The sequence below is a fragment of the Mustelus asterias genome, chromosome 3, assembly GCF_964213995.1.
Source record: "Mustelus asterias chromosome 3, sMusAst1.hap1.1, whole genome shotgun sequence".
Lineage (NCBI taxonomy): Eukaryota > Metazoa > Chordata > Chondrichthyes > Carcharhiniformes > Triakidae > Mustelus > Mustelus asterias.
This window is the reverse complement of record NC_135803.1, coordinates 53,476,305-53,593,393: the sequence shown is the minus strand read 5'-3', so window position 1 is coordinate 53,593,393 and position 117,089 is coordinate 53,476,305. Positions and strand designations below refer to the sequence as shown.

At 41.0% G+C, this 117,089-nt stretch overlaps 1 protein-coding gene across 2 annotated transcripts; it reads left to right on the top strand.

The window, feature by feature from the left end:
* Nucleotides 1–8,165: 8,165 nt before the first annotated feature.
* cul3b (cullin 3b) lies at nt 8,166–100,740 on the top strand. 2 transcript variants are annotated; one of them, XM_078208951.1, is made up of 16 exons: nt 8,166–8,505; nt 42,498–42,695; nt 43,736–43,849; nt 50,948–51,108; nt 55,447–55,561; nt 56,080–56,308; nt 64,130–64,275; nt 68,267–68,443; nt 80,282–80,452; nt 81,667–81,774; nt 82,932–83,056; nt 85,908–86,004; nt 89,100–89,234; nt 90,764–90,950; nt 95,450–95,595; nt 96,834–100,740. In XM_078208951.1, exons 1-16 carry the CDS (start codon nt 8,443–8,445, stop codon nt 96,963–96,965), a joined length of 2,304 nt encoding a protein of 767 aa, XP_078065077.1. In that variant the 5' UTR covers nt 8,166–8,442; the 3' UTR covers nt 96,966–100,740. The 2 variants fall into 2 exon arrangements, with proteins under 2 accessions (XP_078065077.1, XP_078065082.1); XM_078208956.1 differs by having other exon boundaries at nt 8,179–8,505; nt 85,908–86,008; nt 89,104–89,234.
* The last annotated feature ends 16,349 nt before the right edge of the window (nt 100,741–117,089 follow it).

The window sequence follows — 117,089 nt, the reverse complement described above, 5'->3', positions numbered from 1 at the left end:
GGGTCAGCGATGTCCTAATGGGGGTTGTGGGGGCCAGCGATGTCCGTGTGGGGGCCAGCGATGTCTGTGGGGAGGTTGTGGGGGTCAGTGATGAGGCCAGCAATGTCTGTTGGGGTTGGATGGCAGTGATCTGGATGTTGGGAGGTCTTTTCAGTGATCTCCCAGCGATGTGCACGTGCACGGGTTTCCCACTCATCCCACGATTTCAGGCTTTTTGTGCGAATAGCCCCCCTCACCTCCCCCCCCCCCCCCCCCCCCCCACCCTGCCCCCCGAACATTTGATGATATTCACTATTGTGACCTCTGCATTGCACAGAATGTGGAGATTCGGGTCTGAAGTTGCACTGAAAAAACAGTCGTGATCTGACCATTTTTCTCGTCAATTCAGCACTTTTGGGAGAATCGCCCTCAACCTGTTCACTGAAACTCATTTTAGGTTCTTTCAGAGTCACTCAGCTCCTGACCTCATTATGTGGCCCAAACATGAAGCAAGGAAACTCAAGAGGTGAAGTGAGAGTGAGTGCCTTGACACCAAGACAGCATTTGACCGAGTATGGCATCAAGGAGTCCGAGCAAAATGGAGTCAATGGGAATCAGGGGAAAACTTTCCTCTGATTGGAGTCATACCTAGCACAAAAGTAGATGCTTGTGGTTATTGAAAGTCAATCATCTTCACTCGCAGGACATCACTGCCGAAGTTCCTCAGGGTAGTGTTCCAGGCCAACCATCTTCAGCTGCTTCACCAAATGACCTTCTCTCCATTATAAGGTCAGAAGTGAAATATGCAATCATTAGCCAACAATGTTAACACCATTCCCAACTCCTCAGAACTGAAATAGCCCATGTCTATGTGCAGCAAGACTTGGGCAACATTCCAGCTTGGGCTGATAAGTTGCAAGTAACATTTCTGCTACACAAGTGTCAGGCAATGGACAATCTCCAACCAGAGAAAATGTAACCATCACCCTTGACAATCAATGACATTTCCATGGCTGAATCTTTCACTCTCAACAGCCTGTGGGTTATCATTCACACTAACTGAACTGGACTACCCATATAAATACTATGGCTACAAAAGCAGGTCAGTGGTTTGCAATTCTGAACAATGCAACTCATCTTTTGACTCCCCAAAGTATGTCTACCATCTAGAAGACACAAGTCAGGGGTGTGAGGAATACTCTCCATTTGCCAGGATGAGTACAGCTCAAACAACATTGAAGAAGCTCACACGATCTAGGACAAAATAGCCTGCTTGATTGAGATAATCATTGATTGAGATTGACATTACATGCGCAGTGGACAATGGGGAACCTATGGATGTGGTGTGTATCTGGATTTCCAGAAGGCATTTGACAAGGTGACGCACCAAAGACTGCTACATAAGATAAAGGTGCACGGTGTTACGGGTAATGTATTAGCATGGATAGAGGATTGGTTAACTAACAGAAAGCAAAGAGTGGGGGTAAATGGGTGTTTTTCTGGTTGGTGATCAGTGACTAGTGATGTTCCTCGGGGATCAGTGTTGGGACCGCAATTGCTTATGATTTACATAGATGATTTGGAGTTGGGGACCAAGTGTAGTGTGTCAAAATTCGCAAATGACACTAAGATGGGTGGAAGACCAAAGTGTGCAGAGGAGGCTGAAAGTCTGCAAAGGGATATAGATAATCTAAGTGAGTGGGTGAGGTCTGGCAGATGGAGTACAATGTTGGTAATCTGAGGTCATCCATTTTGGTAGGAATAACAGCAAAATGGACTATTATTTAAATGGTAAAAAATTGCAGCATGCTGCTGTGCAGAGGGGCCTGGGTGTCCTTGTGCAGGAATCTCAAGGAGTTGGTTTGCAGGTGCAGCAGGTAATTAAGAAGGCAAATGGAATTTTGTCCTTCATTGCTTGAGGAATGGAGTTTAAAACAGCGAGATTATGTTGCAGCTGTATAAGATGCTGGTGAGGCCACACTGGAGTACTGTGTACAGTTTTGGTCTCCTTACTTGAGAAAAGATATACTGGCACTGGAGGGGGTGCAAAGGAGATTCACTAGGTTGATTCCGGAGTTGAGAGGGTTGGCTTCTGAGGAGAGACTGAGTAGACTGGGGCTATACTCATTGGAATTCAGAAGAATGAGGGGAGATCTTATAGAAACATGTAAGATTATGAAGGGAATAGATAAGATAGAAGCAGGGAAGTTGTTTCCACTGGCGGGTGAAACTAGAACTAGGGGGCATAGTCTCAAAATAAGGGGAAGCAGATTTAGGACTGAGTTCAGGAGGAACTTCTTCATACAAAGGGTTATGAATCTGCGGAATTCCCTGCCCAGTGAAGCAGTTGAGGCTACCTCATTGAATGTTTTTAAGGCAAGGATAGATAAATTTTTGAACAGTAAAGGAATTAAGGGTTATGGTGAGTGGGCGGGTAAGTGGAGCTGAGTCCACAAAAGATCAGCCATGATCTTATTGAATAGCGGAGCGGGCTCGAGGGGCCAGATGGCCTACTCCTGCTCCTAGTTCTTATGTTCTTATAAGGTTACAGGCTTCTTTACAAATTAATAAATAGCATAGATAGTGATCAATCAAATGTACCAATGTTGCATTTTGTATGACAATCACACATTTTGATAAAATCTTTAAAATAGAGTCTTCTCCATCAATTCCAATAGTTTGTTGATAAACTGAACCACTCAGCAGGTTACTGCGAACAATCCTACTCCCGTCCTCCCCAATTCCCCCCCTGCTCCATCTTGCCCACCCCGCCATCAATATTAAGTCTGATGTGGTCAGCTGTGCAATGTGAGCCATGCGGTATATGATTGTGTGAGCCACAAGGTTGTGGTGGAGGCTCCATGGATGATCTGCAGCTCATTGGCTGATTGACAGCTACAGCCCCCCAGATGATTGGCAGCTGCAGCTCCCCAGTGATTGGCAGCTGCATCGCCCCAGGTGATTTGACAGTTGCAGCTCCACAGATGATTACAGGTTCTAGGTGATTGATAATTGCAGATCTGCAGATGATTGATAGCTATAGCCCTCCCGGTGACTGACAGCTGCAGCTCCCCCAGTGATTGACAGCTGCAGCTCCCCAGGTGATTGACAGCTTCAGCTCCCCAGGTGATTGACAGCTGCAGCTTCCCAGGTGATTGACAGTTGCAGCTCTGCAGATGATTGACAGCTACAGCCCTCCAGGTGATTGACAGCTGCAGCTCCCCCAGTGATTGACAGCTGCAGCTCCCGAAGTGATTGACAGCTGCAGCTCCCCAGTGATTGACAGCTGCAGCTCCCCAATGATTGACAGCTGCAGCTCTCCAGGTGATTGACAATTGCAGCTCTGCAGATGATTGACAGCAGCAGCTCCTTGGTGACTAACTGCTGCAGTTCACTGGGTGATTGACAGCTGCAGTTCCAGGTGATTGGCAGCTGCCGCTCACTGGGTGATTGACAGTAGGAGCTACCCAGGTGATTATTTTTTATTCATTTTAATGGGATGTGGGCATTGCTAGCTCGACCAGCAAGCCTAGTTGCCCTTCAAAAGGTAGTGGTAAGCTGCCTTCTTGAACTGCTGCAGTCACTGAGGTGTGGGTACACTCACAATGCTGTTAGGGAGGGGATTCCAGGATTTTGACCCAGCGACATTGAAGAAATTGTGATATGATTCCAAGTCAGGATGGTGAGTGATTGGAGGGCAATCTCCAGATGGTGGCGTTCCCAAGCATCTGCTGCCCTTGTCCTTCTAGATGGTGGACATCGTGGGTTTGGAAGGTGCTTCCTAAGGAACATGGTGAGTTTCTGCAGTGCATCTTGTAGATGGTATATACGGCTACCACTGTTCATCGGTGGTGGAGAGGGGTAGCAATCAAGCAGGCTGTTTTGTCCTGGACTGTGTCAAGCTTCTTGAGTGTTGTGAGCTGTACTCATCCAGACAAGTGGAGAGTATTCCATTACTCCTGACTTGTGCTTTATAGCTGGTGGATAGACTTTGTGGTGGTCAGGAGATGAGTTACACATCACAGGATTCCTAGCCGTTGACTTGCTCTGGTAGCCACAATATTTAATGGCTAGTTCAGTTCAGTTTCTGGTCAATGGTAACCCTCAAGATGTAGATAACAGGAGACTCAGTGATGGTAATGCCATTGAATCTCTTGGGGCGTTGGAGATGGTCATTGCTTGGCACTTGTGCGGAGAGAATGTTACTTGTCACTTATCAGTCCAGCCTGGATATTGTCCAGTTCTTGCAGCATTTGGACATAAACTGCTTCAATTTGTGAGGAGTCGTGAATGATTCGGAACATTGTGCAGTCAACTGCAACCATCCCCACATCTGACCTTATGATGGAAGGAAAGTCATTGAAGAAGCAGGTGAAGATGGCTGAGCCTAGGTCACTACCCTGAAGAACTCCTACAGAGATGTCCTGGAGCTGAGATGACTGACACCTCATAACCACAACCATCTTTCTTTGTGCCAGGTATGACTGCAACCAGTGGAGGGTTTACCCATGATTCCCATTGACTCCAGTTTTGCTGAGGCTCCTTGATGCCGTACTCGGTCAAATACTGCCTTGATGTTAAGGGCAATCACTCTCACCTCACCTCTGGCATTCAGCTCTTTTGTCCATGTTTGAACCAAGGCTGTAATGAGATCAGGAGCTGAGTGACCCTTGTGGAACAGAAATTGAGCATCCGTGAGCAGGTTATTGTTGAGTAAGTGCCACTTGATAGCACTGTTGATGACCCCTTCCGTCATCTTAATGATGGGGCAATAATTAGCTGGATTGATTTGTCCTGTTTCTTGTGTACAGGACATAGCTGGGCAATTGTCCACATTGCCGGTAGATGCCAGTGTTGTAGCTGTACTTGAACAGCTTGGCTAGGAGCATGGCAAGTTCTTGAGCACAAGCCTTCAGGACTATTGTGGAATGTTGTCAGGGCCCATAGCCTTTGCCGTATCCAACTGCAGATTGGGGGATATGCTGGCCATGAGGTTACAGGTTGTTGTTGAACGTAATTCTGCTGCTGTTGTAAGCCCACAGTGCCTCAGGGATGCCCAGTCTTGAGTTACTAGATCTGTCCGAAGTCTATCCCATTTAGCATGGTGATAGTGTTGCACAACAGGATGGATGGTATCCTCAATCTGAAGATGGGACTTTGTCTCCACAAGGACTGTGCTGTGGAAACTCTTACCAATACTGTCATGGACAGATGCATTTGTGGCAGACAGGTTGGTAAGGATGAGGTCAAGTATCTTTTCCTCTCTTGTTGGTTCCCTCACCACCTGCCGTAGTTCCAGTCTAGCATGTATGCCCTTTATGGTGGTACTACTAAGCCACTCTTGGTGACGGACATTGAAATCCTCCACCCAGAATACATTCTATGCCCTTGCCACTCTCATTGCTTCCTCCAAGTGGTGTTCAACATGGAAGAGTACTGATTCATCAGCTGAGGGGGGACAGTATGTGATAATCAATAGGAGATATCCTTGCCCATGTTTGATCTGGTGCTATGAGACTTCGTGGAGTCCAGGGTTGATGTTGAGAACTCCCAGTGCAACTCCCTCCCGACTGCAAACCACTCTGCTTCCAAATCTGCTGGGTCTGTCCTGCTGGTGAGACAGGCACACCCAGGAATGATGATGGTGTCTGGGACATTATCTGTAAGGTATGATTCAGTGTGAATGACTATGTCAGGCTGTTGCTTGACTAGTCTGTGAGACAGCTCTCCAATTTAGGCAAAGTCCCTAGACGATTGTGTGGAGGATTTTGCAGCGTTGACAGGGGTGGGTTAGTCTTTGTTGTTTCCAGTGCCTTCATCGATGCTGGATGTTCCATCCATTTTCATTCCTTTTTGTTTCCTTTGTAACAGTCAAATACAATTGAGTGGTTTGCTAGGCTATTTCAGAGGGCATTTAAGCATTGCTGTGGGTCTGGAGTCACAAGTAGGCCGGACCAGGTAAGGACAGCAGGCTTCCTTCCCTAAAAGACATTAGGGAACCAGATGGGTTTTTACGACAATCGACAATGATTTCATGGTCATCATTGAATTTTAATTCCAGATGTTTTTATTTACTAAATGAAAATTCCATGATCTGCCATGGTAAGATTCAAACCTGGTCCCCAGAGCATTACCCTGAGTCTCTGGTTACTAGTTCAGTGATAATACCACTGTGCCACCGCAACCTCCACAATTGACAGCTGCACCTCCCTGGTCATTGGCCACTGCAGCTCCCCAGTTGATAGACAGATACAGCATCCTGAGTGATTGACAGATATAACTCCCCAAGTGATTGACAGCTACAGCTTGCTCACTGGGTGATTGACAGCTGCAGTTCCCACGTAATTTACAGCTGAAGTTCTTCATGTGATTGCCAGCTGCAGTTTCCCTCATGTTTGACAACTGTAGTTCCTGTGAGATTGACAGCTGTAGGTCCCCAGGTGATTGACAGCTGCAGGCATCAAACACCTTTGCAAGTCAATGAAAGTCCAAGTGTACAAAACAGTTGTCACCACCATGTTCCTGTTCTGCAATGAGACTTGGACTGCATATCAGTGACATATAAGAACAGTAGGGAAATTCCACCAGCAATGCCTCCATCACCCATCCTCCAGCTTCAATGGGAGGACCACTGAACAGATGTAAGTGTTCGCCGTGAAGCAAAATCCACAAACGTTTAGGCAAATCTCCGGCAAAATCAACTTCAATGAACTGGACACTATGCCTCAATGACCGAAAACCATAGTCCTTGTGACATCCTGTTTCCTTGACTCTCAAATGGCCAATGTTATTGGGAGAACAAAGGAAACATTTCAAAGACACTCAGAAGCTTTCCTTGGAGCTTAGTATCATTGAAATTAATAACTGGAAGGAGCTTGCTACCATTTGTTTAGAATGGGGTTACGGGGTTGGGTGGGATTGTTGTCAGTTTAGACTCAATGGGCCGAATGGTCTCCTCCTGCACGGGCTGGTGGGGATTCTATGAAAATTGACAGCGATTGGTCGCAGGTGATGGACACCTGATCCTAAATGAGTGACAGCTCCTTGGTTGATTGACAGACCCCCAATTGATTGACAGTCCCCTGCTTGATTGACAGCTCCAAGGTGCTGTAAGGTGATTGACAGCTCCTTGATTGATTGACATCTCTCTGGGTGATTGACAACTCACCGGTTAATTGACAGCCCCGGGGTGATTGACAACTTCCAGGGTGATTGGCAGCTCCTGGGGTGATTGACAGTTCCTGGGGTGATTGAAAGCTCCCAGGGTGATTGACAACTTCCAGGATGATTGGCGGCTGTAGGATGATTGACGACAGCTCCTTGATTGATTGACAACTCCTGGGTGATTGACAGCTCCCAGGGTGATTGACAGCTCCCGGGGTGATTGGCAGCTTTGGGGTGATTGACAACTCCCATGGTAATTGACAGCTGTCGGGGTGATTAGCTCGTGCAAGTTGATTGACAGAAGGTGGGTAGTTGACAGCTGATGGGATGATTGAAAGCTGGTGGGGTGATTGACAGCTGGTGGGATGATTGACAGCTGGCAGGGTGATTGACAACAGATGGGGTGATTGACAGCTGGCAGGGTGATTGACAGCTGGCAGGGTGATTGACAACAGATGGGGTGATTGACAGCTGGCAGGGTGATTGACAACAGATGGGGTGATTGACAGCTGGCAGAATAATTGACAAATGCCTGGGTGATTGACAGCTGGCGGGATGATTGACAGCTGGCTGGGTGATTGACAGCTGGCGGCGTGATTGACAGCTGGTTGGGTGATTGACAGCTGGCGGGGTGATTGACAGCTGGCTGGGTGATTGACAGCTGGTTGGGTGATTGACAGCTGGCGGAGTGATTGACAGCTGGCGGGGTGATTGACCGCTGGCTGGGTGATTGACAGCTGGCGGGGTGATTGACCGCTGGCTGGGTGATTGACAGCTGGCGGGGTGATTGACTGCTGGGGGGTGATTGACAGACGGGGTGATTGACCGCTGGGGGGTGATTGACCGCTGGCGGGGTGATTGACAGACGGGGTGATTGACCGCTGGGGGGTGATTGACAGCTGGCGGGGTGATTGACAGCTGGCTGGGTGATTGACAGCTGGCGGGTTTGCGCGAGCCGGGACGGCCAGTCTCGGGTTCGATCTGCGAGGACTGGGCCGAGTTCTCGCGATAGCGGGGCCGCCGAGTGACATGCGCACTGAGGGTTTCGGCCGCCATAGAGCCGGGCTGGTATTTTTCAACAGATTTTTTATTTGATATTAAAAACAGTTTCATGGTCGAAGATCCCGCCGCCTCTCTGCTGAAGGGGTCGGATCGACCCGAATCATCGGCCGGAGACCCTGCCTAATTGAGACGTTTAATTATAGCTCGGTGTTTTATCGGAACCTCCACCCCCCCCCCCTCTTCTTTTTCTCTCCTCCCCTGTAAGTGAGTCCTATGTGAAAGAAGCCAGCCGCCAACATGTCAAACCTGGGCAAAGCTGGGACGAAGAAAGACACCAAGATGAGGATACGAGCGTTTCCCGTAAGTAAGGACCCCGGCAGCGGCTATTTAGTAGCGAGGGAGCCAAAGAAAAAGCCCCGCCGCGCACAGGCAGAGGCTGCGAATGTTCCAAATCGAGGGCCCGGGCTTCTGCGGATGTCAACACAGGAGCAGGCCCCTTATCGTTTGATTAATATTCATGGTGCTCCGTGGAAGCCAAACGGAGGCTCTTTAGTCCTTGACTGTTTGCTGCGATGCCCTCCCTCCCCGTTGTGCAGCACGAAACCGTCTCTCTTTTTTTTGGATAATTTTGTCATCCTTTGATTTACTTGTTCTATCCTTCACCTTCAACCACCCCCCCCCCCCCCCCCTTTCCAAAAAAGAGAGGCCCTTGTACATGACAGATTTCTGGGACAATAGGATATTGTCGGTTCTGAAATGACGTTGAAACACAAGGAAATAAGTTACAAGGCGCGGCTTTAATTTTCTGAAACAATTTCACAACTCTGGGATATTTTCTATTTGCTTATGAAGGTGGCGGGGTGGGAGTGTGGAGGGTTACCAATTTGCTGTTTTCAGTCCAGTAGAAACGCTTCTAACTCCAACGGATCATCTGTAACACAGATCGGTTCGCTGAATACGTCAACTTGTTGTTACACATGGGAATTTAAGTTATAATTTAGATTCTCGTGTAAGAATTGAAATGGCAAGATATTTGTGAGCGAGACTAATGCACCCTTCACCCCCAGGCGAGGATATTTGGTCCTCAGTGCTTTGCACTATGAACTAGTTGAAAGGTGCGATGAATGTGTCTTTCTCCTTTGGAATTGTCGTCTGTAAGTTAGAAACTGCAATAGACATGTCCGAATCATTTCCAACAGCTTTGTTATGTTGTAAAATATTTCGTAGATTCCAGTTATCATTGAAAGATTTTGTGTTTTGACAGCTCATTCCTACTTGAAAATATTTTACAATTAATGCATTTTAAACGGTACAGATTATCCAGCGGGTTTATTCATGACCTAAGCACAAATTGATTTGAAATCATGCAGTTTTTGCCTTTGACTTGAATAAATAAATAACAATTGAATATGCAAAATAACATTTGTACACAGGAACAGTTCCTTGTTCTGCTTATGTAGACATTGCAGTTGAGGTTCCATTCACTTAGATAAAGTTCTACACACAGTTTACTTTGATACAGTAACTCTTTAAGGGACTGCCTTTTAATTTATCCCTTAATTTGTTGATTTATATGATTACCCAAAAGAAACCCAAGCTTACTGTGTGACGTCTGTTTACAGCAGCAAGTTTACCAGTGGAATATGATCTTTGGAAGTAATTTGCGTTGAATGTTAGTCATGTTGCTTTGGTCACAATTTCTGTAATATTTTGACACTGCTGGTCTTGCGTACTCTTTGAAATTGTTGCAGTGTTTGATGAATGCTTTTTGTGTGTTGTGCCTTGTCAAATATATTTTAACTTTTACTAAAGTAGACCTAAACATTACCAGCCAAATATTGATTGGACTTTTCTCAGAAAATTCTGCTAAGCTAACTGAAGTTATGTCTTAACCCAAATAGTGTAAAAGATCATTTGGATGATTAAAAGGGTTGAATGGTGTGATATATTGCCAATGAAAACTACTTGTATTCCTTTGCCATTTGTTCTAGAGAAGTTTTGCTTTGTAGGTGTTACTATTCCTGCTGAAAAGTTGCACAGTAAAGCTAAGCTGATTGATATTTAGTTGACAGACATTTATGAAAATGGACAACAGTGACATTGGACAGGGAGTCCATTCATTGAGCTTTGCGCAATTGCCAGCAGGTGCTTCCCATAGGCTTCCTTTCCGATGTAGTTCAGGATGTCCAAATGAAAATCAGCTTTGTTTAATCGAAGCACAACTGGAAGGTAGGACTAGAAAGTAACTTGAAAAGCAGAAAGGCTTTTTTCTCTTGGCTTTTAATATCTACTGCATTTAAAAAGAATGTACTCATGCTGCACACTTGTCTTCAGATGAGGGTAGTTAGGCCACTTGCCTCAAAGTTTCTACCAGTAAAAGTAACATCACTAAATAATGCTACAATGATAGTTATTTTGAATTATATTGATGTTGCTTTACCTATTCAGTTAGGATGTTTCTAAGTAGTATAGAGGTAGTGTACCTAATCTGCAAAAAGTACAGCTACCTAATTTAGTGTCCGTTATATTTCAAAAATATGGACCTATAGCAGACCATTTGCAATTTCAATGAAACAATTGTTGACCAATTTATATATCAAGAGTTTTCATATTCTGATTTTAATTTGGAACATACATTTGTAATGGGGCAAAAAACTACACTGTTTGAAAATACATATTTGGCTGCACTGATCCACTTTTAAAAGACCAGAATATTCTGTATCTGCAGCAATCTAGTTACCAAGTTCATTCAATTGGACACAGAAGTACTTTTTGTTGATTAAATGAAGAATCTAGAGTAATTAGCTGAATTCTTTATAGTTAGGCTTATTAGCAATTATGTAAAATTATTGAAAGCATTTCAGTTTTCTTATCAGCACTGAGCAGGATGATAACTATGATGCATATAGCTAATAAAATCCATAGCTTCGCTGGTAATGTGTTGACATGCATCAAGTTCTGTTTAACACTCCGACTTCATTCGTGTAAACTCATGAGAATGGAGAGACTATCTGAACAAAGGATATATGTCAGGGATAGTGCTTCGCTGATTATTACTAGTTCTATCATTAAAAGTCAAAAGCTTGAATTTCTGCTGTAGCTGAGTTGTTGAATAATGCACAAAATGTCATCTTCAGTATGAGGGTGGATTAAGGGGAACCAGTAGACATGACCTATTTGGATTTCCAAAAGGCTTTCAATAAGGTGCCACATAAAAGGTTACTACACAAGTTCATGGTGTTAGGGCTAATATATTTGCATGGATAAAAGATTGGCTGTCTGAAGGAAGAAAAAGAGTTGGGGTACATGGTTATTTTCAGGTTGACAAACTATAACTAGTGAAGCACTACAGAAATCCGTGCTGAGGCCTCAACTATTTACAATCTATATTAATGACTTGGGAGAAGGGACTGATGGTATTGTAGCCAGATTTGCTGATAATACGAAGGTAGTTAGTAAAGCATGCTATAAGGACGACACTGAGTCTGCCAAAGGATATAAATAGGTTAAGTGAACAGGCAAAAATTTGGCTGATGGAATATGGTTTGGGAAAATGTGTGTTTGACCACTTTAGTGGGAAAAATAAATAAACAGAATATTACTAAAATGGAAGAAACTGCAGAATGCTGTGGTACAGAGGGATCTGACTGTTCTTGACATGAATCACAAAACGTTGACGTGCAGGTTCAGCCAGTAATTAGGAAGCCAAATGGAATGTTTCCTTTATTACAAGGGAGATAAAGTATAAAAGTAGGGAAGTCTTGTTGCAATCGCGCAGGGCATTGGTGAGACTGCACTTGGAGTTCTGTACACAGTTTTTGCCTCCTTACTTAAGGTTCAGTACACTTGCATTTGAAGCAGTTCTGAAAGTTCACTCGCTGATTTCTGGAATCAAAGGATTTTTTTTGAAGAAAGTTGAACTTGTTGGGCCGATACTCATTGGAGTTTGGAAGAATGAGGAACGATCTTATTGAAACTTGTACAATTTGAACGGGCTTGATAGGTTAGATACTGAGAGGATGTTTTCCCTTATGAGAGAATCTAGAACTCGGACACTAGCAGGCTGTAACTAGTGGTGTTCCACAAAGATTAGTGCTGGGACCTTAGCTATTCACATTTGATATTAATGGCTTGGACAAAGGTACCAAGCAAAAATAAGGGATCTCCCCTTCATGTCTCATTAGCAGTAGAAGGCACAAATTGCACACCAGTAATGGAGGATAGCTGAGAGGCTAACAAGAGTGAGGAACTTAAGCTAATTAATATCAGTAAAGAACAATTACTGGAAAAACTTAAGCGATTAAAAGCTGACATATTCCAAGGATCTAATGGTGTACATTCTTAGGTTTAAAAATAAAGCAACTGCCGAGAGTGTGGATATAATTTTCCAAAATTTGCTAGAATGTCCCAGTGAATTGGAAGTTAGCAAATTAAACTTTGTTATTCAAGAAAGGGGGAAGAGGGAAAACAGGGAACTACAGGCTCATTAGCCCGACTTCAATTAGTTGTGGAGAGGATGTTTCGTCTTGTGGGAGAATCTCGAATTGGGGGTCATTGTTTAAAAATAAAGGGTTGCACGTTTAAAATGGCGAGGCGAAATTGTGAGTCTCTAGAACTCTTCCTGAAAAGGTGGAAGCAGAGTCTTTGAATATTTTTAAGGCAGAGGTGAATAGATTCTTGATAAGAATGGGAGTGATAGGTTATTGGGGGTAAATGAGATGCAAATTTGATGTTGCTATCAGATTAGCCATGATCTTAATAAATTGCAGAGCAGGCTCAAAGGGCCAAATGGTCTACTCTTGCTCCTTGTTCCTATGCTTGTATGAAAGTGTTAGAATCTATTATTAAGAGAGTCTGAACCATCCACTTTGAAAATTATTGTATGCCAGGAAAAGTCCCAGGTTTTACTGAGGAGCAATCTGGTTTGCCAAATGTATTCAAGTTTTTTTGAGGATGTAGCTAGCAGGGTAGATAAAGGGGAACCGGTGGATGTTGTGTATTTGGAACAGACAGTTGATAAAATGCCTCAAAAAAGGTTAGTACACAAGATGACAGCCCATGGATTTGAGGGTAATATTTGCATGGATGGGAGATTAGCCAAAGGGTTAGAAGGAGAGAGTAGGTATAAACAGGACAAAGTTAGCAGGCTGTAGCTAGTGGAGTACCACAAAGATCAGTGCTGGGACTGTAGCTATTTAAATTTATATTAACGGCTCGGACAACGATACCTACAGTAATGTATCTAAGTTTGCTGACAATGTAAAAAGCTTAGTGGGAATGTAAGTTCTGAGGAGAGCATGGTTATCTTGCAAAGATATGTAGCTAGAATTAGCAAGGTAGCTGATGTAGTAAAATATGGGAAGTGTTGAGTTCGCTTTAGTCATTAGAATAGGAAATAATTTTTTAAAAGGTGGGAGTCTTAAATATTGATGCTCTGAAAGGCATGTGTGTACTCCTATTGTAAGGGAATTGGAGTACAAAAAAATAAGAAAGCCTTGCTACAGTTGTAGAGCTTTTTGGGGAAGACCCCACCTGGAGTACTGTGCACACTTGACCACTATATCTAAGGAAGGATATATTTGCATTGGAGGTGGTATAGTGAAAGTTCACTAGATTGGTTCCTGGGATGAGCAGCTTGTCCCATGATACACTAAGCAAATTATTCCTGTACTGTCTGGAATTTCAAAGAACAGGAGGTGACTTCATTGAAACTTGCAGGATTCAAGTCCCACATCTAGGACCTGATGGAAGGTGTGTTCATAATGTGGCCAAACTGGTTGAATATTGACCTACATATCCCTCAAATGTTGTGGCAAGAGTGGGAGAGATTCCTAGTCATCCATATGATGAAAGGTATGTTGGAGCCTCTACTAACACAATTCATATCTCCAGACTGCAACATGCTTGCAAAAGTGTCTGCCTCCTTACCTTACCTGTAGTGATGGTCACGGCATTGTGGGTCAGACCTGCCTTTGGGCAGAGAACTGAAGAAATGTTCCCCACCAAAGAACATCTAAACATTTTTGATCACTTCTCTTCAGATAGTCCTTGAACAATGGCCTTGAGGAACAAGCCATTACCAGTCAGCTATGGCAAGGGCCATTAGACCTTCTCATTCCGATCTTTTTATTGAGTGAAGGAGACTGGTTTTGCTGAGATCAGTTTGTTGTTACTTGTTCTTCATTTGACCTAGGATGGATATTGTAATACCAATTTTGGGACTATTTATTTCTAAGTAATTGTGAACTGGACTTTCTCAACCTTTCTGGGATTCACTTGTGACATTTTTTGGTAATATTACTTTATTCCACCAATTGTAATTTGTCAAGCATAGCTTCACAACTGCTTAGATGATTTCTGTTTCTGCATCCACGACCCATTTTTCAAAGGAATTTTCTCCTCTATAGTTTGGTTTGTAAGTCTTGTCAATAGTACATGGTTTAATACCAAAAAAACTTGCTACCACAACTAATATTTATATAGTACCGCTAATGTAATAGAACTCCCCAAGGTACTTAACGGAGCATTATAAAACAACATTTGACACTGAATCGCATAAGGCAAAATGAGGGTAGAAGGATAAAAGCTTGTTCAGAGTAGATTTTATGGAGTATCTTGAAGGAGGAAAGAGAGAAGGGGAGAGGTGTATGGAGGGGATTCCAGAAATTGGGACCTTGCAGCTGAAGACACGATCAGTGGTAGAGCAATTGAAATTGGGGATGTTGCGAGGCTGGAATTAGAGGTATGTCAATACCTTAGAAAGCTTTTGAGCTGGAGGATGGCACAGTGGTTAGCACTGCTGCTTCACAGAGCCAGGGACCCGGGTTTGATTCCCAGCTTGGGTCACTGTCTGTGTGGAGTTTGCACATTTTCCCCCTGGATTTCTTCCAGGTGCACCGGTATCTTCCCACAGTCCAAAGATGTACAGGTTAGGTGGATTGGCCATGCTAAATTTCCCTTGAAAATTGAATGCTGGCTAACTCACTTTTCCATTTTCCAGGAGAGATGATTTCCATGATGGCATAGGTGTGTAGAGATGAATTAAGTCTTGTGGGGAATGGTATAGAACTTCAAAGCATACATAATTGAAGGAAATTTCTGGCCGTCCAGTACTGGAGATCAGGAAAATACTCTAATCATTTGGCAACTGTGGAGAAGTTGATAGAGGTGATGGTGAGGCACAATTAGGCGTCATCCACATACAAAAGATACCAAACATGCAATGTTGCATCAAGTTTTATGTGGAACAACTTAGATTGCTATTTTTATTTTACTTCAATGATGCCCAATATTTATCCATGCTTAATTATATACAAAAAGTCTTGGGTAGGACATGCATTTCCTGTGGCCATAATTTATGGTCATACTTTTGAGTAACATTATAAATAGTTGCATCAACATTTCTATTCAGATTTACTAAGTCAACATTCAACATATATTTGCATTCTCTTACCATGAGTTCATTCTGCTTCCCAATATATTTTCCAGCTCTGTCCTCATCTTTTATGTCGAACTTGTACTTGTCAACTAACCATAAGTAATGCCATGGTCAATTTGCTGGTCTTCTATGAAAAACATGGGCCAAGATTTTTTGATCATATTCTTGCATATGTAATTTTTTTGCTTTAAAACAAAAGCAATTTCATTAAATGTTCAGTAGTTCTGAGCCTGAAACTTGTATACATATTCCATAGTATCCTCACCAACAGTAATTAAACTCTGACATGAGGCTGTATCTATTCACAGGTTCAACTTTCTGACCTTAAGGCATGCCTGTCTGAGCTGTTGGATTCTCACGTCAAAGCTCATGAGAGGACCTGATGGTAGGCTATAGCAACTGGAAGCTCTGCAAGGGTTAATTTAGTTAATGACACTTAAATGCACACATTATAAATAACAGCCTGATATATAAAGAGTAACAAATCATGGGCCATCCTTAACTGACTCCTCGTGTCAACAGCAGTTCATCTCGCCCTGGCTCATGAAGGCCAAACACTGATTTCAACTGCAGTTGCTTTTAGTTTGCAATGAAACTGACAGTAGTTGTAATTGCTTTTACTTGCTTTTCATGAGAAATGGGACTGGCTTTGGACCCTGTTGTGTGCTGCAGCCGTGAAGAATGCAGGTTCCCCGTGACAGAAGAAGAAAATGTTGCACGTCTGGTGTTTTAACATTTCAGTCCTTATAAAACAGGTGATCATCTGCCTTATCACGTGTGTGGCACTGGGGATAATACGAACTATATGAAGCAGTCTGTCCCCTACATGCAAGACCTGAATGATGTTCAATTTTAGGTTGATAAATTGCAAGTAACATTTATACTAGGCAACATTTATACTACTACATTTATGCAAGTATCAGTCAACGACCATCTTCAATAAGGGAGGAGGCACAGTGGTAGAGTGGTTAGCACTGCAGCCTCTCAATGTCAGGGACCTGGGTTCAATTCCAGTCTTGGGTGACTGTGTAGAGTTTGCATGTTCTTCCTGTGTCTGCGTAGGTTTCCTTGAGTGCTCCGGTTTCTTCCCATAGTACAAAGATGTGTGGGTTGGGGGGATCGGCCATGCTAAATTGCCCCTCAGTATCCCAGATGTGTAGGTTAGGGGGATTAACGGAGTAAATGTATGGGGTTATGGAGATTATGTGAGGGATGGGTCTGGGTAAGATCCTCTGTTGGAGAGTCGGTGCAGACTCGATCATTGTCTCCTGCACTGTAGAGATTCTATGAATCTAGAATTTGATCACCTTCCATTGACTTTCAACAACATTTTTATTATTGAATTCTCCACAAGCAACATTGTGGGAAGTCACCATTGACCAGAAATTTATTTGGACCAGCCACATAAAACTGCTGGCTATGCTATGTGACTGACTCATCCCCACCAAAGTAAAAAGTTTATTTATTAGTCACAAGTAGGCTTACATTAACACTGCAATGAAGTTACTGTGAAAATTCCCTAAGGTGATGAAATACTGAACACTTATCTAGTCGAGTATAATTGCAACAGCACTGAAGAAGCTCAACACCATCCAAAACAAAGTAACCTGTTTGATCAGCATCCCATCCGCCACCTAAATATTCTCCCCCTCTTGCACCATGGTTGCATTAAGTACTATCTACAAGTTGCATTGCAGCAAGTGGCTAAGGCTCCTTTAACATCTACCATAGCTATTACCTCTCAAAACCTAGAAGAACAAGGGCTGCAGGCACATGGAAACCCTACTCTCTTCCAAGTCACACATCATTCCAACCTGGAATTATATTGCTGGTTCAGAATTCTGGAGGGTATTATCTATCAGCACTATTGGTGTACCTACACCCCAAGGACTGCAGCAGTTCAATAAAATGATGTGCTGTCATCTCATGAAGGAAAATTGAGGATGGGGCCAGAGACTCCCACACACCATGCACAAAAATTCTAATTCAAGTAAACCAAACTTGTAAGGTTCCATTGACAAATAAGAAATAGGCGTATCGGTATTAAAAAGAGTGGCACTGCACATATACAATAATTATAAACTCTGGCATGCAAAATACATGTTTCCCTCATACACTAAAAAGTATTGTCCATTCATAAAATATCATTGTTTCCCAGCCCAATGAAAAGAATCAAGACTGTGTACAAAAATCCAAACTCTCAAGCACATGCATACGATGCCTGCTATCCCCACTGTCCTCCACTCGTTTCTAATCTCTGAAACCTATCTTTTTCTAATCCTTAAGCGAAGAAAACTTGAAAAAAAATGCATCAGCCATAGCTATTTCAAATTTTCTGCTCCAAGAAAAATAGACTAATTGGAAATTATATTTTTTTAATACTTCAGGAGTTGAAAGAGTTGTTAATTCGATCTCAACGAGGTTGATCAAACTGAGACACCTCTGGCAAGATACAGACAGCTTTAGACGATACAAAGATTTTGCCCATCTTGTCCTAGAATATGCTCAATCTGCTCCCCTACGCCACCCGTGGATCAAGAGGATGTAGATAATCCAATATCAAGCAGTGTGGGATCATGCATTTATAATGTACTGCATTGCATCTGGGAATTCCAAACAATGTAAGAAATGGTTTTGAGACTGTTAGAAATATTTGAACAAGGCAAGGACTAATCCATCACTTTGCAGATAGAGGAAGAAGGACAGACCTGGTATATTTGCAACATTACAGTTTGCAAACCAATAGCAGATCATAGGGTGTAGCAACTGGGAGCTCTGGAAGGGTTAATTTAGTTCGTGACACTTAAGTGCACACATTATAAGTATGACACTAAAGTGCTCTGCAGCAACATCCAGACTATCACTAAGCTGACTGCTCGCTGCGAGGTCATCGAGCACATCTCTGGGCTGATCTGTGAGAGGTTCGCAGGGTCCTGAAAGTTTTCCTGTAAAATGTCATCAGGGACTCGGTGACCTACACCAGAAACGCCAAGCGCAAAATGGTGACGGCCACGGATGGGTGTACACACTGAAGCATCATGGAAGGACTCAGTATGGCTTCCATGGTTGAAAATAGTTTTAAGGAAGATTGTGCCTTTAGACTGCCTAACAAGAACAGTAATTTTCCTTCAAACAACAGAGCTCTTCTCCAAACAGTTTTAAATCTAACTGCTTAGGGAATGAAGGGAACTGTTCCACACTAAGCATTTAAAATTTACCTTGAAATTAGCTTAAACAGTATTCAAAAAAATCAAGGGTCTTTCTTAACCGTCCTTGACTATCAAGTCCTGGGGTGGAACTTGAACCAGGAGCTTCTGGCTTAGGCTGGGATACTACCCTCTGCACCCCAAGACCTCAAAGTATTTATCCTACTGAAACTCAAACGGTTGTCAAATACAAGTTTGTCCAGGATTCATGAAAATCATAGTGTTATCTTTTAGATGATAACTACTGCATTTGGAAGAGGGGTCCTTCAACCAAAACGGTTTTGAGACCCACTGTATTAGAATATATGTTTTAAACAATTAACTGTTGCACGGATATGAAATTTGAAGAATTGTGTAACTCTTTGAAAAGGCAACAGTAAACATAAGTTTATGGAGGGAGGGCATTCTCTTGGCATCCTCGATTTCAGTTGGAAATGGAACGGAGTGGGGAGGTAATGTAAGGGTGAATCCTGAATATTAGTTTTCAGCTGGTAAACGTACTGTAATTACTGCATGGATTGTAACCAAATGGATATTGATCTCTTATTTGATATGTCATGTATGTAATATATTTTTGCAGCTGACAACCTAATTTTTAGATTCTGGGTGACTGCCAAAACACTTGACATCTGAGAGCACATGCTGCTGCTCTTCATATTTGAGTTTGCTGGAAATGAACCAAACATATTGTTTTCCTGTATAACCACCAGCAGTCAGCATTTTAAATTTGTTTTGGCGATATAATACAATTTCAACGCAACGCATCTGTTTCAATGGCTTGGATTTTGCAGTCAGTGGCAGAGTGATGGTGCATGCCACAGGCCTTGAACGCTGCTCACAAAGATCCAGTGGTGTGGTGTGAGTTTCTCCTTTCAGATCATAACATAGAATCCCTACAGTGCAGAAAGAGATCATTCGGCCCATATATTTACCCTAAGTTAGTAGCCCTGATACTAAGGGGCAATTTAGCATGGCCAATCCACCTACCCGCAAATCTCTTTCCTAATGCCAGTTTAAATCTGGCACCAAATCAAGGAGATCTTCCGACATCCAGCAATAGTAATGTAATCTAGCATGGTAAACAACCAGTCATGTTGAAGTATTGTTATAGAGAGCGAACCAAGAAAAATAAGGCACTGAACTCTTAACTTTTAAAATATTCCAGAGAGCAAAATCGATGATTGGGGTGTACACACATGGGAGAAGTTGAAATATCATGACATTAAAATAAATCATAATGGAGAAACTTGACATTCCGCCAATATTTAGTTTTTAATTACACCTTATTCAGCAAGGTGTAACTTCTTCAAGGGCATGAAAATTGCAGCTATGAGGAGAGATTGGATTAGCTAGGGTTATTTTGCTTATAACAGAGGAGGCTAAGAGTCACCTAATTGAGCTGTATAAAATTGAGGGGCCTAGACAGGGTATACAGGGAAAACTTGTTTCCCCTAGCTGAGGGCTCAGTTGCCAGGAGGCACAAATTTAAGGTGATTTGTAGAAGGATTAGAGGGTGCATGAGAAAAACTTTTTCTCCCAGAAGGCCATGGGTGTCTGAAATTTACTGCCTTAATTGATGGTTGAGGCTGAAATGCTCAACTCATCTGCATCTGAAGTGCTGTAACCAGCAAGACAATGGACTAGGCACTGGAAAAAGGGATTAAAATGAGTAGCTAATTTTCTTTGTCTCTTTTTGACCAGCGCAGACAAGATGGGTTGAATGGCCTCTTTCTGCACCATAACATTTCTACGGTTCCATGGATTTTTTTTACAGTGATAACAATAGTATATAAGAACAAGTTTTTGACAGTTTGGTGATTTCTATTGCAGTCTCTTTGGGGACTTCAATGTTGCACACAATAGAGAGCATGGAATCACTGACACAAATTTTGCATTTTAGTATCTAACAGAGCATATACAACTTCCAGAAGATGTTTGCAGTTTGAGGAGTGTTGACAGCTAACATGGATGGTCTTATTGTCATTACTTTTGCAAAGTTCGGGCTAATATAATTGACTTCTTATTTTATCAGAGTAAAAATCTTTGATTTTTGAAGCTTAGTTGGCCCTTATCACTTCTCAGTTTTGTGATATTGACTGTAATTCAAATAGAGTTGATGAAAAAGTAGTGAAAAATACACTTTGTATGTATTATTGTTTACATGTATTAGATAATCTGCCAAGAATTCTTTTCTGTGTAGAGTTTCTAGCTTAGTTTTTAAATTTGCATTTAAGCTATTTTTCAAGCACTGTTTTTGATTCCTTTTTGACAACTTTCTCTTCTCCCTTGCCTGAAGAGACTTGATCATTGCTTGAGGTTAGTTTCAGAGGCACCAGTCACATTGTGGCGCTTCTTAAGTGACAAAGTTATAACCACATTTCACCACCAGCAGATACTGTTGGATGGCAATCAGGAAACTTCAATAACTTTCCTTCCCTATCCTAGGAGTGTTTAATTCCAATTCTTCTGAGATGTAGGCCAACATTCTTTTTATGGTTACTTTTTGTACCTGTACCCTGGTTTCTAGTGATTTGCCTACATGGACACCTAATTCCCTTTGCTTTGTCAGTGCTTTCAATTCCTTGTCATTAGGTCCAAAATGGATGACCTCTCATTTCCTTGCACTCCATCTACCATAGTTTTCCCCACTCACTTTGTCTACGTACCTTCCTCATTTCCTGGTCCTATCCCCACCATTTAGTATGTCTCTTAACTTGGCATCAAACTTTGAAATATAAGTTCATTCCTTCAACAATGTCAATAGCATAGTGAAAAGCTGAGGTTCCTCTACAGATTTCTGAGAAGCACCATTTGTCGTATTCTGCAATAGGAGAATGAACCCTGTATACTTGGTCTCTCATCACTCGACCAATCTTTTAAACTTATGCAGGAGGGTTACCTCTGATCTACTACACTTTCATTTTTACTAATAACCTCTTGCGCAGAACCGTAATAAAATCCTCCTGGAAGTCCATATATACATTCTCCATAGATGCTCTCCAATCCACCATGCTAATAATTTCTTTTTAAAAAATACATTCAGATATATTAATCATGACATACCCTTCATAAATCCATGCTGACTCTCATTCATCAACTGATCTCTATCTAAGGAACATAGTTGCTGATTAGATTTCAGTAATCTAATTGATCACCACCAACCCACAATTGGTGTTAAATGGACAGGCCTGTAGTTGCATAGTTTCTTCCCGTCTCCCTTTTTAAACGCTGAAGTGACATTTTCAACTTTTGAATGCAAAGGCCCAGTTCTTGAATCTAGATAACATTGGGAAATAGTGAAAAAATATTTCAATTTCCTCACCTTGGCTTAATATCCTGAGGTGGAGACATTTGTCTACATTAAATTCCATTATTTTCTCTCTCCATTTTTCGAAAATCTCAAATCCACTGATTGTATTTAGGCTGCTTTGCATGCCAGGTATTCTGTCTTTTAATTTAAATCAAATGCAGCACATGCATCAAATATATTGTCTTGACATATGACATGCGAACAAGGGGAAGGTGTATGCATTCAGCTCCTTGAGTCTGCTCCACCATTGAATAAGATCATGGCTGATGTCTCAGTAATTTCAAATCTGCACCCTGCCTATCCCCGATAACCTATGTTAACTTTGTTTACCAAGAATCTATCCACATCTACCGTAATAATATATGAAGACTCTGTTTCCACCATCTTTTCAGGAAGAGAGTTCCACATTTTACCTCATTTCTGTTTTAAATGGGTGAACTATTTTTTTAAACAGTGACCCCTGGTTTTAGATTCTCCCACAAGTGGAAACATCCTCTCCACACCTACCCTGTCAAGACCCCTCAGGATCTGATATGTTTCAATCAAGGCACCTCTTACTCTTCTAAACTCCACAGATACACGCCTAGCCATTCTCTGAACTGCTTCCAATGCATTTACATTCTTGCCTGCATCCATCTTGAAAAACCCCACATTTCCCTCTACCATTCTCTCGATATATGTAAAAAACTTTTAATATTATCATTGATGTCCCTTGTAAGTTTTTAATACAGAAGTATGCTACTGTTTGTTTTACAAATATCCCAACCTGCTGGATTTCATTATCTGTTCTGGAAGTCTGTTCATTTTGTTTGCTGCTATCTTATTGTACTTGTTGACTGTGGTTGCTTAATTGCACAAGTGGAGCCTTTGCCTTTTAGGAGTATGTACTGGATTTATGTTGTTACAAATACTACTAAAAATACTTTTCACTCTTTGTGGATTTATCGTTAACACCAGCTTACTGTGCTCAAGTTACTTCTTATCCCCTTCAATGTTTGCCTAACTTAAATTTAAAACCTTAGTTTCATGAAGGGAGAATTGCAAACTAATAAGTTCAATAATATCACGTTCAGTTTGTGCAAGATGCTGCCTTACTCCGATTATTATCTAATTCTGGCTAGTTGCTCATTTAAGTCTAGTATGGCCTGTTCCCTCATCAGTTCTAAAAGTATTGGTCTTGAAAACTGTCCCAATACAATGGATTTCCACTTAAACTGTTTCACCTCTCCCCAGTCTGTGAGAAAATTGAAAAAAAAAGTCATAACCACTTTCTTTGCTGAATGCTGTATGATCTCTTTATAGATTTCCCATCAAATCATTAGCGTTTGGAACTATTAATTACAACTCCCATCCGTGCCTTGCATCCTTTGCTGTTCTTTTACTCTGCACACTGCTTCCACTGCCCGCTCGGCTTTTATTACAAATTCTTCTTTCTACTTGTTTCTCATCAGTTGCTACTCCCTCCTCCAATTTCCAGATTCTTATTAAAGATTCTGTAAGATGGAATATTTTGTTTCCTCAAGTGCTCAAGTTGTAGTCTGATCCCTGTAATGGCCACAATATCATACCCATAAAGTTTACTTTGTGCTTCAAGCTCATAGCTATTGCTTATACTATGTATGTTCACACACAGGCTATTTGTCTGGGTAACTGTCACCACATTGCTGCATATTTGGCCCGCTGATCTCTTTCTCTTTATAAATTAGTGTGGATACTCTTGGATGTTACCCGTCTGATTGTAGGATTCAGTTTCATGCTACATTATGGGCTGTTTAATATCTGCTGTGAACTAGGTTGGAATTGTCTCAATTAATTCCATTTATTGCACATGCAATTTTCATGCATTTGGGATAAAGTCAGACTCATCTCAGAAATGACTTTTAATTCACTCAAGGGCACTTTTCTGAGGATCTGGCAACCAAAACCAGTGATGTGAAGCATGTCTATAAACATTGTACTTGAATACCAGCTTGTAAACTTTTTAATAAAAGTTTTGATTTCTTACTTAAAGTCTCAATTAGAAATTGTGGCATAGTGAGACTTTGTGCCTATATTTGTATAGTCAGGGAGTCAGTTATCTCATTTGGCTGAACAGCTGGTTCGTGATGCAGGAGCGACGCCAACAGCGCAGATTCAGTTCCTGTACTGGCTGAGGTTATTTATGAAGGCCTGCCTTCTCAACCTTGCCCCTTGCCTGAAGTGTGGTGATCCTCAGATTAAATCATCACTCGTCACTTCTCCCCCTCAAAGGGGAGAGCAGCTTATGGCCATCTGGGATTGTGGCGACTTTACCTTTATTTGTATAATTACCGTCCGAACATTGTGAAATTTTATTATTGTTATATAATTCAAATGCTGTTTATTGAACTCTGAGCATTCAGTATGGTGATATTTTCAGCACATTAGTGGTAGAGGTCAGGATGATATCTGATGAGTAGGTAATCTGTAAGTAACTATTTTGGAAGTGGAATCGGAGTAGGGCTCATTAGGTCTTGTTTGGTATGTAATGTAGAATTAATGGTTTTTATAAAACAAAATGCAGTGATTGATTTGGTCAACCAGGATTCATACACATTCAACAAAGGAAGACGTGTGAAAGTTACTTGTTTTTATGGAGTGTTTCCTGTTTTCCTCTTCACTCTATGAGATGCATCACTCCAGCAATTTCTGGCTCATAATTCTACTTCACTTTGTCATTTTTATATCACACAAAATACGGTGGTGAATACCTTGGATAGAGTAACTTGACGTTGCTTAATTTCGTTTGTTTAATTTGAATTTTTTCTAGCATTAAATTATCAGATAAACATTTGGCCTAGTAGTTATGTTATTGAATGTGCAGTTCTTATGAGTTCAAATCAATCATTAAGAAATTGGATTCAATAAATCTAGTAATTTATGGGCAATAAATAACAATGAAAGCTCCTGGATAAAATACCAATTGAAGAGAGACCTGTTGATTTGAGTAAACATTTTAAAGTAAACATTGGGTGAGGTCATTGAAGGTTTAATTACTATTCAGCTACATGTCTGAATCTTAGCTTTGTCTTTTGAGTATGATGGTTAGATCAATTGGGAGGCTGAGTCTGTATTTTCTGTGGCCTATAACTCCCTGGCTCCTATGCATCTGATTAGGGGGTACCCCAAAGATGCACCAGGGAACCCCTCTTGAAAATTCTCAGATAAGAGTTTACCCAGCATATGTCCAGAACCGCTAACTTCCCCTGGACAATTGCTCTCAGAAAATTACCTGACAAAGTGATTTAAATCGCTAATTTCTGAAAGAGTTAAAAGAAACAAAAGCGCTTCTAACTTCAGAATAGCCATGTTAAGTTCTCGGACCAAACCCTACACCAGGGGACATCCTCACCCCATCCCTATCCCCTCCACACCTCATACACTTTGACACTTATCTTCTCCCTGCCCTGTTATTTTCAATAGGATGATTAAACACACCTGCTTTACGGCTGCTACTGCTGTCAAAGAGGGGGCATGTTCAATTTTGCTCTGCTTCTTTTACACATCATAGAACATAGAACATAGAAAAGCTACAGCACAAACAGGCCCTTCGGCCCACAAGTTGCACCGAACATGTCCCTACCTACGAGGCTTACCGATAACCCTCTACCTTACTAACTTCCATGAACCTATCCAAAAGTCTCTTAAAAGACCCTATCGAATCTGACTCCACCACCACTACCGGCAGCCGATTCCACGCACCAACCACCCTCTGAGTGAAAGGCTTACCCCTAACATCTCCTCTGTACCTACTCCCCAGCACCCTAAACCTGTGACCTCTTGTGGCAACCATTTCAGCCCTGGGTAAAAGCCTCTGAGAATCCACTCTATCAATGCCTCTCAACATCTTATACACCTCTATCAGGTCACCTCTCATCCTTCGCTTCTCCAAGGAGAAAAGACCTAGCTCTCTCAACCTATCCTCATAAGGCATGCCACCTAATCCAGGCAACATCCTTGTAAATCTCCTCTGCACCCTTTCTATGGCTTCCACATCCTTTCTGTAATGAGGCGACCAGAACTGGGCACAGTACTCCAGGTGGGGTCTGACCAGGCTCCTATACAGCTGCAGCATTATCTCCCGATTTCTAAACTCAATTCCTCTATTGATGAAGGCCAGTATTCCATACGCCTTCTTAACCACAGCCTCTACCTGCGACGCGCTGCTTTGAGCGTCCTATGAACCCGGACTCCAAAATCCTTCTGATCTTGCACACTGCCAAGCATCTTAGCCTTAATATTATATTCTTTCATCCTATTCGACCTGCCAAAATGAACCACCACACACTTATCTGGGTTGAAGTCCATCTGCCACTTCTCCGCCCAGTCTTGCATCTTATGGGTTAAAGTCACCCATGACAACTACCCTTCGACCTCCACACCTATCCATAATCTGCTTTGCAATTTCCTTCTCCACATCTCTATTACTATTTGGGGGCCTATAGAAAACTCCCAACAACGTGACCGCTCCTTTCCTATTTCTAACTTCAGCCCATATTACCTCAGTCGGCAGATCCCCCTCGAACTGCCTTTCTGCAGCCGTTAAACTATCCTTGATTAACAATGCTACTCCTCCACCTCTTTTACCACCTTCCCTACTCTTACTGAAACATCTATTCCCCGGAACTTCCAACAACCATTCCTGTGTGTTTGGTGCCCCTGATTTCAGAACAACACTTAAATACTAAATATTATCCAAACAAAGTGCCCATCTATTTTTATTGATCAGCACAAGAAATACAATCAAATCATTCTTAAGTTTCAATTTGCCCTCAAGCAGTCAAATCTAAAACTTCCATGGAGCTTCTCTCTCATGTTTGAGCCCATACTCACACGTGGAAACCTCAACTATTACCAGAGTTTAATTTATACATGTCCTTGAATAGGTCTGCATGGGTTCCGATCCTTCAGAGAAAACAATCACAGACTTTTTAACTAACTCTCAAAGCTCATATGCTTGAAGTCAGGCATTAGTTTGATTTCCCTTTTCTTTGCTGACTCTCCAATACCTGGATACCTTTGTTGCGATACAGTGACTCAAACTGTACATAGTACTCCAGGTCAGGCCCAAGTACATGCATACCTGATTATTACCCCCTGCTTTACCCCTAACTATGATGTGGAGATGCCGGCGTTGGGCTGGGGTGAGCACAGTCAGAAGTTGTTATCACTGTTGTTATCACTGCTAGAGTTGTCTGAATCTCACCCAGCCTGAGTCAGGAAGGTCAGGCAAGACGGGCACTTAAGAATTTAAACACAGGTAAGTCAGTACAGAGTGGCAATCCAACACCGATTGCTACTCTGAGGAAGTTATGGCCCATCGAGTCATTATGGCATAGAAAGAGGCCATTTGGCCCATTGATTAATCCAGTCCCATCTGTAGCCTTGCAGGTCTCTTTCCTGCAAATGTTCTTTCAGTTTTTTTTGAAATAATTGATAGCCTTCTCTTCCACCACTCTTGTGGGTTGTGAGTTCTAGGTCATTACCGCTTGGTGCATAAAATGAGTTCTCCCTCACATCCCCCTGCAACTTGCCCAAAACATTAAATCTGTGTCCACTCATCCTTGTACCATCAGCCAATGGGAACAGCTTTTCTTTGCCAACCTACCTCTAACCCTGTCATAATCTTATACACCTTTATCAAATCTCCCTTCAATCTCCTTTGCAACAAGGAGAGCAACCCCAGCTGGTCGTTCGGTTTCATTATATAACTGCCTTTGCTTTTCTTAATAATTGTGAGGAGAAATGTGACAGGAAATATACAGTAGATTCACAGTTTTTATTGTTACAAGTAAATCTGTGTGCTGCTTGCAATATTTTCAGAGGATGTTCTGTTTAGTAAGCATCATGCATCTAAAACATGCACTTTACATGTTTCCCTGTTTTAAGCTGCAATTTTTTGTCATTCATTTACATGCTAATTTACTAGACTGTTATTGACATTGCAATTAACTTTTCACGGAAGGAGGCCATTAAGCCTACGTATCTGTGCCAGTTCTTTGCTAAAGTAATTCACAACTAATTGTACTATCTCATTTTCTCCCCATTGCCATCTATGTTGACTTCAAATATGTATCCACTTTTGCTTTAAAAGGTGCAATGGTCTCTACCTCAACCACTTCCCGTGGCAAAGTATCTTCCGTGGCTGAAATTTTCTAACCATGCTCTTTTGTTGAGTGACATCTTATAATTCCCTTCATCTAATCTTATTATTTATTTTAGTTGACTGTTTTAATGCTAATTTTTTCAGCAAATTTATGTTGGTTGTCTTTTGAATGAAGTAACCTTGTATGATCTTTAAAAATTAGACTTTGCAATCTGTTAGCGAAACGGCTTGACTTAGTAGCTGAATAATGCATGGTGGGTCACATGGCGTAATGCTTTGCTCTGTAAAGTATCAAAATATTCCCTTAACTGTGAACAATTGTATAGGATGTTAAGTTATGACATAAAAAATTATACTTTTCGCGCGCAATTTATTCTTTCATGAGATGAGAGTCGTGCTGGAAGGGATAGCTGTCCATCCTTAATTGCCTCTGAACTGAGTGGTTTGCTAGGCCATTTAAGAGGGTAGTTAAGAGTTTGGAGTAACATGTAGAGCATATTAGGTAAAGGTACCAGATTTCCTTCAGTTGAAGTTATCAGTACACCGGTCTCCCCAGTATCTGTACTTCAAATGTCATGTTCCAACCTTTTTGCACACTATTATCGTCAAAGTATAGGGCCATGACTTTCTACACCAAACAAGAGTTTAAAGCACACTCACCTGCATGGAAAACTTTGTTCAAATCTCTGCTGGCTGGAGCTGCTTGGAGCCTGCAGCAAATGGCCCCAGCACAGTGCAACACTAGCAAGCTCAGGTAGGCCATGCCCCCTTTTCAACTGCTGTAAAGCAGGTAGACCTAAAGGGCTCAGTGAACCTGAAAGGCCAGGGACAAGGTAAGTGGATGGCATTTGGCTGGCTGGGAGGGTTGTGTTGTTAGGGAAAGGGTTGGTGGGGAGAGAGTGGATCGTGTCGAGTCGGGGAGGTGATGGAGGGGGTGCTATTCGGAGTCAGGCCTGAGAGTTGTGGGGGGAAAGGGCAGGGAGCCTCGTGCGGCTGGGGGTTGGGGGGAAAGCCCATGGTGAGAGGTCGGGGAGGGGGGTTTGGGAATATCCTGGGGTTCAGAAGGTGCCCCATGCAGGGCTTGGTCTAGTTGTTTAAAATAGGTAGAAATTAGAAGTGTTTTTATTTGTTCTACATTTTTCAGAGTAACTATTAGCATATCACTAGCAGAACCATCCAAAGTTAGCGATTTAATTTGCCTAGTCAAACGTTCCCAGCACAGTGCAATGGGGAAGTTAGTGCTTCTGGACAATTGCTGGGTAAACCCTTACCATGGAACTTCTGAGAGGGATTCCCCAACATATCTTTGAGGTACCCGCAAGTCCAACACCGGGGAGCCAGGAAGTTATATATAAACGAAAAGGAACTTTGATGCACTCAAAACTGGAGAAAGGATGTCTTCAGCCTTAGTTGACCAATATAAACCCATTGATTACTTAATACCAGTTAAACGTTTAAGCTTTAATGAAATATCTGCTTTAGCAGTAGATTAATGCTTTGTGTTTAGTTCCACATGGAATGATGATCCGATGCTTGAATGGTATTATAATTTTCCAAAACTCACTCAATTGTGGAATTGTTTGAGAAAATTGCAATATCACTCCATAAGTTAAAGTAGAGGGGAGAAAGAAAACAGTTAACTGTAGACTTTTCAATTCTTAATTAGTTTTAGGGAAGGTTACTGGAATCTGTCTTGAGATCAAAGTAACTGACATTAGGTGTCAGGTTTTTGCATCAGAGAGTCAATGTAAATTTGTAAAGCATAGATCACATCTGACTAATTGAGATCATTTGTATGGAGTAAAGGATTGTACATAGGGGATGTATGGACTTCCAGAAGACACTGACTAAGTTTCTACTCAACAAATCATTAGCAAAAATTAAAGTTTACAGATTTGGAGTTAATCTTGAACATGCATTGGAAGTTGTTTGGAACATATTAGACAGAAGATGAGGTAAAGTGAACGTACTCAGATTGGCAGGTCGTGGATCTGTACTGACCCTCAGTCTTTAATCATCTTCATCTGAGAGTTGGATGAAGTTATAGGCAATTGTATATTCAAGTTTGTAGAAGACACTTGAGTTGAGAGGCACACAAGTACAGGAAGTTACAAAGGGACATACAATTTATATGAGTAGTCAAAACAATGATTAATGAACTTCCATGTGGGAAAGCATGATGTTAACTTGAAAGACAACTTGGAATAGTCTGTTGATGGTGAGAAACTCAACCAACAAAAAAGATCTGGATGTTCATACATGTGAATTATTCTAAAGCCAGTGACAAGTACAAAAATAATCATAAAAGCTAATGAAATGTTGGCCTTCATATTGATGGACTGGAAGGCAATGGGGAGGAAATTGTGCTTTGGTTGTACAGAGTCTTGGCTGGACCTCTTTGGAATGCAGTATAGATCCACCAGAATGGTACTGGGACATAAATTATGAGAACATGCTGCAGAAAACTTAGCCTCTATTTCTTTGAGTATAGAAGATTCACAGTGATCCAATCAAGATATTTAAAATAACAAGGAATCGATGGGTTAGCTACAGGGAAACCATTTCTTCTGATGTAAGGAATCCAGAACAGGGGACACAGTTTTAAAATTAATTCAGGAATTATTTTTCCCCCACGCAGAGTAGTAGAAATATGAAACACACCCATGAAACCCCCAAAAGACTGAGGATGTTGGGTTAACTGAAGAGTTCAAGACTTAGATTGATGCATTTTTTTAGGCAACAACAGCAGCTTATGTTTAAATTGTGCCTTTAACATATTGAAACATCCCAAGGTGCTTCACAGAAGAATTAAAAAACCAAGTGTGGCAATAAGTGACATGAGGTATAAACCAAAGATTTGGCCAAAGAGGTACATTTTAATAAGTGTCTTAAGTGAGATAGAGGCAGAGTGATGTAGGACATCAATTCCAGACCATGGGCCCTCGACATCTGACACCATTGGCACTAATGGTGGAATAATTAAGATTGGTGATGCACAAGAAGCCAGAATTAAAGAAGCATAAATATCTTGGAAGGCTGTTGAGTTGCAGGAGATACAGAAATAGGGAGGGACAAGGCCATGGAATGATTTGAAAACAAAGGTGCGAATATTAAAATCATGCCTGGGAGCCAGTGGAAGCTAAGACACAGGTAGCACAATTTTAGATGACCTCAAGTTTACAGAGTAAAGAATGTGAGACTCCAGCCCGGAGAAAAAAGGCGTTGATGAGATGTTTCAGCAGCTGAACTGAGAGAAGGATGAAGTTGAGCAACGTTAGGGAGGTGGAAAAGGGTGGTCTTAGAGATGACGCAAATATATGGTCAGAAGCTCAACTCAGGATTATATGTTGCGGTCACATGACACCATGTTATAGTCCCAACAGGTTTCTTTGAAATCACAAGCTTTTGGAGCAGTGCTCCTTTGCCTGATGCTGCGAAAGCTTGTGATGTCAAATAGACCCGTTTGGCTATAACCTGGTGTCATGTGACCTCTCACCTTGTCCACCCCAGTCCAACACTGGCATCTCCACATCAGGATTATATTTGACGCCAATGTTGCAAACAGGCAGACTTAAATCTCAGTATGTTGCCAGGGAGAGGGATGGAGTTAGGGAAATCAGGATGGAGAGATGCAGTCAGGAGTTAGGAAAGTCATGATGGAGGGATGAAGTCTGAAAACAATGGCTTCCTTCTTCCCAATATTTAACAGGAGAAAATTTCTGCTGATCCAGTTCTGGATGTCAGATAAGTAGTCTGCTAATTTAGCAACAATGGAGGAGTTGCAAGAGGAAATGGTGGTGAGGTGGAGCTGGGTAGCTTACATGTGAAAATGAATGCTGTGCCTTAAGAGGCTTTGTTGCATTTTATGTGCCTCGCTGTGTTCCCAGCTCACCACCTTCCCACCCATGGTAGGGGGGCAAGTGCTGAATTTGACAGCTGGCCTTCCATATATAAATAAATAATTATGGGTCAATTGAGCTCATTCACTAGCCAGTTGATCCTGATAATACATTGCACACACCATAATACAGTTGTGTAACAAAACATAACGTATTTTATTAAATTAAAATATATACTCATTGCTATTTCTTAATCTTAAACTGGACCTTTTGGCTGAACAAAGACCGTCTGTTTGTTATTGTCTGTGAGTCACCAGAACAAAATAAGTTACTTTGGAAATGTCACTCCACATTATTTTTGAGGAGCTACTAACAGATTGCCTGGAGAATGCACAGCCCAACTTCAAAGGGAGCTACATGTAGGCCATTTGTATTTGATAAACCAGGCCTAGTTTACGCAGCAGAGTCATTGTGCCTACGGAGACAATGACTCCCCAAACACCAGACTCTTAACAAGTAGCACCTCTTTCAACCCCTAATGGCTGAGATGTTATCAGCCTGGAACACAGCTGATTTTCAGTCACTGGAAGGCATTGTGGGGAGGTATGGCCTCCTAACATGACCTAACACTTTAGCTTGTTGAACAGGTTGCCTCCCTGGGTATCTGATTAGCAGGCCACACAGGAGGATCAACTGGCCCCATTTACTCTGCCTCTGCTCCAAGTTTTGTACCATTGCCTACAAACTGATTTATCTCTGCGTGGCTATTTCATCTTGTGAAGTCAACATCACCAGAATAGTGAATCTTACACCGATGGTTTTCAGCCTGCCTGATCTCTTTGAAGGAATTCCTCATGGGAATTTGATTCTGGTGTCTTTTTATTTTATTGAGTATGGAGTTGCAGACCCTCCTTTTTATGATTTTGAATTTGTGCAATCAACTGACCTTTTGTGAATTAATCCTACCTTGAATTTGCTGTGAGATTATTAGGAGAAATCAGATTTCACAAAAATGAAAGGAGTTGGGAAATAATGACACTGCTTTTTCAACAAAACAAAACATTTTTATGTTTATGACTGAATGATGAGAGGAAAAATCAGTGCTGTTTCAACTGATTCCATCCCCCACCCCCTTTCTGTACATAACAGCTGGTGTGGGCAGACAAGAGTGGGCTGGTCCCTTTTTTGAAAAAGTTTAAAAGAGCAGAAAGGAAGGTGATGCCTCTGAGAGGCATCTTGCACTTACCTCAATCCAGGATCCATTGGTCTGCCTTCTTGGGATGGATTGCAGTCCTGGCAGTACCTACTATCGAGTTGCTGGTGCTTCTGGAATGGCTGAAGCTGGCAGTGAATCCCCAGTAAGAGGCAGAAGTCACACTGTTAGCCAATTCAGCCTACCTAGAGCATATTATTACTTGTTTAATTCTTTCATGAGATGTGGGCCTTGTTGAGTCGATCAGCATTTATTACCCACCCCTAATTGCCCTTGAGAAGGGGGCGGTGCGTTGTCACCTTGAACTACTAGAGTCCATGTGCAGTAGGTACATCCACAGTGCTGTTAGGATGGTTGTTCCAGAATTTTGACTGAAGGAATGGCGATATCTTCACCCTAACTAACTGCAGCACTATATCCTGCACCCTATCCTTTCCTTCTCCAATATGTACTCTATGAATGCTATATTTTGACTATATAGCACGCAAGAAACAATTTCACTATATCTCAATATATGTGACAATAAATCAAATCAAATATAGTACCAGATCAGGATTTTGTATGGCTTTGAGGGGAATATGCAGGTGGTGGTGGTGTTGCCATGCATCTGCTGCCCTTGTTCTTCCAGTTGGTAAAGGTTGTGGGTTAGGAAGGTGCTATCGAAGGAGCCTTGGTGAGTTTCTGCAGTGCGTCTTGTAGATGGTACACAGTGCTCCCTCGGTGGTGGAGGGAGTGGATAATGAAGGTGGCAGATGGGGTAGCAATCAAGCGGGATGCTATGTGCTGGATGGTATCAAGTTTCTTGAGTGTTGTTGGAGCTGCACTCATCCAGGCAAGCGGAGAGTATTCCATCACAGTCCTGGCTTGTGCCTTGTAGAACATGGACAGGCTTTGAGGAGTCAGGAGGTGAGTTATTTTCTACAGAATTCCCAAGCTCTGACCTGCTCTTGTAGCCACAGTATTTATGCAGCTGGTCCAGTTCAGTTTTAGTCCAGTCCAGTGATATCCCCCAGAACATTGATAATGGAGCTTCAGCAATGGTAATGCAATTAAATGCCTAGAGATGATGGTTGGATTGTACCTTGTTGCCTGGCAGTTGTGTGTTGTGAATGTCGTTTATCAGCCCAAGCCTAAATGTTGTCCAAGTCTTGCTGCATTTTAGACATGGACTGTTTCAATATCTAAGTGTCGCCAACGGTACTGAACGTTGTGCAATCATCAATGACTATTATTACTTCTGAACTTACGATGGAGGGAAGGTCATTGATGAAGCAGCTGAAGATGGTTGGGCCCAGAACATTACCCTGATGTACTCCTGTAGTAACGTTCTGGGACTAAGATGATTGACCTGGGGTGGCATAGTGGTTAACACTGCTGTCTCACAGCGCCAGGGACCCGGGTTCAATTTCGGCCTCGGGTCACTGTCTGTGTGGAGTTTGCACATTCTCCCCGTGTCTGCGTGGGTTTCCTCCAGGTGCCTTGGTTTCCTCCCGCGGTCCAAAGACGTGCAGGATGGCAATGCTAAATTGACTCTAGTTGTAAGGGGGATTAGCAGGGTAAATACGTGGGGTTGCGGGAATAGGACCTGGATGGGATTGTGGTCGGTGCAGACTCGATGGGCTGAATGGCTTCCTTCTGCACTGTCGGGATTCAATGGACCTCCAACAATCACAACCATCTTTCTTTGTGTTAGGTATGGCTCCAACCAATGAAGAGTTTTCCCACTGATACCATTGACTCCATTTTGCTTGGGCTAGTTGATGACACATTTTGCCAAACGCTGCCTTGCTGTCCAGGGCCATTATTCTCACCTCCCCTCTGGACAAGGTTGTAAGGTCTGGCGTTCAGTGGCCCTGGCTAAACCTAACTTGTGCCTTGGGTGGGCAGGTTATTGCTGAATAAGTGGCACTTGATAGTATTGTTGATGACTGTTTCCATCACTTTACTGATGATTGAGTAGACTGGTGGGATGGTAATTAGCTGGGTTGGATTTGTGCAGCTTTTTCTTTTGATAGGACATACCTGGACAGTTATTGCTGTGTAGATTCCAGTGTTGTAGTTGTACTGGGCAGCTTGACTAAGGATGCTGCTGGTTCTGGAGCACAAGACTATTGCTGGAATGTTGTCAGGACCTATAGCATTTTTATCACATGTAGAGAATTGAATTAGCGGAAGACTGGCATCTGTGATGCTGGCGATCTCGGGAGGAGGCCGAGATAGAACCATAGAATTCCTACAAAACACAAGGCCAGTTGGCCCAACAAGTCTGCACCGACCCACCAAAAGAGCATTCCACATCGGCCCACCCCCAGTCCTATCCCCGTAAACTCTCACATTTACCCAGCTAATCCCCCTAATATACACATCTTGGGACATTAAGGGACAATTTAGTATGGCCAATCCACCTAACCCACACGTTTTTGGACTGTGGGAGGAAACCAGAGCACCCAGAGGAAACCCATGCAGACACGAATCAAACCCTGGTCCCAGGCGTTATGAAGCAGCAGTGCTAACACTGTGGCACCGTACCACCCTAGTGTAATGAAATCTTTTACGTATGTCTTGTCCAAAGGACTATACCTCTGACAGTGCAGTATTCCCTCAGTGCTCCCACTGGTTTGTCACCCTGGATTGTTGAGTTCAAGTCCTGAACCACATTTGGCACATTATCAACATTTTTAAAAAAAATTTCATGGAATGTGGGCATCGCTGGCTGGGACAGAATTTGTTGCCTATCCCTAATTGCCCATGAGCTGACTGGCTTGCTTGGCCATTTCAGAGTCGACCACATTGCTGTGGCTCTGGAGTCACATGTAGGCCAGACCGGGTAAGAATGGCAGATTTCCTTCTCTAAAGGAAATTAGTGAACCAGATGGGTTTTTATAACAATCGGCAATGATTTCATGGTCTTCATTAGACTTTCCTAATTCCATATTTTTTTTATTGAATTGAAATTTCAACATCTGCTGTGCTGATATTTGAACCTAGGTACCCAGAGCATCACCCTGGGTCTCTGGTTTACTAGTCCAGTGGCAATACCACTATGCTGTTGCCTCCCCCATGGATGGATCATCCATATGGCATTATGGCTGAAGATGGTTGCAAATAATCCAGCCTTTGCACTGATGTGTTGGGCTCTCCCATCATTAAGGGTGGGGATATTTGTGGAGCCGCATCCTCCAGTTAGTTGTTTAATTGTCCACCGCCATTCCCAACTGGGGTCTATTGCATGCTGCATTTGTTGTTTGGGATACAGGTAGTCCTGTGCTGTAGCTTCACAAGGTTGACACCTTGTTTTTAGGTATGCCTGGTGTTCCTCCTGCACACTTCCTTCAACCAGGGTTGATTCCCTTGCTTGATGGCAATAGTTCAGTGGGGGATATGCCAGGCCATGAGGTTACAGATTGTGGTTCTATACAACGCTACTGCCCACAGCACCTCATGGATGCTTTGGTTTGAGTTGCTATATATATCTGAATTCTATCCCATTTAGCACTGTAGTAGTGCCATACAACACACTGGAGAGTATTCTTTGTATGAAGATGGGACTTAGTCTCCACAAGGACTGTGCAATGGTCACTCATACCAGTACTGACATGGACAGGTGCAGCAGGTAGATTGGTGAGGATGAGGTCAAGTAGGTTTTTCCCTCTTCTTGGTTCCTTCACCACCTACCACAGACTCAGTCAAACAGCTGTACCCTTCAGGGCTTGCTCAGTAGTCGTGCAATTGAGCCACTCTTGGTGATGGATATTAAGATCCCCTACCTCGAGTACATTCTATGATGCTGCCACCCTTAGTGCTTTCTCCAGGTGGTGTTCAATATGGAGGAGTACTGATTCTCAGCTCTGGTGGGGGTAGTCAGCAGGAGGTTTCCTTGCTTCTGTTTGACCTGGTACATTGTGACTTCATGAGGTCCAGAGTTGATGTTGAGAATTCCCTGGAAAGTCTCTCCTGACCATATATCTCTGGTAGGACAGGGTGTCATGATGTGGAGATGCTGGTGTTGGACTGGGGTAAGCATAGTAAGAAGTCTCGCAACACCAGGTTAAAGTCCAACAGGTTTATTTGGTGGCTTATTTTGTGGCTTGTGCTACCAAATAAACCTGTTGGACTTCAACCTGGTGTTGTGAGACTTCTTACAGGACAGGATGTACCCAGGGACGGTGGTGATGTTGTCTGGAACATAGCCATACTCACGGGGATCGTATTTGGATACAATTTTGGGCGGTTGCTTGTCGAGTCTGTGGGCCAGCCCTCCCAATTTTGGCACAAACCCCTGGATGATCATAAGGACGACTTGGCAGGGTCGACAGAGTTGAATTTTCCATTGTCATTTCCACTGCCTAAGTTGATGCTGCCTTTTTTTGTAGAATTTGTAGTGGGTTTGATACAACTGAGTGGCTTGCTAGTTCATTTCAGAGGGCATTTAAGAGTCAGCCACATTGCTGTGGGTCTAAGTCACATGTAGGCCAGACTAGGTAAAAATGGCAGATTTTTTTCCCCTAAAAGACATTAGAGAACCAGATGGGATTTTACGACAGTCAAGAATGGTTTCATGATCATTATTACCGAAACTTGCTCTTTTATTTATTAACTGATTTTAAATTCTGATATAGTGCAACTCAAATCTACGACCATGGACCGCTCACCTGGTCCTCTGGGATTACATGTTTGGTGGCATTGCGATTACCACAATGCCACTATCTCCCCCTGCAGGCTGGGATGCATGGAGCAAGCTGACTTTCCTTCAGTGAGGCGGAGGGTTGCATCCCTCTTCACCCCGTCCCATTTAAAATGTAGCCCAATGTCTCCAAGGGTTAGCATGTGGTTGTGAAATAGGAATAAGTGTATCAAAGGCAGATCTTTAGAAATGAGGCAGAGATCATTTGTGATCTAATTAACAGGCTTGAGGTTCAGAATGCCTAACTCCTGCTTCTGTGTTCCTTAACCAAGTATGAGCAATGTTATGGCTTTCATTACTAATTTGGTAAATTACTAATCTAATAAGTGAGGATAGATATGGCAAGGCAGGTTACGTGTCACAACTGCAACATGTGGAAGTTTATGAAAAGCATTATGATCCTGGACAACCACTTATGCTGTCAGGGTCTGTGACTTGAGCAACTTTGGCTCAAAGTTGTTGAACGGGAGTCTGAGATGCAGCAGATGTGAGGTATCAGGCAAGAGGGGAATTACCTGGATGCTTGTTCCTGGAGGCAATTACATCCCTTAGATTAAGTAGTATATGAATTAGTCAATGGTCAGAAATAGAAAGGTGTGGTTGCAAGTGAGGTAGGTGTGCGGATCCAGATTGTAGCGATGAGAGAGCCTTGGCCCTTGTTTTTAACAAATGGCTATGAGGTCTTTGTTACCTGTTTGGATGAAGACAAGGATTGCAGGAAAGGTGTGCAAATGAACCATAACACCATGATGGATAAAGCCATTCAAGTGGCAGTGAGGAGTGATAAAGAATCTGGAAGTGATAGAGGACAGTATAGTCAGTGGAATTGATGCTGTTCTCTGCAGCTCCAGCTGAGAGTTCCAAAGATTGTGGTTGAGTGCCCAGGTAGAGACATCTCCTTGCAACTGGAGATGAACTTGGAATGGGAGGGCCCTGTAGTGGTTCACATAGGAACCCGTGGCATAGGTAGAACTAAGATTGATATTCTGCTGAGAGGATTTGAGGAGTTGGGGTCCATATTAAAATGGAGAACCTCAAAGGTGATAAATCTCCAGATAGTTAGCTGAGAAATGCACCAATTGGCAGTGGGTCAAACAGATTAAAGAATTAAACACTTGGCTCAAATAATAGTGTGGAAAGAAGCCTTTTTTAATTCATTGGGCACTGGTATCAGTACTGGGGAAGGAGGGAGCAGTTCCATTGGAATGGGTTCCAGTTAAACTAGGCTGGAGTAGGTGCCCTGGCAAACATAAGCAGGGTTTTAAACTTAAAAGGCAAGGGGACAGGAGAGAATAGAGTTTAAAGGTATAGTGCATCAGCATATGAGGTCCATGCAAAGAATAATAGTAAAAAATAAAATTAAAGGTTGTTTATATGAATGCACAAGGTATTTGTAATAAGGTTGACAAACTAGCGGTCCAAATAGAGACAAATGGTTTACATCTAGTCGCTATTACAGAGGCATGTTTACAAGGTAACCAGATATCCCATTGTTTACTTCAGATATTTTCTTTTTATATGCTTGTAAAAGCTCTTACAATTGTTTTTTATATTCCTGGCTAGTTTACTGTCATTTCCCTTTTCATCAATCTTCAGTCTTACTACTATTCTTTGCAACGTTAGAAACTGCTTTTAATCTCGTTCTGTTCTTAAACTTCCCAAGTAAGTCATAGATCTTGCTTGCTGAGTTTATTAATGGTGTACATTTTGAATTGTTCCTTTAAATGTTTCTCTCTTTGTTTACTGCCATACTTCTTAGCATATTTACTTATTCAATCTTAGTCACCCTCCCGCTCAACCTTTGTAATTGTTTTTATTTAAGATTTTTGTTTTGAATTGGAGTATGTTGATTTCAAAGTGAATATAGCATTCAATTATATTCTGATCACTTTTCCCAAAATTTCTTTCACTGTGAGATTATGAATTTAAAAAAGACCTTATTGCACAATATGAGATGTGCGATAGCTTTATCACGAGTTGATCCCAGCACATGTCGCTCCAGGAAAATGTCGCAAATGCATTCTATAAGCTCATCATCCAGATCACCGTTGCCAATTTTGTTTGTCCAGACCAGGGGTTCCCAAACTGGGTTCTGCACCAGGCCAGGCAGATGATGATGATACAATTTGAGTTTTGTGTTGTTTCTTGCTCATCCCGAGCTGGCTTCTCTAGAAGGGAGCGGGGGAAGAGTGTGTTTTGTGAGAGGGTGGGGAGAGAGCATGGCCTGTGAGAGTTGAAGAGCTGGGCAGGTCATGGCCTGCAGGGATGTTGGGCTGCAAGAGGGGAGCGAGGGTGGGGTCTATGAGAAGGGAATGGGGAAGGTCTAACTACGTTTTTAATAAGATTTTTTAATTATAGTGAACATATGCATATAAGACATAAACAAGACTTGTATAAATTGAGTGTTTTTATGAATGTATCCATTGAATGTAAACAATTACCAGTTAATCTGACATCAGTTGTCGGGGAAATGCTGGGATCAATTATTAAGGAAGATTTAACGAATCCCATTAACAAAGTCAACATAGTTTTGTGAAAGGGAACTCATATTTGACAAATGCATTTGTTTTCTGAGGATGTAACTGACAGCGTAGATAAAAAGGTACCAGTAGATGTAATAAACTTCAATTTCTAAAAGACTTTTGATAAGATACCACTCAAAAGGTTAATGCTCAAGAAAGGGGCTCATGGATTTTTGGGTAATTCGTTAGCTTTAACGATGCATGATTGATCACAGGAGAGGAAGTAGAAGATTAGGATAAACAGGGCATTTTCAAATTGGTAGGCTGTCGCTAGTTCAATGTTACAAGGATTAGTATTGAGGCCTCAGCAAGTGATAATCTACATTAATTAATTGAAGAGACCAGCAGCAAATGTACTTAAATTTGCTAATGATACAAAGTTCAATATAAATGTACGCTCTGAAGAAGCAACAGAGAAGCTGGGAAGAGAAATAGAGATTTTGAATGGGCAGTAAGGTGGTAGATGGTGCATCATATGAGCAGTTGGTTATTCATTTTGCAGTCAGAATCGAAAAGTACAAAGCACGTTTTAAATAGTATCAAACTTTTAAATGTTGATTTTCAGAGAAACTCATACAAGGAATGCAAAGTTACCTTGCAGGTACAGCAAGCAATTAGGAAGGCAAATGGCATGTTGACCTTTATTGCAAGGGGATTGGAGTCCTCTGTCTACAATTGTACAAGGCTTTGCACAGCTTTGGGCCCCATATTTAAGGAAGCATGTTAATGCCTTGGAGACAGTATGCAAGGTTCGTTAGATTGTTTCTTCGGATGAGAGGCTGAGTAAATTGGGCCTATATTCTCTGGATTTTGACGAATGAGAGGTGATCTGTTTCAAACATACAACATTCTAAAGGGTCACGACAGGGACAGTGAGTGATTGTTTCCCCTGGCTGGGGAATCTAGAACACTGGGTACAGCTTCAGGATAATGGGTCAATCATTTAGGACCGAGATGAAGAGAAATATCTTCACTTAGAAATTTTGGAATTGCCTGCTGCAGAGGGTTGTGGATGAAAAGTCATTGTGTACGCTCAAGACCGAGAGGGGTTCCTATTCTCTCAGGAAATTGAGGGATATGGGGAGTGGGCGGGAAAATTGTACCGAGGGATCAAGGTGCCAACTCGTCTCCTATTTCTTCGTAAGATTTAATATTAAACCACACTCCTGTGTTCTGACTTCCAGTATCCAGTCATCACCTATTATACTACTAGGTCTTCTTAGAACCATAGAATCCTAGAGTGCAGAAAGAGGCCATTCGGCCCATTAAGTCTGCACCGACCACAATCCCACCCAGACCCTATCCCCATAACCCCATGCATTTACCCTAGCTAGCCCCCCTGACACTAGGGGGCAATTTAACATGGCCAATCCACCTAACCCACACATCTTTGGACTGTGGGAGGAAGCCCACACTGACACGGGGAGAATGTGCAAACTCCACACACAGTGACTAAGCTGAGAATCCTACCTGGGTCCCTGGCACTGAGGCAGCAGTGCTAACCACTGTGCCACCATGCCACCCATCATGCTGCTCATATGATTTTTGACTGGGTTTTTTCCACTCCCTCCACCTTTAAGTCTCACATTTGCATCACTATACTGATGTCCTTGTGGCTGGCCTCCGCAAACTTGAACTCATCCAAAACTCTCACCAAGCCCCATTGTATCCTCCGCAAACTTGAACTCATCCAAAACTCACACCAAGCCCCATTCACTCACCATCATTCTCCTTGCTGATCAATTGGCTCCCAGTCTGGCAACATCTTGATTTTAAGCTTCTCACCTCTGCGTGGCTTTGTACCTCACTAACTTGGTTACACCCTCCAACCTCGACTCCTGACTCCTGCACTCCTCCAATTCTGGCCTTTTGCATATCTCCGATTTCATTGTGCGGTGATTGGAAATATTATCTTTAGCTTCCAATGCCTTAAACGCTAGAATTTTCTCCCAAATCTTCATTGCACTTGAAATGCTGACATTTTAAATTTGTAATTTTGTGCATTTTGTCTTGCAGATGACTATGGATGAGAAATATGTAAATAGCATCTGGGACTTATTGAAGAATGCCATTCAAGAGATTCAGCGCAAAAATAATAGTGGGCTCAGCTTTGAGGAACTCTACAGAAATGCATATACAATGGTATTGCATAAGCATGGTGAGAAACTGTATACTGGACTGAGAGAAGTTGTAACTGAACATCTGATCAATAAGGTATGTGTGCCTTTTTAAATAAAGAAAAACTAATTCAGTGTTTCATGTGAAAAGTTAAGTTCCCCTGGACTTTAGATAAATTCATAAACCCCACTGACTAAATTTGAGTAAGGAAATATATTAAACAATAAGGTAAAGTTTTTTCATAAATGAGGAACTTTGGGACTCTGGGTTGGGAAGGGGGATGTGAGTGCTTAATGCAATTACGGGTAACCTAGGCTAGTGAGTGGGCTGCCTGACTGGCCCCCCCTTCATGCTACAAGATTGAAATCAGGCATGTTTACTTAGACCTTTGAATAAAATTGAATATATTTAATACACACTGAATATTTCATAACAGGTTTAGAAAATGTTTAATCATTCATATATTAATAGAACTGTCATCAACTGCAAATGGTAAAAACAAAATAAACATTTACGCTTGATTGGATGCAGAGTGAGCGCACAGCCCACAGTTGATGTTGTGTGCAATCCACACACACCTTGCTTCACGTGTCCTTGTATGTATGTGTGCATCACTTCAGTTATACTGGAGGAAAAGGGTTGGTTAGCTCAGTTGGCTGGACAGCTGGTTCATGTTGCTGAGCAATGCCAACAGCACGGGTTCAATTCCCGTACCGGCTGACATTATTCATGAAGGCCCGCCTTCTGAACCTTGCCCCTCACCTGAGGTGTGGTGATCCTGAGGTTAAATCTCCACCAGTTAGCTCTTTACTTTAAAGGGGAGAGCAGCCTTTGGCTATTTGGAACTACGGTGATTTTACTGGGAGAAAGAAAGCTACGCAGATGAAACAAGTGGAATGTGGCAACTCTGCACGTGGGTAACAGTCAACAAAATGTCTCGTGGTCCACACGCAGAACCTTGATGGGCCACGTGAGGTCCCCGGGCCACAGGTTGTCCACCATTGGCTTAATGTCATTTAATATAATTGAATGATTTGATCTAATTGCACTTTATGGTTAGTTATCAATAGTTCTACTAATGGATACTAGTATCAAAAAGATTACCCATACAAGCTAACTGCATGTTGCTTTTACAGGTACGAGAAGATGTGTTGAACTCGTTAAATAATAATTTTCTACAGACCTTAAATCAAGCATGGAATGACCACCAAACAGCAATGGTGATGATCAGAGACATCCTCATGTACATGGTGGGTAGACCTTCATCGATGTGATTTAACTTCAACTAACATTCTACCGTCTTCCACTAAACAATTTGTAGAATTGGTGGAAATAATAGAGTTTTGGAAAAATCAGTCAGTGAGAAGATCTAATGGAATTATATAGCCATAGACCTTACAATTTGTCAGTTGCTGTACAGGTAACGGACCCTGGATCCAGGAAGCTCGGGACCAGCTGTGCCAGATTTGGGGATTTTTCAGATTTTGGGATCCTTGGTCTAGTGTGTACATAATACATAAAATAAATTATTAAAACTAAAGAATAAAAGGGTTTATTCAAATTTATATCCAGGGCGCTAGCTATGAATGTAGCCGGTTTTCAGGTGCTTCTCGATTTTGGGACACCAGATAAGGGGCCCGGTCTCGATATAAAAATGCATCACTCTTATTGCTTAATGGAGCTTAATGAGAAATTTCAATAAGCTATGATGATATATTTTGTTTGAATAACTGCTTTTGCATTACAGTCTCATTTGTGCTTCCTTTATCAATACACAGTTGCAGAAAATAAGCCATCTAAACTTTGTCTATGGTTGAAATGGATGCATCTTTTGTGCGTGGGTAAAATCCAATTTGTCACTTGCAAAAACTGTTAAGAATACTTTTTTAAAGTGAAAAAAATTAAAATTTCATGATTACTATATAAATGGTATCATAAAATATGGATAATGCAAATTTTTCAGTGTTTAAATTTTACACGGCGTTGCCATACTGCTTTTGTGTTCTACCGATATGTGTATTTTTGTGATTAGTCCTATGTTAATTCTTCAGATCTAGTGAGACCAATCTTCCTCAATTAATGAAAAATGTGAATTGGGAATTTGTTTGGAGTAGCGTTAGCAGCTTTCAATTGTTGAAAAGTAGCATTACCATTTATTGCAGTTCATCGTCTGATTTTTAAAAAAATATATCATAAATCACTAACATTTGTAGGTTTCTATATAAAAACAAATAGTTGATAGAAATTGGCTTCAGGTTTTCAATATTTGCTTCTAATTGTTGCCTCAAATGTGTGTTATGTGGATATTTTGCAAGACTTTTGTCCACTTCATCAGCTTCATTTCCTTCTTCCAAACTTCCTCTTTTCCATTTAGTTATCAGATTGATTTTATTATTTCTACTGTTCCACAGTGAGCTTTAAGTTATTATGTAAGCTGTAAATAAAGCTGGGAACACCATGATCTGCAAGTTCTCCAGTCGCTCACTATACTGACTTAGGAATTGAATGCTGTTTCTTCACTGTGGCTGAATCACCATCATGCAACTCCCTTCCTAAGAGCACCATTGATGTACATATACTAAACAAACTGCAGCAGTATAAGAAGGTAGTCCAGCAGTACCCTTGAGGGCAATTAGGGATGGGCAATAAATGCTGGTCAGTCCAGGGAAGCCCACATCCTATGAACAAAATTTAAAATATGATTGGACTCTGTCCATAAATACTTTATTTGCTTTCTGTTACTCATTTCTCACAGCAGTTTGTAAACTTTTGGCCTGTTTGGCACTATACAAAGTATTGTAGTTCTGTGGAAAAGCATAAATTGCAACTCCCATGATTCATTCCCCTCTCACTCTTGTGTGCTCTAAATTATCCACATGAGCCAGAACACCCCAGTAAATTTCTCTCTGTTGAGATGCATTCCAGATATTGCAATTGTAATGCTATAGAAGCAGAGTGATATATTTATCATATACCAATTCAAACTTGAAAATCTGAACAGACTGGTAAGCCTATTTGGGGAAAATAGAAGACATTTCTAATACTAACCAATTTTATGGATATATTAATTGGTTATATTTCTCATGAGTTGTGTAATACAGTAAGGTGAGGTATTCTGGCATCCCACCTATTCCAAAATTTTCTCTGTCACAAAGTTGAATGAACTGGACTGTACTTGTCTAAGTTACAAAGTAGAGTTATGTTTGATTTATTGTTAACTTTGCCTGCAGATGCTGCCAGATCTGCCTAATTTATCCAGCATTTTCTGTTTTTATGTAATTTTCTGTTATAGCTCAGTCTATCTTTCTGAAAATTGGTAATTCATTGGCTACTTTCCAGTCGTCCTGCGCACTTTCACTCAATAAAAACACTAAATACTATATCTACAGCCTCCACAGTTTCTTGCCCAATTGTCCAAGATATATTCCAGGACCTTTGTCTCCCTTTAATTGAACTAATTTCTCTAATACTATTTTAGAATATATATCATCTTGTATAATCATTTCAGGATTTGCCTCCTTTCTAAAATTATTTTTCAACTGAAGCAATGCTTCTGCCAATTTCTGCTTACCTTCCAGTAATTCAGTATCCTCTTTTTACTATTTATTTTTTTGAGGGTCCCACCTTGTATTTAACTATTCTTTGTAGATGATTATTTTCAGGATTTGCTAGAAACAGTTGGGGCCCCACTGCATCTGTAGAGGAATAGTTCAGACTTCGGGTTGGTAACCTATTACCGAAACTGGAAGATATTACTAGAATTACATAGAAATGGGAGACAAGTTGGCCCAACTGGTCTGTGGTAATATTTATGTTCCACACGCACCACCTCTATATGGCATGCAAGAAACAATACTTTTCATTGTACCCTGATACATGTGACAATAATCAAATCACATCTTTGAGCATTCTTCCTCTTTCATGGTTAACTAATTTGCTTTTAATTGTGTATGTGCTATCTACCTTACACTACTAATTGTAGTCATTTCCACTTTCTGGATAAATACTTTCTCCAGGATTCTTTATTGGATTTATTGGAAAGAACAGAAGAGAGAGATTTGCGATGGGCTGGAGGCAGGAGTAATGATGTGATAAATGTAGTAAATGTCAGTCAGTCAAAATGAAGATGTAATCGGAAAAGTACAGAAACAAAAGATGGATCCAGAGGCAGAGTAAATGGTTTCAGGGTGCGGAAAGCATGAGAAATCTGTTGAAAAAACTCTGGTCACCCAGAAATATGGTAGAGGAAAAGCAGATCTTGGGTATGAGGACCACACAGCTGGCAATATATTGCTCTACTATTTGATGTAATCATTTGCAACTCTATTTTAGTCCCAAGTGATCATCTTTGCCCAGTAGGACTGTCTAAAATCATAGAATCATAGAACCCTATAGTGCAGAACGAGGCCATTCGGCCCATCGAGTCTGCACCAACCACAATCCCAGGCCCTATCCCATATCCCTACATATTTTATCCACTAATCCCTCTAACCTACGCATCTCAGGACACTAAGGGGCAATTTTATCATGGCCAATCAACCTAACCTGCACATCTTTGGACTGTGGGAGGAAACCAGAGCACCCGGAGGAAACCCACGCAGCCACAAGGAGAATGTGCAAACTCCACACAGACAGTGACCCGAGCCGGGAATCGAACCCAGGTCCCTGGAGCTGTGAAGCAGCAGTGCTAACCACTGTGCTACCGTGCCGCCCTTAATTTACGCATTTATTTACGCATTTATTCCATATTGCTTAATTGTTTGCTCTCACCAAACTTCATAAGACATGCTCTCAAAATTATTCCAATTGTCTTCTCAAACTTTAAGAAATAAGCACAGCCAGCCAATCAGTTATTAAACATTGAAGACTATTGATTGCTCATGTAAGTACAACTTACAGCTGCAGGCTCCTAATTAGTATCATGTAGCTATTGCACAAAGATTGTTCCACTATAACAAGGAGCAAAGAAAGGCTATGCTTTAAATAAAGCTCTGAAGATATTGGGTGGGATTTTCCGGCCGCGCTTGCCCTGAAACCGGAAAATCCCACCGGAGGCCATCGGACCTTGCCATGGTCCGCCTCTCGCCCACTCTGATTCCTGTGGCTGGTGGAAATGGAAAAGTTGGCCCATTGTCTATCATAAAGATGCTCAAGACTTTATGCCAGTTAGTTTCATTAAAAAATAGTTAGGTGCTTCTGATGCTGACCGCCAATCTTTGCTGCAAGGTTTATGCTATTTATAGAACCATAACCCAGAGCCTTAGGACTTTAATGGAATGCATGTTCCTGGAAATAATCTCTGATGTGTGGCACTAGAAACATTTTCTTTTAACTCTATCCTGTATGGCTGAAATAAAAAATTGCTACCACTGTGAATGCCCCAGTTTTTATATCTAATTTGATTTATTATTGTCACATGTATTAGCATACAGTGAAAAATATTGTTTCTTGTGCACTATACAAAGTATGCCGTTCATAGAGAAGGAAAGGAGACAGTGCAGAATGTAGTGTTACAATTACAGCTAGGGTGTAGCGAAAGATCAACTTAATGCAAGGTAGGTTCATTCAAAAGTCTGATGGCAGCAGGGAAGAAGCTGTTCTTGAGCCAGTTGATACGTGACATTAGACTTTTGTATCTTTTACCCGATGGAAGAAGGTGGAAGAGAGTGTGTCCGGGGTGCGTAGGGCCCTTAATTATGCTGGCTGCTTTTCAGAGGCAGCAGGAAGTGTAGACAGAGTCAGTGGATGGGAGGCTGATTTGCGTGATGGATTGGACTATATTCATGACCTTTTGTAGTTTCTTGCGGTCTTGGGCAGAGCAAGAGCCATCCCAAGCTGTGATACAACCAGAAAGAATGCTTTTTTATGGTGCTTCTGTAAAAGTTGGTGAGTGTTGTGGCTGACACTTTTGTTTTTGGCATTGTGAACTAATTGAACCCCTGCAAGTTACCTTGCAGTTATACTTATTTAGTGCCCTTATTCACAGTAGTGACCCTGTGTTGGTCAAAATTAGGTAAGCAGCCATTAGGTCTGAGCATGGCTGTCTGTTTCTACTGCTTCTTTCCACTACCTTCAGCGTGCTCAACTACTTGATATTTTTCCAACTTCTCTGCAGACTCATTCCATTTAGTTACACTCTCTACGTTCCTCCACTGTCACAATGCCAACTGAGTCCCCAAAAGTGTTTCTTGCGCCGTCCTACCTGGCATATGTGCTCTGCCGCTGATCATTCATGTACATCCCTTATCCGAATCCTCCACAAAGGCATTTTATTTTTGTTATTTATGCTATAAAATCCTTGTTAATTGTATAGACCTTGAGAAGTAGGATACTCATTTAATTTCTTGGTGGTTGTTGTTCTAATTCAAAGAATCTCTACAGTGTGGAAGAAGGCCATTCGACCCATCAAGTCTACACCGACTCTCCGACAGAACATCCCACCTCGGCCCTATGCTAATAACCCCACGTATCCCCCTTGTCAAACCCCCAAATTACATATCTTGGGACATTAAGGGGCAATTTAATTTTGCCAGTCCACTAATCCTGCGCATGTTTATACTGTGGGAGCAGCCGGAGGAAACCCACACAGACACTGGGACCATGTGTGTAAACTCCATACGGTCACCCAAGGCTGGAATTGAACTCTGATCCCTGATGCTGTGAGGCAACAGAGCTAACCACTGTGCCAACATGCTGTCCTTGTTTTCTCTTGTTTCTTCTTTTTCATCATTAAATTAGGCAAACCTGTCTTTTTTAAATCATATTTTGCAGTCATTATTGATTTTTAAATATCCATCATATTCAATAGCACCAAAATAGGTTTAAATGGAAGGCAGCAAGGGCTGAGTTGTGTTGAATTTTGTTAATACTTTTTCATCATGTTGAACAAGCTTTGTTTTTCAAACTAGCAGGCAGGTTTCAATTTAATTTGAAATATTCGTAAACAAAGGAAAGATTTCTATGTATAACCTGAAACGTTTCACTACTGCTGATAGGATTCTAAGTTGACACCATGAAAGAGTTATTTTGTTTGTATCTTTGAAACAGTGGAAAGGCCTGAGTTCATAAAGTCAGCCCATTTTTAAATTCAAACACTCAACATCATCAACAGATTTGTACCCAAATCTTGCAATCTCCAGACTGCTGGTGACTTGACAGACGATTGTGCGTTTCGGACCCCTGTGGAAGTCCTGATGTGCTGACTTACATGGGAATTGCCTGGGAAGTTGAAACTTCTGACGGGAAATTCCCTAGCTCCTTAGGACCCTCCACGAATGTCTTTATCTTTGAGTTAGAGTCGGAGACTTGGGACACTTCTGATGTACTTCATAGTTAGTAACCCAGGAAGTGTTAACCAGATTAAAACCTAATCTTGCTCCTGGGTAAATACAGAACTCATGCCCATACATACACACACACCCACGCACCCTAATCAGTGACACTTAACTCTGGCGGTAGTCAGGGAGGTATCTGACAGTACCTCCCCACCGACTGTCATTCAAAGAAGACCTTTATATTTACCAACTGGCAGCTAGCACTCTAAAATGGAGATGCATCCCGTCTTCCACTGACTCTACTGCACTGTGGCAGAGCTCTCTGAGGGATGCTGCATTTTTGGGCAAGCCAGGCTCTGAAGGTCCCGGAAGAATATTTGAGCAGCCAGTAATTTAACAATGACTGCCACTCCTTTGAAGATCCACTTCATGGTATCTATTCAAATTTAATAGCTATTTTAATTTCATTGCATAATGAAAAGTTCTTTCCCCACAGTTGTTTGGGTTCATCCAATTTGAATCTCCTCTTTGTCTGTCTCTCTGCTTTTGTTTCTTTCTCTGCAATCCCTTCTTCCTTCAACTGAAATACAAAATTGCTTTGTAAACTTGAGCAGTTTTAATATAAAGATCGACCGTTTAGCTTTGTAATAATAAGCTTGAAAATTGACATCCTGCCTACAGGGCGAGAAGAATTGTGCTTTGCTTATTCATGCAACAAGAAGCATAAGAAATTGTTGATCACATTGTGAAAATAGTGTTCTGGTCATTCATGGATCCTAATGTGCTTTTCATTTCACCTTGAGTAAAGTTATGCTGTGTGTGCATTGTAATGGTATTTACTATATACAGCAAAGTTTTATGTTGTGATTCCTCAGGTCACACTCTCATTTGTTAGAAATTGGACAGCAAAATTTGCACTCCAGATTTTGGTGCATAAGATAACAAAAAAAAGTTTTGACAGCGAGCTCTTCTATTGTGAAATAAAATGTGCTACAACTAACAGAAATTAACAGGTTGCTAGTTAAAACTGTTGCACTCAAATTACTGTCATTTTTATTTTATTCCCCTTTGCAGGATCGTGTGTATGTACAACAGAATAACGTAGAGAATGTTTACAACTTGGGCTTGATCATTTTCAGAGATCAGGTTGTGCGTTATGGTTGCATCCGAGACCACCTACGTCAGACTCTCCTGGATATGATTGCTAGGGAGAGGAAAGGAGAGGTAGTGGACAGGTAAATCAAGACAGTTACTCTGTTTGGTACCTGTGTCTCAGAGCTGCTTGTAACACTACTTTACACATTGACCTATTTCTTTGTTTTAAATGGGGAAACATTGACATACTGTAACTTCACTAGCCTAGTAATCCAGAGGCCCACACTAATGCTGCAGGGACATGATAATTGGTGGAATTTGAATTCAATTAATAAAATCTGGAATTGAAGGCTAGACTCGGTAATGGTGATCATGAAACAATTGTCATAACTCATTTGGTTTACTGATGTCCTGAAGGAAAGACCAAAGAAATGACCAAATTAATTTGTTAATTTCCATGCTATCTTGGCTGTTATGATCGCTGTAGAGACTGATTTAAGTTTGAACAAGTGATTTGAATTCCCAGTGACTGACTTAATGGAATTGCACACCAAGATTTCAGGTTTTCAGACTGTTAACAAACCAACTAAAGAACCAAACATTCCCTTGTAAGTGATAAATACTCTAACCTATCAGGAACATTAGCCTTTACTAATGCTTTAACGTGACTGATACCCCATGCCACATACACGTGCATTATAACGTTTTCCACCAGATTACAGTCTTTTATAGGAAACAGTCTACAGCCATTCCCACCTTCCAATGAGTTTATGCATCGCTATTTCACAAGAATCTTAATGCTGAATAACTGTCAAAGCACTGCCCTCAGTTTTTGCAAAATTTCCAAATCGACGACACACACCTGTCTTTCTGTCTTTAATCTTGGAGACTGAAAGTCTCCACAGATAGCCCAATTGCTCTTGCCTTTACCTTCAGGTATGAAAATTTTGCACCTTGCTTCCAGCGCGTCATAATCGAGACCCCCAGTCTCCCTGATAACCAAACCACATCGGCTTGTTGTCGGGCAGAACTCATTATGGATGACATGACCCTCTCTACTTCATTGTAGCTTAATTTAAAACAAAATCTGGTAAACCCTCACAATAGTACGATGGCAGAATTAAGTTGTACCTAATAATTATAGAAATGTAGAAGTAACCTTAATAGTGCAATTTTGAAGATTTGACACATACTAAGGAAATAATTATTCATTTGGAGATGCATCAAATTGGCTCCTACGAGGTTTGGTGAAGAATCTTTTGAATAACATTTGTTTGACATATGAATGAAATTTCATCATATATTTTCTTCAAAAGAAAAAATTGAGATGGGATAAGAAAGTATTTAAATTATTAAAAATTTGGACACTTTGAATCTGCTATGTGCAACATATAAGCGCAGTGTGGTATTTATAATTTTTAGACAAAGAAAATGCATAGTGCAAGAGGAATATGTTTCTAAATGGATGGTAAACACATTAAACAATTGCAAGCATGGTTGATGAGACAAAAACCATAATGGGTATCAAGAAGGAAGTAGGAAGTTATTGACAACTATTGGGCTTCAAAATTATTAAAAGTGTAGCAAGGGAATACTGCTGAAGTAAATTAAATGGATTGAAGAACTTACCCTCCTGCCTGAAGCTGTGGGCAGTTCAAAGATTTGTGGTTGGAGAACTTAATGATTTACATTTTACTTAAATGGATATGCATGTTCCAAAATCAATGATGGTCTGACGTTAGTGCTTTAATCCTTTTGTTGCCTGACCTTGTCTTTAGCTCTAACCTCCTACAACTCCTTTAACTTCCTGTTCTGTTGCCTCAATTTTTATGCATTCACTTCTTTTGCCTGACAGTTGTCAATTGTTTCTTCAGGTACTTAGGCAATGTGTATTGGAATTCACTTCCTGAGACCTGCTACCTTGAAACCAAGTTATTTCACGACTAATCTGCATTCTTTTGCTGCATGGAATTCGCTGTAAAACCTCAAACAAATATACAATGAAATTAAACAATTCAGACTTTCTTTGTGGGGGGAAGAGATTGAAGTTTGAGGAAGCAGAACGCCAAACCTAATTTGCCAAGAAATTGATAACTTTCACTGGAGTAAGCCAGTGCATTTCGGACACTTAACACTGTCTCTTACATTTCCTTTAAACTTCCCCCCTTTATCTTAATCCAAAGTCTCCTAGCAATTGACATTTCTACTCTGGAAAAAGATTCTGACTGTCCATTCTTATTCAAGCATCTCCTAATTGTGTAAACTTCTATCAGATCACCCTTCAGCCTCTGACGTTCAAGTGAAAACAAACCAAGTTTTTTCAATCTCTCCTCTTGGCCAATACCCTTCAAACCAGGCAACATCCTGGTAAAACTTTTCTGTACCCTCTCCAAAGCCTCCACATCCTTCTGTGGTGTGACAACCAGAACTGCACACAATGTTCCAAATGTGGCCTAACTAAAATTCTATACATCATGACTTGCCAATTTTTATACTCTATGCCCTGACCGATGAATGCAAGCATGCATACGCCACCTTTGATTTGATTTATCATTGTCACATATATAAGCATATAGTGAAAAGTATTGTTTCTTGCGGGCTATACAGAAAAGACATACCGTTCAGAGAGAAGGAAACGAGAGAGTGCAGAATGTAGTGTTACAGTCATAGCTAGGGTGTAGAGAAAGATCAACTTAATGCAAGATAAAAGCCTGAAGGCAGCAGGGAAGAAGCTGTTCTTGAGTCGGTTGGTACGTGACCCCAGACTTTTGTAACTTTTTCTCGACGGAAGAAGGTGGAAGAGAGAATGTCCAGGGTGCGTGGAGTCCTTAATTATGCTGGCTGCTTTGCCGAGACAGCAGGAAGTGTAGACAGAGTCAATGGATAGGAGGCTGGTTTGCGTGATGGATTGGGCTACATTCATGACCGTTTGTAGTTCTTTGCGGTCTTGGGCAGAGCAGGAGCCATACCAAACTGTGATGCAACCAGAAAGAATGCTTTCTATGGTGCATCTGTAAAAGTTGGTACATCTGTAAAAGTTGGTGAGAGTCATAGCTGACATGCCAAATTTCCTTAGTCTTCTGAGAAAGTAGGGGCGTTGGTGGGCTTTCTTAACTATAGATCACCGTATCCACTTTTCTTGCCACTTTCAGGGAACTGTGGACCCATATGCTTAGATCCCTCTATGTTGATGCTTCTAAGGGTTCTGCTATTTGTTGTATACTTCCCTCCTGCATTAGACCATCCAAAATCCATCACCTTGCATTTGTCCAGATTAAATTACATCTGCCATTTCTTTGACCAAATCTCCACAACTCCCCCAATCTTTGTGTCATCCGCAAACTTACTAATCAGACTACCTGCATTCTCTCCACTGATCGCTGTGGAACACCATGGGTCACAGATCTCCAGTCAGAAAAACACTCTTCCACCGTTACTCTGTCTTTAAAGGGTCACATAGCAGAAGCGTGGTAGTTCTTCTCTGAGCGTGGGCAGAGTGGAAGCATGTACGAGTTGCTCAAATTAATTAATAAGCTATTGTTCTTATAAGTCCTTAGTCGCCAGTCACTGGAACCCAGCACTTCTACTCTTGAAATGCTTTGTTTTTAACCTGTTACGGTGCCAGATCAGAACCGCAAGGTATATTATGAAGCCAGACTAGACCCCAACAATTTTTCTATTTTGACATACATGTGAGGATAGGATGTTTCTCTCCAGATGTGAACTCGGGGAGCTTTTATCAAAGCAAACTTTATTTAACAACACAGTTTAACTATAACAAATGAATTAGCTTAACCGTTAACAGTTGAGCAATACTTAAATTGAAAGGAAACAATTCTAAGTTCTAACTTATTACTATATCAATACCAATCGAGCAATATTTCTCTTATAAACTTAAAACACACTTAAAGCATAGTTAGCAAAACCCAGGCATACTTGCTTTAACCTTTGTTAATAGTCTTGGAGCTTTGAGAAAACTTCTGGAGAGAGCGAGAGCCTCTTTCTACCAGCTCCAGGCGGCAACTGCTCTTTATTTTAAAATGAAACTGCTTTTCGGCTTCAAGCCTAGCTCCTCCCATTTCTAATATCACTTGACTCTGTCCCAGAATAACTAATTTATCCTCCATTATTTTAATTGATAAAACATCCCATTAAGCCTCTTGCTAAATAAACACTTAGATGGCTAAAATAAGTAATTAGCCAACTTTCTCAGCATCTGCTACATTTCTTCTCAGGCAAACTGACTGTAGAAAAACACTGTCTCTTAAAGCCCCCCCCCCCCCCCCAACATATATTAATAGCACAGTATCATCACACACCTAATATTCTCCTGGTCTATCTTAAACGTTAATACAGCATTACTTATTATGGTCTGATCTATTCAATTTAGGCATTTTTTAAAAAAAGGGAAACGTCTGATATTATCTAAAAACAACATTCTTAATTAAACTGTTTTTCAATTTTCTTTGTTTTACTAGAGGAGCAATTCGGAATGCCTGTCAGATGCTAATGATCCTTGGTCTAGAAGGCCGATCAGTGTATGAGGAAGATTTTGAGGCTCCGTTTTTAGAAATGTCAGCTGAATTCTTCCAGGTATCTGTTCAATGCTTTTAATTGTGACTTTCTTGTAACAAGGTAATATGCAATTATCAAATATATGGCGTTAAGATCATTATGTAAAGCAGTTCGTTTTCAGACTTACTAATTAGCACAATGGCTAATAGTTTCATTGTAAAAGGGCGACATGATGGTGTACTGGCTAGCACTGCTGCCTCTCCGCACCAGGGACCCAGGTTCGGTTCCAGCCTTGAGTGACTGTGGAGTTTGCACATTATCCTTGTGTCTGCATGGGTTTCCTCCAGGTGTCCTGTTTTCCTTCCACAGTCCAAAGATGTGCAGGTTAGGTGGATTGGTCATGCTAAATTGCCCCTTAGTGTCCCAATATGTGTAGATTAGATTGATTAGCCATGGTAAATGTGTGGGGTTACAGGGATAGGACGGGGAGAGGGCCAGGGTTAGATACTCTGAATGTTGGTGCAAACTCTATGGACCGCATGGCTTCCTTCTGCACTGTAGGAGTTCTATAATTCTAAATATTTCTTTTTATATAGATGGAAAGCCAGAAGTTCTTAGCGGAGAATAGTGCATCTGTGTACATTAAGAAAGTGGAAGCACGGATTAACGAAGAAATTGAACGAGTTATGCACTGTCTTGATAAATCCACAGAAGAACCAATTGTGAAGGTGGTGGAGAGAGAACTAATTTCTAAACATATGAAGACTATTGTAGAAATGGAAAACTCAGGCTTAGTCCATATGTTAAAAAATGGAAAGACAGAAGGTAAATTCCAAGGATATTTTTTTCCTGGAGGTGGCATCTACTGTTAGTAGTATACAAGTTCCATTTTGGAGATAAATATTTTACAAAATCATGTTTATCTATATTCTATTATTCAGCAGGTGGTAAGTGCTGTACGAGCCTCATCCCAAGAAGAGAAACTTGATGAGCAATCACAACTGTTTTCTATTTGTATATGAGCAAAGAATATGCATACTGAAGTCAAGAGTCATAAATTAGAGTAAAACTTTGAAGATATTGCCACAAAGCACAACCTACTCTTGCTGTTGGGGAGGTATTTCCCAGGGCTTCCCTCTCCCACTAAGCTATTGAAATTCAAGACTTTAAAGCAAACGCTGCTTTCTGGGACAACCAGACACTTCTCTGCGGTGGCTAAAGGCTTTTCATTTACTTCACAGTTCAGTCTCAGCACAGTACAACCTCGTTAGGAGGTCTTACATGGCTACATACAGAATAGCTTCCAACCTCCCTTTAAAATGTTTTTTCTCTTTCACCTTTTCCTATTGTTCTTGTCCTTCTAAGCAATTTACCTCTCCCAGAGTATAACAATCTTTTATATTCTCCTTATGGCCACTACTTTGAGTAAAATAAAATGTAATAATTTTGCCGTATTTATTTACAGTCTCTTCTAAATTGTAAACTCCTTCTTATCTCCCATTGAAATTCAATGGTGAAGAGTACAATTCCTCATTCATCCCTTAATGCAAATTTCTACCCATGTTGTGTTTACTTGGAGAACATCTAACTTGGCCTGATTTACTTCAAATACTTGCCTTTCGCACCCAGCCCCTTTGATGTCCTCAACGTTGTAGACGCTCAGCCTCCAGCTTAATTTGGCTAGAGCCCTGCAATCCTGCTTTACTGAATACTGCAGCAGACCCCACAAATATTTAAAGAATAACATTTTCTTCAGGTTAGATTAATATATGTTGAGTTTATGGCTGCAGTTACCAAAACCTTTGGACTAGCATACAGTCAATGTAGAAACGTGGAACAGGAGTAGGCCATTTGGCCCTTCCAGCCTGCTCTGCCAATCAATATGATCATGGCTGAACTTTCTATCTCAATGCCATATTATCACTTTCCAGTAAAATCTAAAAAATAATTTATCTCTTTCTTGAATATGTTCAATGACTTGCCCTCCACAACCTTCTGTGGTACAGAATTCCACAGGGTCACTACTCTTTGAGTGAAGGAATCTTTCCTTGTCTCAGTCATATATTGTCTATCCTGTATCCTAAGACTGTGTCCCCTGGTTCTAGATTCCCTAACCAGGGAAAACATCCTCCCTGCATCTAGTATGTCCAGCCCTGTTAGAATTTTGTATGCTTCGATCAGATCTCCTCTCATCCTTCTAAACTTTGGTTCAACTAGGCCTGTACTCACTAATCTCTTGTCGCAGGGCAGTCCCACCAACCCTGGTATCAGTCTAGTGCACCACAGCTGTACTCGCTCTGTGACAAGTATATCCTTTCTTAGGTCAGAAGACTAAAAATACACGCAGTACTCCAGGTCTGTTCCCTGCAAGGCCCTGTATAACTGCAGTAAGGCATCCTTACTGAGGAACTCAATTCCTCTTGCAAAGATGGCCAACGTATGATTTGCCTTCTTAATTGCTTACTGCACCTGACTCTCTGCTTTCATTGACTGGTGTACAAGGACACCAGATCCCTTTACATGTCCACACTTCCCAATATATCACAATTTAAATAAAATGCTTCCTTTTTGTTTTTCACACCTAAAGTGTATCACTTCACATTTAGTCATGATGTACTGCATCTACCATGTGTTTGCACACTCACTCAACTTGTTTAAATCACTTTGAAGACTCCTTGGATCCTCCTGACAACTCACAATTCCATCCAGTTTTATGCCATCAGCAAAGTTGGAAATATTACATTTGGTTCCCTCATCCAGATCGTTTATATATAGTAAACAGCTGGGGTTGAGTACTGAATCCCTGCTGTTTGCTGTCAATCAACCAATTCTTGATCTATTACCCCAACCCATGTGCTTTAATTTTGCCCATTAGCCTTTTATGAGGGGCCTTATCAAAAGCCTTCTGAAAGTCCAAATGCACTATCTTTGCAGTGATCCCAATTTGGGGTGGAATTCATTTTGTTGAGAGTTTGGATTTAATATTAACTCGGTTGCAAGGTTTTGTTAAGCTTTTGAATTAATTTCCAATTCTGTTTGAGGGAACAAATGAGAATCGTATCTCTGTTTGCAGTCTGTTAAGTAAGATTTTATATTTGTGAACATTTCCATAGAGAAAATACAGCAGGAGCTTTACCAAGTATATATTTTTCAAAAAAATGAACTTCCACATCTATATGTTGTGAAGTTTTCTTTACAAATGATGTGGGGCTGCACAAAACCAACTGTCTTTCCGCAAGGGTAATGGAAAATGTAAGCTCTTAGTGAATCTTCCAACAGGTAGTCTCTGGAAAATGTAAATGGCACTGAACTATATATTAACTCTTTAACTGCTAGCAGCTCTAGAGAATTCAATTCTCCCTGTGATGGATTTGATACTTCACCCACTTGAAGTTGCTTTTCTAATGTTGTAAATAGATAGCCTTTAATGTATTTCACCCGTCTTTCCTTCCCATTTTCCTCTCCTATTTCTTGTGCTTCAATTTTAACTTGAGCGTTGGAACACTTATATAATATATCTAGATGTCTCCTTGATCTTCCCATTTTCGACCTGGCTGAAGCTACATGATTTGAAATTGCTTCCTGCTTTGCTAAAAAATGATTCCTAGGTGGAATTGCTTTTTAGAAAGTAAGAGTGAGCATTATAGTTTGATATGGTTTTGTTGGCATGGTCAGGTCACTGAAATCTGAGTTACTCAGCAGTTTGAAACAACCCGAGAGTCTGACGAGAACTCATCTGTTGTGCAGGGAGCTGAAAATTGCTGATCTGGTCGGCACTGCTTGAGGTTGTAAATAGGCTGTTTGGAAATGTGCTCAATGCTTATAATAGACTCTCTAGCTTTAGGTGATTATATAACCTTTTCATAAATTCACAGTTTAAAGTTTTCTAAAACTTCAGTTGTTACTTTCTTTATGCTCTCAGTCACCATTTATTCTCTATTGTCTACTGCAAAGTTTTCCCTTTACAAATTTTCCAACTAAATTGTTATCAGGTCCAAGGCAGTAATCCAAACTATTTTACAGTAATTTGGCCCCATTATTGTTTTACAAATGGGTTCAGTTAGGACAAGAAGCTGTGGTACCGAGAAGGGATGTCCCTAAAATATCTCTAATAGCAAATTTATTTTATGTTGTCAATTTTTAAAAATATGTTGGTTTTGGTATATTCTGCGCTCCCAATGAGATGTGTCCAGTGTGGTCCCTTTTTTTAAAAACTGTTTTTAACATATTTCATGTAGTGAGACAGAATTTTCCCAAAACGTTAAAACAGCAAATTTTTCAAGCACTTAATTTATGCAATGATTGAAAAGGCATAAAAATCTATAGGTATGAGGAATAAAGTATAACTGCCTTGTTTGTAACATACCTTATTGGCCTCCTTTGTGTAGAAACCACAAAGTACCCTTTTGTCGCAGTATGGAGACACTGGAACAATCCCAAGAATAGTAAGATGCAGAAGTTATTTTAAACTTAATTTTAATGTAAATTGTTAGAGTGAGTTAAAGGCTGTAATTAATCTTGCGCCCAGTGTCTTTTTTTAAGTACGTATGTCTCACGTAAATTACATTGAGAATAATGGATGGCTTGGCATTGTCACAAGATTGTAAATGATCTAAGCAATGAGGGAAGAACTGAAGTTTGTATGCTGGAGTTGATTCGCAAGTATCATCCAAACTCTTCAATGGAAGCCTTGAACACACTCCATAAATTCAGTTATATACAAACTTCCTTTCAATTTGAATGTTTCCATTTTCATTACATTTTTTCATGTATGGCAACTCTTGAATCTTGTAAGCAACAGAGGATTTTTCTTTCTTTTTGGAGAATTTTGTGCTGATTAAGTTCAGCAGTGTTGGCACTGGGAACACTTACCCGTTTTTAGTACCAAACACCACATGGGTCAAGTGTAGCACAGTGCAAGAACAGAGTTGCTCTACTTTGTCCTGTCAGTGTGTTGTTTACCTCAGTTTTAAGTTTTAATCAAACATTCCTACAGCTGTATTATGAAATTATTTTATTTTCCAATCACAGCTATTTTCTGATTTGAATCTGATTTCCAATTAATGCCTGATCAGGACCTTTTTGACCATGCCAGTATGGAACTTGGTTGAGGCTCTCCAAACAAAATTATTGCCAGTGTTGCCTAAGCAGGATTTGAACTGTTATCAAAGGGTGAAAAGGTAGTTGGAATCTATCTTTACTAGAAAGGGATGTCTGCACAATTGCACAGGATACTTGGATTAATTTTATGCATTTAAAGATTTTGCTGTTTTATTTTCCATTTGTTTTCAAGAATAAAACTTAGGCACATTCTCTTGCCCCGTGAGGTTGATATCTTTAAGAGGCATCGATTACCTTAAAATGGTAGCCTCTGCAAAAAGTGCACTGTTTATATTTTAGATCCAATCTCTATTGTTCTTTCTCCATGTTACAAGATAATTATTAATGAAGACGGCCAACTGACATGCTTCACATTTATCTGGAAAGACCTTGAAGTAGTAGCCTCACTGCAACATCTTGTTATCCTTTAAATGATTTTGAGGCTTTCAATCTCTGCTGCTCTATTTAGAAGTCCATTCCATATATTGAACATTCTTGCTGGGGACCTGTTTTAAATCTTAAGTTTACTTGACTAATTTGAACTTTTATCCTATTAGCAATTTACTTTAAAGTAATGTTTCAGATTAATCTTATACATAAAGATCACTGTCTGTCATGTACCTCTATGGGCACTGCTCAGACATTCGGATTTCTAGAATTTTTATTCATAACTCAGACTTCTAACACAAAATTCCAAATTCTGTTTGAATGGATTGAAGGCCATCTCCGTTCTTGATGACCAAAGTTGTTCACAGTGCTTTGTGTGGTCTGATTAGAGCCACTATACCGTTTGAATCAGACTTATGTTCTCTGTTTTGGCTGTACAGTTAGGCGTACTGTTGGCTTTGTTTGCTACTCTGTATTGGTTGGACCTGTTACATTGAGTCAAAAACCTCTAGCTCTCTTTCATATTTTTCTTAGCTGTTTGAGTAAATGTTTTGCCCAGTCTTTTTTCTGTGAACAGTATGTTGAACTAGTTCATATTAAGTTATACCTGGCATTGTTTTGCCAGCTTTTGGCTGACTTCTGAGCTGCCACATCTGAATGTAGCCTTTGACCAATTTCTAACTGAATTTATGAATCCCAAGTCATCAAGGTATTTGAAGGGCTGTTGTGGTCCAGCAATGATCCCTGGGTCTTCAACATAACCTGTCTAATTTGTCAATGTCGTTAGTCATTATTTTTCTAGAAATTGTTACCATTCCCATGTAGTATAAACTGTCAATCTTAATCAGAAGGACTTGGGTGCTTCAGAGGGAGTTGGGTGTACTTGTATGAAGGGCATAGCAACTTAGTATGCACATACAACAAACAAAGAGGAAAGCAAATGGCATGTTGGCTTTTATTGCAAGGGGATTGGAGTACAAGAATAAGGAAGTCTTACTACAGTTATATAGAGCTTTGGTGAGCCCATACCTGGACTACTCTGCATTTTTGGTCTCCATATTTAAAGAAGGATACACTTGCATTGGAGGCAGTACAATGAAGGTTCACTGCATTGGTCCCTGGGATGCGATAGTAGCCTGATAACGAGAAGCTAAATAAATTGAGTCTATACTCTAGAATTTAGAAGAATGAGTTGATCTCAATAAAACATCCAAGATTCTGAAGGGACTTGATAGGATGGACACTGAGAGATTGTTTCCCCTGGCTGGAGAATCTAGAACTTATGGTACAGACTCCAGATAAGGGAAATATTATATAGGACTGAAATGAGCAGTTTTTTTCACTCGAAGAGTTGTGAATCTTTTTGGAATTCTCTGTCCTAGCAAGTTCTGAATGTTCCTTTGTTAAATATAATTAAGGCTAAGATAGGCAGATTTTTGGGTTTGCAGGGAATTAAGGGACATGGGGAGCAGGTGGGAAAGTGGGCCTGAAGCCAGTGGTCAGCCATGATTACATTAAATGGCAGAGCAGGCTCAAGGTGCTATGTGGTATATCCCTGCTCCTATTTCTTCTGTTCAAGCAAGAACATGAAACAAAGTAATGTAACTAGCTCTGCCAATTTTGAAGAACTGATAATGGACTTAAATATGGAGATATTTACATATCTCTGCACTATTCAGTAATAACGCTTTTTTTTTTAACTGGCAAAAATCATTGCAAAGGGCATGATCGTACCAGCTCGCTGCGCCAGTCAATTCGTGTGGCAAGCCAGTAAGATTGTGTGTGTAACAAAAAATTGTGTTCATGCTCGAGTTCTCGCTGCACATAGAGTTACCGGCATGTTTTGCTGGTGGGATCGGCTTCACGCCCAAACAGGGCACAAAGCTGATTTAGGTATTAATGTTATTAACGAGACCTGCACGGCACTATCTGGCCTCGCACTTAACTCCTCACCGGTTGGTTCTCACGCCAGTGAGAATCACAGCTGGCCTCCACCAGCGGAGACCAGATATAATGGCCTCGTCGGTGGATCATTGAAGCCCTCGGGTGGTTGAGGGCAGGGCTGGGCAGTGCCCATCAGGCATTGCCACCCTGGCAGCACCAATCGGGCACCCTGGCAGCGACCACCGGGCACCATAACTGTGCCAGGGCAGCGTCAAAGGGGTGGGGCTTGAGTTGGATTGGAGTCAGTGGGATGTTGCCATGATGGGGGTGAGGCAAGGGGGGAGCTCTGCAGGGGGAGTGCCGCGGAGGCAAGGGTGGGTAACTGTTGCGGGGACAACAAGGGGGAGCTCTGCAGTTGGGGTTGATCAGCAGATTGGGTGATCAGCGGAGGTGGGGATATGCAAGGGTGGAGGGGTTGATCAGTGGAGGGGGTCAGGATATGCAATGAGGGGAGACCAGCACAGGAGCGGGCAGCGTGGGCTGTGGAGGGGGTCGTGATGGGTGACTCATTAACTGCATACTGATACTGGCGACCTGTGTTGCCATGGGATGGGTGGTTACACTGCCACTGATGATGGGATGGTGGGGTGGGGTGGCAGGAGGTCACTGGGAGATCGGGGTGCCATTGTGCATTCTGCAGCCAGCTGGCTTAGGCTCTGTATCCCTGCACACACCCCCCCCTCCACCGCCAAAATAACTGGTGAGAATGTGAATCACACTTCAGTCCAAAAAAATGACAGTGTTAAAGTATTGCATTTTCAAATTCGTCCAAAAAATACATCTGAAACTCTCCAGTTTTATCGCTTGTTCGGCACTTCAAATTCTTTTTACATGTGTTGAGCAGAAAGGATACATCACTTTGTTTGTTGATCTTTTTCCTTGTTGTTTATTAAATCATTAATTTGTTGTAATGAAAAATCTACTTGAACGTCCAGTAGTGATCAAGATCTTGAAAACCATCTGTAAAAATGAAAAGCTAAATCAAGCCAAACTGACATCTGAATCCCTTGATGCTATTTTGTTTTTATTGAAAGGGACACTGCAGTTAAAATAATATTGACTGTGCAACCCAGAGTGTGCTGCACAGAAATATTGTGTTTTGTTGACTTTTAAGTTAAAATTTATACATATTTTAAAGTTTAACCAGTACACTGTACAACCACTTTGCAATGCACAATCAAGCTAGTACACAACGTCCTTTATATCCTATTTCAGATCTAGCTTGTATGTACAAGCTTTTCAGCCGTGTGCCAAATGGCCTGAAAACTATGTGCGAGTGTATGAGTTCCTACCTGAGAGAACAGGGCAAGGCACTGGTATCTGAGGAAGGAGAAGGCAAGAACCCAGTGGATTACATTCAGGTGAGCACATGACTGTTCTGTCCTTTCGTTGTAATTGTGGTTAAGTAGAAAGGAAAACAAACAGCAACCTGAATCAAAATGCACAAGTAGATTAGATCACAATGTGCTTTTCAGAAATTTCACTTCAATCTATAGCAGTTTAACCAGTACATTTTAGATTTTTGTTGTATATGATGGAATGTTGAAAAAGTTTACAGGTAGCAGTCACTTCATAAATTACACTGCTTTGAAGGTTGCATTGAGCTAAAGGTCTTAAAATAAATCAATCGGAATAAATGAGACATTTGAATGATGGAACATAATTCTAGTGTAGGGGTAGGATGAGAAAAATATATTGTGTTCCCTCTCTTCCTTCACGTGCTCAAGTTAATCCAACCTTCCTTTTTCTTATCAAAAAACGAGAAAATGGGTGGAATTTCAAAACAGCTGGAATTTTCCAAAAAAAACATTAAGTGTCATAATGGCGAAAATATCTGAGCAATCTGCACCAGTCCATCAGATGCACTCCGGACCGCAATTGTCCCACATTCGGTCCTTTTTTTGTGGAGCGGTGAGTTGCACGCTGGGTACTGGGGGAAGCTGGGCTTAAACATACTGGGTGAGCCTGGCTGCAGAGTGCTCAGGTGCCATTTCGCAGGGTGCATTTCGTAGATTTCTCAATGAATTGGGAGATCCCTCCCTCCCCCCACAGATATCAGGACTCTTCCCTCATTGACGGCAAGTTCTCCCCAACACGGGTTACTGGTATTAGGACCCTCCTAATGGGTCACCCTGCCCTGAACCACCTCCCCATTAGGCCCAGCCCCTTGGCACTGGCAGGATGCCGGGAGGGGGAACAATCGTGTGCCAAACTCGCTAACAAGATTGAAATCAAGTCAAATGGCCGATCCGGTTTGTACCAGTAGAAAGGTGCTAGGATGATTGCAAACCGATAGGCACCAAGCGCACAACTAATCCTTAGGCCCGCACACTATTTTTGCTGGGATTATCACAATTTGCGCCAGGCGCAGCGAGGTCAGAAAATCGCAATCACTATTTCTGGAGCTTTTTCTAACTTCTGCCAGAGCTCATAACTTGCATCAAAGCGAGACAAAGGCCAATGTTTGCTGATTAATAGCAGACCAGAAGTTGTTCAATTTATAAATTTAGAGCTGGATTTTTGTGATTCGTGGAGACTCTTGGTGACTGGTCTCTGCAAGTTTACCTGTTTACTTTTAAGTAGTTTCATAGATGTGCTGGGGTGAGGTGGGGACCAATGTGTATAGTTAAACCCGAGGAAAACTAACAAAATTCATGATATGAACGAAAGTGCAGAATTGGCATGTAAATGGCAAATGGATTTTACCATAGATATGTGTGAGGTCATTTTGGTAAGAGGAATAAAAAATTCAGTTATTCCTTCCAAAATGAGTTTAAATGGAATGGAGGCACAGAAGGATTTCGGCATACAGATTCACATATTTAAAAATAGCAGTGCAGGTTAACAATGCCCTAAAAAGTGTGTAGCACGGGAATCATTTCTAAAGCATTAGAATTCCAAAGCAAGGAAATTATGTTAAATTCGTATGGAATTTTGGTTAGACCACTGCGGTGCATGGTTCTGATCTCCTTGTTACAAAAGCATAAGAGAAAATACAAAATAGGTTTACAAGAACAATATGAGGGATAACTGGGCACAACTAACATTACAAAAATTGTACAGGCAAGAAAAGAGAATGTTGAGAGGTGACCTGAATCAGTGTGGGGAGTGGAGTGCTGGCCCCACTAACTGAGTAGCAGTATTGCTGATCCAAACTTCCATGGATGTGTGAGTTTTGCGTGCAGGGATAGGTGATTCAGCTTTACCAGTTTAAGCGACACTCCCATGATCTGAACAGTACAAGGGCTGTGGAAGTTGGCAGCTGATTTTAAAAATGTTGAATGGCTAAGCCATTAATAACGTTAATATTTGAACAACTTTTATGCCCAAAATATTCTAGGATAAATGTAATTTAGAAATAGTTCACAGAATCAGAATCACAGAATCTTACAGTACAAAAGAGGCCCTTTGGCTCATTGAGTCTGCACCGACAGACTCAATTAATTAAGATGTAGCTATGAGAATTTATAATAACTCCTCACAACTACAAGCTTATTTAAATTCTTGAGGGCAATTAAGGATGGGTAATTGGTACTTTCCTTGCTAGCAATGTTCACGTCCCAAGATCGAACAGTTAAAAGCAAACTGGGCAAGGGAGAACAGATGACAGTTGAAACTGGGACCACATGGAGAGGATGTCTTAGAAATTCAATTAACTATCAGATGATTGGCATTGTATCACGGAGTGGATTGATTTTTGTTACATTAGCTTAAAATTTCTGTCCAGGAAGAGATTTGTGATGTAAATGATCGGTTTCTTTGGTTTATTTTGGTTATTTTTTAACAGGGTATGCTATTAATTCAGCAACTGATATATGAAATTACAAGATTTTATTTGGCAAATTTTATTATTGTTGAATTTGTCTTGGTTCCCTTCTTGCTTTGAACTCTTGCATCCATTATAACAGGGAAAATAAGCAGTTCTTCACATCTGAACATTTGGATGTAGTCTATTTTCATTAATCTTGGCAGAAATCCGTTATGCAACCTGATCAAAACTATTGAAAGAAGTCTAGAAATGCATTATATCACAAATGCATTTGATATAATCTCTCAAATTTGATTGAGTTTTTTGAAGGGGTAACCAAGAAGGTAGATGAGGGCAGTGCAGTTGATGTTGTCTACATGGACGTTAGCAAGGCCTTTGACAAGGTACCGCATGGTAGGTTGTTGCATAAAGTTAAATCTCTCGGGATCCAGGGTGAGGTATCTAAATGGATACAAAATTGGCTTCTTAACAGTGGTTGTAGAGAGTTGTTTTTCAAACTGGAGGCCTGTGACCAGCGGTGTGCCTCAGGGATCAGTGCTGGGCCCACTGTTATTTGTCATTTATGTTAATGATTTGGATGAGAATATAGGGGGCATGGTTAGTAAGTTTGCAGATGACACCAAGATTGGTGGCATAGTGGACAGTGAAGAAAGTTATCTCCAATTGCAACAGGATCTTGATCAATTGGGCCAGTGGGCTGACGAATGGCAGATGGAGTTTAATTTAGACAAGTGCGAGGTGATGCATTTTGGTAGATTGAACCAGGGCAGGACTTACTCAGTTAATGGTAGGGCGAGGGGAGTTACAGAACAAAGAGATCTAGGGGTACATGTTCATAGCTCCTTGAAAGTGGAGTCAAGGTGGACAGAGTGGTGAAGAAGGCATTCGGCATGCTTGATTTCATCGGTCAGAACATTGAATACAAGAGTTGGGACGTCTTGTTGAAGTTGTACAAGACATTGGTAAGGTCACACTTGGAATACTGTGTGCAATTCTGGTCACCCTATTATAGAAAGGATATTATTAAACTAGAAAGAATGCAGAAAAGATTTACTAGGATGCTACTGGGACTTGATGGATTGAGTTAGAAGGAGAGGCTGAATAGACTGGGACTTTTTTCTCTGGAGCGTAGGAGGCTGAGGGGGTGACCTTATAGAGGTCTATAAAATAATGAGGGGCATAGACAAGGTAGATAGTCAATATCTTTTCCCAAAGGTAGGGGAGTCTAAAACTAGAGAGCATAGGTTTAAGGTGAGAGGGGAGAGATACACAAGTGTCCAGAGGGGCAATTTTTTCACAGAGGGTGGTGAGTGTCTGGAACAAGCTGCCAGAGGTGGTAGTAGAGGTGGGTACAATTTTTTCATCTTTTCAAAAGCATTCAGATAGTTACATGGATAAGATGGGTATAGAGGGATATGGGCCAAATGCAGGCAATTGGGATTAGCTTATGGGTTTTAAACAAAAAAGGGCGGCATGGATAAGTCGGGCCGGAGGGCCTGTTTCCAAGCTGTAAACCTCTATGATTCTATGAAGATGTCCAGGATGAGCCTGCATACTAAACATGCATGTTTTTGTTCAAACAGGGCCTTCTCGATCTGAAAGGCAGATTTGATCGTTTCCTTCAGGATTCGTTCAACAATGATCGTCTTTTTAAACAGACGATTGCTGGTGACTTTGAATACTTCCTTAACCTCAACTCCAGATCCCCAGAATATTTGTCGTTATTTATTGATGACAAACTTAAAAAGGGAGTAAAAGGCGTAAGTATTTCTGATCATTTTTCACCTTTTATCCTTCCTCTTACCTGAGACACAGTGATGCAGTTCTCTGGAATTTAGCACCTTTCTGATTTTTCTGTGTTTTAAAATGCCTGAACTTCATTTAAAGCCATTTGAATAACAATTGGCCACTGTTTCCACCTGATCACATGTTACAGTTCCATTAGCAGTGTAGGATAACAGTCAAGAACTCTGGCACTCTTATCCATGGAACCATGACGTTTTATAGCGTGAAAGGAAGTCACTGGCCCTATATTGTAATGAGTTCAGAAACAGGAAAGGGGCAGTCACTATGATGGGCGTGTACTACAGGCCTCCCAACAGTCCACATGAAGTTGAAGAACGGATATGTAAGCAGATTCTGGACAAATGTAGTAATAATAGGGTAGTTGTAGTGGGAGACTTTAATTTTCCTCATATTGACTGGAAATCTCTTAGGACTAGGGGTCTGGATGGTGAGGAATTTAAGTGTCCAGGAAGGTTTTTTGGAACAATATGTAGATAGTCCAACTAGAGAGGGGGACCTGGTACTAAGGAATGAGCCCAGCCATGTCATCAAAGTTGCAATGGGGGAACATGTGGCAAATAGTGATCACAATTCCATAAGCTTTCGGATACTCATGGAGAAGGACAAGTGTTGACCGAGGATTAAGGTGCTAAATTGGGGGAAGGCTAATTACAACCTGATTAGGCAGGATTTGGAGGCTGTTGTTTGAGAGAGGCTGTTGAGGGTAAATCTACATCTGGCATGTCGGAGTCTTTAAGGAGTAGTTGATTGGGTTCAGGACAGGCATGTTCCAGGGACAAGAAAGGCATGATTCGGGAACCGTGGATGACCAGGGAAATTGCGACTATAATCAAAAAGAAAAAGGATGCATACGTAAGGTCCAGGCAACGAAAAACAGATGAAGCACTTGAAGAATACAGGGAAAGTAGAAAAGAACTCAAAAAGGGAGTTGGGAGGACAAAAAGGGATCACGAAATGTCCTTGGCAGACAGGATTCAGGAGAATCCCAAGGCATATATTAGGAACAAGAGGGTAGCTAGAGAAAGAGTTGGTGCACTCAATGACAAAGGAGGGAAATTATGCATAGAACCAAAGGAAGTGGGTGAGATCCTTAATGAGTACTCTGCATCGGTATTCACAAAGGAGAGGGACACGTTGATTGGTGGTGTCTCAGAGAGATATGTAAATCCCTTAGAACAAGTTATCATTACGAAGGAGGAAGTGTTAGATGTATTAAAAAGCATTAAGATAAACAAATCCCCAGGGCCAAATGGCACTATCCCAGATTATTGAGGGAGACAAGAGATGAAATTGCTGGACCTCTAACAGAAACCTTTGTTTCCTCATTAGCCACAAGTGAGGTCCCAGAGGATTGGAGGATAGCCAATGTTGTCCCGTTATTAAGAAGGGTAGCAAGGATAACTCGAGTAATTATAGGCCAGTGAGCTTGACTTCAGTGATAGTGAAATTGTTGGAGAAGATTCTCAGAGATATGATCTATACATATTTGGAACTGAATGGTCTTATTAACAACAGACAGAATGGTTTTGTACGAGGGAGGTCATTTCTCACTAGTTTGATTGAGTTTTTTGAAGAGGTGACAAAAATGATTGATGAGGGAAGGGCCGTGGATGTTGTCTATGTGGACTTTCGTAAAGCATTGGGCAGGGTCCCTCATGGCGGGCTGGTGCAAAAGGTTAAATCACATAGGATCATGGGTGAGCTAACTAGATGGATTCAGAACTGGTTTGGCCGTAGAAGACAGAGGGTAGCGGCGGAAGGGTGTTTTTTTGAATAGAAGTCTGGTGGTGTTCCGCAGGGATCAGTGCTGGAACCTCTGCTGTTTGTAATATATATAAATGACTTGGAAGAAAACATAGCTGGTCTGATTAGCAAGTTTGCGGATGATACTAAGATTGCTGGAGTTGCGGACAATGATGAAGATTGTCACAGAATACAGCATGATGAGCTGTAAATTTGGGTGGAGAAATGGCAGATGGAATTTTATCCGGATAAATGTGAGGTTTTGATAGATCATCATTTTGATAGATCATCATTTTGATAGATCATCATTTTGATAGATCATCATTTTGATAGATCATCATTTTGATAGATCAAATTCAGGTGGGAGCTATAAAATAAATGGCAGAACCATCAGGAGCATAGATACGCAGAGATCTGGGCATGCAGGTCCACAGAACCTTAAGTGGCAGCAGAGGTGGAAAAAGAGGTGAAGAAAGCATATGGCCTGCTTGCCTTCATCGGATGGGGCATTGAGTATAAAAGTTGGCAAATTATGTTATCGTTATATAAAACACTGGTTAGGCCACATTTGAAATACTGTGTCCAATTCTGGTCACCACATTACCAGAAGGACGTGGAGGCTTTGGGGAGAGTACAGAAAATGTTTACCAGGATGTTGCCTGGTATGGAGGGTATTAGCTATGAGGACAGATTGAATAAACTGGGATTGTTCTCCCTGGAAAGACAGAGACTGAGGGGCGACCTGATGGAAGTTTATATAATTGAGAGAGGGGAATAGATAAGTTGAACAGTTGGAAGCTTTTTCTCAGGGCAGCAATGACAATTACAAGGGGGTACAAGTTCAAGGTAACAGGGGAAAGGTTCAGTAGAGATGTGCAGGGGAAGCTTTTTACACAGTGAATGGTGGGGGTCTGGAATGCACTGCCAAGTGAGGTGGTTGAGGCAGACATGTTAGTGACATTTAAAACTTATCTGGATGGACACATGAACAGATGGGGAATAGAGGGATACAGGCAGTTGGTCTAGATAGGACAATGTGATCAGTGCAGGCTTGGAGGGCAGAAGGCTTGTTTCTGTGCTGTGTTGTTCTTTAATTATCTGCATTGTCAAAAGAAACCTCATCCACCCCTCAGTAGACTAGAAATTCTGATAGTATTTGTGGTTCACCACAGCATTTTGCATATTTTGTGCCCTTTTCAATATATGAAGCATCTGAAACACACATGTAATAAACAGCAATGGGGATAATAACAGACCTCAGGAGGACATACAGACTGGTGAAACGGACAACAACATGCTCAGAAAAGTATGAAGTAATACATTTTGGTCGAAAGAATGAGGAGATCAATATAAACTAAATGGTACAATATTAAAAAGTGGTGCAGGAAGAGAGGGACCTGGCAGTGTATGGTCTTATGGTGTGTGGCATCATTCTGTCTTCTAATAGGAAGGTTGGACATTAAACCAATAGGGAGAGAGATGTTTAAATGCCTCAGTGAAAAGATGTAAACAAAGGTACAAAAGAAAACGGAATCTGAAGCGATTTCTTGAAGAGGGTTTGAGGTGGCAGAATATTCTACCACTAGCAGTAAGATAAAAATGTTAGGGTGCAAGGAAGGACAATATAGTGAGATTCAAGTGTATATTTCAGAGCTAGAATAGATCAGGTGCAAGGAGGGTTTTGAAAAAATGTGTGCATGTATTTTTTAAGTTTAATACATCGCATGGAACAAGTTTGAGAGGGGAGTAAATGTTAGGGTGCTATGAGTAAAAAATTTTGAGCTTGAAGCTCTGCTTCACTAACTTTGCATATACCAGAGAAAGAAGGTGGGACCTTATAAATGTTTGTTTAAGTGATGTATAGTGATTGTCTTGCTTGCAGTGGCTTCTAAATTGCAGGTTTTTCATCATGAACGTGCTGGATTTTTAACTTGCCTGCACCACTAGAAAATGACGATGAGAAAAACCAGGACTTTTTTGTCAATTGACTTGATAAGTTCAACAATTACTCTTCGACCATGTAGACTTTGCAACAAGTTACTGTGTGAACTGCAGTCACTATTAAACATCTGAAAAGTAGCACAAGTAACTTGCAGAATGTTTGGATAAATAATGTATTTTGTTTTTTTCTAATGCTGGTTTTCAGTGGAACATTGTACTTGATACGTGTGAACTGCCAACAATAAGTTCAATTCTCAGACTTTGAGCTGATGCTTTCCTTCAACTTTCAGTCCCAACATCAAACTTAGCTTTTACTTTTTTGACAGTTGTACAAACAAATGTTTTGCTGATGTTATTTAGGCTACTAAAAATACTCCAGCTCCTTGCATAATTAAGAACTGTGGTGAAACTGCTGAACTTAAACAAGAGGAGGTGGTGGTGTAGTGGTAATGTCATTGGACTAGTAATCTACAGGTCCAGGCAAACACTCTGGGGAGGCAGATTCTACATTACAACACCACGTTTTAAAATTCCATCGAGTAGTGGAATTTAAATTCAATTTTAAAAATCTGAGATTAAAAACTAGTCAATTATAGTGTCCGTGAAACCAATTTTGATTGTTGTAAAAACCTATCTGGTTCGCTAATCTTCTCTAATGAACAAAGTCTGTTGCCCTTACTCTGTTCCGGCCTACATGTGACTTTCAGCAGTGCCAGGCAGTGTGCCTCAATGACTATCGTCTGGTGGCTCTGACATCCATCATTATGAAGTGCTTCAAAACGTTAGTCATGGCACTATTCAATTCCGGCCTCCCAGATTGCCTGGATGCACTATAGTTCACCTACCACTACAACAGGTTCACAGTAGATGCCATCTCTCTGGCACTGCACTCAACCCTGGAGCATCTAGATAACAAAGACACCTATGTCAGAAACCTATTTATCGACTACAGGTCTGCCTTCAACACCATTATTCCTATGAAGCTCATCACTAAACTCCGTGGCCTGGGGCTCGGCTCCTCCCTTTGTGACTGGATCCTGAACTTCCTAACCCACAGACTGCAATCAGTAAGGATAGACAACAACACCAGCTCCATGATCATCCTCAACTCCGGTGCCTCAACAGGCTGTGTTCTCAGCCCCTTATTATACTCCTTATACACCTCTGACTGTGTGGCCAAATTCCCTTGCAACTCGGTTTTCAAGTTTGCTGATGACACCACCGTAGTGAGTCAGATCTCAAATAATGACGAGACAGAGTACAGGAAAGATATAGAGAATCTGGTGAACTGGTGCAACGACAATAATCTGTCCCTCGATGTCAACAAAATGAAGGAAATAGTCGTCGACTTCAGGAAGTGTAGTGCAGGTCTCGCCCCCATCTACGTAAATGGCAACGAAGTAGAAATGGTCGAGAGCATCAGGTTTTTAGGTATCCCAATCCCCAACAACCTGTCCTGGTCCCCCCCCCATGCCGACACTATAGTTAAGAAAGCCCACCAAGCCTCTACTTTCTCAGAAGATTAAGGAAATTTGGCATGTCTGCTATAATTCGCAACAACTTTTACAGATGCATCATAATAAGCATTCTTTCTGGTTATATCACAGCTTGGTATAACTTCTGCTCTGTCCAAGACCACAGGAAACTATAAAAGGTCGTGAACAAAGCCCAGTCCATCACTCAAACCAGCCTCCCATCCATTGACACTGTCGACACTTCCTGATTAAGGAATACGAGAGAAATTCAGGGAGTTGGGTGCTAGGCTAAAAAGTAAGACCTCCAGGGTGGCAATCTCTGGACTGCTCCCGGTGTCGAGTGCAAGTGAGGCTCGGAACAGGGAGATTCTACAGTTGAACGCGTAGCTAAAGGACTGGTGCAAGAGGGAGGGTTTTAAATACATAGATAACTGGGAAATCTTCAAGTCAGGATGGCAACTGTACAGAAAGGATGGGTTACACCTTAACTGGAAGGGAGCAAATATCCTGGCTGGGAGTTTTGCTAGAGTGTTTCGGCAGGATTTAAACTAGTGTGGCAGGGGGGTGGGGAACAAAACAGGAGGTCAGTAAATACTGAGGCTGGGGTTGAGCTGGGGGCCAGGGCAAGGCTAGCTAAGAAGAGGAGCACTCTGGAGGAGGAGGACCTGACTGGGCCTGGAGGTCTGGAGTGCATCTGCTTCAATGCGAGGAGTGTAACGGGTAAAACAGACGAACTTAGGGCCTTAATGCTTATGCGGAATTTGGATGTGGTTGCGGTGACGGAAACTTGGTTAAAAGAAGGACAGGACTGGCAGCTGAATATTCCGGGGTATAAGTGTTTTAGGCGAGACAGAGGAGGGGCTAAAAAAGGTGGGGGAGTAGCGATATTAGTTAAGGAGCATATTACCGCGGTGCAGAGGGTAGACAACTTAGAGGGGTCATGTACTGAGTCGCTGTGGGTGGAACTCAGAAACAGGAAGGGTGCAGTCACTATGCTGGGGGTGTACTACAAACCACCCAACAGCCCACGGGAAGTGGAGGAAAGGATATGTCAGGAGATTCTGGATAGGTGCAGAAAACATAGGGTTGTTGTAGTGGGGGACTTTAATTTCCCTGGCACAGACTGGAAAGTGCTTAGAGCTGGGGGTCCGGATGGGGAGGAATTTGTAAAATGCGTACTGGAAGGTTCTTTGGAACAGTATGTAGATAGCCCAACTAGAGAGGGGGCTATACTGGATCTAGTTCTGGGAAATGAGCCCGGTCAGGTCGTCAAAGTTTCGGTAGGGGAACATGTGGCAAATAGTGACCACAACTCTGTTAACTTTAGGATAGTAATGGACAAGGATGAGTGCTGTCCTACGGGCAGGGTGCTAAATTGGGGGAAGGCTGACTATAGCCGGATTAGGCAGGAATTGGTGGATGTTGATTGGGAGAGGATGTTCGAGGGTAAGTCCGCGTCTGGCATGTGGGAGTCTTTTAAGGAACTATTGATAAGGCTGCAGGATAGGCATGTGCCTGTAAAAAGGAAAGATAGGAAAGGTAGGATTCGAGAGCCGTGGATAACCAGGGAAATTGAGGATCTGATTAAAATGAAAAGGGAGGCGTATGTCAAGTCCAGGCAACTGAAAACAGATGGAGCTCTGGAGGAATACAGAGAGAGTAGGAAAGAACTCAAACGGGGAGTTAGAAGGGCAAAAAGAGGTCACGAGATGTTCTTGGCAGGCAGGATTAAGGAGAATCCTAAGGCATTCTATTCATACGTTAGGAACAAAAGAGTTGTCAGGGAGAAAATCGGACCTCTCAGGGACAAAGGAGGGGAATTATGCTTAGAACCCAAGGGAATAGGGGAGATCCTAAATGAATACTTTGCATCGGTATTCACGAAGGAGAGGGGCGTGTTAACCGGGAGTGTCTCGGAGGGAGGTGTTGACCCGTTAGAGAAAATCTCCATTACAAGAGAGGAAGTGTTAGGTTTTTTAGGGAACATTAAAACTGACAAAGCCCCAGGGCCTGATGGCATCTATCCTCGACTGCTCAGGGAGACGAGAGGTGAAATTGCTGGGCCTCTGACGGAAATCTTTGTCGCTTCTTTGGACACGGGTGAGGTCCCTGAGGATTGGAGGATAGCGAATGTGGTCCCGTTGTTTAAGAAGGGTAGCAGAGATAACCCAGGAAATTATAGGTCGGTGAGCTTGACGTCCGTGGTAGGGAAGTTGTTGGAGAGGATTCTCAGAGACAGGATGTATGTGCATTTAGAACGGAACAATCTCATTAGTGACAGACAGCATGGTTTTGTAAGAGGGAGATCGTGCCTTACAAATTTGGTGGAGTTTTTTGAGGAAGTGACAAAAACGGTTGATGAAGGAAGGGCCGTGGATGTCGTTTATATGGATTTCAGTAAGGCATTTGACAAAGTCCCACATGGCAGGTTGGTTAAGAAGGTTAAGGCTCATGGGATACAAGGGGAAGTGGCTAGATGGGTGGAGAACTGGCTTGGCCATAGGAGACAGAGGGTAGTGGTCGAAGGGTCTTTTTCCGGCTGGAGGTCTGTGACCAGTGGTGTTCCGCAGGGCTCTGTACTGGGACCTCTGCTATTTGTGATATATATAAATGATTTGGAAGAAGGTGTAACTGGTGTCATCAGCAAGTTTGCGGATGACACGAAGATGGCTGGGATTGCGGATAGCGAAGAGCATTGTCGGGCAATACAGCAGGATATAGATAGGCTGGAAAATTGGGCGGAGAGGTGGCAGATGGAGTTTAATCCGGATAAATGCGAAGTGATGCATTTTGGAAGAAATAATGTAGGGAGGAGTTATACAATAAATGGCAGAGTCATCAGGAGTATAGAAACACAGAGGGACCTAGGTGTGCAAGTCCACAAATCCTTGAAGGTGGCAACACAGGTGGAGAAGGTGGTGAAGAAGGCATATGGTATGCTTGCCTTTATAGGACGGGGTATAGAGTATAAAAGCTGGAGTCTGATGATGCAGCTGTATAGAACGCTGGTTAGGCCACATTTGGAGTACTGCGTCCAGTTCTGGTCGCCGCACTACCAGAAGGACGTGGAGGCATTGGAGAGAGTGTAGAGAAGGTTTACCAGGATGTTGCCTGGTATGGAGGGTCTTAGCTATGAGGAGAGATTGGGTAGACTGGGGTTGTTCTCCTTGGAAAGACGGAGAATGAGGGGAGATCTAATAGAGGTATACAAGATTATGAAGGGTATAGATAGGGTGAACAGTGGGAAGCTTTTTCCCAGGTCGGAGGTGACGATCACGAGGGGTCACGGGCTCAAGCTGAGAGGGACGAAGTATAACTCAGACATCAGAGGGACGTTTTTTACACAGAGGGTGGTGGGGGCCTGGAATGCGCTGCCAAGTAGGGTGGTGGAGGCAGGCACGTTGACATCGTTTAAGACTTACCTGGATAGTCACATGAGCAGCCTGGGAATGGAGGGATACAAACGATTGGTCTAGTTGGACCAAGGAGCGGCACAGGCTTGGAGGGCCGAAGGGCCTGTTTCCTGTGCTGTATTGTTCTTTGTTCTTTGTTGGTGATCTGGACACCGAAAAACCTGAAGCTCTCGACCATTTCCACTTCACCACCATTGATGAAGACAGGGGCATGTCCTCTTTGATGCCTCGGAAAAGCAGCCAGCATAATTAAGAACCCCATTCACCCCGGACATACTCTCTTCCACCTTCTTTCGTCAGGAAAAAATACAAAAGTCTGAGAACACGTACCAACCAACTCAAGAATAACTTCTACCCTGCTGCCATCAGATTTTTAAATGGACTGATTTCACGTTTAGTTGATCTTTCTCTACACCCTAATTATGACCGTAACACTACATTCTGCACTCTCTCCTCTATGAACGGCATCCTTTGTATAGCGCCCAAGAAACAATACTTTTCACTATACTAATATATGTGACAATAAATCTAATCAGTGTGGTTGGCCCTTCAAATGCCCTCCGAAATCGCTTAGCAAACTATGTAGTTGTATCAAACTGTCAACACAGTCTAATGTGGTGGAATACTCACTTGCCTGAAGCTTGACACCATTCAGGACAAAGGATTCCGCTTGATTGGCACCCTATTAAACATTCACTCCTTCAGCCATCAATGTGCAGTGGTAATTGTGTGTACCACCTACAAGATGCACTGCAGCAACTCACCAAGGCTCCTTCAATGGCAACTTATAAACCCATGACCTCTAACACCAAGATGGGCAGCAGACACAAGGGAACTCCACTACCTGCAAGTTCCCCTCTGAGCCTCATACCATCCTGACTTGGAACTATATTGCCATTCTTTCTTTGTCGCTGGGTCAAAATCCTGGAACTCCTTATGTACAGCACTGTGGGTGTATCTACTCAGTAAGGAGTCTAACAACAACAGGTTTATTTGGTAGCAAACGCCGCACGGCATTTCCACACGGTGTATCTACACCACAGGGACTGGTTGAAGATAGTGGCTCACAACCAGTTTCATGATGGCAATTAGGGATGGGCAATGAATGCTTGTCTAGCCAGTGACGCCCACATCCTATCCTATAATTTAAAAAAATCTACAGTTCTGTTATCTGCTGTTGCAGATAGGTTGTTAGTAATCAAGATTCTCAGTTAATCTTTGTTGTAACATATCCCATTAGTTATTTGCTGTCCTTGCTGCCTGACATTTTGATTATTAATAGAATTGGCATATTTATGCTCTGCATTTCATAACTTTATCAGGTCTTCAATAGTGTATTAACTTATTAATTTTGAGTTTGTTACCAGGTTCATGCTCTAGTTGGTGTATCTTTGATCTTTCAACTGTCAAAACTCAAGAACGCAGCTATGTTGCTCTGAGAATGGTTTGGGACGTGGTGAAGTGTAAAATTATGTGGGTGGCAGAGTTGGCATGTCTCTGCTGGCAGCAGTAACGAGGTTGTTTTTGGGCCAATTGAGAACCATAGGTGACCAATTTAGGGCCTCTTCCTACCGTCACTGGATTATAAGCACATCGCCACCTGGTAAACCTGGTGGCCTTGCAGGACCAGGGGTTGGAATTTGAGTCGATGGTCTCTCCTGTTTGGACACCCTGTGGCTCATGGAAGGTCGTGTTCCCCCTCCCACCCCCAGCGATGAGGAATGCCCTGCTGGAAATTAGCATGATTGTCTCTCATTCCCTCCCACTCCTTGGCCAGGGCCTCCAAAATGGTCCTGGCAAGCCGATCCCACCAAACTGCACTCGGCCCTCTTTGATAACACCTGAACAGGGCCTGCTGCAGTCCCAGCAGCAGTCACCATTCCTGGTGTCCTTCAGCTGGTGCTCTAGTTAGCCAGCAGTTTTGGAAGCAGGATATTTTGCCTCTGAGGGGTGGAAACCACTTCAGCAGGCATTTTATTGCCTGAAGAATATAAAATTGAGTTGTGGCTTCCAGGGCTGGCAGAGGCTAGCTTACCCCACTTGTGGGCTGGGCACCACTGCCTCCACATAAAATCTTGACCTAAATTTCCCCATAGGATGCAATGTTGGATGTTCCCCCAAACTGCAGTCTAGTAGAAATCTCAAATCATGAAAACTTGGCCTCTTATAATAACTCTTAAGTTGCATTATGTTGCAATAATTTTTTTTAAAAACTTAACTCCTGTTGAATGGCTAAAAAAACTAATTTTATAGTTGTAGAATGTCAAATTTCTACACTGATCACGTTTTAACTTTTTTGAATTTGATAATTCATCTAACTTAAACACATGCATTTACCTCAATCATTTATTTCGCGCTCTACAAAATTTTTTATTAAACTTTTAAAAAGTTCAGTGCATCTTTCTTCCTGGTTTGCTGTCTGTGAGATTTCTTCATTGTGTTTGACTGTTTGCCCCACTTGATAACATTGCTGCTGCTGAATACTGGAGATCTGGCACCAGATTCAAACTGACCTTGTGAAAGACCATGTCACAAATTGCTAGATCTTTGTGAGTAGTGTTCTTCGAGGTCAGCAGTGAGCACTAATACTTCGCTGCTGATGGCAAAACCCAGGCCATAGTTCCAGAAGGATTGGATTTGGATCAGACTTCAGATGCAGGTGACTGTAGGTACAAGTGACTAACCCTGATTTCATGTAACCATGGATGCCAGTGTTGTTGAGATTCTTGACACAATCACCAAACACCCCAAAAGGGTGCAGTCATCTGGAACTCAACATTCTGATCTGGGATGGAGTTAGTTAATGGATGATGGCTGCTTCATGTGAATAGATTTTTGAAATTGCATAAATGATTGTGTATTTTGCAGCATAAGATGGTTATGGCTACAAATCATTTTTTTAAAACTGCGCCATAATTTTTTTTCAGTATAGATTGCAGCTTTATCTGGTGGCAATTATGCAGAAATTTCAATGTCATGTTTTGATATCTGGTATGATTAAATAAATAAATTCCACGTACAACTTGTTCAGACTAAAGATTTTATTAGTATCAATTTTAATTGTTAACTTCTCTGAGGAAGCATTTAGATGCTTTTAAACTTTAACACATCTGTACAAACAGCTATCATTTGGAACGCATAGGTGCATTTAAAGTAGCATTTAATTTAAGGCAATTTAAATTGGCCTGTTACAAAGATGAGATTTCTTTTTTGTTTTAAGCTGACAGAACAAGAAGTAGAGACCATCTTGGACAAGGCCATGGTTCTCTTCCGATTTATGCAGGAGAAGGATGTATTTGAACGCTACTACAAACAACATCTGGCCAGAAGGCTTCTTACTAACAAAAGTGTATCTGATGACTCGGAGAAAAATATGATTTCGAAACTTAAGGTGAAAATGTGAATCTTAAGTTACAGTATTAAACAATTTCTAGTCATACTTGCATTAATATTGGTGAACTAGCTAGCTTAGTACAGTAATCTTCCACTTCCTAAGTATAATTGTAAACTCAAAGTTTATTTATGTACTGTATTTAGAGGAAATGGTATAAAGGAGATATAAGATGCCGCTTAAATAATTAGTGAATTCTAATTACATTATACAAGATAATAAGGTCCTTAAGTTTTAAAGTATTATTTTCACTAGAGGATTCACTAATATGCCACATTATTTAAGTTTTCACTCAAGTTAATTTAAAAATTTTATAGCTCATTTACTTATCGTTTGAGTGAGTACTGTAGTGAAAAATTTAGCTTGCAAGACAGCGACAAAACGTTGGGGCAGAAGTAGAGTAAAACTTGAAACTTAATCACTTGTTCTGGTAAAAACAGTTATGCAAATCTGCTTAATAGCTGTAAGGAAATTGTGAGATCATTGTTTCAGTTCCACATCTTTTTATGTTGAGTTAACAGAAGATAAATTTCTGTTGCTATAGTGGAAAGCAGTGTTGGCCTTCTGTGAGCCATAAATACAGTTTTATTGTTTGGACAATCAAAAACATATTTGTGTACAATCAATTTACCTCCAGTTACTGCTAACTTAAGCACTACCTAGTTCAGCACATCCAGCTTACTATGAAGCTATGCTCTGTTGTACAGGCTTGACCTGATTTTAAAATTACGCATTATTTAAACTGCTTTATGGTAAAACATAAATGCCCATAATAATAATGTTCAGAAGGAGCAGCATATGTCAGAGTTGCTATTTGTGGCAATTCCACAGTACATAATTGAATTAACATTATTCAGTTAAACAATATTTTCCGAATATGAATAAGCTAACTATTTTTATTGTTCAAAATATTGAGATTTTTATTTCAAGCAACTTTATTTAAAATCACAATCTGGCATTTTATCTTCAATAAGACCTCTTTTCTATCATTTTAGGAAGTAAATGGAAAGTATAATTTTGTCGCAACGTTTGTTTTAGTTTCTATTTAATCCTTTTGAATTTGGAGATCAGGATATGCAAAATGTACATATTATTCAATAAGCAAACCTCTTTCTCTTTCTGAAGCAACATTTTTGGGACTTGGGTTATTGCATGCCAATTTAGTTTATGGCCAATTTCTTGAATTGTTGCATTAAATGATTATTTTCCTTCAGACGGAGTGTGGTTGCCAGTTCACATCTAAACTGGAAGGAATGTTCAGGGACATGAGTATCTCAAATACAACAATGGATGAGTTCCGGCAGCACCTACAAACTACTGGGGTGAGAGGATGTTTCAGTAAAGTGTTTAGTATAGTTCTGGGTATGGGCAATGCCATATGATTTGAAAACCAAAGTTTCTAATTTGACATATTAGACTATTATCTATTGACTGTTGAATGTTTCTATTTTGTAGACTACGGTTGATAAAGATTGTATAATTAGAAGAATAGATTATCTGTATTCAACAAGTTTTGACCTTTCCTTCTCACCAGCAAAACACAATCACCAATAAATTACTTTTGCCTCAAAGTGTTAAGCATAGGGCCACCAAAAACTTTGTTTTGTAATGGTCTATGTGATCTTTAAGATTTATACTAACTAAATCTATTATTTTAAAAACGATAAACTAAATTTTAGTGTATAATGAACAATGGCCCAGAAATTATGATTTTATTAATGGCAAAGCTACCAACGTTCAGTCATTACAACTGTGAAACTGATAGCAACTACAGTGACCCACATATGTGCAGTTAAATGCGAAATTCAGAAGTTGGTGTTAGCGATTCCCTGCTCTTCCACTGGGATGCACTGTTGAAGAAATAGTCTTTGGAAATCACTTTAACTGACGTGAACTTTCCCGTTGTGCTATAGTATTGCTGTTTTAAAAAAGTTACACCGTGTTGAATGAGAGGTAATTGGGTTTTTAATAGTGTGCTAAATTTATAAATATTGCTGAACAATTCTGGCTGTAAAACTAATTTTATATTTGTGGAATATCAAACTTCTACATGACTAAATTCCATAAGTTTTTAATTTTCTTAAGTTTATGAAATTCCAACTTCTGTACAGAGGAACATGGTATGTCCTAATTTTTATTTCACTCAGTGTAAAATGTGTAAGAAATGAATGATAATCAGTACACTTGACTTTTGGGTTTGCCATCTGAAAATTCTTCATTGTGATTGACTGCTTAGTTTGCCTAATGATAAAACTGCTGTTGGAGACATGGAGATTTGGTGGCAGAATCAAACTAATGTCAGGAGAGGTGAAATCAAGACCATAAAGATCACAGGATCTTAGTGGGCAGTCTTCTTTAAGGTCTGTAGGAAATATGGTTGGTTCACCGCTAATCACAAAATCTAGACCATTACATTCTGCCTAGTGCATGCCTATTGTAATTTGTAATAAAGGTGAACTGTGCTTTCTTTTTTTCTCAGGTCTCTCTAGGTGGTGTTGACTTGACAGTAAGAGTTCTGACTACAGGTTATTGGCCTACTCAGTCTGCTACACCAAAATGTAACATCCCCCCAGCACCACGACATGCCTTTGAAGTCTTTAGAAGGTAAAGTTTCATAATAAAACAATTTTGTTTTAAGAACATTTGACAATTTATTTGGTCATAAAATCAAAATTCAAAGCTGGATTAATCAAAATTTTCTCTTGTGGGGGAAGAAAATAATTCTTTTCTTTTAAAGTTTGATATTCGAGTAGTTTGGCTGCAGGACTAAATGCATTGTATGTGAAAAGTTTTATTTTAATTTTCACTCATGCACAATCACTTTTTGAAAAAAAAAGTCTAAAAACCTAGCTAAGTTGACCAACCTGAAAGCATCTTAATGTGTCTGCTATATTAAATGCAGAATTGAGACACTTGTATTAACTATTTGTAACAAAGAATTTGAATCTGATTGATTTTGTGTCACTTTATAAAACCTGTTAACTTTTAATTCTACAAAATATCTCACGAGCCATTTTTACTGCAGGACAGTTTAGTGGTATTGATATTTACCATAACAGTGGGGATAACGAGATGGAAAATGTCCCAGCAGCTAGCTTTGAATTTTCTCAAGAGTTGAATCTGTGTAAATTGGTCCTTCAGAAATCCAAGGATATCCTCTCCAATCCAACTAATCTGTTTCGGAGCCTGAGTAACTGTTTAATCCTTTTCCTCCATAAGTCTGCTTAATCGACATTCTAATCTGCCTTTCATCTTTAACTGAATTTATTTGTGGCAGCAGAAGTCAACAACCCCAGGCATAAAACAAGATGCTTGAAATTAATTATATAGAAAGTAAATTGCAAGCAGGTTGTTAATTCCATTCTTTTTTCTATATCCACCACAAAAGCAGTAGTTCTAATCTTGTGTCCCTTTATCCTCCTAGCTTCAATCTGGTTTGTAGCTTCCAGAGTTAGCTCTGAATCCCTTTTTAAAAAAAATATGCAGTGCTTAAAGTTACATTTGTGAGCTTTATATATATATGTATATTCTCAAGCTCTGTAATATGGAATTGCTCAATTGGTTTAGTTGTTTCAATTTGAATTGCATCCTCACCAGTTTTGCTTTGAATAGAGAGTGACTTTGCTTTCTTCACCTCCACTAACATGCAGGTTGAAATCATCTCTCGTTCTTCACCGAGTTCTTTATGCTCAACTGGACCAAGTACTCCATCTGTTATCCAAGCCAATGTTTTATATGGAGTGAATAAATTATAATTTCAAACTTATTGATTGGATCTGCATCTATAATACAACCATTTTTGGCATCCACAAATTATTGTATTATAGATGCTAATGCATTTAATGTTAGTTGCTGAATGACAGTTGTCCTGATAATTGGTTCAGTTTTTCATGTGGAATCATTAAGCTACACAACGTTACTCTGCCGATTTACTTCATTTAAGGTGTTTGTATATTCTGAACTCTTGAATGCAGTACACCCAGCCAATATCAAAATATACAAGATTTGGAAGGAACTCAACAAAGTACATACTGAAGTGGGTTTTCCATGGCTGGGGATCTAGAACATTGGGGCTCGGTTTACAGTTTATTTATTAGTGTCACAAGTAGGCTTACATTAACACTGCGATGAAGTTACTGTGAAAATTCCCGAGTCATCACAGTCCGGCACCTATCTGGGTACATTGAGGGTGAATTTAGCAAGGCCAATGCATCTAACCAGCACGTCTTTTGGACTTGTGGGAGGAAACCCACGCAGACACAGGGAGAACCTGTAAACTGCACACAGACAGGGATCCAAGCTGGGAATCGAACCCGGGTCCCTGGCGCTGTGAGGCAGCAATGCTAACCACCAGGGCCTGATTATTTAGGACTGAGATGATCAGGTTCCTTTCCGGAAAGGGTTGTGAATCCTTTGAGTTGTGCATCCCAAAAGATTCTGGATGCTCCATCATTGAGTATATTTAAGGCTGAAATACAGATTTTGGGGCCCCTCTGAATCAAGTGATATGGGAGTACGTGGGTAGGTGGTTATGATGTGGAGATGCCGGCATTGGACTGGGGTAAACACAGTAAGAAGTCTCTCAACATCAGGTTAAAGTCCAACAGGTTTATTTGGTAGCAAAAGCCACTAGCTTTCGGAGCGCTCGCTGCTCCTTCGTCAGGTGAGTGGGATTTCAGTTCACAAACAGGGCATGTAAAGACAAAATGAGTTTGCTACCAAATAAACCTGTTGGACTTTAACCTGGTGTTGTGAGACTTCTTACTAGGTGGTTATGGCCAGTGATCCACCATGATCATGTTAAAAGGTGGAATAGGTTTAAAGGGCCATATAGTGTACTCCTTCCATTGCTTATGTTCTTAACACTGGTTTCTATGACTTTGAACTTCAGCAAGAAACAAATTATTTCAACTTACTTCCTTCAATGGCAATACTTACAAATTTGACCCTGTAACATGCAAACTGACCACGTTTTAGAATCTATTATATTAGTAATGTACTGTCCTGCATTGTTCTGAATGCAAACTGAACGGTAAGCTCAGATTTACTATATTGGGTGCTGTTTCTTTGACTTTCTCTTGCCCATTTAATTTTCCATGAACTTTTCCACAGCAAGTGCTGCCAGAGGGTAATTGAAAAAATGTTTCCATCTCCAGCAACAATTAAGATAATAAAATCCCCTTGCAGTTCTGCACAGAGGTTTAGTATGACCCCCATGCTCCTCTCCAGAATGTTTTGTTTCACCTCAAAAGAGTGGAGACATTTTAAAACATTACTGGTTTCTAAAGTCACACATTAATAACACTGTGGCCAACATCAACCAAGAATAGATAAATTCTTAGTGACCACTTCTGGAGCTTAAATCATACTGAAATATAGTTACATGCTATTGTCTTTATGCCTTGCATTTTGATTTGGAGGCTTATAGAAATGCTGACTTTTGTTTTCATTGCAGATTCTATTTGGCAAAGCACAGTGGTCGACAGCTCACACTCCAACATCATATGGGTTCAGCAGATCTAAATGCCACTTTCTATGGACCTGTGAAAAAGGCAAGTGCCTTCACAGTCACTAATGAAAAAAAATTCAACATCTACCAACTGTTTACAAATTGGTTATTGGCAGGAAGGTGAAGAAAGAAAATGAAATCATTTTTAAAATAAGGGAGTAAAGGGAATCATTGTCATCCTGATAGTAATCTTGATTCTGTGTCTGGTGCTATGCAAAGAAAGTTATGCATACTTTTCATGGCATTTGTTTAGCTGCTAAGATGAAATGTCAAAGACTTCAAAGATGATGCTGTGGTCTATAAATCAAATTTAAAATGTATTAATGTAACCTGCAGCATAAATTTACACATGTTTCATTGCAAGTTAAGTTTGATGGAAAATGGAAGTGACAATTCAAGCTTTACCTAGAACTTGACCTTTAAATATGCTTCTTTTCAGCATCTGGAGCTTAATCATTTGGTTAATTTTGTTTATGTTGAGTTGTAACAACTAATTGTACAGGGAATCATGTTTTCAATAGAAATAGTTTTAATAGACATTCTGTCATTAATTTGGTGTTAAATATTCTGGTTAAATGCATAAGCATATTCTGGTGATTGTGTCACTAGCCCATTTTGGACAATAGTATTAATGCATTTTAAAACAGAAGTAATCAGAATTAATCGCAGCCTGCCTGAGATATCCAAGTGACATCATACCATAAGGCAATCAATCATCATGCTTCTGGGCAAAATCTTGAAGTGCTGGCTCTGCTACAATCGAGCAATCCTTGTAGACAATGCTAAATTCTTGAGTACATAGTGCTATGATTCTTGACCAGATCCAGGGTTGCTTGGGGGTCAAGTTAGGGACCAGTAACTTTTTCGTTAAATTAGAAAATGTTTGAAATTCAAGGCTACTAAGTGAATAAAGCCACAAGATTCCATAGGTTTGGAATAAATAAAAATAAACTTTATAAGTTCGGAAAGATAAAACGATCTACAATATCTATCTTATACTCTTACATTCAGGGTAAGTATGAGGAACATGTGAATCAACAAGTGTGGTCAAACACACTATACTACACAAAAAATGATGGATGTGACGAAAACAGATTCCATGGACTTCTGAACAACTCATCCAGGCGTTTGTCACATTGTGAGCCAACCAATCTCACTGAAACTTTATTCTTCACATTTCTTCAAGAAATCTTCACATTTGAAATTCTCACCTTGGAATTCTCTCAAACGTTGCTCCAACTCAGATGGCTTCAAAAATGATCCATCTCACAGTGTTCCATTTTCGCAGGGCTTCATTCTTGCCTTCCAAGGTTTCTTCCCCTGGATTTCTGAGTACATTAAGCTTCACCTTCCAAGCACAATCTCAAATCTTTGGCAGTGCCATGCAGAACACCACTACTCCAAAAGGGTACCTTTGCCCCTGTGGCCCACAATAGAGTCACGAACTTTGGCTGCCTTTTCAGATCTTTAAGGCCTCTCTCACGCCCACTTCATTTAAAGTTTGCTCCCTACAGCACATCAATTCACAGCCTACTTCTCTGCTCTTTTCTTTCAATTAATAGGAACTATTTCTGTAATGTCTTTTATCCCTTACCTGGGACTTCCTTTTCAGATGTCTCCTGATCTCTCCCTGTCCTCCTCTTGTGCTCCTGATCCTAGGGCACCTACTTGGTAATGGGACTCTGTAACAGGTCAACTGACCTGGGGTTTCGTGCCATTCTTCTTTCTGTCTGGTGCACAGGGCTGGTCCTTGATCTGAAGAGCATGAAATAACTGAACTGTACATGTGCAGCTGGTTCCCGACCAGCGCATGCATGAAATGCCCGAGGTTCCTCAGGAATCAGAGTCCCCGACCTCCAAATGTCAAACTAAGGTAAGTATAGGTTCCATCACAATAGATCAACAACAAAGTTGGTGGCATTCAGCAATCCAGCTTCTTCTGCGAAGATGATGGCGGAGTTAAAACTTCAGATTTAGTGACTCTTCAAAGTTATGACAAAGGTTCTAATTGGTGAATGTTAACCCTTTCTCCACAGATTCTGTGTGACCGATTGAATGCTTCCAGCATTTTCTGTTTTTATATTCTGAGTTTTGGTCTCTGCAGTATTGTTCAACAGAAAAGTTATTGAGTTTAAAACAATATTTAAGCTATCCAAGCTTAGTTTATTAGTCACAAGTAGTCATTACATTAACACTGCAGTTTACTGTGAAAATCCCCTAGTCGCCACACTCTGGCGCCTGTTTGGGTACACTGAGGGAGAATTTAGCATTGCCAATTCACCTAATCTGCACATCTTTGGACTGTGGGAGGAAACCGGAGTTCCCGGAGGAAACCCACGCAGACAGAGGGAGAATGTGCAACCTCCACACAGTTAGTGACCCAGCTGGGAATTGAACCCAGATCCCTGGTGCTGTGAGGCAGCAGTGCTAACCACTGTGCCATCGTGCCGCCCAACTGAAAATACAGCTGAGATGTAATTGTGTCTTTTTCTCCTTTGTGAAAGGATTAAACCTGTCCTTTGGTATTTATATATTTAAAAAGCCAGGCAAACCCTGACCTTTGAGAGGACAAAACAATTGAGAACAGTTTTTAGTTTACTATAGAGTTTGATTAAAATTTGAGTTTATAAATGTGCTGATGAATGTTTTTTTTTAAAAGCAGTAGCAATCAGTGGATGATGCATTGAGTAATGTACTGCTAACTGACCATCTTGAGTGGATGGTAGGGAGAAATTATATTCTCGATAGTCTGTAGAAGTTTAGGTTTGATTAACTACAATTTAGGAGTCCACCAGAATGTCAGTCGCAACGTAGTGCCTGGCTTTTGTTTAAAGAAAATGTTTTAAATGTCAACTCCTCCTCCCTGATGTGAAACCATTTGTAGTACAGTTTTGCAGGTTTGTTAGCATTAAAAGCATAGTTTTACCTAATTTTCTCTTATAACTATGCATTCACTGAGTCCATTGATTTTAATCCCAGAAAGTTTAGCCAAAATTATGGCATTTTTAAGTTGGCAAACTTGTGTTCATATGATTACACTATCTTAGAACAACTGTGTCACATGCTTAATGTTTCAAAAATAATTGTATCTGCGTGGGTTGAATGTTCATTATACATGATACATTTGTGTCATAACAGGAAGATGGTTCTGAAGTTGGAGTAGGTGGAGCACAAGTAACTGGCTCGAACACCAGAAAGCACATATTGCAAGTATCTACTTTCCAGATGACCATATTAATGCTGTTCAACAACAGAGAGAAATATACATTTGAGGTGAGAATAGAGTATGACAAAAATGTGATGCATGACTGTCATATTAGGAAATAGAAATTCTTGCTGATGTGGCTCCACAAGATGAGCTCCTACAGGTGTAATGTTGCATGCCATTTTTAATTGCAAGACAATTGTATGTAAAGAGGTAATGACTGTTCAAATGCTGCTGTGAGACAGATAATTGCTATTTTGTTGTTAAATGCACTTCAGAATAGATTGATCTATGTGTGAATGTTTATCAACAGAAAGGTCTTTGCAGTGCGGGTAAGTGAAATAATCTAAGTCACTTAATAGGATCCAGAGTGATGTGATTTGATTTATTATTGTCACATGTATTATTAGTATGCAGTGAGAAGTATTGTTTCTTGCGCGCTATAAAGACAAAGCATACCGTACATAGAGAGGGAAAGGAGAGAGTGCAGAATGTAGTGTTACAGTCATGGCTGGGGTGTAGAGAAAATTCAACTTCATGTGAGGTATGTCCATTCAAAAGTCTGATGGCAGCAGGGGAGAAGCTGCTTTTGAGTCGGTTGGTACATGACCTCAAATTTTTGTTCCCGACGAAAGAATGTGGAAGACAGTATATCTGGGGTGCGTGGGTCCTTGATTACACTGGCTGCTTTTCCGAGGTAGTGGAATGGATTATATCAATTATATCAGTGGAGTGGATGCAGAGGCTGGTTGACTTCAAAATGAGCTTATAGCTCAGACTTTTGAGTAGAAGATTTAAATTGAGTGATTTATAACTTGCATTGCAACTTAGGTTAATAGCAGTATACATATTTAAAGAAATAAAAACAAAGTCTTTAGGTCAGGCAGCATTTTTGGAGAGCAAGAAAAGGGGTGAACATTAGAACTGAAACAAGTTGGAGATGTAACAAGCTTTAAAGAAATGAAGTAAAGAGGAGGGAACAAAAGGGAAAGTTTGGTGATGGGATGCAAGACAGAAGAGATTAATTGACAAGAAGGATGATGATTCAAGGCAGGTGGTAATGGAACGAGTAAAGAAACAAGAAATGGGCCTAGAGGTGGTATAAAGTGTTTACACCTTACTTTTTCTAATTCTGATGAAAGACCAGCAACCTGAAATGTTAACAGATTTTCTGTGATTTCAGATTTTCAGCAGCTACAATATTTTGCTTTTGTTTTTACTTATAATGATGTTTGCAAGTTTTCCAACTTTGTGTTTATAAGAGGGATGGTGTGACCATGTTTCTACTTTGTTAATGCATGAGCTGCAAAGCAAACAACATCAAAGATGGTATGTTATCCTAGGATATTTGTGAAAGAGCAGTAGCCTGTCTCTTCGTTGCAACATTTTCTATTCTATATTTGTGCGTTCTCTGTCAAGTGCTTTTAAGCTTTACAATGATGTGGACCAAGTCAAAATTAGAATTGTTCCTCTTAAATACTTTGGATGTTTTTCCTAAAAGCCCTGTTACTTGGCTAATGTTTAACAAAATAGTGCATACAGAAATGTGGTATACTTGTAAATATAATCTTTTTAAAGCGCTGTAATTTATTTGCAGGAAATTCAGCAAGAGACAGATATTCCTGAACGAGAATTGATCAGAGCTCTTCAGTCATTAGCATGTGGCAAACCAACACAACGAGTCCTTAGCAAAGAGCCCAAGTCAAAAGAAATTGAGCCTGGTCATGTTTTTATAGTGAATGATCAGTTCACATCAAAGTTGCACAGAGTCAAGATTCAAACAGGTTTGTTTGTTTCAAAAATCAATTAAACTGAAGTGAGTATTTTTTGCTTGGATAGGAATAACTGCTCACGTGAAAATATTTGGCCAGTTAAGTTAAGAGTGGATAAATTATTAACATTCATTTCTGGAAAATGAATAATGAGCAAGTTTTTGCCAAGGAGCCTATATCCCCACTTGAATAAGATTTAAATCTTTAAGTCTGAGAAGGTGTCCTATAGTCATATTGCAGGGATGCAATCTGGGAATAGTGTCCTGCAGTCAGCATTGCAGTGATACAATCTGGAACAGTGTCAACAATCAGTTCTAGTTGAAAAAAATTAACTGAGAAGCACCAGAGGTAAGTAAAAGTCAGAGCCTACATATGTGATAAGTAATTATAATAAGTAATACAAAGATAAGTAGGCCGAAGTAGAATTAGACAAGGAGACTAAGTTAAGGTAAGAGGAGTATCTTTTAAGACTAAGTAATTTGAAAAGTTAGCAAGTTGGACAGCTAATATTTCAGGAAGGGCGGTAGGAATAAACCAGGGAATTATAGACCAGAGAGTCTCATATCAGTGCCAGGGACGCCATGAGAGAAAATTCTGAAGAAAATTAATCTCCACGTGGAGGGGCAAGGTTTTATCAAGATGGTCAGCATGGCTTTGTCAGGGGGAAGTCATGCTTAACAAATTTGATTGAATTTTTCAGGAGTTGATCGGGTGTGTAGATGAGGGTAGTGCCGTTGGTGTAGTTTATATGGGTTTCAGTAAAGTCTTTGATAAGTTCCCACATGGGAGATTGATAAAAAAGGTAAAAGCGCATGGCATCCAGGGTAACTTGGCAAGTTGGGTCCAAAACTGGCTCTGTGGTGGGACACTGATAGCCAAATTCTGCACACATGAGGATGGCCTCAACCAGGATCTTGGATTCATGTCACACTATCTGTAACCCCCACGACTTGCCTGCGCTTGCTAAATCTCACTAACTGTCCTGGCTGGAGATAATACACATCTCTTTAACCTGTGCTTAACCCTCTCTCCACTCACATTGTCTGTACCTTTAAGACTTGATTAGCTCGCATTCCAACCATTATTTTGTAAATTGAGTTTGTGTCTTTATATGCCCTGTTTGTGAATAGAACTCCCACTTACCTGACGAAGGAGCAGCGCTCCGAAAGCTAGTGGCTTTTGCTACCAAATAAACCTGTTGGACTTTAACCTGGTGTTGTGAGACTTCTTACTTTGTGGTGGGAGACAGAGGATGGTGGTAGAAGGATTTTTTGTGACTGGAGGCCATGTCCAATGGTGAACCAGAGGGGTCAATGCTAGGTCCCTTATTGTTTGTGATATATATAAAAAATATAGATGAGAGTGTGGGGAAGATGTTAAGTCAGTTTGGGGATGACACAAAGATTGGCAGGTTAATAGCGAGGAAGAAGATCTTATGTTGCAGGAAAATACAGATGAGTCGGTCAAATGTACAGATCACCAGCAGTTGGAATTTAACCGTGAAAAGTGCGAGGTGATGTACTTTGGAAAGAGTAACAAGATAAGGGAGTACTCAACGAATGGCAGGACACTAGGAATCTCAGAGGGATCTTGGGATGCTTGTCCACAGATCCCTGAAGATGGCAGGACAGGTTAACTTGTCTTTATTAGCTGCGGCATAGATTATAAGAGCAGGAAGATTATGTTGGAACAGTACAAAACTTTGGATAGGCTACCGCTGAAGTACTGTGTGTAGTTCTGGTCATCTCACTATAGGAAGCATGTGATTGCGCTGGAGAGGATGCAGAGGAGATTCACCAAGACGTTGCCTGTTTGGAGCTTTTGAGCTATGAAGTGAGGCTGGATAAGTTCAGGTTGTTTTCTTTAGAACAGATAAGGGGAACCTGATTGCGGTGTGCAAGATTGAAGGGTATGGACAGGGTGGATAGGAAGCATCTGTTTCCAATGGCTGAAGGGTCAATAATGAGGGTATAATTTTAAGGTGAGGGACAGGAGGTTTAGAGGGGATTTGATGAAAAACATTTTCACCCAGAAGGTAGTGGGAGTCTGGAATGCAGTGCCTGGGAGGGTAGTAGAGGCAGGAAAAAGTACGTGAATGAGCATTTAAAATGTCATAACATTCAAGGATATGGGCCAAGTGCTGAAAGTGAGTTCAGTGTAGTTTTGTCGGTGCAGACTCGATGGGCCAACGGGCCTCCTCTGTGCTGTATGACTCTAAATCCCAGCTATCTGATGAGCTCGAAACCTGCTGTTTACCAACTGGTTATCACGTCAACACTTTTAACTTAAGTTTGCTATTAGATGTGGTTGTGGGTCTCTATGGATAACATCAAAACAAAAAACTGGAAACAGACTATAGATATATCAGCATTTATGCAGAGAAATGTTACCTTTCTAATTCGAGAAGTGAGTAGGCATATTAATATTTTGGAGAAGAGCCTGTATCTGAAAGGTAAATATATACGTTGTCTCCACAGATGCTTTGCCCATCTTTGTGTTTGCAACTTAGTTTTGAGATTTCCAGCATCTGAAGTATTTTGGAGTGATCCCCGGACTCGGTGAAAAACACCATATCAGAAATGCTAGATATTAAATGAGAACAATAATGTTGGAAAGAAGCTAAGGACTTTGTAGTACAAGTATTTTTTACTTTGTACCTCTTAAGTATCTCCAAAAGTAATGTGGGAAAAAGTTAATAATGCCTTAACAATGTTGAACATTGCTGTACATACTAAACAGAAAGAATTAGTAATTAATTGAGATGTTGAGTATAAGAAACATTCCAAGAACCCTCCCAAATAGACGTAAGAAAAAATAGATATTGAACAAAAAAGCGAGATTATCAGAAGTGACCAATAGCTTGATCTTAGTAATGAGGACAAAGCTACCGAAAACTCCTCCACCAATTGAAATGATGACAAAAATCAGAGATATAGAACTTGAAACTTCAAAGGGTGGGAAAAGTCATGGGGGGAAACTCTCAACAAGGATTTTAAACACAATGCTTTGGGCAACTGGAAACCAATGTAGTTCAGCAGTAGCGGGGTGATAAGTGAATGAGATGTGTGAAGCAAGATGTAAGCGGCAGAGATTCGAGCAGATTGAAATTTGCAGAGTGAAGATTGGGAGATAATGGTGGAGGCATGTGTGTAAGCATTTCGATGGCAGTAGAGCTGAAGTAAAGGCAGATGTTTGCAATGGTGTTTCAGTTGAAGTATCCAGCAAAATGGATATTAAGATGGGATTTCGAGCTCCAGACAATTTTTTAGGCATTGGATGCTAACATTTCTTCATTCAGTTGCCACGCATCAATAAAATATTAGTGTCACCCCACTGACAACTCACTCCTTTATAATTGCCCTGTAAAGTTTCTAATCCCATTGAGCTGCTGTCCCACTCTATTCCAAATCAAATGGTTTTCCCCCACCTCCCCTGTCATACATATAATGATTGTTTGTTGGATTTCAGAATTTTTTTGCACTGTACACTACTGAAATTTGATGGGGAAATAGTTCTAGTCATAGATTCAAACATCCTTTTGTGAAAACGTACACCCAAGTCCTGTTTTCTTTAGTTGATGCTTTCCATACCTCAATTGGATCACTGAAAAAACTTTGGTTCAGATAATTTTTCCCATATGTTTAACCATTGTTCAATTTCTCAAAGTGTAGAGTTTCTTTACTATTCTGATAAGCACAAGGGTGGACTTTCTGGGAAAACAGAAACCTAAATGTAAGGTAAATGCTCCAGCAAAGGCTCATTATGTAACTGGATCTGTTGCTGACTTGTGCATTCAAAAATATGGCATCAGGATCTGACATTAATTGAAAGCTCTCCACTCCTATGGAGCCTGAAGTGAATCTGGTTCTGACCAGTAATCATTCTCTGTAGGTCGCAATTAAATGTTGGGTAGTCTATCATAACTTTCATACTATAGATCAGAGTTGTGACTGGGTTGGAGGGCTGGACAGTCTAAAGTGTTGATTGATCCTTAGTATTGCTATTCTTTTTCTTCTTCCCATGCCCTTAAAATTGTGTACAGAAACAAACCTCTTGCAAGAGAACTCAGCAAATATATTTGTCTTGGTGCCCCATGTGTTTGATTGAAGTCTCCATCCTGATTCAGAAATTTGATTTTAAATTAATGTCTTGATTGTACTCCAAGACAATCTATGTAGCTTTGCTGAAGTAATCTGTTAACTAACAGGTATGTAGTTTAACAGTGAAATATTCACTTAGGTTGAATTACACAATGCTCTTTGACATATATCCTCACTGGGAAAGTCAGTATTCTTATGATTTGGTGAAATTTAAATCTTGCAACGCCGCTACTCAAAAAAACTCCTATTAATTTACTGTGTTGTATTCTATACTGTAGCTCTGCTTGAAATTATTAATTTCTTATTTCATCAAAGGAAAGTTAGGTTTACATGAAATTAAATGTCAGAAGTTTAGACATTGTGAGTTTGGTTCTTAAAAGGTTTAAATTGGTTATTGGATTGAATTTACAGTTGCTGCCAAACAAGGAGAGTCTGACCCAGAACGAAAAGAAACACGGCAGAAAGTTGATGATGATAGAAAGCATGAAATTGAAGCTGCCATTGTACGCATCATGAAATCGAGGAAGAAGATGCAGCATAATGTCCTGGTAGCAGAGGTAAAAAGTAGTTAATTTTTTTTGAAGTATGGGCAGGATTTTCTGGTCTCTTTTGTGGTGGGACCCGTTGCGAATGAGAACAGAAAATTTGGCATTCCAGCCAAAGCTCGATTTACTTTCAGCAGTGCTGGAAAATCACAGTCATGAAAGAAGGTGGAAAATTTTGGCCTACATGTGAAAAATGATAATCAAAACTGGTTGCTTCGTATATGGCTCATTTAGTAGATATTTCCTAATCTCAATGTCCAAGAATCAGATCCACATTTATAACATTGACCCTTAAATGTCATGCATTTGTTCTATTTATTCTTCTGTGGCATGTTCCCTGTCATGTTTTTCTACTGTGCTAGTATAGTCCCATTGATTTTACTTAGTTCTGCACTTTAACTTTGGACTGACTGGTACATGGGATTATCCACCTGCCCTTTCCCTCCCTAGCCTTCCCTTGCACACTGTTGCCCTCTTGCTGGTCCTTTTTGCGTTGCTAAATCACCGCAGCCTCCCCTGTGATGGTAAATTGTAGAATCCTCCTCCCCAGTGCTGCCACAGCCCATTGCAAAAGGTAGCCATGATGTGGAGAAGCTGGCTTTGGACTGGGGTGGGCACAGTAGGAAGTCTCACAACACTAGGTTAAAGTCCAACAGGTTTATTTGGTAGCACGAGCTTTCGGAGCACTGCCCCTTCATCAGGTGAATGAAGAGTTGGGTTCACAAACAGGGCACATATAGGGCAATTGAGTCTGTGTCTATGTATGCCCTGTTTGTGAACCCAACTCTTCACTCACCTGATGAAGGAATAGCGCTCCGAAAGCTCGTGCTACCAAATAAACCTGTTGGACTATAACCTGGCATTGTGAGACTTCTCACATTGCCAAAGGAACTCGGCTTCTGCCCCTTAAGCTCCACTTCCCTCATGCTTCCACTTCCCTCATGCTTCCACTTCCCTCATGCTTCCACTTCCCTCATGCTTCCACTTCCCCCTCACCCCTTTCCTGTGAATTGAGTCTTCCATTCCCAATCTGCATTTCTATCAAAGGCCAACATCTTCCTTTGCACTGTTTTTCAAATTGTATAAAGTTGCACGATCTACACTTAAGGGCTGTGAAATCCTAGAACCATTTCCTCAATGCTGCCAAACCCCAGGATCACTCTTAAATTACAGAAATTTTAAGAGTTTGAAGTTTATCGTAGTTCAGTTTAGAGACATCAGTAATGTTTTTCACCCTTTCCCATCCATAGGTGACCCAGCAGCTGAAGGCTCGCTTCTTACCAAGCCCAGTGGTTATTAAAAAAAGAATCGAGGGACTTATTGAGAGAGAATATTTGGCACGAACCCCTGAGGATCGCAAAGTATACACTTATGTAGCATAAGATGCATTCAACAGGTTTATCTGTTCTGGACTGTATAATCGCATGAATTGGGAGGTTCGTTTTAAAAATATTAAGAAGACCTTCTCCAAATAAATTGCAGTAAGTGTACTAGATTATTCAGATCAAGCCCTCATTCCCTGTGATAATTTTGAACAAAAATGGACCCAACTTCTGGTTGCTCACCGTTTTACCCATGTAGAGATCATCTTTAACAGTTCCTCGGGAAAATGTGAATGTGTTTTCATTTTGTTTTCAGTACTGTAAAAAAAATAAAATAAAATCTAGAAAACATGAAATACCATCAATAAAAATAAAATAATTGTTCAATTTCTTTTTCCCCGATTCTCAATGTTGATGTAATGGCATTTTTTTCTGAAGTGTTGGCACCTCTGTGCTTGTAAGGATTGGGTATATAGAGCTGGTTGAACTGCAGCTGCCTCACTTTTATTGCCCTGCTTTTGCGATATTCTGCTTGGATGAAGCCTTGACTGGAAACTCCAAGATAATATGCACATTTTTCAAATGCCAAGAATGTGCTGTTTGAACATGCTGTAATTTATCATTAATAAATGCAGGCGTTATTACAATAAAAATCTTTGGATAGGGCCCTGTAGAACTGCCCATTACATCGCTAATATTGTATTAAACAATTGTTTCTTATTTTGTCGAAGGCAAGTGCAGTCCATATCCAGTTACTTCTTAAGTTGATTAAGTTTTATTTCAGTGTGTATAAAATGTATAATATTTTTGCTGTTGTACTCTCTGCTAATAGTAGCTTGTACAGGGCATTGTTTTCATCACATTTCTTGTAGACAGAGGAATTCAAAATAAAAAAAAATTAGTAAACTAGAGAAAATCCACATTGTATGCAAGATGTATACAGTCGTAATATCTTTTGGGATTAATTTTCCTATCTTAGTATTCTGAAATGAAGCATTAAGGTAGAGGTGACATATGCATGAAATAGATTATTTTTTTTATGATGGGAGTCTTTAAAGAAAAACTCCTCTTTAGTTACAATTGTGGATAAGCTGAAAGCTTGCTTATAGTTTATCTTTTGGATATGTTTGTACCAAACTAAGCAAGGCTGCCTCAGAAAATTGAAAGACCGCCTCTTGACTGAGAGTGGAGTAGTCTTTTTCTTTTTGAAGAATTCCATATCTATTTAGGAAGTATGCTAAAGACTATTGAGACTTGTTTTCCCCATCACAGCATTGAAGGATACCCATCCATTTTTGTATGTGGCGTAGCCCATTTCACAGTCCTGTGTTTTAGAACTTTACCCAGGAAATTAATTTACATTATTCATTGGTAGAACGTTCTTGGTGATGCTCTGACTCAGTGAATTTTATACAGTAAGGCTCTTAATACATGCAAACAAAATCACCAAATACGTCTCCCAGGTACTGTGTTAAGAATTTGGGGTGCTACCTCAATCATCATATTCTCTGTACTGAGACTTCAGTATATCCACAATTAAATTGGAGTTACTCTCTTGAAGCCTTATCCATTGCTATAGTGGAGTGAGAATGGGTGCAAGTGATCCCTTCTGGGATTTTTAAAAAAAACTTTTGGAGACACTTAATATATGTATATCTACTATAATTTATGTTTAAAAGGTTAATCTTAATGGATTATTGATTTTTTTAAGTTATGAGGTTGTTATTACAGGTAAATGTCAGATTGTTTGCTGTACTGCTTTTTAAGGGCATATTACGATCAGTCCAGTTCAGCCAAGGTCTTTGTTATGATCCCACCCAATGGAATGCACATTAAAGATTCTACACAAAGTACAAAGTTGAATGTTTTGATGTAACTTCTAGGACAATACTGAAAGGAAATGAAGTCCATTTAAAATAAAAACACTGACTGCAGAAATTGTTTGTATAAACATCACCTATTTAGATGTGTCACCTTCTATTTTCTGTCGTTCATATTTGAATTAAGCTATTCTGTGAAGGTACATTATTTATTTTACATAAAATGTTCCTTTGTAGGTTTTTTCGTCTGTTGACTTGATTACTAAACCTGGAATTAGTCAATTTCTGTATTTATAAAACAGAAATGAATTTGGTTTAATGGAAGCTGGTTTAAATACAAGAAACTTTCTTCTTTGTTATCCCCACTTACTACATTTCTGGAAAGTCAAAAATTATCTTCATGCAGGCTATTGTCTTTGAAGGGCTGTTGCAATGGTTATATTTATTTGAAAGCATTGTTTTCTGCTCATAGTGTTGAAGGGTGAGGGTCTTAATATTTGAGAAAGAAGCAATCAAAACTCTTGAGAATTGGTTTTTCATGTGGATCTTCACGGTTTTGCTTAAAAACTCCATACTTAATAATATATATTCTCAAAATGTTTAATTTGACTCGCAAGTAATTTTTGAGAGACCCATGGAGAATCTTGATGTGAGCTTCAAATTTTCAAACATTTTGTTGAGCTCACTTGTGCTGTAAAGAACCAGGAAGAAGAAAGCTCCACATGTGAATGGAGATTTGTCATATGAAAGTTTATGTGGTTGGAATACATGCTTACTCATTTGAATTCAATTAGCTGATATTTCTTCTTCATTCTTGAGGTACTTGTATCATTGCAGGATTAGCATGTTTGCTGATCCCTAGCTACCCTAATAAATAAGAGTTGACAAGTTGTTTTCTTGAACTACTGCTATGGTTTTGATGCAGTTGAGTTCCAACCCAGGCCACTTCAAAGGGCAGTTAGGATCACATGTAGGCTAGATTGGGAAGAACAACATTTATTTTCTTCCTTTAAATGGCATTAGTGAAGCACTTTTTAATGCCAACCTGACAGCTTCATTATAGCTCTTTAATATCCAAATTATTTGAAACTAAAATCAAATTCTCAGATTGCCATTGTAGGGTTTGAACTCGCTGTCACTGGATTACTAATGAAAACTTTGTTCCTGGTCCAGCGACATAACCCAGGAAAGATCTTTCAACTGCAAATCTAGCCACCTTTCTATCTGTATATTTGCAACCATCCTTGTTCTGGACACTAGTATGTTTATTGCCCTGAATTAAGTTATCAAATGATGCCAGTAGCTGATAAAGGTCCAGCTTAAGTTGTGCCCAGATACACAACGGATCTTCAGGTCTCTGCACTAAACCTGAGCACTGAAAATCTTAATGTGTTGTTGTAAACTTTTTAAATAATATTTCAGCAAATCAAGACATTTTATACTGAATATTTCCAGGAAGATTGATCGATGGTAAGTAATTTGAAATAGCTCAATGTGCACATCCATTCAGTTGATCCAAACTAAAAGTTAAAATTAATAAAATAATATTTAAAATCCTATGATGGTTACACCCAAAACTTTGAGTTTTTCAAACAGGTGCAGGCTAAGAAATATTGCTTACGTTTCACTGCCGTGAGTTATGGTAAAACAAATAACATTTTCATCTGTGACAACCTATGGTCTCTGCAGTTGGGTCTCGATAGAAGTGCACACAAATCAAGTTAATTTAATAGCGATGTTAGAATTTCTATGTATTGTTTTAATTTATTCACATTTTGCTGCAGTTTTTATCTAAATAATTCTTACCAAGCTAGTCAGCTACTAAGTTGTATCTTACTGCATAGTGTAATAATTTCAGGAATGTACTGAGATTGCATTGCATCAAATGCAAATTGGATTATTTTGCCTTCTGTATATTTTCTGACATCCTTGTTCAGGGTAGTAATGTGTTGTACAAAGAATACGACATTATTCTAACCTAATGTTTTGAAATACATACTCATTCACTGCTCTAGACTTTGTTATCCATTCCACTGATGTGCCTGCATGAATAAATGGATGTTGTTTGTATGTCTTGAATTACATTTATTCAAGTATTTAAGTTGGACTCTTGTTAAAATTTTGAATAGTCCTTCTAATCAAAAAGTTATATTTCTAAGTTTCTAACTACCTGAGATTTATTTGTATGCCATATTTACATTAAGCTTAAGCAACTTACGCATGAATATACAATTTTGTTTGGATGCTGAACTGTTCAGTATCATTAAAAGGTAACCAAGCATGCCTGCTCTGTGCATGTCTAGTAAGAACACTTGCATTTCAGTTTGGGTGACTTTTTTTGTATTTGTGGGGATTCATGTACAATTTTGTGAAATATAAATTTAGATACCAAAAAGAAATGTTGAATTTATTGACTGGACTCGACTTGTGCATCAAGTGTGGATAGGTTCTTGTGTAATTAGCTGAAGATACTAAAATTACATTTTAGCTATTTTTAGAGGTTCACTTGGTAAGTAATATATTTTTAAAATGTGTTTGTATAGCGGGTAGGAGGTTTCTTCAATTAATTGTAATTGAAAACCGTGAGTATCCATGTGACATTGTGTCTAGGGCAAAATTTGTTTAATCATTGAGTTGGTGGTTTTTCATAAAATAAAAATATTGATCAGTAAAAAATTAATATTTTGTGTGTATCTTATCACAATGCAACTACTTTATATTAAGAATTTATATGATCACCAAAAAATTGCTGGTTTTCTATTGCAGTTGGCAGCATTTGTCACCCTCTCCATCCAGATAAAAATACACATGGAGTGTATGTATTCTTTGTCACTGGTTATCAAACAGGATGCAAAGGAATTCCATCCATTGTGTGGCACAGTGGTTAGCACTACTGTCTCAGCGCCAGGGACCCAGTTTGATTCCCAGCTTGATTCACTGTCTGTGCGGAGCCTGCACGTTGCCCCCGTGACTGTGGGTTTCTCCCGGGTGCTCAGGTTTCCTTCCACAGTCCGAAAGATGTGCTGGTTAGATGCATTGGCCATACTAAATTCTCAGTGTATCCAAACAGGCGCTGGAGTTTAGGAACTAGGGATTTTCACAGTAACTTAATTGCTGAGTTAATGTAAGCCTGCTTTTGACACAAATAAAAACAAACTCCTCAAACAGTGTCCTGATTTCATAATTCGCCCAGATTTTGTAACAACAAAGCTAGTAGAATTTGTAGTCATTATTGCCCTGAGACTGTCAGCAACTTTGAGAGCCTGTACCTGTGCAGTCAAGTATGGAAATCCAGAAGCTACTTTTAGTGATTCTACGCCTCCTCACGAAGAGTGCTGATGAAGTCCACCCACGTTATTATCAAGTAAGAATCACTAACTTGATGGAAACTTGCCTTTTTACATTATAAGACATATATTAAAAACCCATGAAAAACTTGCACTTTGTTCAATGAAGTGTAGCTTTTTTTTGTCCTGGGCATGAGTGTCGCTGGCAAAGCTGGAATTTATTGCCCATCCACAATGTCATTGAGAAGGTGAAAATGAGCCGCCGCTTGAACTGCTGCAGTCCCAGTGGTGGAAGTGCACTCTGTTGTAAGGGAGGGAGTTCCAGAATTTTGATCCAATGACAGTGAAGGGTACTTCCAAGCCAGGATGTCTTGAGAATTGGAAATGAACCCGCAGGTGGCGATGGTCCCATGCATCTGAGTTAACAACGTACTGAATTTGTATTTACTGCTTAACGGTCTTCCTCTTCTCATAAAGCAGATTTTATATTTGTGGAATGTCAAATTAATATGATTCACATTTTTTTCAATTAAAATTTTTTAGTTTTGTTTATATTTCCTCTTCTCATGTTCCATCTATTTAATTTGCTCTCTGTAAAAAGTTTTATTAAAAGTGCATTTGATGTATTCAGTGCATTTTGCTTTCTGGTTGACTGTCTCAGAGAATTTTGTCTGTTAACTCTGCTTGATGACATAATTGTTCTTGGATGCTTGGAAATCCCTTTGACCTGATGTGAGATTCAAACTGAAGCCAGGCAAGGGGAAATCTATGGCACTGAGCTTGCTAGATCTTCGTGGGCAGTTTTTTAACTAAGTAAGTAGGCAAAACTTGGGCAGATATATTTCAACGCAGAGGTCATTAATTTGAGGCCAAAAGAGGATAAATCTTGAGCATTACTTGAACTGTGAAAAGCTGAGAAAGTGGAGGTCCTGAGGGATTTAGGGAGCAATGTTGACAGCTCATTAAAATATAGTAGTTGGGTTCAAGAAATAATCAAAAAGGTAAATGGAATGTTAACCTTTTATAACGTCGTTGGCCTCTGGTATAGTACCAGAAGATTGGAGGTTAGCGAATGTTGTCCCATTGTTTAAGAAGGGGAACAGAGACTTCCCCGGGAATTATAGACCGGTGAGTCTCACTTCTGTTGTCGGCAAGATGTTGGAAAAAATTATAAGGGATAGGATTTATAGTTATTTGGAGAGTAATGAATTGATAGGTGATAGTCAGCATGGTTTTGTGGCAGGTAGGTCGTGCCTTACTAACCTTATTGAGTTTTTTGAGAAAGTGACCAAGGAGGTGGATGGGGGCAAGGCAGTGGACGTGGTATATATGGATTTTAGTAAGGCGTTTGATAAGGTTCACCATGGTAGGCTTCTGCAGAAAATGCAGATGTATGGGATTGGGGGTGATCTAGGAAATTGGATCAGGAATTGGCTAGCGGATAGGAAACAGAGGGTGGTGGTTGATAGTAAATATTCATCATGGAGTGCGGTTACAAGTGGTGTACCTCAGGGATCTGTTTTGGGGCCACTGCTGTTTGTAATATTTATTAATGATCTGGATGAGGGTATAGTTGGGTGGATTAGCAAATTTGCTGATGACACCAAAGTCGGTGGTGTGGTAGACAGTGAGGAAGGGTGTCGTAGTTTGCAGGAAGACTTAGACAGGTTGCAAAGTTGGGCCGAGAGGTGGCGGATGGAGTTTAATGCGGAGAAGTGTGAGGTAATTCACTTTGGTAGGAATAACAGATGTGTTGAGTATAGGGCTAACGGGAGGACTTTGAATAGTGTGGAGGAGCAGAGGGATCTAGGTGTATGTGTGCATAGATCCCTGAAAGTTGGGAATCAAGTAGATAAGGTTGTTAAGAAGGCATATGGTGTCTTGGCGTTTATTGGTAGGGGGATTGAATTTAGGAGTCGTAGCGTTATGTTGCAACTGTACACAACTCTGGTGCGGCCGCACTTGGAGTACTGTGTGCAGTTCTGGTCCCCACATTACAGGAAGGATGTGGAGGCTTTGGAGAGGGTGCAGAGGAGGTTTACCAGGATGTTGCCTGGTATGGAGGGGAGATCCTATGAGGAGAGGCTGAGGGATTTGGGATTGTTTTCGCTGGAAAGGCGGCGGCTAAGAGGGGATCTTATTGAAACATATAAGATGATTAGAGGTTTAGATAGGGTGGATAGTGATAGCCTTTTTCCTCTGATGGAGAAATCCAGCACGAGGGGGCATGGCTTTAAATTGAGGGGGGGTTGTTATAGAACCGATGTCAGGGGTAGGTTCTTTACCCAGAGGGTGGTGAGGGATTGGAATGCCCTGCCAGCATCAGTTGTAAATGCGCCTAGTTTGGGGGCGTTTAAGAGATCCGTAGATAGGTTCATGGACGAAAAGAAATTGGTTTAGGTTGGAGGGTCACCGTTTTTTTTTAACTGGTCGGTGCAACATCGTGGGCCGAAGGGCCTGTTCTGCGCTGTAATGTTCTATGTTCTATGTAACTAGAATATGGAGTCAAAGGCTGGAAGTTTACCACCCCGCCTGCCACAGGAATCTGGGCGAGCGGTGGGACATGCAAAGGTCCGTTGACCTCGGGCAGGATTTTCAGAATGAGCGAGACCGCAAAATCCCACCCATAGAGTTTTATAGCACAAAAAGGCCCTTGGATCCATCGTGTCTCTGCTGGATAGTGAAGCATCTATCCTAATCCCATTTTCCAGCACTTTTCCAGCTCTGTAGCCTTGTATACTATGGTGTTTCCAGTGCTCTTCCAAATGCTTTTTAAATGTGTGAGGATTCCAGTTCTTCCACCCTTTTCAGGTAGTGAGTTCCAGATTCCCGCCACCCTCTGGGTGAAAATGTTTTTCCTCAAATCTCCTCTAAATCTCCTGCCCCTAACCATAAATCTATCCCTCCCCCTCTCCCCCCACTCATTTGTCTACTCAGAAGAAAAGAAAGAGAAAATTTGATGGTTCAATTTTATTTGATCTGGATTCACCCATCTTACATAAGAACATAAGAAATAGGAGCAGGAGTAGGCCATCTAGCTCCTCGGGCCTGCCCCGCCACTCAACAAGAACATGGCTGATCTGAGGCGAATCAGTTCCACTTACCCGCCTGCTCCCCATATCCCTTAATTCCCTTATCGATCAGAAATCTATCTACCCGTGATTTAAACATATTCAACAAGGTAGCCTCCACCACTTCAATAGACAGAATTCCAGAGATTCACTACCCTCTGAGAGAAGACGTTCCCCCTCAACTCTGTTCTGAACTGGCCCCCACTTATTTTGAGGCTGTGCCCTCTAGTTCTGGTTTCCCTTCTAAGTGGAAAGAATCTCTCTACCTCTACCCTATCCAGCCCCTTCATTATCATAGAAACCCTACAGTGCAGAAGGAGGCCATTCGGCCCATCGAGTGCACCGACCACAATCCCTCCCAGGCCCTACCCCCACATATTTACCCGCTAATCCCTCTAACCTATGCATTTTAGGATTCTAAGGGGCAATTTTTAACCTGGCCAATCAACCTAACCCACACATCTTTGGACTGTGGGAGGAAACAGGAGCAACCGGAGGAAACCCACGCAGACACGAGGAGAATGTCCAAACTCCACACAGCCAGTGACCCGAGCCGGGACCACTGCACTACTGTGCTGCCCTTATCTTATATGTCACTATAAGATCACCCCTCAGCCTCCTAAACTCCAACGAGTACAGACCCAATCTGTTCAATCTCTCCTCATAAGCACCCCTCATCTCCGGTATCAACCTGGTGAACCTTCTCTGCAGTCCCTCCAAGGCCAATATATCCTTTCGCAAATCAGGGGACCAAAACTGCACACAGTACTCCAGTTGCGGCCTCACCAGTGCCTTGTACAGTTGCAGCAAGACCTCCCTGCTTTTATATTCTATCCCCCTCGTGATAAAGGCCAACATTCCATTCGCCTTCTTGATCACCTGCAGACTGAGTTTTTGCAATTCGTGCACAAGGACCCCCAGGTCCCTCTGCACAGTAGCATGATGTAATTTTTCTCCATTTAAATCTTCATCAAAGGTTTAATCCCAGAAAGCTAATTTGAATGTCCAACTCTTCATCTGTGGAACAAACTGTTCTGGCCAATGCATTTCAAATACTTGCTCAGTAATACTCCATCTGATTGGAAATAAAAGTTAGGAACTACAATGAAGACTGCTTTCGCACCCTGGCAATGATGTCAAAACTTATAAAATCTATACCAAAATTAAACCATCTGGTGCCAGTTTGATTTAAAATCAAAAAGGACAATTCCATTTAATTGTCCAGTATAGAGGCAACAAAGACCGCTGATTCCTTCATTCCAAAATTGTAACGCTGGTCTTTTGTTGCGTACTTGAGACGTTGAATTGGATTCAAGATATCCCCAGAAGAAATAATGCTATGTCCTAAAATATTCACGCTTGTAAATATTATACATCCATGGGCCCCTCAGAGGCAATCTTTGTCACGTTCTGCTCTAAAGTAGGCTAGTGGATGCGATAATTCATCTAGTTGCTGGATAGTTTGAGTTTCACTGGATTCACCATTATATCTTTAATGAAGTTAAATATTTCTTGTAGCATTGAAGTTAATGTAACACAAAATCCTATCACTGTATTGAAGCTGCTCAAATTCCAGTGCAATAACTATTTTGCTATAATAAATTAAATACTTAATTTCATATTGGGAATATAACTTTTAGTTTTAGAAAGTGAATTTTAAATGCAGATTAATGGAACATCTGATTGAGAAACTGACAATCCTGGGGTAAGTGCAATGCAAACAGACCTGGGGTAATAATTCAAAGGGGAAAATGTTATTGTGTTGCTGGGCTGGTGGTAAAAGGCATTCACACCTAGGGTTATAATGGCTACTTTGGTTCCAACTGGAAGACCTAGTTTTGGCAGTCTCAAAACACCTCCGAAATTGCTTTGAAATTGGAGGGTAAACCGGGGAGGCTTCAATTAGTCATGCAAGTTCCCTAGATCAAAGAGGGTAAAAGCAATCTGTAAACACAGGGATTATTGATGGAATCAATAAGTCTAGTAAGAGGACTGTTGACTCCATTATAGGGATAAATTATTAAAGAGTATCACTTTGAAGATTTATTTTAAAAAGTTTGTTTGGAGCATCCCAGAGTATGTCACATTACTGTGGAGATGGGCTGTGGGGTTTAGAAAGGTTCCATTTGTTTTACTTTATTGGTGTGTGCTCAGAGAAAGAAGCAGTCAGCTTGATTGGGGCTTGGAGTAGGCAGTGAATGTGTCTGCTAGGAGCTGTAAAGCAGTTGTGGGACCAAGAGCTATATGAGCCGATGCAGAGAGAGTGGTCTATGCCTAAAGATAGGACAAGGGGCATAGAGGTTATTAAGAATGGGGAGTGTTCCTGGTATTTGAATCACTAAGTACAAATGAAGTGAGTCAAGCTTGACATGAGAGGTCCACAGTTGAGGTTTTAAAGGAAAGTTGGAGTGTCACTTATCCAGAAAAAATTGAACAACCCCATGAAACCTAACATCTTGGAGAATGGCTCCAATTGTCCCAATTACTGGAGAAATATCCAGTTTATGGAAGTGGCTCAAAATCTACTTGCAACATCCAGTGCATCTTTCAATTTCATTTGTAAAGCACATACAACACAGGCAGTGTTGTACTAAGAAATAAAAGTGAATGCCAGAGAGTTCTAGCATATTTATTTGATTACAAAAGGAAAAGCAAAAGAATGTGCAGGATCCTGGAATGTATAGGGGACGCCTTGGGTTGAGTTAAGAAGTAACAGGTAAACTGGGTTTATATTCTAAGGCTGGGATTTTTCACTCCTGCCCACAGCAGACACAATAGTGGGCAGGAGAGGAAAATATTGCAGGGACCAAAAAGTCCGTTACTCATCAGTGAGAAAAAAAAGGGGTGTGATTGTCCACTTCAGCTTTCAATGGTGGATCCTGTTTCCTGCCAAGCCATGTCATGAAGATTATTTGAATATTTTAAAAGCCATGAGGCACAACAATTCGGCAGATGAAATTCAATGAAGAGGTTTACCTGAATAAATCTATACATGGAAAAGTTGATGAATGTCCCCTCATTCCTTGACTCCTGGGTGGCAACTGATGAGCTGCCTGCTGTCGGACCTCTCAATCAACACTTTGCACGCTTGGACCTGAGCTCAACTGTTGCTCCGCGTGCTACCACATTTCCCTCCCCCTTAAAGTTCCTTATTGCCCTCTTTATGAACAGACGACAATTTACAATAATGGTGAATTTAATAAAAAGTGGGGGGTGGTAGCAGTAGTCTCTCAAAATTTCAGTCTATCAGGAGACTTACGAATTCTGTGAGAACGCCGTAGCTCTCTGGCTGGCTCTGCCTCAGTTGAGGTAATGGTGTCTTGAGCAACATCTGGGTGGTTTCAAGAGGTGTGGACATCTGCTCTGGTTCCCACTGGAACAACATAGGGCTGTTGCTGAGTCACCAGTCCCACTGAACTTGGCACTATTGGAGGAATGCTGATAGGTGCTGCTGGATCAGCCTGCTCTGTTTGTACTGTATTAACTTTCTTATGTGGTCGACATGTTTCCTTCTCTGTCTTGCAGGTCAAGGAGATAGGAGACCGGGTCTGGTTTTGTTGTGATCTTCCAAGGGACCCAGGCTGGACCATGGCCAACCTAAAGTTCCAGGTGAATACTAAATAATTTACCTCAAGACCTATCACCTCTTTTGTGCACTCTGTTTCACCTCCACCTTCTCCACTAAATTGGGGAACACTAGGTCAGACCTGGACTGGAGGGACCTCTCCATCTGCAGTTCTGGGACGGATACTCCTGTGGTAACGTCAGGTATCATGTATGTAAGGAGGAATCTAGCAAACTTCAATCGCAAGGATGTAACCGGCTGTTTTCATTGCAGATATGAATGTCTGGACAGTTCTTTCTGCAAAGCCATTTGAGGCTGGGTATTAGGGTATGTGCGCACATGTTGTATTGTGTTATTTCATGTAAAATGCTGAAACTCTATCCCTGTAAAGGCAGTGCCATTATTGGAGAACAAAACTTTTGGTAGGCCATGCATAGCAAAGATTTGCCACAGTTTCTCAACTTTTGCAGATGACATTGTTCTCATTTTATGAATATCAAGCCACTTGGAATGGGCATCATCAATAATTAAGAGCATAGTTCCCATAAACGGACCTGTGAAATTCAGATGAAACCGTATCCAAGGTCAGTCAGACCTTTCCCATGCATGCAACTGAGCCGAAGGAGGCAGTGTTTGTTGCGATTGGCATTGATCACAACGGCTGACCAGATTTTCAATGTCCTTATCAGTGTCTGGCCACCGCCTATAACTACTGATGAGCATCTTCATTTGGTTTGACCTGAGTGAGCATTGTGTAATTCCTGCAACAACATTCCTCTTGCTCGGCCTGGAACCACTACTCTAGATGCCCATATTAACACTCCATCCACACAGCTCAGTTTATCTTTGCCGAGCTGGAATGGCTTGAGTTGGTCCAACTTGTCAAAGTGCCATCCATGGAATACCAAATGCTTTACTTTGGACAGGACTGGGTCTCTCTGAGTCCAATTCCAAATTTGTACTGATCGTACAGGCAGCGTATCCAAAAAGTTGAAGGCTTGTGGTACCGGAGGTGGTGGTATGATTTGAGGCACTGGAAAGCTACCCAGGGCATCTGCTTTCCAGATTTGGGTACCCAGTCTGTGTCAGAGCACATAGTTGTATGTTGCTAGAAATTAAGCCCACCACTAGACTTGCTGAAGCACTAGGCTTGTGATCAGTAATGATCATGAAGTGAAACCCTGTTTTGACGTCTTCAAGAAATTTCAGACTTTGTTAGAAACGAAAGGTATTTATTGATGAGAGAACTTGGTACAGGAGTTGCAGTCCTTCGCTGCCCTGGAGCAGCAACTCCAGTCCTCGTGTGCTTACAGCATGGCTTCTAGATGATTCTACCTGAGAAGACTCCACCTCTGGTGTGATCACTCACTCTGTTTAGATTGGTACCTCAAGTCAGATGACGTACTTCTGCTGTTCTGCCTTAAAGAGATAGACACCATGCACGCAACACGCCATACACATGCTGGTGAAATGTTTTAATCCTGTAAATGATGGCCGGCCAGCCCCCCCCCCCCACCCCCCCACGCCCCCCAATTAGTCATGCTTTCTCTCGGCCTCAGTTAAGGTTTGTGTTGCAAAAGCAACGGGTCATTCTATGAGATGACACTGCCCTTAAGCCATAGGGTGATGCATCTCACATTAGGATTATCTTTGGGCAAAATGGACTAGCAAATCTGAAGATTGGAAAGCCAGCTTCACTTTCTCAAAAGCTTCTTTTTGTGGCTGTCTCTAAGACCAACATTGATATTTCTTTAAAAGCAGATGTAATAGTGCCAGTAATATTGAGAGACTTGGTCTAAACCGCCCATGGTAATTAACCATACCTAAAAAAAAATTCATTTCTGATATGTTCCAAGGTGCTGGTGCTTCCTTGATACCTTTTACTACTTCTTCTAGAGAGTGTAACCACTTGACATTGACTTTAAATCCAAGGTCAGTGATCTTGTGGACTGAAAGTTAAACTTTATTTTAAATTGCACCCCAACCTCTTTGAATCTCTTAAACACCTCTTTGAGGTTTGCCAAATGCTCTTCTTGGGAAGCTCCTGTGATTAAAACATCATCTGGGTGCACTGCTACTTTGGGTGTGTCATGCGATAAACTTTCTAAGGTGCATTAAAGAATGGTGCATATTGAAGACACACCAAAGAGGAGTAACCTGGTGTGTTGATACAAACTCTTGTGGGTGTTAATCATTACAAATTTTGTTGAATCATTATCCAATTCCAAATGTGGATTATTCTGTCCAATTTCAATACAGATACAATGGGGCAGGCCATTCAGAAAACTGTCCTGGCCTTATGACTTCTAGTTCTTCCAAATGTTTGAGTTCTGACTTGACTTCTTGATGTTAGGCACTGGGTGAGCTCGATGAAATTATGGGGTAGCATCTGAAATTTATGTAGCAAACATTTGCAAACCCTTTTCAGTCTGTAGAGTTGGATGTGATGTCGCAGACAGAGGGGATTGGCTCGACACTCCCAGAGTCACCTGGGTGGATAGCCATAGCTTGTCCAGCTGCTGGTCCTTGTCCCTATGGGTATCTGAGGGCCCTCAGCTACCTCCCTGAGGAGAAGGGGCAGATGGAGTGAAATCAAGGTGCCCTGGTCCCCAATGCATACAGTGATGGATTGCAATTCCTGATGGAGTGCAACTCCTGGTGCAGTGCAGGATCCACATCCTGGATGAAGGTCTCCATGGTGGCTGCCATCCAACTGCTGTTGACCTCCATGCCTTGGCATACTGGCGCTATAACTTCAAACTGAATGAGGAGGGATTTCTCAATCATACATTGCAATCTGTGGAATGCATCTGACAACCTTGCCTGATATTCCATTGTCTCACTGCAACTTTAATTTCTGCCTTAGGACTGCATCCAAAGATTCTTCATCTGTCTCGGACTCAACAGAAACTAGTCCTCTGAATGCCCCTGACCTTTGTCCTTGCCTCCAGTTCTGTGGACCAAACTCTATGCTGTGCTCAGCAGATTGCGACTCCAAGCCTGCTCTAACTTTAAGCTCACCAAGGTGTGTCTCTGTAATGATGGAAGGTGTGGGTGAGCACTATGACGGGTCTTAATTTGTTGCATCCTCATAATCCTCATCCGAGATGTCAAGGGGGCTGGAGATGATGGGCTGCCTCTTAGTGTCTCTTGCTGGAGGTGCCTATAAAGGAAAGTACTGATAATTAGCATGTGGCATCAAAATACTAAAACATCACATTGCACCCTCAGTCTTGGAGTCTGAAGGATGAGCTAGTGCAGAATCCTCACTTGTGTGTGCCGCCAACCTCCCCAGTGTCACAGGCACAGTCCAGGCCCTCTCCAGCCAGGTGAAGAGCGCACTCATACTGGGTGAGGGCCCTGATCTCTGCCAGGCCCACCAGTCTGGGACCTCTTGCTTTTATTATGGGTGAGCTTGGCCTGTGCAGAGAGGAGGGAGTGAGAGCATATGGCATGATAAGGATGGCTGTGTGTGCTGAGTGGAGCCATGTTTGCAATAAATACGTGAACTGCAGAGGATGTGAGGCGAGATGGAGATGTCAAAGTGCATGGGAGAGTGATTGATGATGTCCCATGTGATAGCAGTGTGAGAGATCTTAGTGGAGTTTGATCCTGCCAATGTGTGACAGGCTAGAGAGTGAAAGTTGAGTCATCAGAAGGTTGATTTACTCTCGCTGTGTGGATGAGATCATTTCATGTGTTTTCTGCACTGTATGATCAATCTCCTCTGGGTGGAGTTGGTGCTCACTACCACAGACACCTGTTCCCAAGTTAGGTTGGTTACCTTTGTGGACCTCGGGTTGTGACAAGAGTACTGAGGGTCTCGGCAGACTTCTGCAATGCCAAGCAGATGTTCCAGCAAAGCATTGGCAAACATTTGGGGATGCACGTTTCTTCCCTTTGTGGGCCATTTCTGTAGCAGTCCTGGGCTTTGAGGCATTGAAAAGTGTGTGTGTGTGTGTGTGTGTGTGTGTGAGTGATGTTTAAATATAGTGCCTGGTGCAATAACCCGCTGATACCTTTAAAAGTTGATGGTCTCCCTTGAGATCATAATAAAAATAGATGGTGAAATGCAACCAGGTTCATGGCTTTTTGGAATTCTGCACAGGCATCATGAGTGCTGTACAACTTAATATCCAATAGACATGAACATTAAAACACATTTGTTTGAATTTAAATATACCATGAACAAGAAATTATGGAGTTCAGCACAAATTCCTGCAGTGACAATATCTCCAACCTATAACCAATTTCATTATAGACAAAATTACATTTTTACAGCCTGTCATAACTAAAGATTGCCCATCTGTTTGTGAACAGAATTCCCACTCACCTGAAGAAGGGGCTTGGAGCTCCGAAAGCTTGTGTGGCTTTTGCTACCAAATAAACCTGTTGGACTTTAACCTGGTGTTGTTAAACTTCTTACTATAACTAAAGATTAACACTGCAACCACTCTTAATCTGATCATTTTTAAATTTGCTGATGAGGGGTTAAACCAAGTGATACTGGGGTGTAATTTCTCCTTATGCTGACAGGCCAATATGTGTCAGAAGGTAGACTAAATTTCTTCAAATGTTTGTGATTAAATATTCTTCGATACAAATATTTTCCTTTTCAATTCAGGGTTCGACTTGCACAAAGCAAGCAAATAGCAATTTAAATGGTGGAAATAATTAAAAAGTGTTACAAGAGCATGAATTATGTGGAGACAGTGTTGTCGTCACTGAACTGGTAATCCAGAGACCCAGGGTAATGGTCTAGGGACCTGGGTTTGAATCCCACCATGGCACATGGTGAAACTTAAGTTCAATAAATGTCTGAGTTAAAGAAGTCTAATGATGACCATGAAACCATTGTTGTCATAAAAACCCATCTGGTTCACTAATGTCCTTTAGGGAAGGAAATCTTCCGTCTTTACCTGGTCTGCCCTACATGTGACTCCAGATCCTCAATAATATGGTTGACTCTTAAATGCCCTCAGAGATGGGCATTAAATGCTGTCCCAGCAGTGACACCCATATCCCATGAATGAATAAAAAAACACTCTGTATTCAGAAAGTGAGTTATAAAACTTGGCATACTATTGCTTGTGGAACTCGCTGCAACTGGATTACCCCGGAACATAAATTCTACTCTTTGTATACTGAAGTTCACAGAATTAAATACATGCTGAATCAGAACATCTGAGGTACAGTAATTTAAAGGAAATCTGTCTATTATGTATTGCATTTGTAGGAACTGGCTGTGTGCAAAGGGGCTGTCATGTTTCCCTAGAAAATTACAAGTGTCTTAACATCAAAGGTAAATGATTGCCTTGAAATATTTTGCGATGCAAAGTGTTGCGGGGAGTGGGGGAGTGGGGGGGGGGGGGGGGGGGGAAGAGTGTGGAGACTCCAACATTGAATGTAATTATTTTACTTCCATTGGTTACTTATGTTGCTTTGCTGTGAAGTACTGTACACTGGATGCAAATGTTTTTACTCTCCAGAGGTGGGTATACTGACAGGGTTGGCATTTATTGTTGTGAGACGCCTTGAATTGCTGCAGCCCATTTTTTGTTCTTTGCACTGGTTTAATACAAGTGAGTGGCTTCTTAGGTCACATCAGAGCACAAGAGTAAACCACATTGTTCTGAGTCTGGAATACCATGTTGGATAAATCAGTTTAGAATGGCATATTTCTTTTCCTAAAGGATATTACTGAATCAATTGGATTGATAGAATAAACTGCCAATTTCAAGATCATTTTTAGAGATGCCAGCTTTTAATTTCCAGATTGTTAAACTATATTCAAATGTGAATGGACATACTTCATTCAAAGAAATTATGCTCCATTTATCCTATTGCAAGTAATGTGAAATATAATTGAAGTCACTGTTCCTGTGGTAATAACATGAAGGGTTGCTGTGTAATTTCATGTTGCTTTCAAGGAGTACATGCATTTAGTTAGTGATTTTCATTTCAAATGCTTTACAATTTCAAACTTTGAGACAACACTAAATGGGAGGTCTAATTAATTCAAAGATTGACAGTGATAAAATACAGGAATACACGAATAGGGCGGCATGGTGGCACAGTGGTTAGCACTGCTGCCTCACAGTGCCAGGGACCCAGGTTCGATTCCTGGTTTGGGTCACTGTCTGTGTAGAGTTTGCACATTCTTGCTGTGTCTGCGTGGGTTTCCTCTGAGTGCTCCGGCTTCCTCCCACAGTCCAAAGATGTGCAGGTTAGGTGGATCGGCCTCTTAGTGTAGGGGGACTAGCTGGGGTAAATGCTTGGGTTATGGGGATAGGGCCTGGATGGGATTGTGGTCAGTGCAAACTCAATGGGCTGAATGGCCTCCTTCAGCACTGAGTTTATTAATCATGGAATCTTACAATGTGTATGCAAGTCCCAATTGACAAATGAGTCTCAATGTAGACAAGTGTGAGGCGATACAGAATTGGAGCGCGTTTCTAGGATAGAATTGAAAAGTAGAGTTAAATTTGTATAGAACTTTGGTTGGACCACATTTAAAGTACTATGAACATTATAGAGGCATTTGGCTATTTAGAAACACTCAAAGAGTGCACAGTTCGAGTCTTTACGTCGCTCGTCGACGTTTTTGTCTACCTCTAGTGGGACCACAGTCAAGGGCCCACCGATCTTAACTGAGGAACGTGAGCTGGAGTCAGCTGATGGTCACAAAGTATGTTTCTCACAAGTCATCCCAGATCTAATTGGGCTTAATGAGCCATTTGTCGGTACCGAGTGCACGATGCTCCACCATAACTGGGGGTGGAATTTAGACTATTGCAAATGTGCCAAATTAAACCAGATTAAAGGGGTCGGAATAAATGACAATTTCGTGTTATCAATCGGCTGGTATGCACCTTTTTGGACATGTGGGAGGAAACCGGAGTACCCGGAGAAAACCCACGCAATCACGGGGAGAACGTGCTAACTCCCACAGGCACAACCCCAAACCGGTGAGACGATTCAGGTTTCTGGATCTGCACAGCACAGAAGACCGTATTTGTCACTGAGCTGACGTGCTGCCCACAGGCCACTTAACTATGTACAAGGAACCTTTATTAAATAAATAAACACAGTAACATATATACACTCTGTCACATGTATAGTCTCGGAGCATTCATATAAGTTCATATGACCTCCTTGGGCTGTGAGCCCATGGTCTGACAAGCTTTCAGCTTGTTTTCTTGTGATTGTCTTGTCTCTCTCACCTGTCGTTGAAGATCCCCAAAAGCTCCAACGTTAGTGACAGGGTGAGTCGTGAAATTTGCTGGGCGAACGACTGGTATCTTTTTATTCCCAGGAAGCTCATGAGGCAGTTATTCCTTTCCAGCCACTTTCCTCTGGCGCCAACAACAAATCCAAAATACTGGGGATCCGGGCATCCGGTTAATTTCACGATTTCAGGCCCAAGATGCTGGTATTTAATGCATTTCTCTATCCACGCCTTCTCCAGACTGTCGCGTTCACTTTCAAATCGAACTGTAACATCTACCACGGCAACCTTCTGATCTTTCTCCCTCTTAAAGATGATGTCCGGCTTCCAGAGGGTACCATTCTTGCCAAAAAGTCTTGGTTCCAGGTAGGATGTCCAGCCGTATTTCCCGACATACTTGCGCAACTGGTCTAGGATTTTGTTATGGCGTTTTATCCGACAATTCTTTACAAATGGGCAAAAGCCAGAAATGTGCCCGAGTGTTTCTATGCCAATTTCGCACCTTCTACATGATTTGTTTGCATCGGGTTGTCCTCTTGATAGAGTTACCCTTGTAGGATATAAGTTACATCTCATTAATAGGTTATTGATGTAACGACTCGATTTCAGTTGGTAAACCGTCTTTATCCAACTGTTTGAAATTTTATCCTGACTGTAGTAATGTACACCGATGCCTTGACAGGGTAGTCTCATCCATTTATCAAACTCCCATTCTCTCCATCCTGCATATTTGTTCACTGGTTTTCTGGGATCTGCCTCATTCCCACCGATCATTGGTATGGCACGCCTGATCATCTCTAGGTCCTCATCACCGTTCTCCTCTGTGTCTGGCAAGAAGTCTTCGATTTCCCTCAGCACCTTGAGGCATCTCAGATCTTCGATGTTTTCACCCAGGTTCTTTTCACAGAATTGAAATGAGGCCCGAATGACTCGGTCTTCAGAGGCAGATAGCGATTCCCATTTCCGGATTATTGCAGATGGGATCTGAATTTCAAGCTTGGGAATTCCCAAACCTCCCTTAAGAGAGTCATAGTTACTCCCGCCGTTTACTGGAGAAAATATAAAACAAAGTTACTAAAATGATACCAGTGAGTGATTATATCTATCAGGAACGATTGAACAATTAAGCTCAAGTTCTTTTCTAGAAAAAATCCAAGGGGTGACCTGAAAGATAAAAGCAAAATACTGTGGATGCTAGAATCTGAAACAAAAA

Coding starts and splice junctions, on each gene's coding strand:
- cul3b (XM_078208951.1), top strand. CDS start 8,443: ATGTCAAACCTGGGCAAAGCTGGGACGAAGAAAGACACCAAGATGAGG. Junction 55,562..56,079: donor TGTCAGCTGAATTCTTCCAG/GTATCTGTTCAA, acceptor CTTTTTATATAG/ATGGAAAGCCAGAAGTTCTT. Junction 81,775..82,931: donor AGCACCTACAAACTACTGGG/GTGAGAGGATGT, acceptor TTTTTTTCTCAG/GTCTCTCTAGGTGGTGTTGA.